Raw genomic sequence first — 142998 nt, 5'->3', positions numbered from 1 at the left:
CCAGATAAGTATCAGTGTCCTCCTTGCATGGGAAAGTATTTTAGGAAAAACCTTTAAGTGTCTGATGTCATGTAAGTGACATTAAATGACCCTAAATACACTTGATTAAAAAGCCAGACCCTACAGCACAGAAACAGGCAGCAAGCAGCATGATTTCTCTTACTGTACCACTGCATATCAAAGAGAATCCTTTCCAAGAGGACACCAGGAAAAAAGAAGACATTCAGGAGTGAATTTTATGAGAAGGATAAAAAAACAGGTAGTTCAACAGATTCCTGAAATCCCAGTAGTGGTCAATAAATCGACTTCTGCTTCACATTATATGAAGAGGCTGTACTTAGCAAATCACTGTGTAAGCTGCCTCAATAACAGCACTCCCGCTATCAAGTTTACTTGCAATGATTCCAACAAAGAAATTAATTTCTTAGATGACAAGAAAAGGTTATCTAGAATGGGGAAAACACATGAGACAAAAATTTCCACTAATAAAACAAATATCAGACTCTGAACTGAATTTGAAGCTATCTTTTTCCTCTGAAAGATTTGAAATCCCTATAGCCCAAAGAGCTACAAAGAAAACATCCTACAAACTGCATTTCTAAAAATACAAGGAAAGCATAATGAACTAGATCTTTTTTTCCAGTGTGATTCGTTAAAGCACCCCCATGCATACAGTACCCCAGGCAAGGCCCATGACAGGAAAACACACTGCAATCAAAGTTCTAGACTTAAAAGCAAACCTTACTTTGAGCTACTGGTTGATTTACTCCTCCTCAACAACTGCAGTATAATATAAGAAAATTCCACAAGAGCTTTCCAGATTTCAGAATATGCCCTTTTCCCAGGTAAAGGTGTTTCTGATGACTTTAGCAAGTAACAAAGATACCTTCCTGGTCTCATCTTACTAATTTTCTCGATCTGTTTATTCCCAAGAGACTTCACCAGGTATCAAACACCAATCTTCCAGGGTTTTTTCATAAATATTTCCATTAAGAGATGCTATTCCAGTTTATGACACTCTTTATTCATCTTACTATAACCCACAGCCCTCACATCGTTCACATTTTATTCTCCTCATACTTGTCTTGTGCACATAGAGCGAGGAAAGTTACATGTCTTATGTACATGCCAACTGGAGTCAAGACACACACAAGAGGTTGAAGTTTGGTCATTAAACAGAAAAGATTACCTTCCTCTATTGCCCAAAGATCTACTCCCACTAGTTCTCCTAAAGCAATTCAATCTGACATCTAAGAACTTTAAGATCTAGATATTGGCATCAAACAATTAGCCCTTATGCTGGATGGATTGATTACCATACTTGTGTGATCAATTTCCATAGATTGGGTTTTAGCTGTGGAATTTCATTGAATTTCTGCATTTCACAGTGGCAGAGATTAACATCAAAACATAAATCAACTATAACCAAAGCAGTGCAGTTCACCTAAAATAACCTGAAGAGATTTGGGCCCTCAGCATCTATCCCAACTTCGTCTAGTCACTGACACCATGACAGCAACAAGGCCTTCAAGGCCAAAATCAACCATTTAATGCTGTCGATCTGGCCTATTAAGCAAAGGACCTCTAGGAAACATCATCCTGATAAAGGATTAATGTAAGCTGAAGTCCCACAGGAAGCATACGACGCTGCTAGGACATTTATAAACTAAGCGAGTAGCCTGATCTAGGTCAAATGGGAAAGAGTTAAGATCTAGGTTTCAATTTCCATGGTGATTAGAAGAAAAGAGCTTGTCTGAAGAGCTGCTTGGACTCTTACTTCTCATTTTTAGTATCCTTTGGAAAACATGGGATATTTGAGAGGACAGAGAGAAACGATAACTGGTTTGGGGATTTTTTTATACCTGATGACTTGAGTAACTACAGTCTTGTCTGTCTGATCTCAAGTAACAGAATGGCCAATACAGGAGCCTAGCTAGAAAGAAACAGAGAGAGTAATATAATATTAATGAATTTTCAGAAAATATATTCTTGGACTAGCTTATTTTTAATTACAAGTTTATTGCTAATTAATAACGCATATATAGCACACTTCCATAAGGCAGCTGACTTGATGTAAAACGACATTTGATTAAGAAACTTGAAATCAACATGACACATCAAGTGGGCTGGAGACTGATAGGTCTCAAAATGTAATTGCAGATGAGGCCAAACACTAAATAAATGTTTCCAGCGTACATCAATTAAACATCAACACAAAAGAGAATGGTCTCTCTCATCCCACCTTCAAGAGCTTCACCCTGTGTCATTCAACAGTTTTGTCTATGCCCTGGAAAAACAGCAAGATGATTACTGAACAAATTTACAGATTAGAGCAATAAAAACAAGGATCAGTGACGGAAAGCCATTTAGTTCGCCTGGTAAAGAAGAATCAAGCAGAGATCATAGTTTTTAATATAGCTAAATGTAAGAAAACACACGTAAGCCACACTTAGAGGTTGGAAGCCCATCCTGAGAGCAGGTATCCTAAAAGGTCACTGTAGGAAAACATTTGTAGGGAGCTTCAGTGAGATACTGTGGGTAAACAGGACCATGGAGATAATTTTACTTTCAAATTTCCTCCAAAGCTAAAATTACACAAGCGAGGCTTAGCTGGAGAGCAGCAGACAACAGCTGGGGCAGGAGGGGCCACACGCTGTACAGAAGATGAGGGAGGACCCGCAGGCTGCGGTGGGCAATGCCAGGAGCGGGGCTCTGATGGCCCCGGCGCTCCCCTCTGCGCCAGCAGATGAGCGTGTGTACAGGGAATCCTCACTTGGTGAGGTCCCATTTCTGCTATTCTCCCCCATCGGGTCTAGATGCAGATTGAAACCTCTGGAAAAAAAAACAACCAGGAAACCCCATGCTGCAGGAAACAGCCCAAGAGTACACCGTGTTGTGCAGGTTGGGGACCAGCCTACACGGTAAGGGGAAGGAGCCTGTAACCCCTGAGCTGAAGGCATGAATGCACAGCTTCTCCTGAAGACAGCTTCAAAGTGAGTGAACATCATGTAAGAAATTACAGCCAGTAGCTCATGCAGCATTTTCCTTCTTAAACACAAGGACTGCTGAGTACCAACCCCTTCAGCCTGGGTACGAGACAGGAAAATAAGCTGGAACCACCAGTGGGAAACTGTCTGTTGCACAATACCATAAACAAGAGAAAGAAAAACCCTCCTGCCCTTCCATACATTTCAAGCTCCTGTCAGTACCTCAGAGCATGTTTCCCAAGTTACTTAGAGCCTACAGCATCTAGGTTCTCTGCCACACACCAGCCTTTGCTCTTCCTGCTGTTACTACTCTTATTCCCATGTTGTTACAACAGAACTGAGTGCAGAACAGACTGCTTTGAGACTGCTTGACATCAGCTTTAGCAAGGTAGACTTGAACTGCAATACAAACTCACATACAAAAAACCAAAACCACCCACCAGCCCCCTCCCTCCAAAAGCTATCAGAAGTTTAATTGAAACAGTGGCAAGTAAGTCTTTGTGCTTCTCATGCCTTCCTTGTGGTTAAATTGGACAAAACTCAATCGTCTGAAAGACAGTGAGGAAGCCCTTGTGATGGTACACATTTAAACCACACCCACAGCTCTGCAGGTGTCCTCAAACACCAACACCACCCATGCACACTCCCTGCTTCTTCTTTGGCCTTGCACTGCATCGGGATTTCCTCTTCCTGAAGGAAACCTCATCTCTTGAAAAGCTGTACTTAGGAAGGGCTGCTGACATCACACACGCTTTGCTTCCTTCAGCAGTGCAACCCCACCGCTCTGTTCCACAGCTTTTCCATCGGACATACAGAAGCACCATTCAGTGCTGTGATCTTGCCTGTTACAGAACCTACTGAGCAACCATCCGGCTGCTGACAGCCCCGTGACAGGACATGAAGCACGCCAAATGCACCCAGAGCACCCGCTGCTGTGTGCTGATCATAGATGTACGGAGAGGAGAGGAAGAAAAAAGCATCAGAAAAGTTTGCTGATGATCAAAACCATCCCCCCGTGCTCTTCCAGCCAATCCCTCCAACATAAAGCTGTATTTAGTAGATCACACAGAGCTAAACCACTGAAGACCTGAAACACAAGCCCAAGGAACACGTGCCACAGGCAGGGACACACAAGGAGCATAGCAAAGCTGAGGAACTACACTCCTGACTCCCAGACCAGGGCTTTGACACTCGCAGACAGACATACAGACGTACATGCCCCCCGTCACAGGCTCTGTGGAGGGGACAGATGTGATGTCCCTAGGACAGATGTGACGTCTGTCAGCTGCCGGGCCTGCCAGCAGTGTCAGTAGCTGAACAGCATCCAACAGCTCAGCTCTCATCCCACCCACGGTCAAGCCCGGTACGACGTTATTTCAGTGGCTGTGACTGAACAGCAGCTCTGGTTCAGCATCTTTTGATAACACTACAAGGAGGTTCCTGCTACACAGCCAGTTACCACACCAGCAGCTCCAGAAGAAGCTCCTCTCCTGCAGCCACCCACCCATGAGCTGGGACCCAGCTACCGTGAAGACGTCTGTGGCTTCCCCAGGTGCCACCTGCCTCCCTCCAACATCAATACACAGCTTCAGAGTCCAAAGGGACACTCAGGCAGTGCTGGAGAGACAGAGAGGAATCAATGGCAAAACAAAAACAAATAGCTTTCAAATGATTTTGGCCTCTTTAAAAATGAGGAGCTGTTATTTTTAGACCGTGTACAAGTAGCTGAAGGTGCTTTTTCTTTCGTCCCCATGACAGTAGTTAAGTGAAGACACCTGCCTCGCCTCGCTCCCTTCTGATGGTAAACAGAAGGTCTTGCATTGCAGTTACAAGGCAGAATACTTCAGAGCAGCCCTGTGCCAAAATAGCACATTTCTGAGGGATGCAAAGGTATTCAATAAAAAGCTTTTAAAGGCATATTTTTAAACTTGCAGCAGGAAAGCTTTTCTGTGTCAAGACAGTAATTCTTTTAACAGCATTGATCAAAATGTCATTCTTTTATGAGTGTACAATACCTTTTAATGGCATACAACAAGCCATTAGGGTTATACACCTCCGCACAGCAGACAGCTTACTGGAAAATCGGGAACACTGGCCAAGATACAGTCACTGGGTTTTATGCTTCTAATAAGGCAGAGTTTCTTCCACTTTCCCCAGCCCCACTTCACCCTAATAGCCACAAGTGAAGCCATCCAAAAATGAAGCCAGACTTCTCATCACTTCCACCAGAGCTATTTTCGCTGCAACCCACATCTTTCCCCCAAGAAATACCTCTTACAAATGCAATGAATAGTCTGGCTTTCTGAAGTGGATACTGTCACCAAGGTCAGATATGCCACGCTGTTTTCCTCACCACTGATCAGTTCCCTCCGAGCCAGCAGCGACCGAGGAATCAAAGGTGGCCGAGTTGCACCTCGTGGCTTTGGAGGAAGAAGCCCAGCTGCCTTCCCCCAGCACCCCACAGCCCGGGGCACAACCTGTCTGCAAATCATCCCATTTGTCTCAAGTGCTCCAACCCTTCAACAAGGACAAGGGCACCAGTGATCACATCTGCTCTGCTTGAATGGGAGGCAGGCACAGGCTCCACATGCATTCAGCAGCACTTTGTGGCCTAATTTTAGTTACTGGGATCAACGGGAAAGGGAACGATTGCTGTCAGACCACCTTAAACAGTTCTGCATAAAGGGCAAGAGAATATTTATAGGCTTTAATCACCAATGTTAAGTGGGCAGTGGCAGCAGCAAAATGACTTTATTTCACTCGAAATTCTTAGAGATCACAAGATCCTCTCAGCTGCTTCTGAAAACATGTCTAAGCCATTGGTATAAGCAAATGAAAAAACAATTCCCTATTAAAGCAAAGTGTAAATCAAAGAAGGGAACACTGACTAGAAGCAGGAAGCAGAGAAAAATCGAGGCTGTAAAGAATCAAGAGCTGGGGTGAAATCAATGACAATTAAGAAAGTTTCAGGGCTCCTTGTCTCTTACCAGTTCAGTCCTCAAGTGGCTGTTGTCCGTGTGACTTCCAGTTCTGAGAAAGCAGCTGCAAGTCTTCTCTGTCACAGCAGTCATGTCTAGAATTTAAGAGTCAGAGTTAATATTTGTTTTCTTTTACACAACCTTTATGTATGTTTAAAGTCAATCAAAACAATTTATGCTACAGAAGATGCCGTTATGTCAGGTAGAACACCACAAAGCCAACTATGTTTATATCTGCCCTGCATTCATTATTAAACACACAGCCAATACAAAGAGTGTCCCCAGAGAGATACCGGGTCACCCACAAAGAGCAGGACTTGGCCGGAGGAGTCAGCTGATAACTCAGCCCAAAGACTGGTAGAAATGAGACACAACCCACACCCCCCGAAGCGCGGCACCTCCGAATAACACACACACCTGCTGGTGAGTGCTGTTTTAAGAGCCAAGCTGCAAAGCATCAGGTACCAGCTGGGGATGATGAGCACCCAGGGCCTCAGATCTGTGACGTGGGGGCTCTGACACCCCAGCACTGGCTGTGTAAGGGTGCCAGGGCAGCAGCACACAAGTGCCAACAGAGCTGTGCAGGCTCAGGCTGCCCTCGGCATGCTGACCCAGTCTATGTCATCACTCACTTTGGGATTGCTTACCTAGTTTTAAGCTACATAACTTGTAAAATAAAGGCTGGAGTATTTTCTGCCAGGCACTGTAACTGGAGTATCAATGCCCTCTGAAGCAAGCCATGCAGCTGCCACAGCTGATAGGGATTGGTTTCCCACAGGTCATGGCGGTTGCAGTCAGGAGAGTGCATGCGTGTTGAGGCACATGTTTAGGGTTTGTTTTTAAGCAAAAAGGTGATTTACTAGGTTACCTGATGTGTGTCGATGAAACAAACCCAACATTTTTGCAACAGCCACTGATTCCTCGTTGAACTAGGCTGAGCTCTGTGCAGTGAGCCCTGGGGCAGGGCAGGAGCGCTGCTGGCCCAGTGCTGGGACCAGGAGTAGGGGCTTCGTCCCGACCTCCCGACACGCAGAGGTTCGGGATGTAAGGAGCCTTCCCCCCTCGGACACAGCCACCTCTAGAGCACAACTGCACCACAGCTCCCATTTAGAAACAAAAGCAGCGTCCCAGTACCCCCCAGGCTGAAGACTCGCGCCCGGGCGGCTCAGCCGGACACGGGGCACACGGACCCGGGTGAAGCCGGCTGGTCGCACCGTTGGCTTCCCGAGTAACACGAGGGTTTCTTTAGAGCTCGACGCAGCAGAAGCAGCTCGCTGCTTCGAGACGCCTTTAGCGCTCTGGAATCAAGGAGGCCGGAGGACCAAGGTACCGGAGCTCCTCTGGGTTCGCCCCCGTCCCCGAGGGCTGCGGGCAGCCGGCTCGGGGCGGCTCCCGGACACCACGCGGCACCCCGGGCCCCGCAGCCAGCCCAGCCCCCAGCGCCTCCACTGCCGCCCGAAGCAGCGAGAGCCGGGCTCCCGGCTGCCAAGAGCCGCCACCGCGGCCAGGCTGGAAGCAGCAGCCTCCCGAAACGGCCCGGCCCCGGCGCCGCTCCCACCGCCTCGCCCAGCACGGCGGCTGCCCGGGGGGACCGCGCGGCCAGCCCCGGGACGCGGGCAGGAGCCCCGCCAGCCGCGGAGGGCGGCGGCGGCCCGAGCGGAAGCGCCCCCGGCCCTTACCTGGAGCGCGCGAGGGGCGGCAGCGCCCCGGGGTCCGAGCGCGGCACCAAACCACGCCGCCCCCGCGCGCCGCCGTTCAAATGGGGCCGCCAAGCCTGGCCCCGCCCCGCCGCGCCGCGCATGACGGCGCCCACGCCCAATCCTGACGAGGGAGAGGCAAAGCCCCGCCCCGACGCGCCAGCCAGCCAATCGACACACGCTGAGGGCGGAGACGGCGCTGCCCGTGTGAATCCCTCCCCGCCTTCCCGTGCGAAAGGTCTCACGAGACCACCGAGCCCCGGGGGCGTTGATTAACGTAAGTGTCGCCCAACGGGAGCACGACCTTCCGCCCACACGTGTCCACGATTGGACAATCGGAGAAAATGGGCGGGGCGCCTAGCGGCGCTCGGTGGACGCGGATGGAGCGTCGGGTTGCCATGGGGACGGGGGGCCGGCATGGCGCTGGGCCGCAGCCCCAGCCTGGACCGCGGCCTCGGCCCCGGCCCGGTCTGCCTTCAGCGCGCCCGCGTCTGACGAGCAGCGCACCCCGCCGGCTTCCCCTGACGGGCAGCGCGATAGCCGCGAGCCCCTTGCTCGCTGTTCTGCGGGCGGGCCGCGGCCGGCCGGAGCGCTGCTCCGCTTCGGAACCGGCAATCCCGTAAAGGGGTGTTGCGCTGGGGGGGAGCGAAGAGCCGCCTGCGGCCCCGTGAAATAGCCGGGCCAGAGGTACCTGCCTCAGGCAGCCAGCACACGGGAGCCGAGCTGCCCGGGCTGTTTTCCACGCACACGGGCCGTGAAAGGGGCTGCGCGGCTCCGGGCCCGTCCGGGCGTCGCGTCGCCGCGTTACCCCGTGCTGTGCCCCGGGCGCTGCCGTGGTTCCCCTCTCACGGTGGCCTCACTTCTGCCCTTGCCCCAGGCCGCGGGTTTGTGTCTCTCCGGAGAAGGGGTGGGCGAGCGCATGGTGCTCAGCCACTGCCCGGGGCTGAGCCTCGACTCCTTGGAGCCCAAAAGAGGAGATGGTGTCAGAACTGTGTCCAGCGGCCACGTCTGCGATCAGGAACGGGCCTGAGTCTCGCCAAAGAAAGCTACAGGCCCACCGGTGTGCTACAGGTCTCCCATCTTGCCCTCATGTAGAAGCAGCAGGTACCCCCTCTACCCCCCTCCGGGGCCCTTACGCTGCCCAGGCACTGTAGCAGGAGGACAAAGGAGCTTGGTCACAGTCCAGAGACACACAGCTGAATGCCGACAACCCCAGACTCCTCTGCAGTGCTGCAGGCTTGTGTCCTCTGGCATGCAGAGAAGCCACAGAGCGAGAAGGCAGTGATCCCGGGGACCTGGGTCAGGCCAGTAACCGTCCCTCACTGTGCCATGGCTGTGGCTTTCCTTGGTGCTGTCCCGCATCAAACCGTCTCACGAGCATTCATGTCACAAGCTATAACACAAGTCACAGCTATCCAGGCAGGCACCTGATTTATGTTTACTACAAGCAATTGAAGGAGTTACTGCTGCCTCTAAGCCATACACAGATCTAATTCCAGATAGGGCAAAGCATCCGAATCCAAGTTGGCTTTCTCTCCCTTGTCAGAAAAGCAGCCAGCTTCAGAAATGGAAAGGGGGATGAGAAAGATGGCATTAGCACAGGTGAAGTACAGCCCTAGCTTTGCAACTGAGGAACCTGCATGATTCAGACACCTGTTTGGCAGAGCACATAGAAAACCCAATTGCTGAAGGAAAAACAACAGCAAAAAAATATTTAAATGTACAGACAAATGTTAAATTGCAGGAGGCAAGGAACTGCAAGGCTGTCCCAACACTCTTGGTTGAGCAGCAGGGAATGAACGAAGCATACTGAAACCCTAAAGGTGTAAACTGTGGCAGCGGAGCTGCAGTTCCATCCAGACTTTTTAGCAGCTGGAGTTGTGCTTGTGTGGGAGCTGCTCACAGTGATGGAATAGGCAAACTAAGGGAGGCAAAAACACTTGGCTGGGATCTTAGTAAAGAAAAATAGCAGTGGAAAGTCACTTCCTTTTCTGTCTGTGGTGTGTGACTGCAAAGCAAGAGAATGCTTGGAACTTTGTCTTCTGTTTGAAGAGGAATGAAGAAAAACAAATATTTTTCTAATAAAAATTTAATATCCTTTTTTTGGACTTTGTAATCAAAGCAGCTTTATAAGCTATGCGCACATGCATAGTAATCCTTCACTAATCCTGCTAGCCTGAGGCATACATGATGCTTATGAAATAACAGGGCAGTTCCTACTACAGAAGAAACTTTTTGTTATTGTCTTGTTCATCATAAGGCCAAGCAAAAAGAACAACGTTCATCAGACCATCACACGAACAGAATAAAGGAGATCGAAGGTGTCTTCCTGTCCCCAAGTACATTGGTCAAATACAGGAGGACGGGCTAGCACTGTGGGACAGTACTGGGAGAGGAAGTCCAGTTCCCAATGCTTTTTTCCAGAATAAGATATCGTTTCAGTGTCTGAAATCCAATGAGACAGCCAGGTTATGGGGGCATTAGAGCACAGCTGTGGTCACTGCTGGGCATGGGTCACTGCAGTCATATTTCGTAACAATTCCCACTACAACTCTTTTCCCTGTCACTCACAGCTTTCTAACAATTTCCTTACCAGAAACATTCCTATATTGAAAAATATATTTAGAACCTTTTCCTCTCAATATTCCTTCAGCTGAAACGTGCAGAGGTCAAAACCCTGCAGCCGGGCACGGCAGCGGCCCCCTCGGAAAGGCAAAACATCCCCTCACGTAACGTGACTTTGATTTGCCATTCACGAGTGCCTGAGATTCAGACTGGCTTGGCTAAGCTGATGAAGGGACATCTGCTGCTAGCTGGTGTAGCTAATGCCTCAGCCAGGGAAGATCCTTTTTTCTCCGTCAAGGACGCGGTAATTCGACGGAGTCTGCAGACACGGGCCTGCCCTGTTCTACCGGGCCTGGTGTCACCCCGCGCCTGGTGTCAGGCCTGCGGTGTCCAGGCCGTAAGGAAGCCCGCCAGAGGCCAACTTCTAGTTTATTTTATTGCGACTAATAGACTAAGACCCATCATAGCTTGGAGCCAAGCCAAGGCCTGAAACTGAAATTGCTTCCTAGTAAGTGATTTGCTCCAGTCAATGAATTGAGAGACTTCCATTCCCGTCCTCCTGGACCCGCAGTCCTGGCGATGTTCATAAAATAGACCCTGACCAGGGAGAGGTGGCAGGGTGCCAGGGCAATGCATCAAAACTACCTTTCCTAGAGAGCTGTCCAACAGGTCTCCGACAGGAGCCTGCCCAGCACTCTTCTGGAAGGGGCTGTGAGGACCCACCAACTGCCAGCTGGACACGTGAGCCGGCAGTGCTGATCCACATGCCAGCAGTAACCCCTTTGTGCACAATGCTGGTTGTTTGCCCTGCAGCGTGTGACTCCAGTGCCTCAGCGTCCCCTCACTGAGGCACAGCAAGCTTTGCAGGTGTGGAGAGCAGCTGTTCCGACCTCACGTGATGCTGAGGGCTGTGAAAAGCACACTGAGCTGTGCCCCAGGCTGGAGGCACAACCCTGTTTGTTTGGTCCCATGGCTGTACCCAAGGCCTGTGCTGGGAATGCTTGTTAAGCCTCTCCAACAGCAGCTCAAGCTCCCCTCTATGGCCTGACAGACCCCAGCTTTGAGGCTCAGCAGCCACAGCGGCCAGGACAGCAGGAAGGTGAGGAGCTGGCGCTGAGCACAGATAGACAGACTGGTGGGGTCTGTGGCACACGTGCCGGCTGCTGTAGCAGCTTCACAGGGGTTCATATCATGGTGGGCTCAGCGCAGGGACCCCGGAGCACTGCAGGGTGTGTGGGGGGCTCCTCTTGCACACCAGCCAAGGAGCGGTGAAGCTACAGGCACAGCCTGGGGCTAGCGAGCACTTGGCCCCTTGGACAGGACAGGGGGCTTGGGGGAGCTCAGCCGGCTTGGGAAGGACCATGCTTTGAGCACTTCACCCCCCCACCCCATCTGCAGTGCTCCAGGATTATAATGGCTTTCATCTGGAACACAATCCCCCCGGCTCCATTCGAGAAGACTCCATTACAAACCTACCAGGGCTGCACAGTTAAACACTCAGGATGAGGAATGCTGTGAAGTCAAGACTGTACACGCAGCCCTTAACTCTGCCCCTTGCATGTCTGCATCATTACAACAGGAGCTATTCCTCAGCTCACACAATAGTTTGTAGTCTTTTCAATCTTTTCTATAACCTTGTTCATATGACACCTTGTAGCACACGCTACCATGCAGTGTAGACCAGACAAAGAGTCCATTAAAGTAATTTATGTGAAAAATATGCAGTAAATCACAATTAGACAATATGCAACTGGTGAAGTAAAAGAACAGAATAATATGGAGGACAGGCTATCGCATTCAGGAGTTTAGAATGAGACGACCACATTAACCACTTCACTACCAACACCTCCAGCCCTTACACTTCAGTGGAACTGCTCTGAAAGTAGAGGAAAAAAATACTAGACCAAACAAAATGCCCCTTAATGATGCGAAATGCTTTGTTTATGACAATGTACTTTATATCAGTGCATGGAGATTTTTTTCCAGTTGTGGCTGTTGCTTTCTGGTAGCACCCAGGCCCCTGCGATGGGTCATGGCATTACACATGGTGCCAGCGTGCAGCGAGGTGGCTGCCCAGGGCAGTGAGTCCTCATGCCAGGGTGCCAGGTGTGAAGCATGGCCCAAGCAGAGGGAAAGGATCAGGCAGCCACTGAGGGTACAAGACCCCACTGCATGGTGCACAGTCAGAGTATGGTGTACTTACGACTTTTAAAAGTCTCAAATATTTTCTTAACACATTGATTGTACAGCTAAAGGGACACTTTGACTTGATGAGGCAGCATAATTGACTTTCCATCACTGGAGGGGTTGCTGTGTGTCCACTGAGCTGGGGCAGCCTCATGCATAGCCTGAGCCCCTGGCCAAGCACGACAAGCCCCACCAGAGATGGCCACGGCCCATATCCCTGTGAGCTGCTACACAGAGGGTTGCCATGGGCAAGTTAACAATAAGCATTCCAGCACAATAATCCCTGCTGAACTGAAGCTCCCTCACAAGCCATGGCTCTGAGATACTTCAGCCCTCTGGCCAGCCCCCATTGGCATCTGCTCTGGCGCAGACCCAGTGCTCCAGCTGGGATCTGTCTGGCTTGGAGAGAAAGAATTAAAGTCTGAGGACACTGAAAAGTGACAAAGACACCAGCCCTGGACAGGAAAGTCCTCTCCAGTGAATTTCTCTGGGGTAAGCCCTTTGGCACTGCCGGGGCGTAAGGGCTGCTGGAGCTCACCTGTTGAGGTGGCCCAGGTGAATGGGAGTGCTGGGACGCCACTTGTGAGTGGGCATCACACAGGCACCCACAGCCCAAAGAGCACCACAGCCCACGTGGAGGAGGAGGACCGGGTCCACACACATCCTGCCCCAGGCTGTGCCCACCAGCACCGGTGAGAGCTTGAAGCCACAGAGCGCCCACAGCCAGGCATACAGCTCAGCAGAAAAAAGCTTGCTGCAGTTCCTATGAGGTGTAAGACAGTAACTAATTACTAGAGAAGATGAGATACAGCCCTGCGATTCCCTGGAATATCTGCTAAACCTCAGGACAGCTTGTGTATGTTTGAGCCCCTCCTCTACAAAGGAAAGATAAACAGAGGGAGAGACGGCAATGAACCAAGCAGCAGCTCCGAATCGTAACCGGTCTCAGAGTTAATCCAGAGCCTGGTAAATAAAGCCACAGACAGTTAATAAATTAGATGAATAAAGCCTAGAAATAATATTTTACAGTAGGATTAGTTCATCTAGAGGGTACCTGGTGTACATAGGAAGTGTGGGGAGAGAGGTAAAGATGACACTAAATTACCTTCGGCTCTTTAAATTATTCCTGCAGATCCCATTATGGGGGAGAAAGGAGAAATGGCTGGAGAACAAATCATATGGAATCCTGTATCCAGCAGTCCAACAGTCCCCTCACAAAAAGGGAGAGAAAACGCATGTGTGCAGTGGAAGCAATAAAAGATGTGTTTGTCCCCCATTCATCACCATGTCATCTTCGGATGCACCAGATATTGCTCAGCGGGGCTGGGGCTGGGTGAGAATTCACACAGCTCCACGACTCTGGAGCCTTCCCCACCCAGGCTCCCCCAGGCCTCGCAGTGCCCAGCTCAGGGGCAGCGGCAGGACCAAGACATGGCACCTCCAACTGAGGATCCAGCTCCACCACTACCCTTTCTCCTAATTTTACAGCATCCCCTAATTTTCTCATGGCAGAGGGTGGCTCAGGCAGGGCCCTCATGCACCACAAGTGCTTGTGTGACCCAACACCCACAGCAGGGAGGAGGAGGAGGAGGTAAAGGTTCCACATAAGGTCCTCAGAACACATTGCCTCAGCAAAAGGAGGAGAGTTTGGAGGCTGCCCTCCCACTCCCCCTCACCAACATTTCAACCAGCACAGCTCAGCATCACCCTGCCTGCCCAGAGCAGCCAGCAGCACCTGCCCACATGGTGGGCAATCAGCTGGGAGGTCTGAAACAGCCATTACCGGGGCTCCGGCACAGGAACCGGCTCCTTGCCCAACAGCCACCTGGTCTGGCTGCTCTGAGCACCGGGACTGGCCTGTCATCACTGCAAGGCCGGCACCCCAGAGCAGGGCAGGGGACCGTGTACACACCTAAACTCCAGCTGGCACACTGCTACTCGGACATAAGCGCACAGCAGACAGGAAGACACAGCTGCTGTGGGTCCACAGCCCCCTGTGCCAGCCCCTCCAGCTGCCCGCAGACCCGCTGTCCTCTGCGGAGCCGTGGGCATGGGGTGCTGCGGTGGGTCAGCCCCGAGCCACCGCCGAGCATCACACACCACTCGCTCACTCCCACAGGAGAGGCAGACAGAGCCCACATGGGGTGGGGTAAGGACAGTGCACTGACAAAATCACCCTGAGAGGGGAACAGGAACAGCAAATGAGACTCACACCCAGTGATAACAGAGCAACTTACCCCCAGAACAGGGTGTTGCAGGGCTGTGAGCACCCACCCAACACCCCAGCTGCTCAGACTGCTGGGAGGCACCAGGAACACCCCTCCCCAGCAGCCCCTTTGATGGGGAGTGATGGCAGGTGGGGTGGGACCAGCCCGGGCTGACTCGGCTCAGCTGTGCGGGCTGCTGGGGAGGGGGCAGCTCTGGCCTGGAGCCGGGACAGGTACACAGCAATGGCCATGGCTCAGGGAAAGGAGCAGCTCTGTCGCACCGTTCCTTCCAGTCTCGTGTTTCCAGCCAAGATCTGCGCCTGTTTCCAGATGCTGTGAGGGCCTAACAGTAAATTCTTGTATGTCAGTAATTTACAGCACCTTGGAATTTTATGATTCCTCAATGTCACGTCCTGCTCCGGCATCGCTCCTGCCGGGATGGCTCAGGTCCTCAGCAGTTCAACTGCCCGTCCAGTGCAATAGACAAAGTGATCCACCTTTACCTGCTCCTCGCACACTCACATGCTTGCACAACCGCCTCTGGAAAATAATTACAGCACGGAAGCCGATCCGGGTAGATTAAGACAAATTAAGAATCTAATATATAGGTTTGCTGTCAGGTTCCCAGGGTCAGGGGTCGATACAGTATATTGCAATGAGACTATAGGTTACCCCTGCCCCGATATTTTATCATAATAAACCAAATGGGGACGAAACACCCAGCAGTAGCCCATAAATCTATTAGCAGTGAACTGTCAATGTCCCATATAGCAGGGTAATTTGTTAATTCAGAGCTCGGTCTCTTTTTTCACTAGACCTTGTAAACTCCTTTCTGAAACATCAATAAACCATCTGCTTTGACTTGTTAATCAAATGACTTTATTCAGTCCAAAGCAATTTTTTCCTAATAAAAACAGAGTATTTATCTCCATGGCTATAAAAGAGGATTGTTTTCAACTGTTCACTTATAGTTAAGAAGCACATTTAGTTTGGATTGATTTCCAATGCTTTGGTCATATCTTGTCACTTCCCATTTCTTACACACAGCATCTCAGTTTAGCTCCTTAGCAGGGAAAGCACAACCTGACCCAGCACTGGGAGTGGCACGGGGGAAGCGGCAGCAAAAAAGGTCATGGAAATCAAACTTTATGGAGCTGAGCCCATCCCCAGCAGCCCTCAGGCTGCTCCCAGCCTCTCGGCCGAGCTCCCTGCCGCTGCACACCGTCTGGTCTCCCTCTGGGCCTTGGTGTCCCCATGTGCCCCCAGCCAGCCCTGGGGACCCTCCCGTGCACCCTGGCTGCAGGTCTTGCCGATGCTCTCCCAGCGAGGCCGAGGCACGAGCCCCTCCAGCCCCATCCATCTGCAGCAGCTGATGGAGCCCAGCACTGCACCTCAGCCGTGGGATGGGGGCCATGGGACGGGGCCGCGGGGGCCCTTTGTGCCCACCGCCCCAGCAGCTCCAGCGGCAGCAGGCATGGCGGCCTGCCTCCCTTCCCTCCCGCTCCCCAGCGCCCGGGTGGGGGTAGAGGAAGCCATTAGGACACTGTTACTGAAGCATGCAATTCCGTGGTGCAGCGCAGGGGGGGAGATGCCGGGCAGAGGACCTGGGGGATGCATTAGAGAGGGAAAGCGTGTTTTCAGTCTGGCCGGTTGTTTTCTTTTCTCCAGCGGTAGGTCAGATCCGCAGCAGGCGTTGATGAGTTCAAGAAGCCCCCTGGCACCCCACAGCCCAGCAGAGCAGCCATGCTGGCCCCCACGGGACTGGGGGGGTGGGGGTGGCCCAGCCCTAAGCCCTTCAGTGCATGGGCCAGTTTCTCAGGCTGGCCATGACACGCAGGCTGCAGCCAGGGCCCTCCCAGGGCATCCCTGCGCATTCCCAGCATGGGACAGGCACAAAGGGCAGCCTTGTGCCCCATCGTGCCCTGCTACATCGCGGGCTGTGCCAGGGGTGTCTCGCTGCCCGCCACTTGGGCACATCAAAGAGGGTTGACCCTGGACCACAGGCGGGGACAGATGGCACAGGGATGCCGTGCCGGGTCGGTGGAGAGCTATGCACAGCCGTCAGCACTGCCGCTGTGAACCCGGCTGTTCTCCTGGAGGAACCAGAGGGAAACCCGCTCCCCGACCCGTCCTGATCCTAACCAGACCCTGCCCTTGTCAAGTACCTTCCGCTGCAGACTGAGGAATCGCAGATCTTCCGCCTGAAGCCTCCCTAACGAATGCCTTTCACTAACTGCACCGCAGGTTCTGCGAGCGCGGGGCCAGAGCAGCAGCTCCCCAGCTGGGTGCAAACCCACCCGGCACTGGTGCAGCCCGGCGTCCTCCTGCCATGCAGCGCGCCAGGCAGCGCCGTGCTGGCATCCCAGCTGCACACGCTGCACCGTGCTGCAGAGACGTCTGGTGCTCCCCCAGCACGGTGCTGGTGCTGCACCGACACCTGGCCAAGGCGGCTGTGCTGAGTGAGCTGCTGCGCCCCGGCTGTGGGCCCGGCTACGGTGTCTGAGGGACATCCGGCCAGCGTCCCCCGAGTGCCACTTGCCAGTCAGCACTGCAGCCCAGGCTGCAAAGGGGGCTGTTAAGGGACATGTCACCAAGTACCTGAGGGGTGTCTCCATGATGCCAAGGCCGCTGTGGTCTGACGGAGGCTCAGCCGCCGGTGCAGCAGTCCTGCAGTCTGGCTGAGCCCAGGGACCATGGAGCCACAGTCCCCACAGCGTGATGGGACCCTGAGTGTGCCCAAGGCCACCAGCCAGCACTGTCCACCCAGAGATCCACCAGTGGTGTGGCAGCTGCTCAGCAGCAGGGTGATGGGCACAGCCCTGCCCCTCTCTGCTCCCCATCTCTCATGGCAGTGGGGGAACGGGACAGCAGAGCCTCAGCCCCACACCATGGTACTGTGCGCCCGTGGGTCTCTGCAGACCAAACCCAGGTCCTGCCCTGACTCCACAGGCTGCCGCCCGGGCACGGCAGGGCCCCGGCAGCCCCGGCACGGCCGGCTCGCCTCATCCCGCTGGCAGCAGGACCCGCAGTGCGGCCGGCTGGGCCCCGGCCACGTGTGCGGGGCGAGCGGGCTCCCCGCAGCCAGGCTGCGCCACGGCGCGCCCGCAGCACGCGCTCCCCGGGACCTGCAAATCAGGAGCCCCCCAGCCCCGTCCAGAGCACCCCGTGGGGGGGAAGGGGCAGAGAAACAAAGTCATTTATATAATGTGTCTCCCTGCTGAGCCCCTAATGGCTGGCGCTTTTGTTCTGCAGTGGCTGGCTGGCTGTGATGGGCAGGAAGCCGCAGTCTCCCTTTGTTCCTCGGCCTTATTCAGCAATTTAGATCCATCATAAAAATCAAATATGCATGTTGCAATCGCCTTGCGTACAACAGCTTCAATTTTCGCCTTTCTTTAATTTGAACTCCATGGGAGAAGGAGGCAGGGCCGGGGAGCAAGGGGCAGCAGGAGAAGCGCTTTGTGTTTTTGTTCAGCGGGCTGTGAAAACAGGGAGTAATGAAAATAGGGAATTTTTATCTTTGCCTCATTATTTAAAAAAAAAAACCCAACCCAACAAACCACAGGCAGAAATCTTTCATACAGCCTCCCCCGCGCAAGGACAGCCTGTGAGGGCAACGGCCGTGTCCCCCCACCCCGGGGACCACAGGCTCAGGGGGGCTGAGGGGCGAGGGATGCCCCCGAGGGCTGCGGCACTGAGGCCGGAGCTGGTGACAAGCTGGCAGCGTCCCGCTGCCACGACACACGCGGCTGAGGGGACAGCGCTGGCCCGTGACTCGCCGCCGCATTTGGCCCTTCGGGACATCAAGGTGCTCTGCTGCTGCTGAAAGCAAACTTGCACCTTTGAAAGCTGCCAGCACCTCCCTGCGCTGCTCCCCAGGAGCTCTGAGTGGTGCTGGTGGGTGTCTGAACCGTGAGCTGCTCTCCCGGCCCATCCCAGAGGCCTCGCTGCAATGGATGTGTGGGTGGTGCTTTGCCTCCGCTCACCCAGCACCATCCCCGTGGTGAGGGGTGACTGCACAGGGGCAGAGCCACTGATGGTGAGGGCATGGAGCCAGCTCCTGGGCGTCAGGCACACTGGTGGGCCCACGGGAGATTTCCACCCTGTGGAGGAAGGGGACGAGCGTTCTCTGGAGCAGAGCACTGAGATCTGCTTGGACTCGCACGGTCCGGGTGGGAAGGCGGCTGCTGCGATCCAGGGGAATCTGCTGGGTTTGCCCAGGGAGCTTTCTGTGCCGCAGCGGCTGTGGGAAGACTCACAGCTCAACGTGGGGCCAGGCTGCTGTGGGATAGTTCTCAGGAGGACCCGGGAAGCAGGGTGAGCTGGGGAAGCAGCTGTGCCCGTTGCCAGGAGCTTGGGGGCTGTGCTGGGGGCCGGGGTGCCCCGAGGAAGGGGTCCATCCCCTTGCCACAGACACACAGGAGTTCCATCTGCCTGGGCAGAGCTGGGCCAAGGGCCACGCGGCAAGGCTGGTCACAGCCCATGTCTTCGTCCCCTGCCGAGCGCGCTGATCAAAGGCGCTGCTGGAGCAGGAGGGACACAGCTTCACATAATGGGAACCGAATTTCTGCTTAAAAAAGGAAAGGCACTGCTTTGCCAAAACGCTCAGCATTCCACGCACACATTAACCTGATTACAGGCGGGAAGGGGGGGTTTCCTTGTCTGAGGCCTGCTAATAATTTTCTGTCAATTCTGATTTGGCTTTAACCTCCCGCCAACCCCCAGCGCACTCGGCTCGCCCGCGCCGTGGCATCAGGAGGTGCTGGGAGTGCCCGTGCCTCAGCCGCAGCAGGGTTTACCCCCATCCCCAATCTGCTTTCAGCAAGACAAGGGGGGTCTGCAGCCTGTCCCTGCTCACAGAGTGGAGGGGCCCACCCCGCCACGCAGCAAACGGCTGCAGGAGCTGCTTCCTGTGGCTCCTCAGCCAGGGCCGGGGTCAGTGGTGGATGGGTGCTGGGCCAGACTCTGCCAGTGGCAGCCACTGGAGGGGACGGGCTGTCCGGCCTGGACACACACTGCCCAAAACCCCAGGGACGGTGACACCTGCCAGCGCTGTGTCCCAGGGATTGGCACTGGTGGCTCGGGGGGGGGGGCTGGAAGCGCTGGGGCAGGAGGGGGTGGGTGTCATGAGTGTACACGTGTGTGTGTGCACGTGTGAGCCTGGCCCGGACGGCAGCGGTTTGGCAAAGCTTCCCCTCCCCCTTGCTGAGAAAAGGCCCTTTTTCACTGTGACAATTCAATATAATTGAAAGTTTGCTTAGGAAAGAGAGTCTTTTTAACTGAACATGCTCACAGCTGAATCGATATGAATTATACGGCACAGAAGATGCCTAGGGTATTAAAACATTAATTAAGTAACATCATGCTACCATCTAACCAACAGCACAATACCATTTATAGGTACCGCTATCCTTTCTCTGGGGCACGGTGTGAAGTCTCTTCCATCACCGCGGGGGCCGCGGGGGACCTGGAGCACCGCCGGCTGCCGCTCCGCAGGGCCCCTGGGGAGAGGCCGCAAGGCAGGGACGGGCCCCGCTCCTGGCCCCGCTGGGTGCGTGAAAGGCCCCCATGGCCGCGGGGTTCCGTCTGCCCTTTCTCAAGTGCTGCCAACCCGCTGCCACGGGCCACCAGCCCGGTCCTGCCACGGCCCAGCCGGCCCCACACAGCCCTGCGGGTGCGGCGTCCTGGGCCCTGGGATGGTGCCAGCGCCTCGGTGCCGAGCGGGGCAGAGCCCACACGCTCTAGCGGGATTAGCTCACCACATCAGCCCAGGGATCTAATGCACCGATTCTGCAATATACCAAAATAGAAAGTCATTGGAGTGAAATCAGTGTCTTCACCACATCCCCTCTGGCAGAGCGTTAATTAAAATGACTCTCTAGTGCTTTAGATCATCAGGTGTACATTGTTAACGAGCTTGGAGGAGAGAATGGGCTCCAGATTCGTAGTTTAAGCGCTGATGGAGTTAACCCTTCACCGCTGCTGGCACAGCCAGAGCCTGGTGGCAGTTTCTCAGAGCATTCGTCTGCATTAGAGACGTCGTCTCTCTCCGCAGACTTCACATGTCATTTAGCAAAGACCTTAACGTGAGACCTGGCTGCAGCTGTGGCTCTCAGTAGAGGGGCCTGTGCCTGGCCCGAGCTCCCTGTGGGATGCTGTGCCACGGGCTCCAGTGCAGAGCACCTGTGCTGGCCCTGTGCTGGGGCTGCTGGCCGGGCTTGTGTGCCAGGCTGAGCTCCGCTGCGCTCCTGGGTGGGATCCCCAGTGGGAAGCTGGCTGGGGACTACAGGCAGAGCAGCAGCAGTTCCTCCTCAGGGAATGCCAGGCCGCAACATGGGGATGTGCTGGCCACCTTCCCGGGGCAACTGGGCAAAGCCCCTGGTTGTGCCGTGCTGCCGGCAGCTGCAGAGGCTGCACCCATGGGCAGAGGCACCTTCCTGCCAGGAACTCTGCATCAAATCCATCGGCAAGGTGACTGGTTGCTGGACACCCGATCACTGCTCCAGATCTACAAATACCTATTTTTTGTCCTGTAAGAGTGTCTTAGTAAGAGCTAAATGTCTCCCTTGTCTTTCAGGCAACGGCAGTGGAAGGTTATTAAAAACCCCTCCCAGGATCCTCTTACCAGAGTCACAGCACGAAGAAACCTTTTTACTTCTGTTGGGGGTTTGCAGAGCTCCTGCTGATGCACCACTCGGAGCAGGAGCCTCTCGCAGAGGTTTGCAGTGTGCAGCTTGTGCAGCTACTCCAGGCCATTTACACCTTCCTGAGCATTAGCGAGGCGCTTGCTCAACCGTAGCGGTTTTAAACTGGAATTCAACCCGGGAATAAATAGCAACGTTACATAATAAATGTGCAGGGCTGCAGGTCTGTGAACAACAGAGAAGTCATTAACACAGCACAGTGCAGACGCTGGTGGAAGGGTTGTGCTGGCGACCCCATTTCTGCCGCAGTCCAGTGGAAAGAGCAGCAGGGATTTGTCCCGGTAACCCCCCGGTATCCAGATGCAGCCCAGACCCCCACCCACCCAGCTCACACCAGAGGAGCAAAGCCTGAGCCCAGGCCAGGGCCGGGCAGCCTGGCCCATGTAGGGTTCTGGGGCAGTGAGCTGCAGTGTGTTTGGGTGCCATCGCCCTTGCTGTTTTGGTTGCCAGAGGTGCAGGATCTCCGCTCTCAGGGCACCAGGGCCATGGCCTGGCTGGTTTGGGTCGGTCCCACTGCAGCACCAGGAGCCACGGGGGCCTGGCCATTTCCTTCAGAACCAGCCAGCTTTTGGAGCCCCATCACCGAAGTCACTGGTTTGCAAGTGAATGCCCTGACTGGCTGAAGGATGCTCCCACCGCCTCGCCAGCTGTGGGATTTCCTCCCCACGCCCTCTGCTTGGCTGGATGCTGCCGGGCTCAGGTCTCCGCTCCAGGGAGGCAGAGGCTGCCCCTCGCCCTGGGAGGCGGCGGAGCGGCCAAGGACACACCACACACGCTGCTCATCCCACCTGCACTGGGGGTTGGCTGGTTCTTTTGTAAATTATTTATTGCTACAGTTATAAATTAGAGATGGATGGGAGCACCCGGGGCGCTCCTTTGGATGTGGTCCTTATTAATGAATTTCAAGCATTTTCTGCTGCAAGGGGCAGTTTTTGGTAAGAGAATCATATGTTTAATACACGGCAGTTCATCAAGTTTTCCTCCCTGCAAGCAAGGGGAAGCGCAGCGACTCAGCCACTTACCACCATCCTTACCTTGGTCTCCTTTTGGTTTCGATGGGAGGAAACAGATGATCTTGGATCGCTTCTGCTCTGCAGGTTTCAAGCTGATCCCAACCCATGAAGGCAACATGCTTTCCCTGGAACTAGTATTCACAGCGGTGTGCCCAGAATTCTCATACAGCCATTTGGTGAAATGAAATGCACTTCTGATGCCTTTTCCACACACGGCACATCCCGGAGCCGCCACACGCATCGCGCCGTCGGGCTCATCACTCCCCCTCAGCGTTAACTCGCAGCACCAGCCCTGAGCTTCGCCCCGACGGGTGCCCAGATGCCCCTGAGTGGGGAGAGACACGGACACGCGTGTGCCAGCGTGTGCACAGCAGCGGCGTGAGGGGCACGTGTGTGCGGACACGCGGCTCTGGCAGCATCCCTGGATGCAGCAGCTGGGGCAGCTGGGAGCGTCCCGCCGAGCCACGCGGGGCCGAGCGGAGCCATCGGGCCGCACAGCACGCACCCCCCCCACAGACCCTGCACCGCACGAGCGGGGACATCGGAGACAGGAGCTGGTGCTCATTTTTTTGTTTTTTAATGTATCACAATGAGCAGGAAACATACGTGATGAAATATTTCCAAAGGAGTATATTCAATTACCATCTACAGTCAACTCAACTATGACAACAAAGTCTTTTGTGACAAATCTTTTTTAAAGTTTTGAAAGTTCCATGTGGTTTCTGTTTCTGTTCGTCTCCATGGATTTGGTACAGTTCGAGATCAGCATCGTTACAGTAACAAAAAAAAGCTAACAAGACTACATTATAGAAAAACACCAAGAACATCATTTTTGGTTTCACTTGCTCTATTTTTTGTACATTGCAAAGGCTGTTCATACCCCTCTTCACCTCAGTGATGCTTTCTGTTCTACCCAAACTCGCCCCCCAAAAATAAAACCGAAAAAAATAGTCAAAGCTTTGTGTTCACAGTGGGCAGTATCTCGGCGCCGACCGACCGACCAACCAACCGACCAACCATCCAACCCAATTTCTGCTTCTAGTTAAAAGTTTAATTTTTCTTTTTAAAGCAAAATATATTTCCACGAACAGCGAGCGTGCTGGCCTGTGTCAGCGGTCCCCGCTGGCCCCCGGGCGGCCCCGACACACGCCTCTTTATTCTCAATTGTATGAAACTTTGGCCATCTTCACCACTTAAAAAAGCTTTTTAGTAAAAATAAAACAGAAACCCACTCAATGCTCAGTTGAAAATCTTTTCCTCCAGCTGCTCTGACACCCTGGGGAGGCCACGTGCGAGGGCGCGCGGAGGCTCCTGGGTACCGACGTCGCTCCCACAGCGTCCCGTCCCGGCGGGTCGTGGGCTGACGCCGGCGGTGCTGCGGGGTGCGAGGTCGGGGCTGGTGGGGCCGGGCCGGGGGGCCGGGGGCGCGGGTCCCACCCAACGCCAGTCCCGGGGCAGCCGGGCCATGAGAGGAGGAGGCAACCTCGCACTGAATGTCTCTAGAAACTTTTAGAAAAGATACAAGGAAATGAATTTATAAAACCTTTTAGTGGGTGGGAAGGAGGAGGGGGAAGAAGGAGAGAGAAATTGCACTATGACCAAGCAATAGAATCAAACAACTGAAACGGAGACAAAACGAAAGGGTTTCCCAACGAGACCTGGCGGCATCGGACAGGTAAAGCTAGTGTTAGATTGGTAACGTGTCACACAGAGAACCCAAACAGAACGAACAAAAAACTTCTATATGGTACAGACAGAGTAACATACAACAGGTAAATGGCAAAAAAATATATATATATATATATTTCATAGAATTACAAACAAGATAAAATAATGGAAAACAAAAACTGTACAACTTTAGAATTTAAAAAATGTTCATCTCAAACACGGGGAGAAATACAAGAACTTCTGTTAAAGAAACAGTTTGTTAAAACAGCAAACGCTTCGTGTGGACTTGTTTCTGTTTTGACACCTTATGCTACAGCTGGGTACTGGCAGGAATATCAGATGGTTCTTCTCTCTTTAGTATCGTCTACTTAAAAAACAATTAGAAAAGGAATTTGCACTATGCATTAGCCTAGTTAGAAATATGTACAACAGTTCAGGGTCTAGTCTTTCATGGAACTAAAACCAAAAATCCATAAAAACAAAAGCGTCCCGCTAGCAAATGACCCCACGATCGTCTCTCGGGTGCTCCAGGCTCTGGCGGAGTCGACGAGCAGCCTCGGCACGGGGAGGAGAAGCCGGAGGTGCGGGAGGAACCTGCGTTCACAGTCTTCGAAGTTCCCTTTTGAAGCAGGAGGAGGATGAAGATGATGGGGAGAAGGCTCTCGCGCTTTCGGGGCGGAGGAAGCGGGGCAGGGGTGGGGAGGTGGGGAAGAGATTGTTTCTGTTGACATTTGGCTACGGCAGTGGAACAGCAAGCATCTGTTTGTCTCCAAAATCTACATTTTAGCAGCACAAAGTTTTCCTCTCAGAGTCCGGCCCGTGAGGTGCGTGCGTGCGGCTGCGCTCCCCGGGCAGGGCGCGGGGCCGGACGGGCACCGCGGGGCCGGGGGCCCCTCGCCGGCCCGGAGCCACGGCACCCCCACCACCACGGCAGAGAACTGGGGAGGAGGAACCTGCCTTTTGGTGTGCTGGGCTCTCGCTAAGAGTTGTCTCTCTGCTTGCAGAAGAAGCACAGATAACAACCTGGGTACTTTTTTTATTCTTTATTTAAACTTAGACTTGTTTGTTTAAATCAGAAACAAATTCTCAAGTAAAAAGAATCCTTTTTGCTCATTCTGCACCAGTGGTGAAAGGGTATGTCTTTGGATTTTATTTAAAGCATGAATTTTCTTTAGAGAAAAAAAATGTAACAAAATCTTTTTTCTTTTTTAAAGAAGGAACAGAGTGCAGCCTAATTACACAAACAGAAACAAATGCTTACAGGTCAGGAACAGAGTCTTTGAAGCATTTACAAAATGAGGAAAAGAAGAGGGCAAGAGAAAAAAAAAAGGAGGAAAAATGGAAAATAAGAGAGAGATAAGTGCACAAGGGTAACAGACATAGGTAAATCGTATGTATACGCCTTAAAAAGTTTCAAACCCCCAACAAAAAATATTCTGCAAGGGATCCTACTGACCCCCCAAAACCCTTTGAACTTCTTTCTTTAGTTTTTATAAAATAATTATGCAACCACCCTCTAAGAAATGAAGGTAGCGACCATAAGTGGAAGATTACAGGATGGGGGAACGGGGAGTAAAGGTACAAAGGGGAGAAAAGCTCAGGCGAGTCAATGGATTGCAATCTATCTGGCTAGGAATGAACAAGACAACATCAAATGAGAAGCCGTCAGCTGGACCATACAAAAGCTAAATGTACACAAAAGGGTTTTTCTTTTAAATCTACCATACTGCTTCAGTTCATTTCCAATGCAACAATCTACTCAACACCAAAAATGGTCATATCTATCATAAATACAGAAAGTCAGTTGTTTTAAAACTTATTTTTTAAGCTCCGAGTCCTCAACACTCTTTGTGTGGTTTTTTTTTTCTGAAAAGTGGGAGTGCTTAACTTTTCCCCTTGGAATTGGCTTCAGCAGAAAAGCTACCCTTAAAATCCCCGAAAAGCTAAAGCAGTTCACATTGTTTTTTTTTTTTTTCTCTTGAATACTTTCTGCCCATTTTAAATTAAAAAAAAAAAACAAAACCAAAACAAAACAAATTTCTTTTTCTGGAACGAAAACGAAACGAAACAAAAACCCCAAAAACAAACGAAAGAAATTATATATATATATATATATATATATAAAACAATGATTCTGAAAACAGAACAAAGTGTGAGCGATTGACCTGAGAATAAAAAGACATTACATTTCTTTTTTCTTTTAGCAAGCCATTGGTATCTGAATGCTAAGATAGCAAGAAATTTAAAACTGTAACAAGGTGGGCTGCTTTCCCATACAGTGCATGCCGGCCTCTGCTGTGCTATCGACGTGGGGCGGTATTGAAAAGGGGCAATATACAAGGGGCTCAAGCTCCGAAGACAGTAAGGAGGCAGCACGGGCTTTCGTCTCCCAGACCAACAGTACCTTCGAAAGGACAAATGTAACAGGTTTGTTTTTTTTTTTTTCTTTTTTAAGTTTTATTTTATTAAAAGGAAAGGAAAAAAGAAATGTAAAACCCACCGGCATCGTTATATGGGAAAACAACCCACGCTTTTTCTTTTTTCTTTTTTCTTTTTTGGTTAGAAGCTTTGGAATTGCAGTTAGTCTATTTTTGAAATTGGTTTGTTATTATCTTTTTTATTTAAATTCACTTTCATTGTTCATCTTCAAAGCTTACAATCTGAAGGTGTCCATTCCTATGCTAGCTAGACCACTGTCCTTAGGGCAGCCGGGGTCCCGGGGCCCCTCCGCCGGGCTCGCCGGTCCATCTGACTTTTGGCTAAGATCCGTGTCAGACTCCTCCGAATAGTCGTCTGTTGGCATCGAGGGCTGAACCCCTGAGGTGCTGCATGAACTTGAGGTAACCGTTGAAGATGAGGAGAGAGGAGGGAAAGGCGGCGGCGGCGGCTTCCCCGGCGGGGCGCGGGGGGCTGCCGGGGGCCAGGGCTTTCTGGAGGCGTGGGGGGAAGCCGGGGGGGGCCGGGGGGGCGGGGGGCTGTCGTTTGAGTGAGCGGCCGACTGCGAGGTAGATGCGGTGCTGGGGTCGGGGGGGCAGGCAGAGTGAGGTAATAGACTGGGGTGCTCTTTGGCGTTTCTTGCTGCTCTTGTGATTGTTCGGTGTTTGTGCGGGGCTGACTCGAGATGCTGACTGAGGGCTTCGTCCCCACACACCGTGCTCTCGCACGCCACGCACTGGTACGAGCCGCTGCCCTGGCTGCTGCCGGTGGGCACGTGAAGCACCATCTCTTGCAGGTTCGCCACGGACTGGCCGAAGAAGCAGAGGGACTTCAGGTGGTCGCTGGCCGCCTCCTGGTCGCCGAAGCCCGCCTGGCACTTGCGGCAGACCAGCTTGTACTGCACCTTCGGGACGATGAAGGGGTCGCAGAGGGAGTCCGCGCCCTTGCCTTCCGCTTCGGGCTCTTCTTGGGGTTTGGGCAGGAGGGGGGACACCTCGCGGGGTGCGTTCTTCTGCTCTTCTTGCTTGGGGGGTTCTTTGGCAGGGTCTTTGTCCGGGGTGGCAGCCCCCGCGGGGACGGGGGTTTGGCTTCCTTTGGGCTGCTGCGCTTTCTGCTGCTGCTGCTGCTGCTGCTGCTGCTGCTGCGCCTGCCGCTGCTGCTGCTGCTGCTGCTGCAATGCCTCCTGCAGACTCTGCTGGTATTGCTGGTACTGCTGCAGCAGGGAGCCGGGGGACAGCCCCAGCAGCGCCTGCGACAGCGCGGGGCTGTAGGGGAAGAGCCCCTCCATGCCGTACATGGGCTGCAGGTACCCACTCTGCAGGGCGCCGGGGATCTGCGGGGCGTAGTAGGGAGAAAAGCCGGGGACGAAGTAGGGAAGGAACTGGCTCGTCAGCAAAGTGGTGGGGTCCGAATTGAGGGCAGCCTGCAGCGCCTGGAGTTGGGCAGGCTCCACTGCGTACTCCATGGCGGGCAGCGGGGCCGAGAGGGCACCCGCCGGCGCCTCCCCCTTCTCCTTCTTGGGCCCTGGCAGGGCGTCCCCCTTCCCCTTGGGTGCCTTTTCCTTCTCTTTTGCCTTCTCACTCTCCTTCTCCTTGCGCTGCGGCGGGGGCGGCTGCTGCGGCTGCGGGGTGGTTGCCGGTGGCTGCTGCGGGGCCACGGCCGCGGTGGCTTGTGCCGGAGTGGGTGAGCTCAGCGCGGCCGGGGGCTGCTTATTTGGTAATCCAGAGGTGGGGAGGCCGGGCGAAGGGACGCTTGTGCTGGGCAGGCCCATCAGGTTGGGTTTGGGAGAAGTTAAAGCTGCAAGAGGGAGGAGAGAGAGGTGAGGAGTCGCTCGGCGCAGGGCAGGCAGTTCCACTAAATCTAACCTCCTGCTAAAAGTGCCCCAGTCCTTAGAGCTGCGACGGTACCTGCTCAAAGGCAGTCAGAGTATGAACAGTGGGAGTACCAGGGATCAGCTGTGGAGGCATGGCAATGTCTGCTTTAGGTAGTCCCTCCTCTGTGACACATCCAGTGGGAGGAGAGGAGACACACAGGAACAAGTGCAGGCAGCCTCTGCCGTCGCAGCCCTGTGCTAGTGGGAGCCCCATACCCAGGTCCTTGGCCAGAGCAGATGGCACGACCCAGGGCAGAAGCTGATGCAGGGAGCACGAGGTGCAAAGTCTGTGTGAGGACACACGTGCTCCTCAGGCTTCTGGAAACCAAGCCCAGAGCCCTGCCAGCACAGCACCTCTGCAAGAGCCCATCCTGCCACGCTGGTGCAGCACAGGAGGCATCTGTGCCTCTCAGCAGACACAGGCACCACTTCCTCACAGCCCCGTGCTCTGAGGGGTGGCTGCTGGCCACGGGCAGCAGAGCACTGAAACGTGGCTGCATCACCCCTGGGTAAGAGCAGCTACTTGCCTGCGGTGCCGCATTCACCCACTGATGCAGGGGACCTGCCCGGCAAAGGACAACGAGCAGGGCTGCTGCAGCTCCATGGAGCCCAGCCTGGGGAGGGAGCAGCCCCGGGGGGCTGGGAGGGGGGCAACCAGGCAGCAGCAGAATTCGGCCCTGGCTGGTGCGAAGCCCTTTGGGAACCTGCACCTGCCCCTGACGCGGTCTGAGACAACAGCGACCTGTGACGGTATGAGGTGTGTGGAGTGAGCCGCCACGCAGCAGCAGCACAGGGCTCAGAGAAGGGCACATTATGGATAGAAGCCATTGAAACTGATGTCCCCCAGCTGAACAGCTCCTGAGAGGTTCAAGTGCCAGAGCAGCGGCTAATTCATAACATTCCTGGATGCACAGCCTTATCTGCTGCGACAGGCTGGGAGCGGAGCTGGCCTGACCTTTGGAGCTTTATCTAAAGGCCACAAATAGTCTGTTTGACTTTCTAAATAGCTTCGTCCTGTCTAGGCAGTCTCTGATTGCTTTTAACATTCATAGTACGTAGCCCTGTCTCCCCAGGACACACACTGGTCTTTGGAGAAAAATAAAAGCAACAATATAGATTGAAGTGCCAAAGGGTGATTTTAGATCTTGTTATAAATTGGGGGTACTACGTAAACAGCACCGAGCTACCTGCTGGCAACATAACTTGCCAAAGAGATCCTCTTGGCCTACTTCTGGCCTCTGAAACAAGCTCTCTGGTAAGAACAGAACCATCACATGAGAGTCCTGACACACAAAGACACACTCTGGGCATGTAGCTGGGACGAGGTTCAGGGGGCAGGGATGGACAGCAGCCCTGGACAGGAGAATTTCTGATGGCAACTGCTTTTAGAAATGGTTTAATAACAACTGCGGTCAAGAACGACTTTACCTTCACTTTGAGGGTGGGTTGTGGGAAGAGTTCTGGGGCTGTGTGAAAAAGCCCAGCAGAAACCTTCTCCAGATTGCAGAACAGCTTATCCTCCCTTTTCCTCCTCTCTGACAGGACCCTCCAACACCGGCATCAGCAACCGAACCACAAGGCAACCCCCTGCCCAGAAAAGGGACCATGACTCCGGGGGAGTGAGTCCTCGTGGAAAGGCCAGGATCCAACAAGCACCTGAGACTTCAACTCCAGTTGATCTCAGAGGCAGCAGCAATGGAGACCAAGGAGAACCCAGCCGCTCCCAAGGGGAGGGGGAGATGCCTAGTTTGCACCATGGGTCTCCTTGGGTGTCACACCCCGTGTCACCGCAGCCACACACAACCCTCGGGTGCTCACGGTGAGCAGCTGGGCAGCCAGACCCCTGCCAAAGCCAGACAAGCTGCTCAGGCTCCACGAGCTGCTCACACCAGCTCCTATCCTGTCATCTTCATCTGCTCACCCAAAGTCTGACCTCTAAGGTGACAGAAGAAGATGACAATTTTATTAACCAGACACAACGCGCTACCGGGAGGCTCCTGCACTGACTTTTCCAATCTTGAGAAAGAGACTTCAGTCAGCCTGCTGAATGACACAGCAGCAAGTCCTCCCGAGACTGGGGACACTCCTGTTTCTGAGTAAGCAGCCAGGAGGATGCTCAGATCCCATTCAGGCTTCACACCATGGTCTGTAACTCATCTCACCAGCCAGTTAGTTCAGTACAGTAAGAGAAAGTTACCCCTGCCAGACACTGTCTAGCTGCTGTTGTTAGACCTGCTGTCGCAGTGCAGAGGTGCCCAGTGGCACACGGTGTGACTGTACCAGGCATTACAGGGTCCAGGCAGGGACAGGCTCAGCCAGACAGCATCCCATAGTCAGTTCTGGGGATATCTCCATGAACACAGAGCAGCCCTGGACAGAGTCAGCTCCAAGAAGGACCATCAGAAGTAAACAGAGAACTCTGCCAAGTGAAAGCAGGTCTCCCAGAGCACATCAATTACTCTGTCATGAGTGGTGATACAGACACGGGCACGTCTCTGGGAAGCCAGTGATGTAGCAGGGGTGAAATAAGGCCCTTGGATCGTTTTCTAGGTCACCGATAGTCTACTGAGCAGCATCTTCCACTGCCAGCGTGGGCCCCACATCTTAAACCTTCCACACATCCACCAAGCACAACGGAAAGAAGCATCCTCAAAAATCAACGTCCAGTAACTGGGATTAGGCCACAAAGGATTATGCCAGATCGCACTTTTATGTAGTATCCATAAGAAAAATCTTATTAAAATACCTAAGTAGATTTGTCTCATGACTACACTGCTGCTTGTGAGAGGATCCTTCCAGACTGTGCCCAGCTGTTGCTCAAAAAGCAACCCACAGCTGCCCTGGGATCTGCCACAAGGACCTTACAGACAGATGCTCCAGTTTTCTGCCACCAGTGCTACTGGGCACATCCTGCCTTCTCCCCAGAAACTGTTCTGAACTACTGAGAACTCCAGATCTCACTAAATAGACTGAATTTAATCACAAGAGGAAAGGGACACTGACCAATGCATCTGGCATGTCACTCCTATCCCTGCTCTGCTGAATAAATCCTCTCTTTCCATTTCCTTCAATGGAATTTTTAGCCTGTGCTAAAGAAACAGGGAAATGCATTGTGTCCAGATCTCACTCTGCTTCAGACTTCACTAGGAAACCTGAGTTCAGGAATTAAAGACAAAATACCTATTGCTTATGGGCTGTCCGGTAAACGTGCCCGACGAAGGGCTGGGCAGCCTCTTATCCGCTGGGAACACCCACTTGTGCTAAAGATGCACCAGGTTAAGCTGTGTCTCTGAGCAGCGTGACAACATCTATACCCACCTGTGTTGGATGGAGTGAAGCCTGGTAAGGATGGGCTGTTGAGGCCTGGGAGCAAGACTGGAGGGATGCCCTGTAGTGCTGGGTATGCAGCAGGAAGGTTAAGAGCTTGCAGAGGGGTGTTATCAAACATGCCCTGCTGTTGAGCTGCCAGACCAAGAACCTCATTGGCTTTCTTGATCCGGTCCAGCTCCTGCTGAGCCATCAACTGACGTACAGTAGCTGGGTCAAAATACTCCTTTTCCTTATCCAACTGGCTTCCAATGGTTTCTTTAACTTTGGAGATATGCTGTTGAGAGAAGATATGGTCACGTACAGACAGTCGAGCGCTGTACTTGATGCCACACAAAGTGCACTCTGTTTTGGGTCCCTCGTAACTTGTTTGGTTTATACCAAAATGCTTGGCCATGCTGAGCTTGGACTTCTTCTCCTTTGCCCTAGCATTCTGGAACCAGACCTGAACAACTCTCTTTGGCAGTCCAATGTCATTGCCCAGGACCTCACACTCCAGCATGGTAGGTGTCCTGTAGTCATTAAAGCATGACTTAAGAACCTTGAGCTGGAGATTAGTCATCTGAGTGCGGAAGCGTTTCTGTCCGGGCCGATCCCCGCTCTCTCCAGACTTGCTGGCTGAACCACTGGCACCAGGGCTGGGCGAGCAGGGGTCTGCAAGGCTGGATGTTTCACTGTAGTCCACAGTACCTTCGTTATCGTACTCTTTGCTGTAGAAGCTGGGAGCTGGGCTGACCAGGCCAGAAGACAGCCGATCTTCATATTCAGACATCGCCATCATGGCAGCTTTTGTCAGGCCTTCGCTGGGTCCCGAGGCTGATTTGGTTTCGGTTGCAATCCCTGTCGCGCTGTCGTTGTCTGCGTTCCCTTCATCTCCCGTTGTAGTGTCTGTGATTGCAGTGTTGACAGAAGAGCAGTCATCGTTGTCCAGCTTTGTCTGGTCAAAGCTCAGGTTGACTGAGGACATGGAGGGGCTCTCGAAGTCTTCTATCCCCTCCACCTTAATGGAGGATGGACTCAGCAGAGTTCGAGGTGACAGTTCCATGCTCTTGTTCACCGGGGAGAGAGGGACACTCTGTCCATCGCTGCTAGCTGGTGGCATGTGGGAAAAGCCTGCTCCATCAAAGATGTCTCCCTTCATTTGGAGTCCCCCATCACAGTCTAAGAGCATAGCAGACAACGTCAGGTTGTACCCAGCTCGCTTGGCCTCGTGCCAGTGACGGGATCGGATATGAGCTTCGAGAGCTGTCTTGGCTTTGAAGAGAGCTCGGCAGAAGGGGCAGCGTCTGTGGGCCTGGGCAGGCCCGACAGCCCTGAACTGCCCCTTCCTTTCCCGCGCACGGGTGTTCTGAAACCAAACCTGCACCACACGTTTCTTCAAGCCCACTTCATGTGCAATGTGGTCCAACATCTTCCGTGTCGGGTTGGAGTCAAGCAAGTACTTCTGATAGAGAATTTCCAGCTGCTCTGGGGTGATGGTTGTCCTCAGACGTTTGTCCCGTTGTGGTTCTTCTCCTCCCGTCCCGCTGTCGTTTTCTCCAGGGCTGGCGCTGGCCTTTTCCTCCAGCTTCCTCTTCAGCGTGTTCATTGTGGATGTTGGAGTTGAGGGGGAGGTGGCCGAGCTCGCTGGGATCTGTGGTAAAGTGCCAGATAGCAGCTGGCTCGCCAGTAGTGGGTTACTGGGATCAAAAAGCATGAAGGGCATATCCAGCGTTCTGTCCAGGAAGGGGGGGTGGATGAACTGGTTCTGTGCACTCAGAAAATGGAGCTGCTGATGCTCCTGCCAATGCTCGAAGGAAGGAAATGCCAGCTTACACTGGTCACACTGGTAGGGGATTAGCTGAGGAGGTAGGTTTGCCAGCTGTTGAGGAGTAGATGTGTGAATGGGTTTGAGGGAGAGATGTGAGAGCTGAGATGGACTTGGGCTTGACTGGGACAAGGAGCACTGAGGGGGCTGAGGAGGGGGAGGCGGCTGTTGCAATGAAGAGGGGGAGGATAACTGTGAAATCTTTTGGTGTGCTGAACTTGTCTTTTGTTCTCCTTGGTCCTGTTGCTGCTGACACTCTTGCTTTGGTTGCACTTGCTTCTCTTGAGTTTGGTTTTGCTGTGTACTTGGAGGTTCAGACTGCTTTGGTTTCTCATCTGTAGCTTCTACTTTAGAACTATAGGTGGAGGAATCATCTGCCTCTGCTGTGAGCTGCAGAAAAGCTGAGGAGGTTGCATTGGCTGAAGATGTAGGTGTGCTGTAAGCTTGCGAGGGCATTGGTGTGCTGCAGGAGGAACTGGTTGGAGTCAAGAGCTCCATTGCATCCATAGAGTCTTCATTCTGGCTATCGTCCTGGCCATCCTCATCCTCATCTTTGTAACAAAGCTTTTTCTGGTGTTTAATGAGATCAAAAATGCGTTGAAAGACTAGACTGCACTTCTTGCACTGGTAGTTCAAGTTGCTTGTTCGGATGTACCTGTCATTGGTAAGCTCCCGTCGCTCCCCGTCTTTGCCTTCTCCCTGATTCTCATAGTTCTTCCTCGCCTTCTGACGGGCATTCTGGAACCACACCACTATAACACGTGTTGGGAGGTTCAGCAAGTTAGAAAGCTGCTCAAATTCATCGTCTTTTGGATAAGCATTGGCATCAAAGAAGTCCTGCAGGACTCTCAGCTGGTAGTCAGTAAAGCGTGTCCGGGAGGACCGCTTGCTTCCCCAGTACTCCTGCTTTTGAGGCTCGGGAGAAGGGGGCCGCGAGTCGATCTTCAGTTCTTCCAGGCTGGTAATGGGGGGATTGCTGAAGTTGTATGGGGAGTCCTTGTTGCGCTGGCGTTCTTTGAAGAGCGTGTTTCGGAACCAGTGCTTGATCACTTTCTGGGGCAACCCAGACTTGTCTGCCATCTCTTTGATCTGCTCCTCACTCGGGGAGTTGTTGATGTCAAAGTACTGCCGTAGGACTCTGAGCTGGTCATCGGTGATCCGTGTGCGCGGCCTCTTGTTCTGCTGCTGCTGGAGAAGGCTAGGGTTGAGCTGATGCTGGTACAACTGGGCCAAGTCAGCAGGCAGAGGGTCCACGGGACCCAGCTGGGGCGGCAGCTGAGCAGGTAACGTTTGTAGTGGCATGGTCTGCATCATCAGTGGTGAAAAGATGGGGAGCTCCATGGGCATGGAGAGCTGGGTGAGCGGCACAGACGGCTGGGCTGGTGCGATTGTAGGAGAGGTAATCGGTGGGGCAGAGGTCGGAATGGTGGGAGTAGAAGCTGGCTGAGGAGGTGCTGGGGGCAGCGGAGGAGGCGGTGGTGGAGGTGGTGGCGGGGGCTCTGGGGTCTGAGGCCGAAGAGGGTAGAGTTTGTCATAGTGTTCTCTGTACTGTTTGGCAAACCTCTCCAACTGCTTGAAGGGAAAGTAATGTTGGTGAACGTGCTCTTGGTGGCTCTTCAGGATGAGGATGTTTGAGAAGAACTTGCCGCATGTGTCACACTCCAGCTTTTCCAAGTTCTCACCCTGCTCTGTCTTCCCGTTCTTCTTCTGCACCTTCTGCTTGTTCTCATTGTACTGAATGACCAGCTCGAAGCCAAAGTTCTCCAGCAAGGCCTTCGTGGCGTTCCCTCTCGCATCGGAGGCGATGCGGGGGGGCAGCAGGGAGGGCTCCGAGCCACTGCCCGCCGCAAAGTCCTTCTTCTCTTTGGGCTTTAAGTTGTCAGGCAGACACTCCTTAGATGCTACATTATTGTCTCCCCTCTCTACACCTTCCCTTTCCCTCGGGGTTTCTTTCTCTTTCTCCTTCACTACAGATTTATTCTTCTTCTCAGGGTGCTGGCTCTGCTGTATGAGAACGGAGTGAGGTTGTGACAAGGACAGCTGACCCTGCTGCTGCTGTAAGAGCTGGGGATGGCTCTGTTGAGGGAGCTGAACTTGAGCCTTCAGGTCCTCCAGCAAACTGGGACCTGTACCGGTCAGTGTCAGCGCACCGCTCGTGACAGGTAAGCTGACTTCTGGATTGAGCTGGAACTCGGCGCTGGGGATGTAGAAGGGAAACAGGAGATGCTGCTGTTGCTGGAGCTGCAGAAGGGTCTCAGTGGTCATCGGAAAGTGAGGCAAAAGTGCTGGGTTGAACAGCTGCGACTGCAGGAGAGCAGCTTGCTGCTGCAGCTCTTGTTGCAGATGGGCCTGGACTTGGGCCTGTGCCTGTGCCAAGGTCTGAGCTTGCTGCTGCTGCTGCTGCTGCTGCTGTTGCTGCTGCTGCTGCTGCCTGGATGCAATCATGTCTGCCAGCTTCTTTCGGTTCACCTCTTTGGGCTCCGAGGGCGAGGAGATACTGGTGCTTGCGGGGTTACCCAAGGGAGGAATTCCCACACTGTCACTGGATACCTGGTTGAGGAGGCTGGGAATGGGAGTTGTGCCCGAGTTACTTGTGTTGGTGGTTGTGAAAGTATTACTGTTGCTGGCGCTCACTGGACTTGGTGTGGATGACCCCAGAGACAGACTGCTGCTGCTGTTGCCAGCTCCGTTACTGCTGCTGCCCCCAGCCGCCTCCAGCTTGGCAGCACGAGCCTTGGTTTGGTGCAGGACAGACCTCATGTGGATCTCCAGGGTTGAGCTCTGGCTGTAGGCCACGTTGCAGGTGTTACACTTAAAAGGTTTGTTGTCTGGGCTGCTGGTAGGCTCGGGCTGCCCAGTAGCAGACTCCTGGAGAGCTCTTTTCAGTTTATGCAGATGAGAAACAGAATTGTAATGGACCAGGAGAATGTTCTTTTGCGTGAAAGACTCCTTGCAGACTGTGCACTTGTAAGGGCGAGATGGATCCAGGAACTTCTCCATAGTGAAGTTAGGGCCCTTCCTGAAGGGTAAGGCCCTTTTCGGTTCTGAGCCAGAGTCCTCTTGCACCGACCCCGAATCGCTCCCTGTCGGGCTCTGCTTGTCTTCCAAGTCGCTCTCCTCCTCCTTATCCTCCTCGACTATGATAGTGTGGTCTTCTGCAAGGGAAGGATCGCCCATAGCGAGGAGGTCCCCGTTGACCAGGAGACCACCGTACAGCTGCTGGATGTCGGCCTCGCTCAGCTCCAGATGGCTGGTTTCCAGGTGCTTCTTCAGGGCCTGGAAGGTTCGGAAGCTGCGCTGGCAGAGGCAGCACATGGTGGCCGCCCGGATGACGTGGTACTGGGAGTGGAGCTGCAGCTTCTCGATGGTTTTGAAGGCCAGGCTGCACTGGTTGCAGCGGTACTTGTAGACGTGGCGATCGGACACTGGCAGCTGAGGTCGCTTGGCGTGGACGTCATTGAAGTGTGTCTGCAGGGCTGCCGAGCTCTTGAACACCTGGTTGCAGCCCTTCTTCCAGCAGAGGAAGCCAGAGTCCTCCCTGGCAGAGCCCTGGTCGGCCGGGGCGGGCTTGGGGTCTCCGCTCTGCTCAGCACTTTCGGATGGCAGAAGACTCTTTCCCGCGTCCTCAGAGATCTCTGTGAAAACAAAACCAGAGCGAGCCTGAAAGTGACCCTAGCACACAAGGGCTCCTCAACACCCTCTTCTTGTCCCCAACATGTCCATGGCTTTAGCTCTCTGCAGGAACTTCTAACATTTCTCCTCTCTCTCCATCCATTTTCAAACCAGCCTGTTACCCTCATGGCAGCCCAGGAGCCTACACAATTTACTTTCTTGCCCACTTTGAATATCTGGAAATTACTCACACACACACATGTTCCCTTAGTGTATTGATTACCTTTACTTCTCTCCTTTAAGTGAAGGCCATTCAGCTACCTATCTGTCTTTGCTGTGTTTCTCAGATGTCCCGCTCATTTTCCAATTAGAAGGTTCATCAAACTGAATGTAGCATTTGAGTCTTGGTCCTATCAAAGCTAGAAACAGCAGGAATGAATTTCAGGTCCTGCTGGCAGCAGTTCAGGGGGTGCTGTTGGAGGGAGGATGGGAGAAGGAACAAGCACTCAGAGCACTGCCACTTTCCAGGGTGTAAGAGCACAGTCCTGCTGGAAATGACAGCGTGACACAGGTAGAGGCCAAAACCAGATCCACTGCCCAGGGCAGCATTGGCTTCCCTGTCTGTGCTGCACTGACCCACCAGCACCACAGCCCTGGGATGGTCTGGAGGGCTGTCTGCATTCCCAGATTCTTTACAGACCCTCCAGGAGGGCACAGAAGGAAGACTGACACTGCTTCCATGCCAGGTTTGAGATCAGACACTTCTGCCCATGCAGAACGATGTTCTTAGGATGCTCCAACATCACACTACAAACCTGGCCTTCTCCTTTGCAAGGATTCAACACTATTTCCACATGAATCACCATGGTGGTGAGCTGCTCCTCAGCTCTGAGCTGCCCTGTCTCAGGGGCACCCCAGAACCAGCCTCCCTGGGGCACGGATGAAGGGAGACGGCTCTGCTGGGCGCTGACCGACCATGGGTCCCAGGAGAGAGCTGGGCATGTGGAGCTTGCCCAGGCAGAGCCATCCCCAGATGGTCCCCAACTAGGTGCAGGGAGCTGAGGGTGTGGTGGGACCCGTGAACTCGCTGCCCTGCACTCACCAGGCTGCTTCCCCAGCTCCTCTGCTGTGGGGTTCCCGTCCTTCTCTGGAGCGGCCGCCGGGAGGAACATGCTGCTGGGCATCATCACCTCAGGTGTTGTCACCTGGAGAGAGGGAGGGAAGGATGTGGGGAGAAGAAAAACACCAGTAAATATTTTAAACATCTTCAGTGGGAAAATTAGACACCAGAATTGTAAAGTCAGAGGCGTCACTTTTCATATCTCACTGAAGACTCATGTTTATTAGACAAAGCTCACATCAGTCAAAAGTGTTTCTACAGTTACATTCTGGACATAATTAGCAGTGCACACTTGAAGAATAATCTTATTATTAATATTTTTTCCTTTATGTAGAATTCAGACTTTGATCACTGACAATGTTTTGTCATGGGCTGTGAAACTTCTTGTGCAACCAATTAGGTAGATAAGTTGAAAGGCCCACCTTAAGCTGCTGAAAACATAATAAGGCCCCTAATTAAATCATACCTCGTAAAGTACACTGTAATCTTGAACTAGGGAGCATTGCAGCACTGTTTTCAAAGTGTATCGATGCAGGAAAAGGAGGGGCATGAGAAAGAAAAGTACAAATAAGGAGAGAGGTGACAAAGGAAAGAATGAATAAGGAAAGACTAAAAAGGCAGTAGATTGTCTGGGAAATGAAAAGCTTTTGGTAACCCTTTCCTTGCTCTGGCTGATGCGCCCCATTCGCCTCTCTTCAATCTGCACCCCCAAAAACAGCGCAGGGCTTGAACACTGAAGAGCTGCAGAGTCAGCGTGCTGCAAGTAGAGACGCTCCCGGAAGAGCGATGCCCACACTCATCCCTTCCTGGAAATGGCACACCCAGGACACAGCAGGTGCCACGCCAGCACCTTGCACGTGGCTGGCGTCAGGCACAGGACAGGGAGCGAAGACCCGTCTGGATGTCCAGTGCCAGGATCTCATACCACAGACCCCATCCCCATCACCATCCGTGCCACCCTCCAGTGTGCAGCTGCCAGTGCTGCCGAGATGCCCACGTTGAGTGAGGAAGCCTCCCCAGCCCTGAGCTTCTCCCTGTCACCAGGACACGGCACCTGAAGGGACAGAAGCCAGCACTGGCTTGCCCCTGGATGCTGGGGAAGGGAGACATACATCTGCGCTCCGGGGCAGGCACGCTTCTGAGCGAAATGAGTCTGCATCCCTCTGTCAGACCCCAGGAGGGCTTCTGAACCCAGGGCTTCAGGGGGAGTGAGGTGGTTATCTGCACGCAGCGCACCCCGCTGCATGCCACAGCCGAGCACTGCGAGGCTCTGGCTGAACCCCAGGAGGTATTAGCGAATCTGTGCCGAAGCTGGAGGTGTAGGACATGGAACCTTCCTTATCTACACGCGTGTGAAACCCAAGCAAACACAAACCAGACACCGGCTTCACCAAGTGAATGGAAGCAAAACCAGGCCACAAAGAACCTCAGAGGCAAGTGTTTGCACAGGGGCAGCTGCGGAGGTCCGAACCACCCCGAGGAAGGGTGCTGAGCTCCCTCCCTTCCCGGGATGGACAGCGCATGGAGGTGAGCGCCAGGCCCTGCAATGACTGCAGGGATGGCAGCTGACACCGACAGATCACAGGAGGGTAGCTGAGCACACCAAATTCATTCCACCTTTTACTCTAAGCCGGTGCATCTGCCGGCTGTGGGTGGTGGGTCAGGAGACGTGAAAGGTCACTGCTTAATTCCAGGCTCAGAGGAGAGGGACAAGCAGGGATGCCGAGGAGGGAAGGCAAGAAGGAGCGGTCCCTCTCAGCTTTATCAGCAGGGAGAGAGCTTTCCTAGGATCTTTAGGAATTATGAAAAATAAATCATGAGAAATTAAAAAAAACCCCAACAGAGTAGAAAAAGAATAAAATTATCTAACACCTCAGCTGCACATCATTATAGAAAACTGTGGGCTTTTTATACGCATTACAGTAAGGCAGCCATCCCCACTACCACACTCAGTACGACGGATCAGTAATTGTTTTCATACACTTTAATTAGAAAAACTCAGATGGCTATGAATAATAATGGAAAAGAGAGACTTTTGCACTTGAAAGGTTGAAGTCAATCAAGTGTGAATGACGGCAAAAAAGAAAAAAAAAAGACACCAATTCATCAGGCCTCTGTTGTCTCGCCGCGTCTTTAATCATAATTCCTGATTGGGATTCAAGAAGGCAGTAAGCAGCGGTTCTTTGTCTGCCTTCACCTTCCGTCAATTAACTCTCCCCGAAATATAATCATCAACCTCACATGCTCCTCTGCATCTTAATCTGGGTCTCCAAACCAGTAAGTCCTGCCCTATATGTGTTTAAGTAATTACCTTTATCTACCTGCATCTCTGCAGCCGGGGTTCTTGCCCTACTTCCACCCCTCCCTCCAGGAATACAAAAAAATGAAAGGAAAAAAAGCCAGGGGGGTGAAAAAACCCCAGGCTGTGGCACATCAGATTGCTACAGGCACCAAATCCCCAACGGCAAACAGAGCAGCGCTGGAGGGAGGTGCAGGGGGCTAGAAATTCTGGATAGGGATGCAGGGATGGTCCAGACAGCCTCGTGGGGCTGGCCCAGGAAGCAAGTACCCCACAACAAGGCACTGGCCTTGCTGCCGGTGTCCTCTGTGGCATCAGGCTTCCCCTGGAAGTGCCGCCCGCTTCCTACGGTGACTTCCAGAGCTGCTGGGTCTGTTCAGCCCACGGACTGCCCAGAGCAGGCAGCGCAGTGGGGACAGGCTGCAGGTCCCACACAGCCTGCAGATCCCACACAGCCTGCAGATCCCACACAGCCTGCAGGTCCCACACAGCCTGCAGATCCCACAACCTGCAGATCCCACACAGCCTGCAGGTCCCACACAGCCTGCAGGTCTCACACAGCCCGCAGGTCCCACACAGCCTGCAGGTCCCACACAGCCTGCAGGTCCCACACAGCCTGCAGCTACGCCTGGCCCAGGCTGCCCATTTGGAACTGCGTGTCCTTTCACACCACACACCCATCCTGGGACACACCAGGGCCTCATACGTGCAGAAAAAGCCCCACGTGTTGTCGCTGCTTTTAATATAAACAGAGAGTGGGAGGAGCAAGGGGCCACAGTAGGCCATGGCCACCCGACAGATAAGCAGGAGCGGTGCTCTGCAGCGAGCGCTCGGTACGTCAGGTGTGTTTAACTGGCATTAACTGTTCTGCTGATAGAGGAAGGTGTTTATCTCAGCACGGCCTCTGTTAGCGCGTGCGGTCATTAGAGCTCCCTGCTCCCAAGCAGGCAAACCTGGCCCGTGACCCTGGCATCCAGCCTCAGTGCTGCCCAACACCTCCCCTCCCTCTCTTCAACTCCGACTGCTTCACAATGGCAACACGTCAGTCACCGTGAGCTATTAAGAACAGTTTCAGAAGCAACCAACCCTACAGGCACAAGTCCAATGAGCGTGGTTCATCCTCTCCCTTTCCCTCTCCTGCACGTAGCTGTTTTGCTCTAACATTAAGCTGTATCCCATTTGCAGCCAGCAAGCCACCAGCAAAGCCTTGGAGCTCGGAAGCAGCACGGTCCCTCAGACCAGATCCTCCTCTGTGCACAGCCCTGAGTGCCCGTCTGCCCGAGGCTGCTGTCCCAGCGATACCACACCGGAGGCAAACAGCCCCCTTGACTCATGTCACTCATGACCCTTCTGTCCCAATGAAACTGGGAGGTGGGGAGGGATCGGCAGCTCAGTCTTTCTGCTCCTTCCAACAGCCTGGCAGTCAGAAACCAAGACACGGGTCAGGCACTGTCAGTACTTCAATGACACAGTCAGTGTCTCCAAGAAAGCTCCCAGTGCTGGGGCAGGCACTCAGGGCACACCCTCTGCTCTGACTGCCCCGTCCCCATCCCGCTCAGTGGGGCAGGGAACTTGTTTGGGTGGGGAGTGAAGGAGGGGGAAGTTTGGGCCAGAGACAGTGGCAGCCCCTTCTGTTCTGCAGCCAGAGACCTTCCCTCAAACAAGCTCTGGAGAAGCCAACTCTCCACCTCAGAATGAGGAAGTGGTCGGGACAAGACTCTCTGCTCCCCAGGACCCTCTCTTTCAGAGGAGATCCAGACCTCCTTGAGAAGATTAAACTTCATGATGATGAGATCCGTGACAGCCACGGGCACCCCAATTCGATCCGAGGACAACGTGGTCCAGTGAGTGTTAGGAGAAAGCCAAGGGCCGTCGTGGCATGTGTCCTGGCCCTTACCCCTGCGAGTATCCTCTGCAGGCCACACACACTCTGACGTCTGCAGACCTGTCACCAGTCTGGAGAACAGCCTGTGGGTCTGCTCCTCATGGGTGACAACCCACGGCGGTGACAGCCTGGCTCCTGCTGTACCCTGCCTACCGGATTTCTAAGACCATGAACTGCAGAGCTGCTTACCGGCACGGGCTGGAGGCTGAGCACTGCAGCACCCCTCCTGCACAGCACCCCTCCCCAGCAGCACCCCTTTCACACAGCACCCCTCCCGGGCAGCACCCCTCTCCAGCAACACCCGTCCTGCACAGCACCCCTCCCCAGCAGCACCCCTTTCACACAGCACCCCTCCCGGGCAGCACCCGTCCCGCACAGCACCCCTCCCTGGCAGCGTGACACAGCCACATTGTTGGCACATCCAAAAAACTCATCTCCACCAGCGTGAAGCGCCAGCTCCGCTCGCGCCCTGCATCTGCCCGGCCCGACTCCTCCAGACCCCGTGGCTGCGGGTGGACTCGGCAGTTCCTCTGTAAAAGCCCCAAACCCCCGAAATCCCGCGGCTTTGAAAGAAAAATCTCTGGCAGGGGTCTGAGGAGACACATTACTCTCCCCATGTCCGTGCAACCAGGGGGAAATACACATGCGATGCAAGGTTCCCGAACCAGACAAAGGAGGTAATTTCCATTACAAAGAGAGAGAGAGGGTGCTGGAGTGAAAAGCTTCATTAGACTCAGAGAGGCAAAGCGATGGCAGTATACCAAGGTCACTTCTAATTTAGACCATCTAATTGGCAAACATGGCTCCAAATGGCTATCATCTCACAGGGCTCAGAATTAATGAAGCCCGATTATTTTCATTACCTTCATCCGAGATGGAGAATGAGACACAGAGTGAGAGGGAAAGGGGGGAGTGAGAGGGGGCGAGAAGGAGGGAGAGAGAAAAATTGAATGACAGCAGAAGGGAGAGAGCAATAAGGAAAGACAATGGGAAAGAGGGGAAAAAATGAGGACGGTAAGAGGGAGCAGCGAGGGTGGCAGGGACGGGCAAGAATTCCTCATGAACAAGGGAGGGAGGAAGGCGACGGAAAGATGGCCGCACCGCTGGGAAGACGCCCTGAACCAAGGAGCAGAGAGGGAACTGACGGGAGGAATGTGCAGGAGGATAACGCGATGCGGGAGGAGGGAGCGCTCCCCGCTCCCGGAGGCTCTCGGGAAGCCGTCCCTTCTCCCGGCTTGAGCCCATCAGTCTTGTCAATCGACTGTGCAGGCGAACTGCACTTCACCCTCATTAAGGGGCTCTCTGCTGAAGCGGTGCAGGCCCGAGATTAGCAGAGAGGCTGTTATGTGGAAAGATGGCGATTAGGCCTGCTCAGGGCAGCCTGAACCCCACGTGAAAGGAACCTGGCCACGTTCCTTCGCCAGCCCCGTGGAAGGGAAGCTGCAGGAGTGGGGGGGATGGCGGGAGCCCCTGCCCTGGGGGGGCTTCCCTGGCCCCTGTGCCTGCAGGATGCAGCACACGCGTCTCTCCCCTTGGCCGGGGGCTGCAGCCCCACCAGTGCCCAGGCCAGTGCCCAGGCCAGCACCCAGGCCAGCACGCAGGCCGGTGGGAGGCCCCGGGTGTCCCATGGGATGGCCAGCCCGGCTGCTCGCCATCCAAGAAGGATGGGGCAGGGAACAGGCAGCTCAAGATGCTGAGTGCAAGCCAGCAGCCGTTACCATGGCAACAGACATATTAGACACTGCAGGTTCCTGAAAGGCGTCTGATAAGGTATTATTAACTGGAGCCTCCTCCAAACCGAGCGCAAAGACACTGTCGAGAGGACCTGGCTCCCATTTACTGGACTGCAATTCCCTCGCGGTGGCACCAAGGGCCGATTCGCGCGTCAGACCGAGACGGGAACCGCAGTGAGAATGAGGAAAATGAGGAGCCTCTGATGCTGCCTCATTCGGCACAAGCCATACCCATCGCTCACAGTGTGTATCAGTGCAAATGAGAACCCCCTTCCTGGCCCACGTGCTGTTTGACCTGCGGCAGGAGAGGCGATCCTCCCCTCAGCAGACCTCCAGGTACCAAAGGAAACAGCTGTCAGTGGCACCAGCAAGGTGGGAAAACCAGGAATGAGCAAGAGGATGAGCTTCCTGGCTAAGGCAGGCTCCATGGGTGCCAGCAGAAGTCCTGCAGGCCCTACCCCAGAACAGATGTGCTCACTGAAGGGCACTGTCCTGCACAGCACCACAGCCACCAGCCCATGTCCTCCACAGGGTGCCCTGAGCTTCTGGCATCCCGCCGGACACAGACCTGCTCAGGCTGAGAAGACGCCAGCCCAGCCGCATGTGTCCCAGGCTGCACGTTCTGCCCAGAAACCCAACTGTTTCAGTCAGTGTAACACAGACCCTCAGCAAGTGGTTACACATAAGAAAGGGGCTCAGCTTCTGCTCGCTGCTCTTCTACAGTCAAGATGTCTTCCATCAATTTAGTGAGATGCTAATGAGATTTGCTGAGGTCCTCAGAATGTATTTCCACACAATCACCATCTATTGAGCTGGATGTGGGTTGCAGAGAGTAAGGTCTTGGTGACGGGACAGCTCCTTGACCAGGTGCAGAGCACTGGGCAGGGCAGAGCTACATCCCATCCCACTGGAGCCTGTGGGCATGGCCACAGCTTCCAGAGCAGCGAAGCGCTGGGGGTTTGTTTCCCCACCTCTCTGCATATTGTTATTCAGAGTGCTGGGACTCTGCAGCCTGGATGGATGTTTAATGGTTCTCAGGGCAGCTGTGGCTCCCGCAGTCGGTCAGTCACACTGGTCCACCAGTGACCACCACAACTCGCTGAAACATCCACAGCTTCTGCGGAGCCTGGCAGGCCCGAGGGGGAGGCCAGAGCAGTGAGAGGAGGGGTGGCTGCCAAAGCATGGGGTGGAGAAGACAAAAAGCATAAAGGCTTTTTGGAGGGCACTGGAAGAAAAGACCAGAGCTCTCTGAGAGAAAAGCTGGGCAATGCTGCAACTGCTTCCTCAGATGACATCACAGGAGGGGAGTTGATAAAAGGACATGAATATTACGACCAGCACGGTATTATTCACCCCACTGTCAGGGATCAGCAACGGGAGAAGAGAAGCAGAAATAGGGTGCAAGAAAAAAAGTCACATAGAGAAAGAACTGACAGGAATCAAAATGAACTTATTCTGTGTGCTTGGACATGGGTTTTTCAATGCGGACACGACCGTGGCTCCAGGATTACAGCAGAGAATAACTGAGTGAGTTCAGAAGCGGTTTGAAAATGTGCCTTATTATTCTACCTGTGCCTTAAACTGACACTACCAAATGGAAAGATGCAGTCACATGAAACCCATGAACAGGGATTCATGAACAGAACGTTCTGGGGCCCAGAACAGTGTTTCCTGAGTGCTGGGGAGTGGGATGAGCCTTTGCAGGCATCTCTGCACCACGGCAGCACGTGGTGGACCAGCAGCTGCACACACGACTCCAGCAGCCGAGGGGCTCTTGCTGAGCAGCTCTGGGGCAAAGCAAGTGGGGCACAGGGCCAGGTCTCGCCAAGGACAACCCCAACACTGTGCTGTTCATTTGCGACGTCTTACCAAGCACTAGCTCTCCAATTTCAGCTCCTCACAGGCAGTGGGAGGAGGACTCCCATGCCAGGTGCTCAAACAGGGGCACAGGGCCGAGTGAGAGCCAGGTGCAAACACATCTGTGCTGCACCAAACCCTGTCACCTCAAGCTGCTGCTCCCCACCACAACACTGCGGTGCCAATCACAACCCATGGCACAATGGACAGGACAATCACAGTGACAGGCACAGTGCCATGTGACAAAGAGCTCAAAAGCAGAGTTCTTTCAGTTCTGAGCTCTGTGTGAAGATGGTTGATGTGATCTAGAGAATTTTCCACTCCACACTTCAGCGGGTAACTTCCTGCTGTGGAGAATTTTAGCTGCCTATGCTTTAATTTTAATTTAAACCCAGGTATTTCAAAGCATCTCATAAACAGCACTCGGAACACTATCTTTAGTGTTCAACTGTCCTGCCAAGTTCCACCTCCCTTGGGCCAATGGCAGCATATCCCTCGTTTGTTCAGGTTACCTGGGAAAAAGGGAAGTTACACAACAAAAGCATCATAATTTTGGGTGGAGCAACCCCTGGCAGAAGTAATAGATCCAACTTACTTGTTTAACTATAAAAATGACCCTCGTTAAGTGAAGAAGTGAAAACCATGGGCTGCAGAGCAGGACTGTCTCCTCCCCCTGAGATGAGGCCGCCAAGGGAAGTTACTCCATTGGTTCTTAAAATCATATTTTAAGCAGAAACCTGGTATCTAATTTCCTGTAATGTTACCTTAATCACCCTGTCTGTCCTCCCCGGGAAGTGCTCATCGACACAGGAGTGCTTTGCCTCACACCAGGAGCAGCACAGCCCTGCATCCCCTGGCAGCTCCCCACAGAATGCCACCCCATGCGGTGACCTCAGCAGTTAAAGGCAGTCGCATCCATTCTCCTCTCTTCATGGGGAAACTACTCAACACTGCAGCACTGCCAGCTTCCAGTGCAGCCTGCGCAGGCAGGGCGTGCGAGGACGGGGCAGAGCCCGGAGAGCTGCAGGAGCTGCAGTCTGCCCGCGCGGGCCGGGCCAGCCCCGTCTCCCTGCAGGAAGGCAGCAGACCTGTGAGCACACAGCCACTTACCGTCATGATGAGTTTCTCCACGCAGTCGGGCGACACGCTGTGCAGGTGGGTGAGGTGCAGCTGCAAGTGGATCTTGTTGTTGAGCATGTCCTGGCAGAGCGGGCAGCGGAGCATGGGCTGCACCGAGTGCTGGGTCATGGCGTGCACCCGCAGCCGGTTCACGTCGGTGTTACTGTACTTGCAGTAGGGACACTGATACATCTGCAGAGCAAGACAAATGAATCACACAATTGTTACAGCTGCTGTTCTCCTCTTTCCTTACAGCCAGACTTTAATAATTCGATGCCTTCTCCTACCACCAGTTATCAGCTTTCATCCTCCTTCTCCTATTTTATTGCTTTTGGCACGTATGAAACAAATTACCTGCTTGTAAATGCACAAAAAGCTGGGTTCTTCTTCCTTACCTGCTCTGATTTGGTCTCCTCTGAAGTTTTTGACCATTTAAAGGAGACAGGCGACTCAGAGCTGCTAGGAAACGATATTCGTTTAGAGGATGCTGGAGGCTCTGTCAGCTCCTTCTCTGCCTGGCTGGCTGGCGCTGCAACAAAAAGAGATTTGTATCAGGACATCCCCAAAGAGGCTTAAGTTGGACAAAAGCAGTATTTCCATGTACTCTTTCGCTCCTTGTTGGAACACACAGAAAGGAGTTGGAGCAGGATGAGTCTGTGCACTAACTTACGTCCTACAAAGCTCATCTGACCAAAAAAAGTTCACTCTTGACTGTCCTCCCTAACAAGGGAGCCATGTCATTTGTGGTTAGGAGTGGAGGGACCTCAGCTACTGCTGTGGGCTGCCTGCAGCCCCCTGGCATGGGCAAGTCTGGCCGGTGGTTATCTGGGACACACAAGTGCCCAGCCAGACGTGCAGGTCCCCGTGCCACCTCCACGGGCAGCGGGAGTGACATGACAACGCAGAACTCCTACTCTCAGCTCGCTGGGACGTTCTGCATGCAAACACCCTGGAGCACCTTTGCCTTGAGATGGCTGAAGCTGCGGCTGCTGCTGCAACAGCAGTGTCTGGCTGGGCCCATGAAGCTTCCATCTACGGGCGCTTCCCAGCAGCAGCCCCACCAAAATCCCAGTGGCAGAGACCCACCTCCAGACAGCGCCCGGACGGGGACAGCTGATCTCACAGCGTGCAAGCTGAGGAAAGGTGACTTTATTGCAGCCCAAGAGGAAAAGGCACAGGAGTGCAGAGGTCGGCAGCAGCCGAGGCGCTCGGAGAAGCACAGCCCTGACCTTTCCCCCTCCCCCGAACCCTGGCAGCCTGCAGTACATAAATTTGTGGGACATCTATTATTTAAAAACTGTAAGGACAAGTATATTATACACAGCCCCCGTCTCCTCCTCCCCGAACACACATTCATAACAGTACTTTAATCTGTCTCGAATCGACTTCAAACCCATTTCGCCCTTAATGGGAGTTATTCATTTTCACTTGAAAGGTAATATATGACAGCTGGATATTTAATATGATGGATCGGCTGCCGATTAACAAGGCACTGTAGCATTCTTAGACTGGTCCCCCCATACTCTTCCCCTCATCTCTTACTCTCTTTGTGAACCCGCTCCTTGTCTCAGAAGAGGACGTCTGTAGGGCCGAGGCAAACCGCTTCCCCCTCCAGCATCCCCCTGCGCAGTGCCAGCAGATGAGTTTCAGCACATCACAGTGAGGACCACAACCCATTTCAAACGGCCCTCCCTGCCAGACCCATCTCTAAGCCTTCACTTAAATAGGGGCAAAATAACCTCCAGGAGAGGGAAAATGAGTACTGCCAATAGACAGCGGTGCTGATAGAGGGAGGCTGGGATCAGAGCAGCTCTAGCACTACTGCATTTCTCCTGGTAGCCTTGCCCACGCCAGAGCTGCTCTGCCCTCCTCACCCATGCACTGCCCTGCACACACCTGGCAGCTCTGTCCCAGCATGTCACTCAGCCTCTGCACACAGACCTAGGTCAGGCTGCATCTGAACCTGAAACCACCGTACCCACTGTGCTGCCAACTCCAGGAAAACATCCAAACTCAGAGCTTCTCCACATGTCTCTGCAGCATCAGCACCGGCTTAGGGACACCGAGGCAGAACCCGCTCTGTCCCCTGTGCTGAATGACAGGCTGATGCTCAACGAGACCTTCCAGGGCTTCAAAACGGGAAGGTCACTAAAGATGTCCACAGGACCAAAGCTGGGCTCCCTCCTTTCCCACACACTTGGAGCATGAGAAGCACAGCACCATCCCAGACCTGTGTGTGCTGCTCCCCTGCTGTGCAAAGTGGCCCCTCCCAGGGGCTTGGGAAGGCAGAGACCACCAACTACCAGCAGCAACACAGTGGATGGACAAACACCTGGCTTGAAATGCCCTGCCCGAGCCTGGTGTGGTGTGAGTGGCACCAGTAAGGTCACTAATTGCTGCTGACATTGTCCACTCCCCAGTGTGGGGACAGACATCGAAGCGTCAGCTCCAATCAGGCAGGCAGGCACTGGGACCAGTGTCCAGAGAACCCAGGTCTACCAGTATGGCCACAGCCATGTGAGCTCAGATCCAGCCCTGCTCTGGGCTGGGACAACAAGACCAGCCGTGACTCCAGGTCCTCCTTGACTTCTCTGCCCCGGACGGTGACTGTGTCACCTGTGTGGTCTGGGCAGGGTCCCTCTGGGTGAGAATGCTGACAGACCTGTATGGATAACCCTAGGTGAGCTCTGGACACTCGCAAAAGCCTCGTGTCCCCATGGGATCTGCACTGGCACAGCGAGGCATGAGGAGCTCGTGAGCCCCCTGGTCCTCACCCTCTGCCACCAGCTTCACTGTGCAGCTTCCTGCAGCTCACTGCTCTGATGTTTCCAGACTAGACTGAGGAACCCAACTGCCAACCACCCACAGCTGCTGGGCACCAGCTGCACCCTTTGGGCAGTATATGCCCTTACTTCCTTTCTACTGGGCAGCAGCCTGATTAGAACTAGGGAAAAGTAAAAGCTCATTTAATTTTCTCTTACTCACCATCTCCAAAGTGCCCCATTCTACTAAAGGCACCTGATCCAGCCCATAACTTTAATCCTTCAAACCCAGAATTATTAAGGACTGTCTGGACCCCTGCACAACTGGTTTGTTGTGGAGCTCTGAAAAATGCAAACCCAGTGCTTGTTCTGGGTGTTATTTTTGAGCTGACAGCTCAAGTGGGAATTTTAACACCAAGACCGAAGTTTATTGCTGATAAACAGCCAAACAGACCAAGTGACACATTCAGTCCACATCACAGATCAGAGGAGCTGAGCACTCCCTCCTGCCTGGAAAAACGAGGCCGCGCGGCACGGCGCCTGCCTGCAGAGCTCTCCGGCAGCAACGCGGGCCCTCGGTGTCTGTGCGAGTGGCTGGGACGGAACGTCCTCGTTGGAAAAGGCTGGAAGGGCCCCGGCCTGAGCGGCAGCTCAGCACAGCGGAGGTGGAGTGCAGCACCTGTGCCCTCACCACCTCCAGCATCACGCTCACAGGCCAGGCCTTGCCAGGAGGAAAAAGAACCTGCACTACAGGATGCTGTGTGACTGTGCACCCCTTAGCGCTTTGGTCATTTAGACTCTCAAAACAGATTCAGTTCAGATTTGCTGACCTCAGAGAGAAAACCCATGTTTCTCAAGAAATGCACCCGGAATCCAAGTGCCACGGGACGGGGCTGGTGCAGGCCTGCTGCCGCGCTGCTGGGAGACCGGCTTGTTCCCACTCTTCCTCAGCAGTTTCCACTTGTCAGGGGAGGAGAGGCGATCCTCCCAGGGGCTATTTCAGAGTGAGATGGGAAGTGGGGATCACCTCCTTCGCCAGGCACAGAGGCAACACCAGCAAGGGTCCCTGAAGCTGCTCACTCTCCGTCCTGGTGGAAAGGAGTCACTGCCCACCCCCAGCCATCAGATTCTTTTAGCTAAAGTACCACTGACAGCCCCTTCATCTAAACTTCCATCTCCCGACCCAGCAACATAATGGAGAAGCCAATTAAATGATTATTAATTCATGCTGCTTTCCGTAAGCCAGAGTTTCTCATCTCCCTGCATTCCGTAAACCAGCTTGCCACTTGCCCTAGAAATTTACAGTGGGGTTTCTGCTCTTTCCATTGATTTAAAAACAACCCGCTCCCTGCCCCCAGCCGAGGGAAAAACTCCCTACAAAGTCCAGCAGCCAGCCTGGGAAAAAGTTTTCAGTGGGACCGAGGAACTGTGTTTCCCTTGCCCGATGGAAAACAAAAGTCCATATTTGGTGGTGCCTCCCTCCTCAGGCCTTCCCTGACATTCTCTTGGAGCAATTACTCAGCATCACGAGCCCTGGGACCAGCCGACCTGCCGGCCGTGCCTGCACAGCCCACAGCTGGAATGCCCGCGACGGCTGTCAGCCCCACACGGGTCTCACGCAGGAGCATCCTCAGAACGGCTGTGGGTTTCCTCCTGATATCCTCATTCCAGAGTGGACGCTTTCATGTGTTCCATGCTCACACAGCCTTCCCGGGGTGACAGGCAAGGCCAGGCCCGTGGTCCAGCCTGACCCATCGGTCCAGCCCGACCCATAGGCCCATACCACTGCGGTTCCCTCAGCAGCAGCTCGGGAGCCCAGAACAGCGACACGCAAACACAGCCTCGGCCTCTGGCAGACAGCTGCTATCCCGCTCAAACAGTCTGTACTGATAGGGAAGAGTAACCCGGAGAGGGTGACTGCACCGAGCCTGCGGCCTGGGAGCAGCGGGCAGAGCCCCGCTTGGGCCTCCCTGGGAGGGAGCTGGGCCTACAAGGCCGCTGCAGCGCGGCCCCTTGTTACCTCGTGTCAGTAATATATGGCTGAATGTTTCTTCCTGAAACACCGTCTGTTTACATTCCGTATTCCCTGAAGGTACCATTCGTTCTAATAAGATGTTGTAGCCATACTAACAGGCCTGTATATTGCCTGTTGCTCTACAGTATTTTTTCAACTCTCTATTTGATAAATAACGTGATCGCATGATAGACAGAAGTAAATACAGAGAGATTTGCAAGCACACTTTTGTACCCAGACCTTTATTGCTGCCTTTCAGAAATGTGGCCCAGAAAATGGTCAAATAATTTGTTTTTCTAATGCTGTGTCATACCTTCCAGCCTGCAGTGAGTACGAACAACTGAATTACTATTAAATATTCGTATCAGAGTACCCAGAAGCCCTAGAGGCCACCAGACTTTTCTGCCACGCTCTGTACAAACACTGAAAACCCAGAAAATGTGGCGGTGGGCCGGCCGGCAGCAGAAGGGGCACGTGGAGGCAGTGCTCTGGGTGCCAGCACAAGCACTGATCCCCCGCAGCTGTGCAGACCAGCTCACCTCCTGTTCGCTGCTGAAGGAAAAGGCCTGGACTGAAGCTGGGTGGTTTCCCTGCTGCGGCAGTTGCAGCTCCCTCTTTGCCGCACAGAGACGTGTGCCAGCGGAAGGTAATATGGGGTAAGCTGAAAATCATCCCCCCTTATGCACAGCAACATCCCACCTTTGCAAGGTGGTACCCTGAAGCTTTTTCTTCCAGCAACAGTGGCTAAGGTTATGTCTTCAGAACCATGGGAAGTCTTGGGGGGGGTTAAATTACAAAGTGGCTGAAAGGAACCAAGCAGTAGCTTTTCTATTTACCTATCTCATACGGTCTTGAGCCAGCTATCAATCTGTGAGAATATTATCATTCAATTCAATTGAATAAATATTTCAACTAACCTGTTGTGACAGTCCAGATCAACTGATTTATTAAACCAATGTGTTGAGGCTGGGAGAGCATCTAAACAACAGCACTTCCGCTAGCCCCTTAACTCCAGCAACAAGGCCTCCCCACCATCACTGCTGGGCAGCACCCAGCTATCTGGTGAGCAGAAACTACCAGTGAGCAGAGAGCAGGCACGAAGGGCACGGACAGCAGAGACGTTGGTGGAGACCTGCTCGCCAAAGAACACATGTGAAAAGGATCCAGGAAGAGCAAGATCACAGAATCACCAGGCTGGAAAAGACCTTTAAGACCATCAAGTCCAACCGTTCCTGTCCTGTGCTAAACCATATCCCTAAGCGCCTCATCTACCCTTTTTTAAACACACCCAGGGAAGGTGACTCAGCCCCTCCCTGGGCAGCCTGTTCCAGCCCTGACAACTCTTTCAGTAAAACATTTTTTTCTACTATCTAATCTGACCCTGCCCTGGCACAAGACCCCAAGGCCCAGAGCCTCTGAGGGCCACGGCTGCCCCTCTCTCTCTCCCAGGCCCAGCTGCCACATTTGGGGATGCTGCCGGGAGCCAGGCGGCCCCACCGAGCCCAGCCTCCGCAGCAAGCTGCGGCACAGGGCACCCATCACAGCCCTTCTCCTGGGCCCAGGAGCCTTCTGTCTGCCATAACCTCCCAGGAGAATGCCGAACTGCGGCGTGCCTCCCCACCCCTCGCACAGAAGGCAGGGGGGAGAGCCGCTCCATTGCTTCCTCATCCCCATCCTCCCAGCCCGCTCTCGCCCTGCCTCTGCTCTGGCCACAGAACACCCCAGCCTCTACGTGCTCGACAAACACCATATATTAAAGAAACAGCAAAAACCAGCAGCGGGGGAGGGGCAGTAATAGATTTCCGTCAGGATGTGCCTGACCTGTTTTTTTCAATTTCAGTAATTAGAAAGGCAGTGGGCCTGTAGGAATTATTCATAAACTGCAGGAGCTGTGCAGTATACATTTATGTTAAACATGTCAAATCCGATTGAAATCATGCCTGCCAGCACCATACTCCATAAACACACTTTTCTGCAACAATTTCCCAGCTCTCAGCAGCCCATTAATACCTCCTTTAATAGCAATCTACCACGGATTCGAATCAGGGACGCTCCATTGCACTAATTGCTCTGTGTTAGGTGAGCATCATGGATTAAAAAAAAAAAAATCATTAAAAAAAATAAAAGCCCTTCAGGCTAGTCCTCTAGAAATATTTCGTTTCAATCTATATTTTAAGTAGAGTTTGTTTCTTGTTTTTGTGGGAAAAAAACCCCTGATATTCTACATCTATACAACTGGCAGTGCATTAAGAAAGTCTTTCCTAGCTGGGTCACTGCGGATGAAGTGCTTCTCTCTCCTCAGAAAATACATGTGAGCCCCACCCCAGATCTTGGAGGTCTCCTACAGATCTACCCTGGTCCGACTCAGGCTTCATCTGGAAACCGATGTGTTGAATATTAACTGTGAACATCCTGCCTCCAAAATGGAGTTGGGAGTAGCCATGGGTTCTCCCCTCCTTGCTGGTTTGCTTGTGCTAAATCTCATGTTAGGCATGATGAGATAATTTGGAAAGCTCAGCATCAGGCAAGGAGCATCTTCCTTCACCCACCCAGGGACAGCTCTGGAGCAGGCAGGGCAGAGGCGGCTCCGGTGAGAGGGGGCTGCACCGAAAGGTGCCTGGGAGCTGCTCCGTCCCACTGCCGGAGGGGGAAGAAGGCAAAGCAAACAGGTCCTGTCTGGAAACAGGGAACATCAGCTGCCTTCTGTTCAGGCAGTTTTGGAGACACAGAACTGCACGGGGTGCCTGCGAGGCACTGCTGCTTGTCTGGGGCCGAGGGGAACAGAGGCAGCAGGAGCACCGCTGAGGCAGACGGCACTGCTGCTTCCCAGGGGTCCTTTAGGAGCCACAGAGATGTATGTGAAAACCAAGGTAAAGCGAACCCTTTCTTGGGATGCAGTGTTCCACCTGTGTGCTTCAGTGGGAAGTATTACCCAACAAGATGTTTCCACTTAAGATGATTCCGTTCAAAAATAAACAAACCAGCAAATGGACACGGCTCTTCTGCAGCTGAGGCATTCTGACAGATTCACCACGAAAGCAGCCAGCTTCTTCCTTCCAGTGCGAACATGGACACGGGCACAGGCTGCCACAGGCATGTGCCACAAAGTCAAACAGCCCTGACTCATCCCTGTGCAGGGGGAGCCTGGGAACCAGCCTTGACATTTCATTAGAGATCTCACAGCCTTCAAGAAAGGGGAAGAAATAATCACCCAGCACAGTGTTAAGAAACTGAGGCACAAAAGGTGAGTAAATTGCTGAGGAGAGTAATGATCAAATTGCAGCATGATGAACAGAAAACAGGTCCATCAACCTCCACTTCAACAGGCTATTTATTGGCTGTGAGCCTGCACTTCTTCCTCACCCATCTCCCACTCTCACGAATTGCCGGGCACAGAGGCCCCTCCGGAGGTCAGACGGTCCATCCAAAGCAGACACACTGCTCCTACTTCACTCCCGACCACAGCTCGTCTGATCTTCTTGAAAGACCTCTGAGGAACCTTCCCAGAAAATCTCCTCCAGTGCTTCACAGGCTGTACCAGGAGAAATCTTTATTTATTTATCTAGCCTCAATCTCCTTCCCTCCAATTTAAGCCTGTTACTTCTTGTTGTCTGAACATGGAGAGCAAACCATCTCTGTCCTTTTACGCAGAAGACGACTTGTCCTGCCCTTTGGTCTTCTCTTTTTGGGTCAAGGAAGTCCATCCACTCTGTTTTCCCATCCCAGCTGAGGCTATGCAGACTGGGCCCTCTTCTGGATCGTTCATGCTGTTTGGGCTTTCCAAAATTGCTCCTCAACTTTCCTGATCCCCCAAGCTCAGAAATGGACACGGTTGTCCAGAGGAAGCTTTCCAGCACTGCAGGAACGTAGCCATCCCATAATATTTTCACTACGCCATAATACTTGAGCTTTGTTTTGAAACTGTCCCAAAATGCGGCGTGAAAAGTCTTCCTGGGGAGAAGGTTCAAAGTACTGACTGCAAACAAGACCTTCCTCACACAGAAGGAAATTGGGTCGTGTTGACATGATCTGTTCCTGACAAATCCGTGTCGACTGTTCCTCATCTCATTATCTCCCCGGCTGTACTTACAAACAGTTGTTTGGTCAATTCCCAGGAAATCTGGGGCACATGGAGCTGGCAGGTGTGCCGTTCCCCAGCCACCCCCAGTCCAGGACCGGCACCGTGTCTGTCCCCTCACAGCAGCCCCTGTTCTCCCTCCGTTCCCAGGAGAGAGCAGCTGACAGGTCTGAGGAGGCTTCAGCCCCTTTCCCCAAGCACCCAAGTACGAGGCAGCAGGTCACAGACGTGCGTTTGGCTTCACCAAGTCCCCTGCAGCCTGTGCCCTGCAGCTGGAGGGTGAGCTCTCCACACAGCGCGCTGAGGGGCAGCTCTGGTCCCTCGCTGTGGGTCTGTTTAGTGGAGACCAAGGCCAAGGGCTCTTTCTGCTCTGCAGCCCCCAACACGGCAGCTGAGCTGCAGACCAGCTCTTTTCTCACAGCAAGTGAGTGTTTCCCTGGTGCTGCCCCGTTCCCTGCCTGGTGACACCTCAACTCGTGCCACACGTTCTGACATCCCTGCAGTGGGACACTGCTCTTCCGTGGTTGTCACCAACCGCTTCTGTTCCCACTCCTGGCTCTGTCTGGGGCCCAGAAGGACACGGTCACACAGCCACGTCCCTCAGGGAGCTCGAAAGCAGAAGCAAGCCCGAGGTGTGGCACCTGCTTTGCATACCCACTGCACACAAACCGCAGGTAACCTTTTGCTTTCCAGTTCTGGGCAATGTTGTTACATGTTGGAAGCAGGACCCGAGTTGGAGAGCAGCACACACACATCCTGCTGGGGCTGCACTCCCAGCAGCTCCAGACACGGCTTGTCCAGAGCTCTGCCGCTCCCACACAGGGTTTGTGTATCACAGTGCTGTCCTCTGAGGACTCGAGAAGCTGCCCACTTCTGATCTGTTGTTTGACAGGCAAACACCAAAAATGGGTCAGGAATTTCACCTGCAGGATGAAGGACTAAAGCCACACAATTTGGAGTTTCTGAGTAGCAAAGGGGTTTAAAAAAGTAGGTTCTTTGTGTTCCCTTCGATGTTTTAACATATAAAAATAATCTCTTCACGCAGCTCAGCACTTACAAGTGTTTCAGGGTTGGACAAAGGGCCCTCCTTGCCCTTCAGAGATTTATAAATACACCACACACATCTTTCTGTGACACTTCCTGAAGTGTGCTCTTGCTGGGAATCACACAATCCCACACAACAAGAGACTCAAAATCCCTTCCAGCCACGCAAAACCTGCGTCCCTGGGACGAAGAACGGGTCTGTGATGGGAAATGACAAACAGAGCAACCTCAGCATGCACAGGCCTGACTGAGAGCGTGAGCTTCATCAGCATCACAGCACAGCCTGCTTCCTTCACTGCCCTGGACACACCTTCCAGCAGTGAGACCAGAACTGTACCGAGGTGAGAGACCACTTTCCACCCCCATGATGACTCTGTAAGCCGAAACACCTTGCTGGCTGCAGCTCACCAAGAGGCAGCTGCAAACACAGCAGGGAAAAGCAGCCTGGAAGATGGGTCTGCGCAGACTGAGAGGGCACCACCCCAAGCAGCCCTTCGTCTGGGGGGATGCTGGAGCAGGAATGGGGAGTCAGAACCATCCTGGCCCAGGGAACAGGAGCATCGCCTCCCGTGCCGCTGCTGAGGTGCTCGGCGGGCGCCAGCTGAGGAGGGGAACAGCCCTCTCCAGAGTGGGGCAATCTGGCAGCTGCTTTCTGCTCCCAGGCAGGGAATATTTAAAGATTCCTCCCACTCACCTCTGCAAGACAGCAACCACCTTCTGGGAAAGACAGAGTAACCTAATACCTTCATAATTAATCCATCTAAGGATCTTGCAAAGAGAAACCTTTCAGATTCCACTGCAACAACGTAAGTGCTGCTGCGCATCTGCAGTTTCCATTTCGGGATGCCACGGCTCCCGCAGCGAGCTGTGCACAGCACACGAGCACAGGGGCTGCCTCTCTGCACCAAAACCTTGCTGCCAGAGCCAGGACCATCATGAAAAAGTAGGCTAATGCTCTCCCAGGTCTTAAGGACACAGGGTAGAGTTTTGTGGTGTGGTTAATCCACCCTGAGTGCTGGCTGCTGCCCCAAGGGGCTGTCCCCTCCTCCCCTCCCAGCTGCTGATTCCCACTGCCAGGGGTCAGGTCCAGCACCACTGAGCACAGGGGAGCTCAGACCCAGGGCCACAGCCTGAGCCAGGGCTGGGAGCGGGGATGCACGACCAAGCTACACGAGTGTGTCATGAAGCTCCACCAATACTCCACAGAGGATAACTTAGGTCGTGTTCACTGTGTTGCAGAGCATGGGCATTTAAGGGACATTTTGCAGAGCACCACTCTGCATCTTCCCATTTTCCTTCCAAAAGAGGGATCAAAACCCACCTGTCCATTTACTCTGGTCCTTGTCCCCTCCACTCTCTTGCTCCTTGGCAGGCTCTTCAGCATCACCGGCTGTTTCATTGGGCCCTTCCACATCTTCAGTGGATTCTTCTGAAACAAGAGAAAAGTGTAACATAAAAAAGGAAGTCAAAGCAGAAGAGCGAGTAACTGCCACTGAGCAACAGTCAACGGTGGAGTGCAAGCGCAGAGCAGCAGATACCAATGTCACCCAGTGCTCTCCCAACATGACCTACTAGCTGGTCATGAGAGAAAGTACAGAGGAAAAATGTGAGAGATGAAATGAAGAATGTTGCCTACTTCCCCCACTTAGAGCTACCGATGAACAGCAAAACGTTTGCTGTGCCCAAGAAGGTTCTACCCAAGCACACCATTGGCTAGGGAAGTGTCAGGGACTGACTGGAGCCTCCAGCTCCTTCAGCCTCAGCTCTCCTCCTCATCCGCATCTCAAGCTCTTCAGCAGTGAGCACTACTGACCCTGCTCACCAATACCCCCAGGTTCACTGCAGAAACACCCCCACTTGCTCCTCCCCAGGCCAAGCAAAGGAGCATCAGAGAGTCTCCTGCAGACATGGCCCTGACGCAAGCCATAGGAGGAAGCTGGGAGGGGGTCTCATTCTGGTCCCCCTCCAGTTTGAGCACACAGCCAGTACCACACTGGTGTAAAGGTTTGAAGGAGGAAAACTCCTCAGTGAAGCGAAGCACCGAACACTCAGAACAAAACCGGGTGCTGCTGCCCCACCCGCTACCCAAAACACCCCGGAGCGTGTCGACACGGCGCGGAGCAGCTCCACACAGGTGGGACACTGTGACCAGGGCAGCTGCCAGGCCTCTTGCACCCACGTGTAACAGCTACGTGACCATCAGCACCCTGCACGTTTCCACAGCTACCGTGCAGCTGCGGGGGCTCCATTGGCGCTGGGCAGGAAGGGCCCTTCCAAACCCCTCTGCCCTCGTTTACGCAGGACGGTTCATGACTTTAACGTGCAGTACATGGTCATGGTAAATCTCTGGCTGTCCTGAGGTTTTATGGGACCTACCTACCAAGTCAAAGCACCGCCCCCTCATCCTCCCCCCTAACAAAGACAGGGCTAAAATCAGGATTAAAAATATATATGAGGAGACTGCAGATACTCAGCTGTGGCCTTTGAGAATGTGACAACTTAAATCAGGGAGGAACTTGTAAAAGCATCCAGAGATCAGCGCTGATAGTAAGTGGACGTGCTGTGATTTACACTCTATCCCTCCTTCACTCTTTTAAAAGCTGGGAACTGGAGAGCTGTGGGGACCCCAGTGCTCTTCGCCAGCCTAAGAGGTGTGAGGGGTGGCAGGGCTGAGCTCAGCACAGCATTCACACTCTGAAACTACAATTCCAAAACTCCTCCCACCCGGGGGGCAGAAAACCCCAGAAACCACCCCAGCCCCAAAGCACCTGGCTCCAAAACCCAAACCTCAGCCGGTTTTAAGAGAAACCCTAGCTCGGGGGTCGCTATCTCATCACACCTTCCCCGAACCTTCCCCGAGGCCCCTCCGGACACCCAGCTCTGCGGGCCCCGGCGCCCGCTCCCCCACAGCCCCCCGCAGCCCCCGGCCGAACAAAGGGGCCCGGCGCGCCGGCACTCCCGGCTGCGACCCGGAGGTGTCAGCATCGGCATGGGAGGAAGAGGAAGGGCGAGCCGGCTGCCGGGCTCAGACGCTGTCTGGGCTCTAACCTGAGCATGTGGAAATAATACACGTCTTCAAGTGCACTGTCTGGTTCGAGGGGAATAAAATAGGACATTCATAAGCAGTTACACCATCTGTCTTTATACCATCATCATCATCAACAAGGGAAAAAATAGCTCTTTAAAATGGATGAAAGCCCAGGCTGACAGTAACCGGAAAAATGTGAGCTATGAATACCAATAGCGGTAGAAAATGATTAGAAAACGAGGCTAGGAACGGCGGGGGCTCCTGCCCCGCTGGGCCCGCAGCCCCTCACACAGCCCAGCCCAGCGCCGGCCCGGCCGAGCCCCCGGCACACGCTCGTACCGAGCGGCCACCGAGCCCCGACCCTGGCCAGGATCTGCCTCCTGGGCTCACACAGCTCTGTGCGGGGCTCCAGAATCCTGTGTGTGCTCTAAGCCCTCCCCCTGGCCCGAGATGGGTTTTTCTAAAGCAGGTTGGGAGGGATGTGGAGCAGGAGACGCATCAGCCCAGGAGGCTGATGGATCAGCTGGGAAAGAGCCGGGTGCCATCCTGACTCGGTGACTCGCTCCCGGGGCCTGTGCTGAGCACCATCCTGCTCCTCTCCCCGGCACACCCCGGGCAGCTCTGCTCACAGCACTTGGTGTAACTTGCCTGGCATATTTAAGCTGCTCTCAGGGATGGTGGGAGAATGTCCTCAGCCACAGCACCCCTCAGCTGCATGCGGGGCAGAGGGCTTCGGACTACTGAGAAGCAGCCTGCACCGGGCTGCGTGCAGGGCATGAACGTGTGATGATAGAATGCCAGCCTGGTCTGGGTTGGGAGGGACCCCAAGGGTCCCAGAGCTCCAACCCCCTGCCACAGGCAGGGCCACCAACCTCCAGCCTGGATCTACACAAGGTTGCCCAGGGCCCCAGCCAACCTGGCCTTGAACACCCCCAGGGACAGGGCACCCACCCTCTCTCTGGGCAGCCCCTTCCAGCCCCTCACCACTCTCTCTGTAAAAAACTTCCCCCTAATATCCAATTTAAACCTTCCTGTGATCTGACCCAGCTTCTAGCGACAAGTCCTTCCATCGCTGGCAATGAAACGCAGCTCCTGCTCCCAGGAGGCCTCGCACCCACGCGCTCTGGTGACAGCTCTGCAGCAGCTCCGAGGCACAGTGGCAGCTCTGGGGAGCAGACGTGTGTGCGAGTGGCGCCCGGCCACCCACCCCCTGCGTGTCTTTGGGCATCCTCCTGAGCGGGCAGGGCCAGCCCCGCATCTGGTAGGGAACGGGCTGCTCGCCCCCTCGACCTGCTACACACACACAGGCAGCAAAAGGAGCTTTTGAGCTTCCACTGCAACTGTCTGCTGGTCCCGAGGCCGCGCGCTCCCGCGCTGCGTTTGGGCAGAGCTGACCACTCCTACCCAGCGTCCAAATAGCCCCCAGACAGACCCACAGCCGGGTGGGAAGACTTCAGCTCCCAGCGCCTGAGCTGTGGTCAGCGAGGTGTCGGGAATTTATTCCCAAAGCACCATGACCCCCTGTTACTGTCTGACCTCTGTGAGGCCACACTCACAGCTCACCAGGACCCATTCACCCAGCAGCTTGACTGCATCTTCCTTATGGAGACTGATAAAAGCTCCACCAGTTGCCCTGTAGCGACAGAGGTGCCCAGCTAAACCCAGACGTTTTGTAGTTACAAAGGTACTCACCTTAAAACCCACCATTCTAAGAAACACCTCAGTTGGGGCTGATACCCAAGGAGTGGGAAGTTCCTGCAGAACTTGGCAGTATATTGGGCATACTGGGAGTCTCTGCCCATCAAAGGCTCTGACCAGGACTTCCCCTGAGTGTGGTAAGGGTGCTGAACCAGGTCTGCTGCAGTGGCTGCTCTGTAAGAGGTGATGGGTTGGACTCCCATTCCAGGAACCATACAGTGGGCTTCAGAAGCCAGAGGTGCTGTTGCAGCCCGTGCCCAGGGGTGTGGGTGCTAGACTGGTGCTTCTTGTTTCCAGAAACTCCACCTACATGGGCTCTGCAGCTCCCAGGGGGTAGGGGGGCTTCATCCTCTGCTGGAGCTTCCCAGCACAGCCCCAAGAGCTGCTGCTGCTGCGGGATCTGCATGGGGGATTTTGTGCTCTGCCAAAACAAACCACAGAACGGCCCATGGGTCCCTGCATCACGGTGCCACGGCGAGGTCGTGATGCTCTACTAACAGACTTTGTGAGAGGCATTTTCCAAGGGCTGGAGCTTAGGTCAGTACCAAAAGCCAGTGTAACTGGGGAGCACTGGGAGCCTGCTCGCTCTTCCACCGCACAGAGCCTGCTCCACACAAACCCTCAGAAAGAGTCTTTTCTTCCTTCATGAATAAATCATGTTAGACAGTGGCATTTCCTTTTAATTTAAAATTAAACCATTCACTATGCTGGGGGAAGAGAGGGAGAAGAGTCTGGCAACTCATGAGTACCCAAGGTCTGCAGATGCCAGAGGCTCCCTGACTCAGTGCCCCAGTCCCTGCTCACTGCCACGCAGGACCGGGCATCGCATCCCTGCCCCTCTCACGGCCCAGAAGTTTGAGGTGGGAGAAGTCAGCAAATCCTGACTGGATCCAGGCCAGCTTGAACAGCCCGAGAGCTCTCACCTCCCCTTCTCACAGCTGGGTTTTCCTTAACAAGTCCCAATCTCTTATCCAAAGGGATAAGGGGCATTTATTTCAGGGGTGGTGGAAACGCAGGGATGGGAGAGAAAGAGCGTGTGCTTGCCTCCCCACCCTCCGGCAGGCTCAAGAGCTGAGAAACATTAGCTGTCATGAACCACAATCAAATCAGGTTTGAAATATTTAGCAGTGGCTTGGAAAATGCGGTGGTGCAGCTCTGACAGGCGAGATGTGCAGACACCCATTTTCCATTATAATGGAAATATCAAGCCTGTTCTGAATATGTATAACCTAGAAAAATGTATTGATTTTTCATTCGGCATTAAAAAAATGAAATACCCTGCAGCTGTCAAAAGCCTTTTGTTAAAAGCTCATCTTTCCTGGAATGAGGTTTACCAGAAACAAGTTTTAATTGTACACAGGGTCTCTCCTTTGAAACAAAAAGGATCCGCGGTGCGCTCTTTCCAGGGGAAGCAGCCAAAAAAAGCCGTCAGAAAGACAAGACTGAGACCTGGTGACTCCTGCAAGCTGCTGTCAGGAGAGGTGACAGCCATGGCCCACGTGCTGCCAGCTGCATGGCTGCACATGCACAGACATGGGTGCCACCATGGCCGTGCCGGCTCCCCATGAGCTGCTGGCTGGTGAGGGGCGGCTTCCCCGGTGACGCCGGGGTCACGCTGCCTGGCTGCGGCCCAGGGTGCTTCAGAGGCTCAGCCAATGTAAACTGGTCTAAATGCGAAGCTGCAGGGCCCGGGGAGGGGATGTGGGTCCCACAGGAGCTAGAGGGCTTCAGGTGGTCCATGGGAGGTTGGTGTCCTGCCACAGAGTCCCTGAGCTGTGACAGGGCCACCTGGCACCATCTGCTGCTGTTCGTCCTAACCACGGCTTTCACCCAGCTCTGCCCAGAGCTGTGCCCATGCAGGACTGCGCCCTGACCGGGAAAAGGGGGGCTCACCCCTGTGGGGAAGGGGCGCGGGGCGGGCAGCGCGCCCTCACGCCATGCCCACAGCCAGGAGTGCTCAGCTGGCCCTGGCAGCTCCCACCACGCTGGGGATGGTCCGAGTGCTGCTGGGCCCCAGCTGTCGAGCCAGCGGCCTCGGTGTTGTTCGGGGCACGCAGAGCAAACAGCGGTTTGCCTGCTGCTTTCTGCCTCCAGAACTCGCCTTTCCGAACCCTCACCCTGCCGGGGACGTGCCCAGCTCACAGGGGTGCAGGTGAGCAGCCTCGTGTGCCGCTCAGGCTGGTGCAGCCCGCAACGGAAGGGAGCGATGGCAAAGCCGGTGAGACATGAGTGGGAGCACAGCCCTGGCACAGCCCTGGCACAGCTCTAAGGTCAGAGAGCGGCCGGCTGAGGACAGGGGACAGAACAACCCCCAGGAGCAATCCCACCATTTGCTTGTTTGTGACCAGCCCAACGGAAAGACAAGGTTTTCCCCTCTCCCTGACGTGCAGACTATTTGCATTTGAGGATGAGCCAAGCCATCCACATGGAAATGTAGGTAAATCCATTTTCAGAGGTTTTCCTGCCGTCTTGTATTTCTCAGCCAGCTTGAGCTCGCCTGGGGCACGTCTCCTAAGGTAACCTTGGCTACCAGGCAGGCACGGCCCTCGCGGCTCACATTCAGGATGCATATATATGCACAAATACACCCTGTGCTAGTGCCTAACTCGATTATCCTACACAAACTTGTTTATTCCTACCATTTCCCTAAAAGCAAAAGCAGGACTCCAGGCACTGGAAGGAAAGCACCCGGCATGGGTTGCAAGAGGAACGCCGTGGACTACAAGCCTGATGCAAAGGCTGGTGGGCGAGTCCCATCATCTGACAAAGGGCTGCAGAGAATCAGTAATAATCCTGCATGGATCTTGGATTAATGACACTCATTTCCAGGATGGCCCCGTTTCAGAGCACGGGCAGAGCGTATCTGTGCTGCTTTCATTGACAAAAAAGAAACTGCTGACTTTGACCGTTCCCTGGCTGATGAAGCCATCCTCACTGCCTGTCTTCTCCAGGCAGGGGAAGTTTATCTGCCTTTTGTGCAGTTAGCTATAGAGGTAAGCCTTCAGATAAATAAAACAAGAAATTCCACAGCAAGAGAGCTGTTTGTGATCTTCTAGTTCCAAAGGAAAATCCAGTTTCTGGCCAGTTTCCCTGGAAGGATCTGAAAACCCTACGAGAGCATCCAGGCCTCCGGTCCCCTCCCAAGCTTCTTGCTCAGAGATGAGGTGAGCCGCTGCCAGACATCAGCATCTTTTCTTCCTGGACAGGAACGCTTTTACTAACACGGTCACTGTGTTTGTGTCCAGTCACTTTACCAGCTCCAGCCAGGGGCCCCAGTCCTGGGTCCCGCAGGGGGAGAAGAGCCCACGGTTGGGGCAGGTGGGCAATGGGTGAAACCACACAACCTTTGGCTGTGGGCTTTGGAAATGAAAGGCGGCAGCGCCAGGTAAGAGATTAATGATGTTATCAGAGCCAGGCAACTGGAAGAAAGAACAATTTCTGCCTCAAAGACCCAGAAGCCAGTGGTGGTGAAACCTGCTGCTATCCTTTCAAGAAAAAGAGGAGAGGAGGACACCAAGCAGGAAGTGGAAGCCCAGCCACATGGCAGCACATGGTCACTGCTGTCCGCATTATGGGCACAGGAATCCCATCTGCTCCCTCGTGTCTGGATCTCACACCTGACCAGTCTGGGAAGGGCGCTGACCGCCCTGGAACCCTTCACCTCCCTGGAAACCAGGCAGAGCCTTGGGCACAGAAACCACCATCACCAGAGCCAGAGAGCATCTCTGCACGAGCCAGCATGCTGCAAGCCAGGGATACCCCAGGGTCTCCACATGAAGGGACAGACACCTGGGAACCCCTTCCCTGGGATGGCTCCAATCTCTCCCTGGCCCTGGGAACAAAGCTGTCTCTTCCTTTTCCTAAGCCAGGCTACAGCGTAAGGCAATGGAACCCAACCGGGATTCGCCCCCTTGAATTTCAGCAGCACTGGAAAGCTTGCTGTTATTTTCACACATGAAATATAAAAAAAAAGGCAAATTCCTTGAGCATGTTTGTAGTGGAGCGTGATGTGATTGTGTTGTCATTTATGGGAAATAATCGCAAGCCCATCTCTCCCTTTCCCCCCATTTTCCAGTCCAAATAACCATGAAAAATTACACTTCAATGTCAGGAGGACAACAAAGGAGGGGCTTTCTCCTGCGGCTTGACGGCTTTTCAGCCCCCCCTTCTTTGGACAAAAACTACCTTCAATTCTATTTCATTTTAAACGTGATCTAACAAATGCATCTTGACAAGTTCCTTTCTTTTTTTCCCTTTTAAACAGTATTTTGCACAGTTTAACCCAGCTCCAAACCGGAATCAGCTGGAACGGAGACTCACGCAAAGACACCAACACGGATGAAACAGCAAAACAAAAGAAAACCCATCTCCAGCCTGGGGTCTGCAGGGAGAGGACAGCCCCGTGCCCGGCGCTGGGACGCTGGGAGGAGGGCTGGGGGACACGGGGACCAGGGCAGGGACGCTGGGGCAGACGGGGCAGCAAAGCTGCTGGGGACAGGAGCACGGTGCTGAGCCCGAGGTCTGTGAGCGGAGGGACTGGCTGCAGCGCTGGCGCAGGCAGCAGGACTCCCTCTGCTATGAACGCCCAGCAGAGCCACTGAGGCAGAAACCAGCATTTCTCTGGTGACACTGACGGTGCTGCTGTGCTCCAGGCACCCAGCGTTGCCCGGGCCGGGCTGGGGACCTGCTGCACGAGCTTTCAGAGGCCGGGATGCTTCGGGAAATGCACGTCCCCCCTTCAGAAAGGCCCCGGTGCTGTGCGTCCCCACGTCAGCAGCTGGCAGCACGAGTGGAGCACGGTGGTCCAAGTAACAAGGGCTCTGTGCCGGTGATGAGTAACAACACTGCACATGGACCAAACCAGTGCTGACACAAAGCTGGACCTGGAGCTACTCTGGGACACGGTGCGTCTCGAGGACACTGGAACTGTCACAAACACGCCACGCTGAATTCACACTTTGCCTTTAGTGTTGGGTACGCACAGGAGCGCTCCCAACAGCCTCCACTCTGCCCTGTGACACCACCATCAACCACACTTAAACTCTAAACCATCCCTCTCTTTTCTGGGTAGTTTTTTTAATATACAACTCCTCTGCTCTTACTCTCCATGGTACTGCGCCAAGGAAAAGTTAATTAATGTGCCGTGGACCCTCTTTCCCCCCCTCCCCAAGCGTTCCACAGCCTCAGTGTCTTTTAGTTAAAAACTTAGGAAAACCATAATTAGAGTGCCCAGTTCAGGGACAATTAAAATGTTCTTGCAACTTGCTGCAGCATAAGGCACAGACAAGGACACGGGGCAATGCAGGGAGGGCAGCAGGCTGGCACGGCAGCAGAGGCAGAAGCTGCTTGCTGGTCTCATGGTTTTGGAAGGCTGGAAGGCCAAGCGGTGAGGCAGCCCCCAGACACACAGCTCTGTCCCCAGCCCTGCCAGTCAACAGCCCACGAGCATCCCCTCCGTACCTGTACCCGCCGGTCCCTGCGCTGCCCACTCAGCCACGGGCAGAGCTCCCTGGTACCCAGCATGATGTGGGCTGGTGCTGAAGAGGCAGCAGGTAACACACACAAGCTCTGGCACACACAGCAGCCACCTGCCAACCCCCAAGCCCCACAGCAACAGCCCTGGGCTGTCCCCAAAGACGGCCATGAGGAGCCCCGTGTCACCCACCAAGGCCACGTCCCAGGGCCCAGCCGCCCCCTGCCTGGGTTCGGGTGAGCAGCACTGGCAGAATGTCAGTAATTGCTTTTCCCCTCGTACTAACGAGCTTTCAGCAGCAGCAGATTTCAGCTTCCTGGAGCCAACAGGCCCTTTTTTCCACTTCTCCTGGCTTCGAGTAATTGAAAGCGACTGCAATCTCAGCCCTGACTCTGGCATTCAGCTGCACCGGGGAGGTCAGGGAATGTCAAGTGAAGCCTTTCCCTTCCCCTCCCACCGCCGGCGCTGCTCCAAGGGAGGCACAGCCCGCTCCGCAGCCTGCAGGAACCCGCAAAATGATGGGGCTGCCAACAGCCAAGGCAACCCGAGCACAGCGTCCCTGGAGCAGGGAGCAGGGCTACCCATCACCTCCATGTGCCACATCCCAACTGCTGAGTCCTGCTGACCCCTGGAATATTTTTTTTCCTTTTAATTTAGAACAGGAGATGTGGTTCTTTCCAAAGAAACCACATATTCATCCTTTCTTTCTTCTGCAGCACGACAAAACACGTTCCCCTATGATACTGATGCCCCCATCATCTTCACTCGCCATCAGACCCAGGATGAAGATGGAGGGTGCTGAATGGCTGCTCCAATGCCTGGACCAAGGAAAGGGGAAGAGCCCAGAGAGGCTCCAAAGAGATGCTGAAGGTGCTCCTGGCTCCCAAGCTCCAGGCAGCACCTCCAGCATCTCAGTAACGGCTGGTGGGACGGGAGGATGGAGCCTTGCGGTCACCCTGGCACGCTCCTCGGTGCCTGCGGTCCCCGTGCTCGTCTTCCTCGAATGCTAACAAGGGCGTGCCGGGTGCTCCAGGGATTTGCAGTGTTCCTGAAACCTGGAGCAAGGCGCACGCACAGGTGGCGGCTCCAGCAGAGGCCTGTGATAAGAATTTATTTCTCTCAATTAGGAGCGCTTGTCCCCAGCCTCAGTTCATCAGCGCCGCGCGGCCGAGTCAATGAAAGCTGCGTAATGTGCTAATCAGATGCACAGCGACTCCCCGGAGCTGCCGGCTGCGCACCAAGGGATGGGGCTGGGGCTGCTCTGCAAACCAGCAGCAACTCTGGGAAGTGGGATCCCAGCCCTGCCCACCCCTCCGCTCCCAAACCATGGGCCACTCCGGTTTATGGCCACTTCAGACGCGGCTCCCTGGGGTCGGCACTGCCTGCGCCCCACGCCACCAGCACATGTCCTCAGGAGGGGCAGGCAGAGCACCACCCACCCATCGCTTTGCACCTACTGCCCGTGCCTGCCAGGGAAAGCTTCCTATGGTGCTTCATGTATTTTCAGGTCGAATTTTGATGGGTTTTAAATTGGAGTTTGATCTAAACTATTTGTTCTCTTCAACACAAGGCTATCCTGAAACAGCTGTGATGCCAGAGTTGACAGAAGGAATCTAAATACTGCCCTCAAAAAGCCAACACAGGACAAAGAGCCAGGAAGGAATCACTGCTGAGACCTCTCCTGGTGTCCCCAGAACAGCAACGCTTCTGAGCTCCAAACCTGCATGAAGAGGAGCGTGAGGGGTGGCACCTCACGGGACAGGGGGATGGAGGGTGAAGTCGGAGGCGGCTGCGAACCGTGCACCAGGAGGCACGGCAGCCTGGCCATCACCACAGGATGCCTCTGGGCTTCGCTCGTTTGGTTTAAAATAAGCAAACCAGTCAGCAAACCCACTTTCCCCAGTTCCCCTTCTGAAGTGAGCCACAGGAAGAGGCTGCTGTGAGCCTGGTGCTGAGCTGCCCCCGCCTCGGCACCACCGGCACGAAGCAGGTACTGAACCTCCCCAGCATTAACCTCTCCCAGCACAGGGAACTCTCCCACTGCAGCCTGCTCGAGAGCACTATTGATCCAACACACACTTGGTGCCTTCGAAGTTGTTTATGATCAATATGCAAATTGCCCATGGCATTGATCTGGTATTAATTTTCAATTAGGGAATCCACAAGGGGTCTCCCAGGGTCAATATCTGACATCGCAAGGCAACTCCACAGCGAATAGCAGGACTGATGCTGCCCAGTGCCTCGCTGTGGCTGCTCCCACACCTACTGCCCAGATCCCCGTGGGCACCGTGGGCTCCCAGAGAGGAGCCAGTGCTCCTGCCACTGCCCGAGGCCCCTCAGCCACCTGTGGTCTGGCAGGGGCACATCCCCCCGCTCTGCTGACACAGGTCAGTCCCTCACAGCCTCCAAGCTACAGCAGGCAGCACAGCCGCAGGGCTGCCCGGAAACCCTGGCTGAGGAGCTCTGTCTGGCAACAACCCCTGCCCCGTCACCGATGAGGCTGCGGGGTCATCCCCTACACACCAACCATGCCACAGGCAGCACCAGCAGCGATGCCGACAGCCGGTGCTGGGCAGAGCAGCCCCACTGCAGGTGCTCTGGGCCTTCCACAGACGCTGCACTTTCTGTGCTGCTGAGGGGATTCATAAGGACAGAACAGAGAAAGCCCAAGGCAGTGTGTGTGTCGCAAGCAGAAGGGCTGGGGTGCGAGCTGATCTCCAACACCATGGGGCAGGGAGCCCAGCACTGTGCTCTGCTGTCTGAACACAAGCTACCTAAACCTGCCTGTCCCCGGAACACACGCTGGGACTGGGGCTGATCCTCAGGAGAGGAACAGGGATGTTAAAAGGGAAATCACTGAAATTGCCTTGTAAAGCTAGAGAAGCACAGCCCTTCCCAGAAAACTGGACCCACCCTACCAGCCACCCTCCCACCTTCCTTCCTCCCAGGGAGGCCCAGAGGGAGCTGTGTGCTTCTCCAAACGCCACGGCCACGCCACAGAGGCGATGGGATGCCCCTCTTCACACCGGCCGGCCCGCGCACACCACCACTCTGCCGCTCACTGTGCTAACCAGCACATTAGCTACCCAGGCTAATTGGTTTATGGATAACATTAATTACCATGTTGCTCATTAATGGATGAAATCTTTATTGGTTCCATTGATCAGCGGGACTTGTTAGCCAGCCTCCTAACCAATGGCGGATGTAACAAGCTCTCTTATTGGCATATCAATTAATGCAATCAATTTCTGGCCAGCGGCTGCCATTCGCTTCCCTGCTTGTTAGACTGTGGAAGACAGAGTCATGTCAAGTAAGCATTTATTTAAAGGGGTTCTAATTCTTCTTGAGCTGACTTCCCAGCAGGCTTTCTGCCACACAAGGGTTTTCTGCCTCCGGAGACCTTCCCCTCTCCTCCCGCAGCAGAATCAGATCTATAACAGTCACTGAGAACTGAATCAGCTCTGTAAAAACATTTACTGAGTTGTGTGAGCAGGACAGAGAGGTGTCACTGTACCACTGCCCCACGTAACGCCGGAGAGACGGGCAGGGGCACAGGCCGAGCCAGAGACCCTCCCTGCACATGGATTAGTTGTGATTGCAGGGTCAGTTCCCCACAATTAGATCGGCTTCGTCAGAGAACAATGAGCACTTAATATTTCTGCCCGACCTCACCTTCCAGAGCGAACCCGGACTGCTCCCTGTCCTTACACTGTCCTGTCACGTGGGGCTGCAGGCACCCACATCCCGGCACCCGCATCCCGGGCAGCACCTGACCCGTGTCCTGAGCCCCAGCCCAGACCGGTGAGCAGGCCCCGCTCTGCCCCAGCTGGTGCTGGGCATCGGCTGCAGAACTGACACAGGCTCACAGGAGCCACGCTAACGCAGAGGATGATACAACGCCCTGCCCAGACCTCAGGGGGAGAAAGGTGCCGACAGAGCCCAGGACCCATCCTGCCAGAAACCAGGGATCAGCCCTGCCTTCCTGAGAGAGGTGGCATGGGCACAGCGTGGCAGGAGGGGACGGGACTTATGACCGAGGGGTTTTCTGAGGGACTTTCAGGTAACTTGAGAGGACGCGAAGGAGTCAGAGCCCCGACTGACCCACAGAGACCTCGTGCTTCCCCTTGCCAAGGACCATCATCCTGCCAGGTTTCAAAAGCAGAACGTGCCTGGGTAGAGCTCAAACACCGTCCTACCCCGATCGCAGCTGGATCCAGCACCCAGCCTCTGAATTTCCAGCTGAGGCGAGCGCACAGCCGAGTGTTGTCCTGAATGCCCACTGCACGACGGGATCCTGCAGCGCAGGATGATGGTGCTCTCAGGTATCTGCTCGCTGCAGAGGGGGTGCGAGGGGCTCAAAGAGCCACCACGCCGGCTGTCTGGACGCGGGAGGTTTTGTTTTCCTTTGGAGCACCCTGGCACGGCAGCGGTGAGCCAGGAAAACACTCCTGCAGCCACAGAGGCAGACGGAGATGTCAGCATGCCACTCCACGCTCCCGACCTCCGTCCCTCGCCCCGGCTGCTGACCTGCCCCGCTCTGCCCGCGCCGCTGCGGAAGCGCAGGGAGCCCGGCGCCTAATGGATCCACAGGACCTCACAGGTGAAACAAACACTTCTGCCTATAGAATTAGACTTGGTAATTAGATTGTGGAAATCACTGTCACAGGATGTTGCTGTGGCCAAGAATTCAGCAATATTCACAAAAGGGATTAGATAATTAAGGTTAATGAGAATATCTAGAGATATAATTGCTAAATCTAACAAAGGAATTTGGTAAAAAACCTTCACCTACAAGCTGTAAAAGGGCACTCACACACTGCCTTCACACTGCCAGCTCTGCACGGGCGCTCGCCCCAGCAGCAGGCGACGCGGGGCCGACAGCCAGAGCCACTCCTCTGCCCCTTCTCCATCACACCCCCACCTCCCAGCCCACCGGGCCAGCAGTGCACCCCCCGACTGAACCCAAGTGTCCTGGGGCCTCTGCAGCATTGGGGACAGGGCAGGTCACAGCCCTGCAGAGCAGTGGGCCTGCAGCGGGGTTCCCTGTGCTCCCTGGGCAGCTCGGCACTGCCTGCAGCGGGGCACGGGCTGGCCTGAGGCACGGTCACTGTGGCACAGGTGTGGAAGGGCAGTGAGCAGCCACAGAGGAGACGTGTCAAGAACCACAACCAGAGCGTGCAGCTGCAGGGATGCCGGGACACCATCCTGCTGTGAACCCCGCTGCCCATCACGCCGCCAGACACGAGGGGTGTGACACGATGTGCCAGCCTGGCAGCTCCACCCAGCGCCGGGGCGGCACATCAGCACCCACCAGCACGTGGTCGTCCCCTGCGTGCCCACAGCGGCCCTTCCCGGACCAACCCCCGCTCCAGATCCTCACCCAGGTGATGATGGAGGACGGATCCTCCCCGCCAAACACACCAATAAATCAAACCGTATCAGAGCCCAACTAGGAATCTGTGAAGACTCCGGTAATTTCCAGCCATGGGAATAACACCACAAAAGTACTTTTTAAACTAATTACTCAGATTCCGAAGTGCTGCCCTAATGAGCCTGCCTTCTGCCCAGAACTTAGGAGAGAAAAAAACCCTACCTTCAGCACAGTAATTACTGCTTTCCCCTTCAAACTTCTAACTGGAGATCAATGCTGCATTTTAAGACTCATTGATTTACAATTAGCCTGGCTTTCCTGCTAAAGTGTTTTTAAAGCAGAGTTTACTTTTATTTTATTTTGAAATCTCAAAGATCTAGTTCTTGGGTTTTGCACCCTCAGGAGAGGTGTGCTGGAAACTGAGGGAGAGCAGGAGGACGTCCCAACAAAGAACAGAAAGCAGGGTTCTTGTGGGGCCGAGACTGCAAGGAGGGAGAGACACTCAAATATTTAAGGGATAAACATGAGAAAGATGGAGAGAACCAAAGCTAAGAGAGAAAGGCAGGGAGGGTGGCAACAAGGAAATGTAAATTCTGCCTTGCGAAGCAGGAAGAATGAATCGCAGGCTGGGGAGGCAGAGTCCCTGTCAGGCGGATCAGAAGCTCTCCCTGCCTCTGCTGTTTATTACCATCCCTGGGAAAAAAAAAAGCAGCAGCTTTGTGCATCTCTGCAAAACAAAGCGCTGGTTAAAAATAGTGCGTACAGCAGGGACAGCGCGCGAACACGAGGGTCCTGGCAGCTCCTGCCTGCGTACAATCTGTCCCACGAGGAGCGCCGAACTAAGTGAGGCAATTAAGAATTCCATGCTGATTGCTTCAAACATGTTTTCCTCTGCCATAAAGATAATAGCATCATGGATACGTCCGCCTCCTCTCTCCTGCCTCTTCCCATCCCAAGAGCAGCTACTCCGCACCCCTCCCCAGGCCCTGGAGGGCTGGAGCGCTGCATGGGCCTGGGGGCTGGGGGCTCTGAGCTGGGTGGCACTGCTGCCCCCGGCATCGTCCGTCCTGGCCAGCCGCCGGCCTGGCCTTGAGATGGGGTGGGACCAGGTGACCTCCCCAGGTCCCTGCCACCCATCCCACTCGGGACCCTCCAGCTGCTGGGAGATTGCCTGTGTTTTTGGTGTCACTTCTGCAGGAAACGAGCTACACTGGACCAGCCACCCCAGCGCTCCCCCCCATCCCTCCTTCACCTCCTGCTTCACCCCCCAGAATCACCATTTGGAAGGTGTCCCAGGACTAGCATGAGCAGCAACACGATGGGAGCCAGGCTGAGGAGCAGGGAGGCAAAGGAAATGGCCCATGAGGGTTCTCAGTGTCGGAGCTGCCGCAGCGTTTGCCGCTCTCATACATTTTGTGCTTCCCTACGGTTGGGTCCCAGGAGTCAGTGGCAGATGATGATCCCAGAGTGATGAGAGCAAAGAAAGAAACTAGGAAAGCCAGTAGCATCTCTCCTTTTTTGTATTTCATGTTATAGAAAGCTGCTTAGCCCCATTTCAAAGACTAATATGAAAAAAGTGCAATTAAATCCTCGAAAAACTGACAGATCAGCAAAACAAAACCACCCGGAGGAGAGCACGATTGAGCCTCATTAAGAAAGAGTTCAGTCTGTTTTTAAAACCTTTCTTAACACTTAGCTGGGTACCTCTCAGCAGCCGCCGCTCCCAACGCGCCCGGCGTAATTAGTGTCAGAACGGAAAGGAAAAAATCAACCTAGGAAACAGAAATTAAAACACCAGATTCGAGCCAGAGAAAAAGGTTTCTAAATTCTAACAATAACCCCTCCTCTCAGTCTGCGGCGAGGAGCCGCGGTGCCGCTCCGTGCCGAGACACACACACGCCAATTAAAGGGAGAAGTGGCCGGGGCAAAGCTGAGCTGTAAAATTTCTACGGCAAAACCACTCCCAGTCCCCGAACAATATCTGCATGGCAGCCACAGCCCCCGGGAGGTCAGGTTAATGACAGATGGACAGTAAATTACACTGACCTCGGCGGCAATTAGAACTATGGCAGTTGACAATAAGGAAATTGAGATCCGGGGACAAATCCTGCACATCACCAGCGGCCGGAGCCCCGGCGTGCCGCGCTCCCACGAGCACCCCCAGCCCGCCACGGGATGCTCTACGGAGAGATCTGCAGTGGGGGTGGGGACAAGGCGCATGGGAGAGAGAAAAGATGGCAGAGAGATGAAGCCATTTTATTAAATCAGGCAAATTCTAATTTATTCTGGGGAGATGGAGGAGAGAAAATGGATTCACTCTCAGCATGCTCACTCTGTATCGTCTGATCCAATCCCTACCGCCTCGCCGGAGGGGGAGGGGGCCTCGGCGTTCCGCGATTCTCCCGCAATCTCAGGAAAAGATTAAAAAATAAGATGATTTTCCCATCAGGTTCTGTGGTGGCCACGGGGAAAGAGCTTTTCCTGGGAGTGAAGGTGCCAAGCCCTGCTGGGAGCCATGCGGGCGGCGCACAGGGGCTCGAGGGGTTTGCTTCTGGGGCACGTTAAATCAGCAGCACAAGGGCCAAGGCTCAGGGCAGAGCTCGCACCGCGCAAGCAAAGGTGTGGACAGATGAATGTGTGGGAAGAACATCCCACGGTGCTCCCGCTGGCGCTGCCATTTTGGGCACAGGCTGCAGCATGCACCCTTGGCAGTCAGCAGGTTATCACCACCGCTCCTCTTCCCCAGGCAAGAGACACTGAAATGAGAGAGTAACCTGGGCAGCACTGCGGAGGCGGGTGGCACCTCAGCTCCCGCTGGCTCGCACACCAGTGCAGGGCACCGCTGCCGTAACACCTCTGCCATAACGCCACAACCGTAACACCACCACCGTAACACCGCTGCCGAGCATCCCCGCCAGCCTCGGCCAGAGGCACCTCTGGGCACAGGCACCCTGTGCCTGGTGCCGCCGCTTCTGAGCCCTCAGCAGAAGCTGGGTCAGGCCCAACTGTGAGCAGAGAGCTGGAGCCCTCCCGGCACTTCGGGGGCTGAGGGCATCTCCAGCACGAGCATAGAGCCGAGCCGGGAGCCACGGGCTCCTGCACCCTCAGGGCTGAGCAGCTCAGGTTATGTGAAATGACAGGAGAACCGGGCGCTGCCAGGGGCTGCGCTGCCATGGCAGCCAGGTAGGGACACAGACGCCTCTGAGTGAGGCCGATGTGCTGCTGGCCGACACGCTGAACAAAGCCCGGGAAACGAAATGCCACCAAAGGGTCTATCCTGGGCTTTGGAATGGGGACCAAGGGAAAACACCAAGTCTGGGTAGAGCTTAACACACTAACAGGAGGCATCGCTGCTGCGGCTGCGGGAGCAGCAGTCACTCGGGCTCACGCTCCCCAGCCAGCACCCAAAAGGAACAGATGACAGTGACACCCTCACAGCACCCTGGGGAGAGAGCAGTGAGATGCTGCTGCACGAAGCTCCACGGGCACAAGAGTATCTCCCATTTCAGAAGGAACCATAAGGAGACAAGCACAACGTGTAATTAATTACCAGTGGCCAAAGTCCAGAACAACAAACATGATGTGAGGTGAATTAGAAAAATGTGAAAACTTAAAACTAGGTGGGGCAGAACATCCTGGGTCATCGTGCGGTTCTCTCTTGGTGTAGACAGCACCCCAGGTCAGCTCACAGTGATTAAATCCACACTTCACACAAAACCCTCGGGCAGACAGCCCCAGCAGCAATCCCCCTCCCAAACCCACCAGCACTTGCCCAAGCTCGGAGCGGAGCACTGAGCTCACAGGGCACGTGCAGGTCGCATGGTGCCCCATGGCTGAGCACACGGTCCCAGCGCCTGAGGGAGATACAAGGATGCCGCCACTGCAGACACGGTCAAACATGGTGGGCTCCAGCGAGCCCACGCTCTAACGCCATGGCGGGGCCCTCGTCCCCAGCGCTGGCAGAGCTCCTGTCCCACCCTGTCCCCAGGGCTGGGGCAGCACGAGCGCAGCGGCTCGGAGCCCATCTCCAGGCCAGGGGCACTCCCACCCCGTGCCGCCTGGAGCCCGTCCCGCTGCACTGGCACCGGGAGAGGGGAGACGCGGCGCCAGCCGGGCGCAGCTTGGAGGGCGGCAGAGGGGCTGAGCGGCAGCACCTGGAGCACCAGTTCCTCGCGGGAGAAATTCCTGCTCCGCATCCAGCTCCAGCGCGGGCAGCGAAGCTGATTTTATGACTTATTTATTTATTTCGTCTTTGATGAACAGAAGGTTAATATAAGAACAACTCCTTGGCAAACCTTTAAGGGTAATTCAAGCGACACTGATGTGAATCAATGTTCCCTTTGTGAACGCATTACTTGGCAGAAACTGGCTTTTTGTAACCCCCTTAAACCTAGCTGGCAAAACAAAAAGAGGAAAAAAAAACGTCCTTCAAACAAAAGGATGAGGTGAAAATAAAGAGAGAGTCGACTGCACTTTATTCTCTTTCATAGAAGCAAATGGATTTGGTGCTTTTTATACATTAATCAATCAATATCACTGACTGTACATCAGCGGCGCAGCCAAGTTATGAATGACCTTTCTGGCAAAGAGGACACTTTTAATGCTCATAAGACTGCTCATAGCTTAGCAACTTTCCGAATTTATGCCTGCATGATTACCCCTTGGAGGCAGGCGCCCGTTAGCGCTGCACTAGATATGACAAGGTTAGTCCTTGCCAATTTGTGCAGAAGAAAGGGAACTGTTGACTGTGTGTGCGCTCTGCTGATGCCGCTGCCACCCGGACGCTGGAGGACGGGCTCGCCTGACGCCGGGCAGCACCTCGCCCGCTGTGCACCGTCACACGGGACACTCGGCCGGGTCCAGAGCCAGCTAGAGCTGCTCCTGCAAAAACCTCAGCGGGGAGAGGACGAGAGCTCAGCCCAAAACAGATCACCCAAGGGCTGATGGCAGCTGTGGGACCTGGCGAGCCTTTTCACACCAACAGCGGCACGGCAGCAGCGGGAGGCACACGGGCATGTGCCAGGGCCGGAGGCCAGGAGAGGAGAAGGGACATTCTCCTTTCATCACTTCACTGGTATCGAGCTGGAACTGCGACTGTGCAGGGCCAGGGAAAGCCCAGCCTGACACCATCAACAACAGACCATGGGCAACAGCTTCCAATCCCTCTGTTCGTTCTTACACTATTTAAAAGAGAACGAAAAAGGATCCAGCCCTCAGACCGCCACGGGGCCGCCACTTCCCGTGAGCCATGACTCAGCTCTAGCAGGACTGTGGCCGAGGTGAGGGCACTGCCACGCACGAGATGCCTCTGTCACATTTCCAGCTTTCAGGCCTTTTCAGATTTGTATGTGGCCCTAGTCGGCTCTGCGAGCTTCCCAGTGGAAGCCAGGCTCTCATCTGGGGTCCAGTGGCCTAAGGACCATACTCTTCCTCCTCCCTGCAACACCCCAAGAGCACACATGGCTCTCAAGAACCCCTCCTGCAGACGGAGCAGAAATTAATCACCCAACTTCTGAGAAGCCTCGAGCTCTCCCACTTCAGCTCCACTTTGCCACTCTGTTCTTTCTCTCTCACCCTGGCTCTCCCCCTCCCTGTGAGTACCCCTTTCTGGAAGGCCTGACAAGCCACGCGGTGAGCAGCAGTGCCAGACCCCACTGCTCCTTGCCAGCCACGCATCCTCGACCTGGGGACGGTCCCTGCCTCTCTGGCAGTTTCCTATCTCTGCCATTTCAGGACGATCCCGGTGACTCTGGTGAAGCCCCTTTTCCTTCCTCCCCTTTCCCTGGCACTGCCCCTCTGCATCAGAAGGTGCGAAGCTGGTGCCATCCCTGGCCCTGCAGCCCTGGGCAGCTGCAGCCCCCGCTGCTGGTCTCTGGGCACCCATGGGGCAGGCATGGGGCACGCTGCACCCCCAGCCAGGGCAGCACAGGATCACAACTGTACGTGGAAAACTTCACCCGGAGGGGACCTATTACACTAAGTTGAGCTGCTGCCATGTGCCCGACCTCAGGCACACGCCCTCCCGTGCCACACGCCCTCCCATGCCACACGTCCTCCTGTGCCATCCATCAGTAGGAACAGCAAAACCCAGAGTGGAGCCAGTGGCAGCCAGAACTCAGCCATGGCCACCATGGGGACCTCTCTGACAGCCACAGCCTGGGGCAGCTGTGGCCTGGGGGGCTCCTGCTGCTTTGGGGCACGGCCCAGGAGAGCGGCTGGACTCCCTCCCCTACCACTGGCCGTGGCCCTGCTCCCTGGCCACTGACGCTGCACGGGGCTGCTGTGTGCTGAGGTCCCCAGACAGGTCTGCGCCAGTGCCCTCCACAGCTCCCACCCACGTTCCTGGCAGGACCGGGTGTTATCAGCACGCTGCTGTCCCCTAGCCAGGAGCTCTCCGTCCTCACTCTGTCACTGCCTTCTCACTAAGCTGCCGGGGGCCCCAAAGAGGCACTGTCTGGTGGAGGGGCGACACAGGGCACAACCCATCTCCCACTCCCCAAATCTCATCAGACGCATGATGACCAGTGACACGCTGGTGCAGGGAACGGAGCACAGCAGGGAAAGGTCTGCTGGCTCTTTATCACCCCCACGCCTGCATCGCCCCCACGCCTGCTTCCCTCTGCTCGGCATCCAGGCTGCGACCTCTAACCCCTCCCAGACTGGAACAAAATAAACCTCGAGCAATCCTCCACACCACACACACACACACGCAGGCACAAAGGGGGAGGGAAGAAAAGAGAATAGGAGGAGAAAAGTGAGTAGGTGATGTGGAAAGGAGAGGTGGCTGCACAAGTGAAGTGGAACGGACAGGCACTGTGCGCTGCCAGATTGCCTGCCTGCCTGCAAAGGCCAAAATTAATGCCATTGTTTTGCCACAAAGGAGGCAGCAAAGTAGCAGCGGAGGCCAGAGAACAATCCTGAACACCAAGCCCTAATTCACCCTGCGTAACAATAAAAAGGAGGATGGAAAAGGCCAGAACGCTTCAGCTTAATTGGTAACCAAATGAGAGAGAAGTTCCCAGAGAAGGAGCGGGAGCGTCTGCCCCGCATGAATACAGCAGCTCACCCTGCTCAGCCCATCCGTCTCTGTCTCTCCCAGCCTGGGGACGGCCAGCTCAGCGCCGGGTCCCGCACAGCCCAGGCCAGAAAGACGGGGCTGAGGGCTGGGGGTCCCGCACAGCCCCAGGTGGGCAGCCAGGGGGGATGAACATGGCACGCGGGGCAGCTGTGGAGAGGCCAGGACAGCCCCTGGGGAACCGAAGGGAACCCACATCCCACGCGCTGCACGGGAGGGGAACAGCGTGTCGGGACACCTGTGGAGCAGGACCCAGAATTAACCACTGTCATTTACTTAATGAAGTGGCCCCAGATGAATGGCACGGGGCTAAGGAGGGGTAGGAAGAGGCATCTACACGGGAAAGGAGGAGGAGGTTAGGGCCACTTGGGCCTGAACAGCAGTCAGGAGGCCATGAGAGGAGCATCCCAAAGAAGGCTGGCTGAAGGGACCTGGACCAGTGCTGCCCATTATCCCCTGGTCTCTGGGGGACAGAGGATGAATGTGACAAAAAATGCAAATTGGAAGTGAACATGTATAGCACTTTCTCATGCAGCTCCCAATTAACCTTTGGAACTTGTGGCCTCAAGAAATCATTGAGGTCAAAACAAAATATATGGCAAGGGCACCACGATGCACAACGCGGAGAAGCAAACTATTTGGGAGAAATCGAAGCCCTCTTGCTTAAGGGCATGAACTAAATTTAGTAGGAATAAGGATGAGACCTTCATTTGAGGCAGGTTATTATTTCCTATCAGGCCCCCACATCTCCTTCAGAAGCAGCTAGAGCAGGATGGGGGTGCTGGCAGACAGGTTACCAACCCGAGCAGAATGAACCTGTGTGGCAGCTCCTTCTCAGGCAGCTCTGGGGACTCAATGCCGTCCCCAGAGGACAAGAAGCAGGGAAGAGAAGCAGAAGGTGCTGGTGGCACTGGCAGCAGAGCTCTTGGCGACCCAAGTGAGCAGGACAGGTACGACCACAGGGACAGGGACTGAACTGCTGCGCCAGAGGAAACGGCAGCTGCTTGAGCTCAGGAGAGACACTGAGCTCCAACAACCTGGCTTCAGTCTGACTCCAGTTTGTTTTGATGAGGAGGAAAAGAACTAGAATAGGAGAGGGCCCAGGAGCTGCCCACAGCTTTACGACAGCATCTGGGGATGCTTTCCCCTCTCCTTCTCTGAAGTGGAAAGGGCTTGAAGATGCAGCCGAACAAGAAAAACATTGTGGAACAAGTCAGCTGTCAGAGCTTCCCCTCTTCCTGCTTAATGAAAGCCACGAGCTCCCTGTGACAAGTGTCTGCTGGAGCGAGAGGGGGAGTTTATGAGATTCCTGCCACGTTTCAGTGATATTACAGCGTGCCTTTGGCCTGCCTTCCCCAGCCCAGCTACCTCACCACTTCCTGCCCGCCGGGCGCCTCCCATTAGAGTTTCATTAAGCGAATGCTTGGGGGTTTGTGGAGATTCCTCTTACCCCCCCATTTACCAGGGGCACATGAAAAAAGTCATGATAAACTTTAATAAAAACAAAATTAAAATGATTAAACCTTTCATATCCTTTAGAGATTATCTACTCGCTGCTGGTTGGTCAAAACAGAGCCAAGGCACAACTGCTTTTTACTTTAAACTCAAAACCAGCCCAAAAAAATAAATAACAAAGGAAATCTGTCTCTGCCAGACATTAAAGGGGAACCAACATTATCCCTGCATCGCGTGACGCCAGACCTCTAGAGTCCCATGGTGTCCTACATGCACAAAGACAGAAAGATGCTGCTGGAACAGTGGTCCCCAAAATTTGGTGGGAGGGAAAGGATGCAAGGAGGGAAGAGTTAAAAACTGTGCTACAGAATAATACCAGGACAGAGAAGTCCCCTAAGAAGACCACCTTCCTTAAAGCACGTGCCTCTCCTCATGTCTTCAGACCTTCCAGAGGAGCTGTCCCAGCACCCCCGACCCAGGGCTGAGTTTGCTGGATTTGGAGAATCATTAAAGCAATAGGAAACCCAGGTTTCCACCTGCCTCTCCCTGCAGCCAGGAAGGAGAGCGTGCTGCCCGCCCAGCCTCTGGGCATCCTCCCGAGCAGGGACCCTGTGCAGGGACACCGCGACTCCCACGGGAACTGGCCGGAAAGGTGACAAGTCCTGGAGCTGTTCGGTCCAAGTGAGAGATGTCAGGGTTCAGCAGAACCACAGCGGGGAAGCGACAAGCTGTGCCCCTGCTCCCAGTGACCACACCTGACACAAGATCCCGGAAAACAAGCGGATAATCCCACATGTGGGGGCATGTGGGGGGTTTGGCAGAGATCAGGAAGGCGACAGCGAAGGGGAACTGCGCGCTGGGGCAGCGTAACACACACTGCGCCGGGAGCTGCTTCCCCGGCTGCTGTCGCACGTAGGTTGTTGCATGGAGGGTAACTGTTTCCTCAGAGCAGGACAATAGCTCGTCCTGCTCCCCTGGCCCGAGGATGAGGCAGCAGGACGGATTTCCTCTGCAGACAACAGAGCTGCTGCCCAGCCCGGCTGTAGGAAACAGCCCCCGGCACAACACGGGGTGCAGGTGACAAGGCACCCAATGGCCTGGCCTGCCCAACCCCTCTCCGGCGCCCGCCATGTGCCCAGCACCTCTCTGACCATCCAGCACCGCTGATTTGGCTGGATTTGCATGTGGAAACAAAGAGGAGCCGGCTGCTGCCTTCAGGGGGTTACAGATAACACATGGGGAAAAGACAATATTGGGTTGCAGGGAGTGAGCACGGTGAAAAGCCTGCGAGAAGCTAATGAAGCCGGGCAGCATTTGATGTTTGCACACAGGAGCTCAGATTGTCGTTTGGGTTGGCAGATTATTAAATGTGTCAATCAAGGACAAGCCTGGAAATGGCAAGGGGAGGCGTGCAGAAGGAGGTTAGCTGCTGAGTGCCAGAGGAAGGGCTCGTGCTGAGGAGCAGAGGGTGACCCGCAGCAGCACCAGAGCAGAGAAGCCTCTCCAGACATGTGAGGCAGAGCGGGACCAGTGGCAGAGCATCGCTCAGGAGCTCGTGCTTGGGCCAGGTGGGACATTCCACAGCAGATCCCTCAGCGTGCACCCTGCACACGGCGCTGCCCCAGCCCTCTGCACGGGCTGCCCGTTCCAGGCAGATAAACCGGCGTGGTGCCAGCAGAGCCGGAGCTTTGGGCCGGCGCACGCTCCGTGTGCCCCCTGCACACACTGCACAGGCAGCCTGCTTGGGAAGTTTTTAATTGTTGTGTGCAATTAAGTCCCGCAGAACAGTGGAGAGAGGCTTACAAAAGCAAACTAATTACTCCTTTCTGAAACCCTCCATTACCTCTATCAGATGTAGGAGAGACGCACGCGATTCTCCAGCACTAGCCATGACCACATTCCCTTTAACTGAGACCAAGCAGAGGACATCAGATCTTAATAAATCTGAGTTATTTCAAGCAGGGAGAAATACCATTTGGCATTACCCATTTCAAAAGTCTGAAAGATCCACTGGAAGTATGGAGCTAGCCATCAGGAAGAATCCTCTCCAAAGGAGGAGCTCGCATCCCTGCTGTAACAAAGGACACTGCTAATTCCTCCATGCTCCACGGCTGTGAATGAGAAACGCCTTGTACGGCTGCCCACCCTGCACAGCAGGAAAGTAACAGGATGGTTCCCCTCAGAGATCTCAGGGGAAGATCCCCTTCCTCCACTGGCCCTTTCACTTCATTCACAGTGGGGCTGACCGGAGTTCCCCAGCCCCGGGCATCCCCACCGAGGGACGGGGGCAATTCAGAGCAGCACCTCGGCCTCCAGACAGAAGGTGCCGCGTTCTGTGGGGCTTCCACAGCACATCGAAACTAGCCGATGTGGCTGACACCAAGGCTCCCTCCTGCTGCCCAGGAGATCCCTCTCCATGCTGCAAACCACATCCTGAGTGCTTCACAGAGAGATCTGCTCCTGATCACACGGGAACTCGCTTCTGTTCCCATTTACCATCTCCCCTCTCCCTTTGCCTGCGTGTTCCTGGTGCAGCCACAGAACTGCTTTCAGGAAAGAGGAACATTATTGAAGTGTTTCATATGAGTCAGAGTGAAAACAGAGGTGCGAGCACCATATGAGCATCCAGCTGCCTGCAAGCACAGGCAGAGCCAAGCGCACTTTGGTAACTACTATTTTTAAACCACGTGGGGTTTTCTCATCTGGTAACGGCTCCAGCTACACCTCAGGTCTGTTTACATACTTGGCTTCATTAAAAATTCACATCTTGATTTCAGTCTGCAGTTTGCAGCTCTTCAGAAGGTCAAATACTGAAACACAGGGAAGAGGTGGATGGACAGGGGCAGAGAGAGGGGAAAAGCAAGAGCCATGGGGTACCCCCTCCTTCCAGGGAGCCAGCGGACAGAGCCTCAGAGGGATGGTATTCCTCTAAGGAACTGAGTCAGCCTGGCTGGAGTGTGGACAGAGTGGATGGTACCTCACTGTCTGAGTAGGGGCAGAGCGTGCAGCACGGATGATCCGGCACAGCTGGTCTGGGAGCTGGTCTGGGAAGCTGGTCTGGGAAGCTGGGCAGGCAGCGATGCTCCCGCTGACACCCGCTCCAGCCCCTTTCCTGCCCAAACAAAGTGGCTTTTGACTGCGCTTGGCCCAGTTTAGCAGCGGCTTGCAGAGAGCTGCGCCTCACCCTTCACACGCGAGCGCCCGACAATGGCTCTGTGTGTCGGCAGAGGACGGCTGCTGCGGGGCTGCCAGGGATGGCTCAGGCGGGATGCCCACCACTGCTTCTCTCTGGGACCGCAGCCTCCCCGTGTGCTACACACCCAGCAGAATAACGACAAGTGGCTCCTCTGGTTGCCTTAGTCTGGTCTTAGAAGGACACTCCCACGTCAAGAAGGATGAAATGGGGCTCCAGAAGCACAGGGGGCTAAGGGTAAAAGATCGAGAGCTGCAGCAAACAGAAGATGCTCTTTTACTTTGTTCTTGCCCCCCCCTGGATTTTCACAGCAAGGAAACATGGCTCTGCAGAACAGTCCATAGGATGACCTGCAGAGCTGGGAAATGGTCAGCATGTCCCACTCAGCATCACATCACTTTTCTGCAAGTCACCTCATTGGTCCCACAAAGCTCTGTGATGGCCTCTAGTAAAACTGTCAAGATCAACAAATGTGACACTTTTGGACTCCCTTGTCTCACTGTTGTTTTTCCTCAACAGTCCCACCGCCGTGTCCAGGCTGAAGGGCCCTGGGAGAGGAGACACAGAAAGACACACACCTTTCCTTGGAACACACCAGTGGTCCAGCCTCAGGGCAGGAGCTCCCAGGGACAGCACAGCTGGCTTGTATCAACACAACTCCTTGGCCATGCAAACTGTCCTTTGCAATTACATCTCCTAATTTCTCTATTTCCCTGTTAACACATTCAGGGCTTGTCTGAGAGGATGATCGAAACAAACTCCTGGGCATGTAAAGCTCTTGGTTTCATGACTCTTGCCCCAGCTCCCCTGACTCTTCTGAACCTGCTCTTTTGCAGAGCCCAGACACGAAGCATTCCCACCTGAGGGACCTCTGCTCAGGCCACGCTTAATGCCAGCAATAGGACTTTGTCCTGCCTTGAGGAGCGTGGCAGAGCCTGACCCCTGCGGCTGCTTGGAGCAGTCCTGGGACAGGGACAGCAAGGACCTGGTGCAGGTGAGGAACACGGACATCTGACGGACACCGGATGGACTCCTGCCCCACACAAACCCTCCTCTGCTCCTCCCACAGCAGCTACGGAAGGGAGAGCCAAGGGAGATGGACACTGGGAAGAGACAGGACAAACAGGTCAGGGAAGCACCAAAGGCATCATGAACAGCACAAGGAGAACCAGGCTCGGCAGCTGGGGCCGTACCAAAGGCACACCTCAGGCAGACGCCGTGCGAAGGGCCCTGCGATGGCGGGAGCAGGGGGTGGCCGAGCCCCCCCGCAGCACAGCCACAGGCGGGGCAGCCGGTCAGCTCTGGGCTGCCAGCACTTGCTGCTGCTGGAAGGAAGCGCTCTCAGAGCCAGAATGAAGAGGGGGGTGCAGGTTGTTTCACTATTGTCTCTATCATTATCTAATGAGCCCTAAGTGCATCCAACCCCACAGCTCGAGAACGGGTTGGGTTTAGTATGGGTTTGGTTTTTTCCCTTCCCTAACCCTCCAATCATTAAAAATCAATTAGCTTATGGGTAACGCTATACAGATGCTTCTGCAGCAAGGGGCTGACATCTGCAGAGGCAGCAGCCCAGATACTACAGCCACAGATGTCCAAAAATACCCCACAGGGGGAAATAACCCCACTCCTAGAGCTGTGCTCTTTCTGATCCACACAATGCTGAATGTCCAGGCTGGGCTCACTCCCCTGTCTCCTGAATAATTAGCACACTTCTCAGAGCAAGCAGAAAAGTTTAATTGTCATTAATTATCCAGTTCAAGGAGGACTGGCTTTCTTGCCTGATGTCCATATAACTTCCCTGCCAATGACGTCCTCATCCCTTCCTGGCAGCGGGGTGCAGCTCCCAAAGCTCTCACACAGAGCCCAGGAGCTGCAGCGAGGGCTGAGCCGCTGGGTGAGCAGGGACAAAGGTCCCTGTGTCTACCGGCTGCTGGCGGCTGCATGTGTCTTCTGCAGGGTGGGAGGGAATGAGTTGCAACTAATGTGCAATCAAGAACCATCACAATTACAAATGTAAATGAACAGGCAATTGGCACTGACCTTTGTAGATTGTTAGAGGACTAATTAAGGTATGATCAGACGCTCTTCCAACAGATTGAGATGCATCTATACAAGCAAATACCAGCGCATCGCCCCAGACTGTGGTGCTGTGCTTCATCCTACGTGCTCGCACACACCGCTGAGGACGCACACACAGACAGACGGACGGACGGACCATTTAACCCCAGCACTACTCTCTGCCAGCACAAAAGGACAGGGTGGGAGGGGGAACAAGGTGACTCCACTCCCTCTGTCTCTACAGTCCCACTTCACGGCACGAGGCCAAGTCCCCCTTCACCAGTGCAGCCCACAGCTTCACACACAGCTGGGGATGAGGAGATGGGCACACACGGGATGGAGCTGGGCAAAGTGGTAAAGGATCTTTCTAGCAAAGCCACAAGGGTCTGCAGCAGCTGCAGCGATCGGAGGAGAGTCCACCCAGCCCACAAAAAGCCCAATGAAACACAAACAGGGATACAGGTGAGAAACTGCCAGCGGAGGATGGAAGGCAGAGCCACGGAGGGGAGCGCTTCCCAGGCCGACAGCACCGTGCTGGCAGCACCCATTGGCGAAGCCTCACCAAGCATCACAGGCCGCTCTGCCACACAGCCCAGGGGCCAGACCGCCCGGCCAAGCTCACGGCCAGGAAAGCCCCAACAGCTCAGAGGAGTGGATTCAGCCCTGCTACGTGTGTATTCCCCACGCTACAGGTCACAGCCACCCAGACCACAGAGAAATGACACAGCCGTCCGGGCGAGGAGCAGCAGTGGCGTGTGACAGCGGAGGCTGAGGCACCACAGGCAGAGGGACAGACCGGCCCGTTCCAGGCTGGTATCACCACACATGGAGAAATCACACAGCACGTCGCAGCCGAGGAGCCAACCACCATCCTGCCCTGCCAGAGACTGGCCTTGCCCACTGCAAGGAGCACTCTGGGTGCCGGCTGTGCCCCCACCCAGGGACCGGAGGCACTGGTACCTGGGCACCTGCCAGAGGTGCCCGGCTGCGGCATGTGGATGTGCCCTCCCTTGGGATACACCCACAGCCCAGCTGCAGCCCTGGGACGACGGGGCCACCCTTTTATATTCCAGTTGCACTCTGGGATGAATGGGAGATGGAAGCAGCCATCCTCCCCATGGGTGCACTGCAGCTTCACACCCAAACCTGCCCATCACCGTGGTGAAACCGGACCAGCACCGCATGCCTGTGGCTGCCAGGGCACCAGCAAGGTTTGCCTGCTCCATCTCGCTCCACAATGGGCTGGAAGAGAGCTTGAAACTAAACACCTCGGGTCAAAGAGACCTGCCACAGATCAGAGGTTTCCTCCCTCCCTTTGCCTTCTAGAGTGTCTTATTCTTGTTTGTACTTTTAACCTTTAAATAAAATACAATAACGAGTTTCTTAGTGTCTTGTTTGTTGTCAGTCTCTGCTGAAGAACCAACACGATTAAATGAAATTATCTCAAGCCATCTGAAAATGTAAAATGTTTCTAAACAGAGACTTCCTTTCACTGACTTGTCAGAGCTCTTAGTTTGAAAAAAACAGTTTTAAAAAGGGTCAACAAACCCTCTTCCCTCTCTGCTAGTCAGCTGCACTCTGGCTACCTGCATGTCCTAATCCTGGCAGACTCATGGGGCAAGAGGAGGTTTCTAAAGGAAAAGACAAAGTAAACAAAGATTTTCCAGCTCGCTCCGCGTGTCACGAAAGGGCAAAGCTGGGTCCTCCTCTCTGCCCGTTTTGCTTGTAAGGAAAATCACAACCCATCCAGCACTGGTCACCTTTTCCTTTCCTCATCCCACGGTCTCTCCATGCCGGTGCATCGCAGGGGAGCCGGGCGGCCGTGGGAGCTGCTGTCCCCCCCGGCTGGCGCGGAGCCGCAGCACGCTCCCCTGTCACCCTGACCTTTGGGGAGCACGCTGTGTGCCCTCCACTCCCGAGTTCACCCGACGGTCACTCCTTCCCATGAGGCTGAGTTTAACTCCTCAGGAGAAGAGGTCCCGTCCTGCTTCAGAGGCGTTGGTGAGTATTGCTGGTCCTTGGCAGAACAAGGCAGCCCCTGAACTCGAGACCCCCGAGATCCCCAGGCTCGCACCATGCTGCTTCCCCTGCCCAGGGCCTTTAAGCTAAGATCACTTCCCTCGTCTCCATGTGCACTCCCTGCAGCTCGCCAGCTCCTCGAGCGCTTTCTGCAAGATTCACCCATCTCAGCAGCAGTCCCGGGGGAGGCCCTGGCTGCAGGAGGGGGGTTGAAGAAGGGGGGCTGTGCGGGCTTCACTGGCACCCCAGCTCCAGCACCCTGGAGTCACATCCCTGGCAGCACACGCACCAGCTGACTCACACAGGCTCTCCTCCCCCTCCCTCCAAAGAGCTTCAGGAGATCTTGCTTTATCCAAACACAAAAAACTGCTTAACCCTTCAAATGATTCAACCGAGTGCTACGTCTGCCTGCAAGGCACGCTGCCTCTCCCCAGGTTCATGACCTCTCTCCCCTTATCCTGCCTCCCTGTACGAGCAAATGCTTCATCCAGGCCCTTTGCTTTATCCACCTTGTCAAGAGGAGACATGGAACCAGGCAAACATCTGCCCCTTCCCACCCCTCACAACCAGCTCCATCTCCCAATCCCATGTGCCATGAACACCCAGGGTCACTGCCTGGGCCGGGACGGCACCGGCGGCGCTCGAGGCATCGCTTGACCCACCACGAAACCTCTACCCAAGCACAGCCACCAGCCTGGCAGAGTCGCCCATGTGTGACACGGATCTTTGGATGCTTGTGCACCTGTTTAGGCCACTGACCTGACCAAACACACACCAGCACACTCCAGACCTCGCTCAGCCCCATAGGCATGGGGAGGAGCCCTCACAAGTAACAGACCACGCATGTGGGAACACTGGGTGCTTCCAGCCACCCCCACACCTGTGAGGGCCTATCCTACCTTAGGGCAGCCAGGGCTGCGTAACACACTATTGACAAGCATGTAACATGCTATCGATGTTGTCACAGTGCGACACACTATTGATAAGCAAGGAAGAGAAACAAGAACGTCACCGAGCCTGGCACAAAACTGCCCCGAGGGACTGGCGCTGCCAGTCAAATCCTGTCCCGCAGAGAAGCAAGAGCCCGACCCTGGTCATGCAAGGGTGGCAGCACTCACCAGCCTCAGCAGCTGGACACTTCCGGATGGTGAAGATCTGCCCCAGGTCTTCCTCTTCTTCAGGGAGACCTTTCTGGAGGCGCTGGAGCTTACGCAGGCTTTCACTCCGCTGGTGTTTCATGGAGCGCACGTGCTGGATGAGGTTCAGCTTGGCCTTGGTGGAGTAGTTACAGAGGACACAGTGGTAATAGCAGCTTTCACCCTCAACCCCGCTCTCGTGATGCTGAAGGTGCTGTGAAGAACAAAGTAGAGAGATGTGAGTTTCCTCTACCATCTCCAATCCCCTGGGTTAGCCCACTGTCAGCTGCTAGGAGGCAGCTGGGAATTCAGTAGGCAGCCCCATTTTGACAGAGACACGGTGCCACCGAGCCCGTTTGCTCTCAAGGCTCCACGCGCTCTCCTGCTGAGAGGCAAGAAAAACATCCCGCACGGAAACCAGCCCAGCAGCAGAAATGGAGACAGGCAAGATCATCTCCTTCAGGGAGAGAAAATACCAGATCCAACATTAACAACTATTCACGACCTACGCATGGCTAATTCTTTCATATTTAAAGCTTATCCTGGGAGGGGATCCAACTTCATGTCAAGGAGATAAAATTAAATTTGATAAATTCTCATTGAAAACTAGGAAGAATAAAACCAAAGCAATCCTAGAACACAATGAACCCATTAGATCAAGAGGTCCTGGAAACAGCATATGGAAGCGGAGCGTGGAGCGCGTGCCACCCCATCCATCATCCAGCGCTCCGTCCCCTGGCATCTTCGCTCTGCTCCCTTGGATCAGGAGGAGAGCAGCAGCCTGGCCGGGAAGACGTCTGCGACTGCCGTGAGCAGCCAACAGCGAGCACGCAGCCGGGCACCACCGCGGGAGGTGAGCGTGTGGGAAAAGCCTTACCACCCTCTGAAGCTGTGCTATAACTGCCAGCACACCTGGATTATCTGAAAAAGTCTATCAGCTGTCTGGCAGAGGGAAGGAATAGCTATTTTATGCCATGGATCCCAAGGAGGTGGCAATTAGCTCTTAAAGCCAGAGGGAAGAATTCTCTGCTCACAGCTACGTGGGCTGGCAGAGCACAGCCGCTCTCCCTTCAGTGTGGGCAGGGCTGAGTTCACCAAAACTTTCCCAGTTCCCACAGTCAGGGCTCATCACAAGTTTGGGAAAAGCGGATGCTCAAGTCAAACGCAAAGCAGCCTCCTGGGTGACGGCTGCCTGTGCTCCCACCACACACCTCCCGTGCAGCACCGTCCCCGCCAGCTCCTCCCATCCAGCCTCAGCATCTTTTGTCTCCTGGGTCATGGTGTGAAACTCTCCCCTCGCCTCATGCTTCACCCAGGGCAGGCAAGTGATTCGGACACGATCTCAAGGTTTGTCAATCAAAAATATTGCCTACGTGCAGCCAGGACCGGCTGGAACCCATCCTGACGTGTATTATCTCAGTTACAGCCGAGATAAGATTAAAGACACATATTACCCAGCGCAGTGTGCTTAGCTAACACGGAGGAAGGAGAGCCCTCTGAGCCTCAGAATGATTAAAAATAGGATAGGAGCTGATGCTGAGGCTTCTGATTGGAAGGGTGAGAGAAGAGAATAAATGTATTCTAGATCTGGCTAATTAGACTCGCCTCTTTTGGGATCGCCATGTATTTAATTAAATTCACTGTAATATTTGAAGAATTCGCCAGGGCACGAATCCCACCGGTGCCCTCAGAAGATTTTTTGCTGTTTTCCCTCATAAGAACTTCTTCTTCCTCTCGTTCCTATTGTTTGTGTGCACGACCCTCTTCCTGAGCCAGGAACCGAGCAGCGGCTGAAGATGCAATGGCCGAGCTCAGCGAGCCGCTCGCAGGAGCCCCGCAGCCACCTGGCACGGCTTAACCAGCCCAGTCCTGCTCAGTGAGGCCTCCCCAATGCCCCTCGCTGCGGGCTGGGGTCCCACTCCAGGGCATGTGTGGCAAGTCCCTTCTGCCAGTGCTGAGCCCCTTCGGCTGGTGCTGAGCCCCTTCTGCCAGCACTGCGAGGCGCCAGGGAAGCCCCATCCTAGGAATGCCTCGTGCAAGCTCAGGCAGTGCCAATGGGCTCAGCAGCAGCTTCTGCGAGGAGGCAGAAGGAATCCCTGGTGAGCAATTAGAGAGAAATCCGGTCACAGGTTCAAGGAAACATTAAGGACGTGGTCTCTGTGGGGACCAGAAGTGCAGGCTGTGCTCTCATTTAAAAGGGGGTTTTAGGAAAACATTTGTTTTAAACAGTTTAATAAATGTGTCTTATTTCCTGCTTGTCCTTTGCTCTCACTCCACGTGTGTTCATGTCTCCCTTGGGTTGGCTTCACCAGCCCGCAGAGCCACGGCCTGAGTGTGCCAAAGCCACCAAGCCCACCCCAGACAGGGTGCGACATCGCCCGCCTGCCTCCGACGCCCGGCAGCCCGCGGATGGAGGAAAGGAGCAGGCGGAACAAGGTGATGGACACGCGAGTACCAGCTGTGAGCTGCTGGAAGCGAAGCAGCGCTGGACAAGCGCCTGTAGTTATTGTCCATCATGCTGTTAAGCTTTCCCCTTGTGAGAGTTTATCCGTATCACAGAAAGCAAACTCAAAAAATTTAAGCCAGAACCTTGTTAGAAGACAAATCAACTTGAAAATCAAAGGAATATATTGTTCCTAGGAAAACCAACCAAGTTCTGTCAGAGAACATTGATTTCTGCAAGTCTGGGGGGTGTTCACCCCCTCCCTCTCAGCGATAGGAAACTTCCAACATCTGGTTCTTCACGCATGGCATGCAAAATATTGATCAGGTTTAGTCAAAGCTCCACTTTAAATCAGAAACAGACAGAGGAACGCTCTGATGGAAACCATACGGCTCTGGAGTACAGCTTCCCGAGGGACACAGGCCGTTCCTGTACGTACACCAACCACGGCACAACACCGTGCCCACAACACCTACCCCGACACACAAGCCAAACAAAATGCGGCCCATCTTCCACTCGCAAAGCACTCGGGTCTCCAGGCAAAGCTGTGCTCTCGCTCTGCGGCGCAGTGATGAGCACGGAGACCTCCTCCTGTCCCCTCCGTACGCTGCAAGCCCTGCACTGCCTGCTCCCCCGACCATCCCCGTGGGATGCTCGTCCCCCACCAGCCACCAACACCCAAGGGTTGGTAATTCCACCTGTGTATTGGGGCACTTTGCTCTGTCCTGCACTCCCCAAGGTGGTGTGCCCAGGCACAGCTGCACTGGAGGGAACGGCAGCCCAACCTCCTGGTCCAGGGAGCGAGAGCTGGGGAGAGCTGAGCTGGCCAGGCCTGTGGAGGAGGCACCACCAGCTGCCGTCCCGCTGGTGGCCAGAGCCTCTCCTTCAGCTTCTCACAGGGAACACGCTGTTTCACGGTGACTCTGCACCAAGCGGCGCTTGCTGGGTGGCCACGCTCGTGCTGGCAGCCAGGATGGACTCGGGGCTGCCCCACACGAACTGCCTGATGAGCCTTTTGGGCCGGTTCAGCGAGTGTTGCACAACGACCTCCTCCTTCCTCTGGGTTTGGCTGGAAGGAGTTGGCACATTCAGAGGGTCTGAACACAAAGACAGTTTAAATAAGTGAGAGAAAAATTATACCTTGTGCTCATACACACTGCGGAGTGCTGGGGGCCATCAGCGCCTTGGGGCACAGCCCCAGGGCCCCCAAACAGGAGGGGAGCGGGAAGGGGGTGACTGCAGGCGGGCAGCGTGGACACCAGCGCTGTCACAGCCCCTCAGCTGTGAGCTGGGCAGACAGGCAGGAGGTGGGCAGCAGGCGGGCAGGGGCACGGACCAGCACAGGCACAAGAGATGCCCATGTGAGCACAAGCGAACACGCCTGTGCCAGGACAAACTGACCCACACCGGACCCATGGGGTGACTTCCCAGCTCTTGCTCACTAACATCTGGCCTGGAATGATTCTCTTCTAAGAAGTAATAGCATCCTGAGTGCTCACAGCATCCGACTCTGGAACTGGAGTTCCTAAGCCTAGTAAGGAGTGATGCTGTATTGGGTTCTCCTTGCTTCACCCCCGCCCCTCACGTACCCCAGGCTTTATTTTGCCATCTATCTTTCCCTGCTAACGCTGCCTCAGCCATGGTGTTTTCCAGTCCTTGTGGGACTCAGTGGAGAGCTGCATCAGTCTGCTGAGCGCAGGCAGAGGCCTCACCCCACGCTGCCACCATCCCAGTTACCAGTGCTGCTGCTGAACACCACTGAGGCGTTGCTGTAGCTCAGGGCCACCCTTCAGCCTGGGCTCTAAGGACTTGCGCAGCATCATAAATTTAGAATTACACTGAATCTGTATGTGCTGAAACCCCACTCTGCACCAGGTGTCTCCCAGCACCTGCTCTCCCTACGGGTGCTCTTGCCAGGAGGCACGATGCTCTCTTCCAAACCCCGCTCGCCGTGTTCCGGGGGTCAGGCACCGTTCTGGGCGACACTGAACCGTAACCCTCGCTCATGAGGGAGATGCAAGAACCACTTCAAACTGCCTCATGCTTTTGATGTTTATTATTCCTTAGATAAAAGGCCCGATTCCTGTGCTATCTCACCTTCATCTGGGCTAACACCTCCCCTTTGTAGGGCCCTAAAAGCTGCCCAGGACAAGCCCACGCTGGCAAGAGCAGGTCTCTCACAAGGCCTTGCTCTGCAGGCAGCGAGACCAGACATCTCTGCCAGCAGTGAGACCCCACCTCCCCCTCAGGGGGTCCCAACGGTACAAAAAGCCACAGAACACGCTGGAAGACTAGAAAACTCTCCGCAGACTCAAGGATGGCCCCTTCTTCCACAGACCTCAAAACAACAACAAGCAGGAGAAAGAAACCCCGTCAGCGCCCCAGCAAGCAGCCTGCACCCCCCACCCTGGTGCACCGGCATTTCCTGCGCCGATCGAGGCGGCTGTGGGAAGAGCAGGTGAAATAACGGGCCAGGGGCCAACCCCAACGTGGGAAAATCATCTCAGGAACTGTGCAACAACCAGAGAACCAGTGCTAACCAGGAGAAAGCCTTCCTCACTGCCGGCAGGCTAACAGAAGCAGCAGCTGGACCCTGAAACAACTCAGATCTGAGACCTGAGCAGGAGTGCTAGCAGGGACATTCAAATGAGCCGAGCCCTTGTTTACACAGCATCCTTTTTGCTTACATGGGTAAGTGACCCACAGTCCAGAAACATCTCCTCCCAACCATCCCCTATCCCTCTGTCCAGCTGGAACTCGCACTACAGCATGGCCCTGTGCAGAATCAGGGGTGCTGAACTGCTGAGGGCTCCTTTAAGAGACTCTCTGCCAAAGTTAGAGTCTTGAACATCTTTGGAGGAGGCTTTTTTCCACATATAACACTCTTCTCACCACTGAACTCAGCACGACGTCTGTTCTGTTAGAATGGGTAAAATTAGTAGTGATTTAGAAGAATTGACAGATGCAGCTGAGGACGGAGCCAAGAATCTGCTGGCGGGTTACACAAGCTGTGGAAGGGAGCAGTGCCGGAGCCTTGCGCCGCTCTCCCTTCTTCCTGCAAGCACCTACAACTGGCCAGCACCAGCGGGCAAAGCCAGAGCCACCGCGCTGAGCCCACGGTGCTGGCACGTTGAACCGGCAGCACTGCGGCGCCCAGCGAGACCGAGCCCCCAAGGCGCCTGCGAGCCAAGAGCAGCAGCCCTGGGCACTCAGGAGGAGCTGGAGGCCTGCCAGCCTACCAGTACGTCCCCTGCACAGAGGGATGCCTGGGGACTGGCTCCTTCCCCATGTGAAGCCCGGCACGGGTAACGAGTAACGGGGCTGGGAAGGAAACATCTCACACGCTGGCAAGAACCGCGCCTGCGACAAGGCGCTCCTGGGAGCCAGAGGAGAGCGACCCTGGGAGCTGGAGGGGAGGCCGCAGGTCGCCATGGCAAGGGACCAGACCCTGAGCAGACCTCAGAAGCCTCGTAACCATCTCTTGGCCCCTGTGAGCCTCTGATCTGCTGCAGGAGATAAATCACACAGCCCTGGAAGAGAAGAATCTGAATTTTTAATGAAAGTCATGTGGATGCAGCTGTCTGATCCCCGTCTGTTCCAAGTACTCCATAAAAGCCGGAGCTGGCCCATCCGTCTTGCTCTCCTTTCACACCTGCAGCCCCGGCTGGAATTTCCTGGAGCCGACGGAGGCGGCCGCGGCACGCAGCGAGAACACATGCTGGCTGCGGGCAGGGAAGGGACGGTGCGCTCCAGCCGCCCCCCGACCCAGATGTTCTGAGAGGAGGAACAAATCGATTCTCCACACAGCAGGTTCAAAAGATGAACTAAGGCTCTTCCATCCCGCAGCTGTTTAACGCTTCTGAAGAAGTGGTGCTGCAAACCCCTCTCTCTCTCCAGCCGCTCTGGCTCCCTGTGTCACAGCTCCTTCACCCCACTGGCCGACTGTGGAGTTCAGACTGACATGCCCTTGAGTTTTGGCAGTTTAGCTTATGGCAACCCCAACGGCTTAACGGTGAGCATGGCCCCAGCTAAAGCTGCCTCGGCACCACCCAAGCCCTTCAGAACCCACCACATGACGTGGACGAGGAGGCCTCGTGCAACGAATCCGGGTTTTGATTTACTTTTTGGTTTCTGATCTTTTATTTTCCTTTCCAAAAGGCTGGAAGCGCAGTGCTCGCTCCTGCCAAAGAGGCTGAGAGAGTGGTGCCAGCTCCTGAGTCACAAGGGAAGGCTCAAGAACAGCCCCAGCCCCAGTTAACAGCCAGTCCCGACACCCCCGCTTCTCAGCCCGTCCTTTCGCACCCTCCAACCCTGCCTGGCATTAAGAGAAGGTCCCAGGCACAGTGACGGGGCCGGCATAGAACTGAGCGTGGCTGCGCAGAGCTCCCGGCCATCGCCCCGTGAGCCCCCGACCGCGCGGCTGGGAAGAGGGAGGGAAGTGAGAACAAGGCCCTTCCTGCAAAGGGAGCCCAGCAGCAGCACGCAGGGCGGCTGAGCAGGGACCTGCCGGGCCTGAGAAGGGTCAGCAATGATGGACGAGGCACAAACACTCCAGGTGGCTTCAAGGAACAGCTAATCACCCCTGCAGCACGGGAGAGGAGCCACCCCACCGGGCTCAGCCAGGCAGAGCCCATGGGCCACCAACACCTGCCATGCTGAAACGCCTGTGGATTCCCCAATGAAGGACCCCCAAACAGCACCCAGCAAACTGGGTCTGCGCCACCAGCCCTTGAAGTCTCATTAAAAGCCAAATATTGCTCAGCCTAAAGATGGAGAGCTCAGCATGGATTTTACTGAACGTTAAATCAACCAGCAAGCGTAGCCAGCAAACTCTGTGGCACTTTAACTTTAAATAATGCAATAATTATTGAATTTCCTTTTTATAACCGAAGTGCTGGAATGTAAACAATGGGGCTGTAATTGCAGGAAGGGGGGATCAATAGAGGCAATCGTTTTCAGCCATGTTAATTGTAAATACAATTGCTCCAAGATGTCAGCCTCGTTCTTCTCGCTCCCAGAATCATCCTAACGGATGACAGAGTCCAACTTTCCCATTACAGCTGTTCGTTCCTTTAAGAGGTTCTCAATCAGGTCTGATCAATCTGTCAAGATAATGCATGGAGTAAGTAAGACTCTTCCAAACACAAGCTCCCAATCAATAGCCCGGACCTGCTTAATGAGGAGGGGCTAAAGCCCAGAGGGAGGCAACAGTCCCAGCTTCTGCTCGGCTCCACCAGCCAACTTCTGCATGGGGCCTTGCTAAGCTGATCAGCTCTTAACGAGGACATTGTTTATGCAGACCATGATGAGCAGCATCTCCACATCTTCAGAGTCCCCCAGGGTCAGTGGGCAAAAAATGACAGAGATTAACAGAAAGCGAGAGCCAAGAAAAGCTGAACCTGTACTCACACCCTCCCCCACCTTTTTAATTGCGCAATAAACCTGAAAGTACTAATTAATCATTTGTTAGAAGAGATCCCCAAAGATGAAAAAGTCTGTTTGGGACCACTGCAAGTGTAAGGGCATCACTGAGACTCTTCCCACGCACTCGAGGAAGAACAAAGTCCACGGGCAGCACTGGAGCTCAGCTGATGTGCCAGCCATCCCCTTCCAGCCCGGAGAGGCAGCACCACGGCCCGTCAGCCGGAGCCCTCCCGGGCAGCGAGGAGGTGTGGAGGGCGCTGAGGTACCAGTCAGAGATGCTGTTCTCCATCAGCATTATTTAGCTGTGGGAGCACAGGCGTCTCCCTCTGTGCAGCTGACACTTTGCTACCCGCTCGCCAAGTGGCATCGGCCGAGGCACCAGGAAAGGGAGGACAGAGGATGGTCCCTGAGCACCTGGGCTCCTTCCTACAGCCAGGAACGTTCTTTGCTTCCACGAGCGCGTCAGATGCCCTCTGGGGCAACTGCAACTTTGGAGAACTTTCCAGACCCCTGAAGTCCTCGCGGCTCCCCAGGGAGGCGCGGCCGAAAGCACGGCTGTATGTGGAGATGGATACAGGAGTGTGCTTATTGATCTTGCTAATTATAGTGATAAAAACAAAGCACAATGGAGAGTACATTTCCTATCAGCTGCTCTAGAAAGTGCTGCCTTCAACCCTGTGTGCTCCTGCTCTGGATCCCACCACAAGCCCCATGCCGTCCTGCGAGTCTGCGTGAACGTTTGCTACTCGCTCGAGCACCTCTGAGGAACAGGAACCCTGGAAACACCACGAGAAGCTCAATCTGCTCCTGCCAGGGAGACGCCAGCTGCGAGCCGAGCCGTGCACAGCAGTTCCTGCAGAGCAGAGGGTGGTTTGGGGATGGCAGCTTCCTCCAGAGCCTTCTCAGCTGACCCACCCCTGGGCTGATGACACCTCGCTCCTCAGAAACACGTGCAGCTTTGTCACTGCTTCCCACCTCTGGGGAAATACGCCAGAGAAGCAGCTCGTTGCCCTCAGAAGCGGTGCTCACAAAGTACAGACAGCAACAGGGCCAAGGTAGAAAAACAGCAGGAAAGTTTTGGCCACAACACAGCAACGCCACAAGCAGGTGAGGTCTTGCTGTCTGCTCCCTTCCCAGTGCCAGGGACAGCCAGAGCCAGAGTTCAGGGAGCCCTATCTCCCCAGGGTTAGGAAAAGAAACGGGAAGAGAAGAGCCAATCTTGAAGACAAGCCAGTAACCAAACACAGGCCTCACGATCCTGCTGCCCAGATTTTCCTTTTTCAACATATTTTGCACATACACTTGAAAACATTAAGTTCAGTGTGAGTTGTTAAGCTGTGAACACTCAGGTGAACCGGGGCAGCCTGTGAATATGGAAAAGCACCAGGTAAGAGGCAAATTGTATAATAAAAAGGGCTGGGGGAACCTGAAAAGACAGCAGGATAAAAATCTGTTGTCCATATTGTAATTATATGGCTGTTGAGTGATTGAAAAAGGCTTTCTGTAACACAGAACAAGACTAGGATGATCTGTACAGGTGATGTATTGCTTCCTCCAGCAGCGATAGAACAATCCACATGTTATGGGAGGATGTCTGAGGAGGCACAGCACGTAAGAGGTGCCTGGCCTTGGGCTTTTAACGCCGGCTCAGACCCAAAGTCATCACCCAAAACCCTCTCCGCACCTGTCAAGGCTGCTACAAGAATTGATATGAAAATACTGGGGTTTCCCCCACACCAAGTCTTCTGGAGAGGAAACAGTTGCTCTCTAAAGGAGGCCCTGGAACCGTTTCACACCCGCTGTGCCTCTTGCCACAGCCCGAAGCCCCGAGGCTCCCGCGCGCTGGGATGTAGCACAACAAAGCCCTGCAGAGAGGGAAGCGTCCCTGATGAGAAGTGGCCCTGGCAGACGGTGGGGGAGCGCTGGATGCCCCTCCAGGAAGCTCTCCCCAGTCCTTCCAGGCCCAGCTCGGCCCCAGGTGCCCCAGCAACGCAGCCAGAAGCCACGTGGCGAGGAGGAGCGCTGGGAGTGGCGTCCTTCCAGCGGCGTGGGGACAGGCAGCGCTCCCGGACACGTGTGCGGCCAGGGACCGTTGTAATAATGCTCCCTAAAGCCACGTGGGAAATCGAACCAGCCACAGAAACCCACGCCGAGCTCACGTTATTTAATAAAATACTACAGACACAGATTAACTTCCCTCGCCCAGTATTTATTGTTTCATCTATCTCTAGAGAAGTTACAAGCGCTGCGATAGACTGAAGATTTCCTTGTTTTCATATAGCTTCTTTATAACTTCCTACAGCAATGTAGCACACCGAATCCCAACAGATAACCCTACAATAACAACAATACACAAGACAATTTTTTAATCCTCTCCATAAATCGAAGAATATCAATACCAAAGAGATGGATGAGACAACCTCCCCTCACCGAAGCCAACAAGGATGCGTTTAGGAACAACAGACCAAGCTCATCCTTTGTCCACAGTCCTCACAGAGAAACATTTGTGAGAAATTACTTCCAATTTGTCCCATCAACCAGAGGACTCTGTGCAACCACGGGCAATGAAAGCCCGAACTCCGTCCTCCTGCCTCGCCGCAGCACCACAGGAACACATCCCCCAGACACAAAGCCACCAGCCCTTCCAAAACAGCACCTGCTGTGGTGTACAGTGGTACCCACTCAGCACAGAGGTCACCAGGACTGTCATCAGACTCTGCTCTGCTCCAGCATCCACCAAGGCATCACTCTCCTCTCCCTCCAACACCCCTGAGCGAGCTGGGCTTAGGGGTCAACCCAGGACACAGACAAGTCCTGGGCAAAGACAAGGCACTGTCTGCTCTCAGGGACATGTTAGGAGCTGCTACAAGGAAAGCGAAGCTGAGCAGTGGCAGCAGCGGTGCCGTGGAGCTGTGACAGTGGAGATGCTGGTGACACAAGGGTTTTCCACAGCAGGTGGCACAGCAGGAGGCACATCCAATGGAAGGCAGGATGAAGGAGGACAGCGGCAAGCGGAAGCAGAAAGAGGATATGTGTGATATTCCTCAGGTAAGGCCATACAGAAGCCAGTGGCCTGAAAGGAAGGCAGCACAGCCTTCCCAGGAGAGCAGCCCTTCTTCAGAGGTGGCCGGCTGGGCACGAGCCTGGCAGCCAATATTCCCACCTCCGGTGTGGTTCCAGCACACCCAAACGCAAGGACAGGGCAGCTTAGAGAAGGGCTGTGAAGGTAAGTTCATTAGTGCCTGTGGAACACACAAACAGAACGCCGAGCACACAGAAATGCCCACGAGAAAATAAATAATTCTTCATTCAGGGAAAGCTTTGGATTGTATTAGACACAGCCTGGGGCAGTGTAATGAGAGTGAAGATAAAAAGAAACGGAGTAATTACTCATTCACAGAATGAGGCAAGAATCCTACTGGAAAAATATGTATGGAAATACTTATAATTAAAACCTGTAATGATGCTTGCACACAAAGGCCTGAATTAAGGCAACCTAAAGTGATATTTGCTGTGTTTAAGACGGTTGTGAGGGCGTCTATGAACTGACAGACGCAGACGTGTCTTAGGAATTGTGTACAGGAATTTGGGCAGTCGTTCCATGCCCCACACCCCACCCCCAGTTACTGGTGAGGAGAAGCCTCCCAGGATCTCTGAAACTGGAGACTCTTCAGTCCTTGGAGGCTCCCAGTCCTGCTGTCCCCCAAAGGGCAGCCAACAGCCCCAACAACTTACGGCAGCAGAACTGTTGGGCTCATGTGTTACGTACACGTCTGGGGACAGACTGGCTTTGCTGCTTGAGCTTCACCTGCAACAGGCTCTTCGCCTGTGAGACTGCCAGGGGCAGAACTGCTGGTACAACTGTCTTAGCATCACACAAACGGGAAACCGAACCCCAAACAAAAGCCCCTTCCCCAGCTGTCAGTTGTTCCTACGCAATGTAAGCCCACAGGAAGATGTCAAGGTGCACATGGAGAGCAGAAACCGGGGACGAGGGCTCCTGGCCAGAGCCTCTGTTCGCTCTTCCATGCTCTTCCTCACCCTTGCGCTGCTGCAGGCCCCGCGTGCCAGCTGGGCCTTTCTGCAGCTCTAGAAACAAACTGAACTTGCAGCTACAAACCCTTAAGTAGCCAACGTGCTCCGGGCTTGATGATGAATATAAACCAACCCGAAGTTTCCTTCGGATCATTAGAACCCCCCCACGTGACAGCCTTTTCCTTCCCCTATTCTTTTTCCTTATCAGCTTCACGATAACAGCAAAGACACCAAGAAAACTCCCAGAAAAATCTTTGTGAGCATAAAGATAAGGTGCAAGGGCTTATCTGCCCTGAAAACGTTACAGGCAGGCGCTGTGTTTAACTCCAAGATGTGCATCCCCAGTTGAAGAATCGCTGAGACAGCGAGCAAACAGGCCAGGCCTCAGGGCTCCAGCAGCCCAGGGGTGTGGAGGGCCCCATCACGCTGGAAACTCAGGTCTCTGGTTAGATGAACACCACACTTCTTTCTACGAGTTGTTCCTGGTTTTATGCCCTCCATACACAGCGGAGCAAAGTAAGCCTTACAGTAAGATTTCAGTTCAATCTCTTTACCTCATCCATGAGAAATTAAAGAACAATACAACCATGGCAAGCACCTGCACAGGACCCTTCCCACAGTAAGGGTTTATTTTATCTTTAGGCGAAGCCAAAGCAAAATCCAGTGCTCATGGCCTGAAGCTAAATAAATGCCCACATGAAATGGTGCGTGTATTTTGAACGAGGTCAGCAGTTACCTCTTCAAACAAAAGGATATGGCGAGTTATCCCTTACCCGGGACTTTCTTAGTATGAGAAGCTGTAACTGAAAAAAGTTGGAGACATCATTCAAAGGACAAGGTAAGAAACCACAGCTCCTCCTAAGGAGGACTGCAACAGTCCCTTGGCTTTTAAACCCAAGGGGAACCCCTGCTGCTCTGCCCTCCGACCTGTGACTCACCCAGGGCAGAGCATAACACAGCGAGCAGGGTTCCAGTGCTCCTACTGACCATGGAGCGCTGGCTTCCCCAGGTCAACCGGTGCTGTGTCAGAGCAGCTGTAACACTGCTCCAAGCCAGGCTACAGCGGTGGGAAACACAGAGCTTGCAAAGGTACACTGAAGCAAAGAGAGTAAAACCTGAGATGATAAATGTCTCTGCTCTTCGGTGCTCCCTTTGTTTAAGTGTATCTGCATCTGCTCATATGGCTGTATACAGGTACAGAAACTCCTGGGAAAAGCCAGGCACAGTGTTTATTGCTTTTAGCAATTCTGAATCTGCAATCCACAATGCAAAGTCTGTAGAGACGTACACAGGGTAAATGATAAACACGATGAAGGCAGCACTCATCAGCATTAAGAGCACTTACTGACTGCTGGAATTCAGAAATAAAATGCAAGCAGCCAAATCTTTTTTGGGAGCAGCTGTCCACTGACGGCAGAGAAGTGTGAAGAGATGACAGATTCCTAAATCCTATTTAGTAAATTGCATATGTAACTCCATTTACTCCAGAAGCCCTAAGATTCCCACTACTGGGACTGGATTCACTTCTTTGCTTGACTCTTGTTTGGGGTTGGCGCTCGCTATCGAGAGGCCAGGATGTGGGTTTCACCTCTTGCTAATCCACTTGCCTGGCCCAGACCTACTTCCACAGCTCTGTCTGGGCAATGTGCTATCCACACCAGAAAACCCAGGTAAGTCAAATCCGAGGAGGCGTGAGAACAACTCAGGCAAGGTTCTTCCTTCGTGAGCTGCAGCCGACAAGCAGAGGTGGACAGAAGCTGTCTGTGACAGGCTCCGTGACACGAAAACACCATCTGTAGCAGGACTCCAAAGGCTTTAAACCTCCCCCACCTATGGTCAGAGCACGCTCAAGAACTGGCTCTGGGACAGACGGTCTTCCCCAAGGGACTTCAAGCAGAGCTCATGCATCAGCATCTGCTCCACTTCCAGCAATGCAGCTGGTGGTCAAGAGCCAAAACTGTTTCAGAGTCCCGTCCTTCTTCGCGCTTCCAACCTGGGGTCAAGCAGCAGGTACCACTGCAGAAGTACAAGCGAGGTCCTCACCTGACATACCTGTATGCAACACCTGGAGCTGCAGAACAGCCCCACAAACACCACAGGCGTTACAATTTAAGTGGCACTTCTCAAACTGGGACCCGTCCGGCTCTTGCTGCAGAGGACGCAAGTCACACCCGAAGGGAGGAAGGCAACAGCCTGCCCAGGGAGCTCGCGCAGCTCCCCATGCCTCTGCTTACCCCCCGAAGGACCCCTCCCCAGCACACACGTACACCCTGGTTTCTGCAGCTGTCAACGACAGGGACAGCAAAGCAATGTCCCCCAGCAATGGGGACAGGAAAAACTCCTCACCCCTTGCAGACCAGGGCAGGGGTGCAGCCCTGCACAGAGGGACCCACCACCGAGGGAGGCGGGAGGATGCACCAGGATATGGGCAAAGCTGCTGTGTGTGCCCTGCTGGGGGTCTCTGGGCTGCCCCAGCCCGCAGTGGACGGGGTGGCCTGCCCGCTGCGGGTGCTCCGAGGCAGTCGTCACTGCACGTGCCTCGAGCTCCGGCGGCGGAGCTGCGAGACGCTGTGCCAGGCGTGCTTGTGCCGAGAGAGACGAGCGCTGCTGAGCTCCTTCCCCACCAAAAACCCCGAGGCCTCCTGCGTGTACGCTAACCACAACCCTTTGAGCGGCTCATGTATTTACAAACTGAGGCATGTTGAAATCAAAGGGGATACCATATGACATAATTCACATTAAAATGTCAACAGGCTGACAATTTATAGAGTCAATCCACCAAAGGTGGGGAGAACTAAGACGTGGTAATTGTTTAATTCCCGCTTAAACCAACAGCAGCTTTACCTTCAAACGCCGTACACTGTGCAGGGCCTTTCAGGCTGCTGTCAGCCAAGTGATGCCAGCCGCTGGCTCACGGCCAGCAGCCAGACAGCTGCCTTAACTCTTTGTAGGCACCTCCCGCCAGCAGCCACCCTGCGCAGGGCTGGGGAAGGCAGGATGCCGGGGAGAGACTGAGCTCCAGCCCACCCCACAGCAAATATTTGCCATCAGCACAAGGACAACCAGTTTTTCAGGAAGGCAGAGTCCTTCATTAGGGCACTCGTTAGGGCAGCACAGGTCCGTTACCGCACCTCCCAGAGGCCCGGCACCTCCTCCCGGGCAGACAGTGCAGGGCTGGGCCCTGCGGGCACAATGCCTGGTGCTGAGCAGCCCTGACCTGGGCTGGGACCTGCCAGCACCGCAGCAGTGAAACTCTGCAGTTACCAAGTGCCCTGGCCATACGTTATTTTAGGGCACAGACGACTTCTTACCCCGCGTAGATCGCAGCAGCTTTGCCCAGATCCAACATGCGACACCGCTTTAAGACATGACCCCTGGGCCAGAGCAGCTCGCTGACATCCCCTGCCCACAGCCCGGCTGCCAGCGACACGTCTTGTAGCTGGCAATAATGTATGAGGGAGGCATGAGAGAGAAGTGTGCACCGCTGGGAAAAATTCTACCTGGATAAACCACAGCCAATAAATTTTCTATAAATGCCAGCTAATGCTGTCCCTTTGAGAGCAATGGGAAGGGACTGCGAGGACTCCAGAGTCCTCGGCACAGACTTGCTGTCTGTACATAAACAGTAACACCTCATTCTCTCTTCTACCTCATTAACTGAAACGCATTAAAACAAGTGTGCATTGGGAGCAGAAAATGAGACTGTTAAACCAAGCTGATATAATCCTCATCAGCTGTGGGAAATGAGAATACATCCATTATGCTGAATCAAGTGCGCCAACTGCGATGTACCGATAATGCTACGACCCCAAGAAAGATGCTCTCCCCCTCGATGGTATCTCTCCTGCTGTGCTGGATCCAGAGCACTGGGATTGCCTTCCCTGTTCCAGCAGCCATGCCATGGGCCCACTGCTGCGGGCCATGGTCCAGCACAGCAGACAGCATCTCTTGTCACCAGGAGAGATCTGCTTGGGGGAAGCAGGGAGTGCTCTGACTCTATAGCACCAGCAGAGAGGGCACCCAAAACTGGGACATTTCAGCACCACAACTTCAACCAGGAAGAGTTTGAGGACAGCAGGGTTTACCTCGGGTGATGGACACAGCCCCGAGGCCTTGGCACCTTGCTGTAATGTTATCAGCCTCCAGAACAGCAAAAGGGGCAGAAAATACCTCAGCAACTACGTATGAACCCACCTGGCACTGACAGCGCAGTGTCACTACTGCTGTCCCTTACTCCCCAGCCTGGTGATGAGACGCAGGAGACCAAACTAGGGGATCTCAGCAGAGGTGACAAGACCTGTCACGCAATAAGCACTGACCTGGGGCAGCAAGGGACCGGCTTGGCACTGGGATAAGGAACTGCTCCCTTCTCCTGGGGTCAGCCAGGACACGTCCCCACCTCTACAGGCAAAGATGTGCTTCAGATGTTGGAGAAACACTCATCTCTTCTTACCCCAGTGAGCCAGCACAAGGGAAACACACACACACACTCCCCACCTCGAAAGCAGGAGAGGCTGCGGGAACTGGACAGGCCACATCCAGGACAGACAGATGAGCAGCTCCAGCCCCTCCGCCAGCCTTGGGTTTGAACTGCTGACCTCGCCAGAGTGGCTCAGGTTTCCAAACTCTCTTCCCTGTGCCAAGCAGCACTTCTGGTGCAGCAAGACGGGGTCCCCCCTCCCAACGGCTCTGTCGCCCCCCTGTACCTGGAGCACGATCTCAACCACCACTTCAGCACTCGTGCTGGCTGTTGCTCAGGTTTTAAACCCAGCCTAACTACAGAACAGCACTGCATGCAGCCTGTTCAGAGCGCAGCCTGGACTCGGCTCTCCAGGACTTGTTCCTCCGTACCAACCTCTGGGAGCGACAGGACACCCCAGGGCCTAAACCGGCAGCTTCCAGCAGCCTGCGCAGGCATTTTGAACAGGGGCCATGAAGTCTGTTTAACCAGCATGATGTGTGCAACAGAATCACAAAGAAACAGGCATTTAAAGTGACATCTGTTGGATTAATTAGCTGTGTAATTAGCCTCCCCTCTGTGGAGATAGGCTTTGTTACTGCTGCCTGAAACTTCCCCAGGTGATTTTCTTTGTAAGCATCGCTCCCTGAGCATGAGGGAGGAGTGGGTGGGACAGAGCTGTACGAGGTCTCCAGGCCATGAGGTGGCTGCAGGTCAGAGGAGCCCAACGGCCACAAGCCACATGTGACCAGACAGCTCAAGCATCAGCCCTTGCCAGCCTGTGACCGCAGGCAGCCTGGCACCAGGGATGAAAGGCAGGGGTGGAATTCAAATTTTCACAGTCTTCCCGGTTAGATGAGAGTGTCCTCGGCCTCCTGCACCCCCCAACCCTTCCCACCCCACCCCAGCTCAGCTCAAGCCACCGTGTGACAAGGCAGTGACCGTGTCTCCACCCCAGCTGCTGCTGCCGGCTCTGCCGAGCAAGAAAATTCTGAGCTAAGGCTTAGGACAAAGAGGAAACCAGGATCCTGGGATTAGCGGCACCCCGGTGGTGACTCAGTGGCCAAATAAATAAAGGTTCCTCCCTAGAAACCCACCTCCCTGCTTTGCATGCAGACCGAGAGAGGGAAGGAAGGAATCTGGGCATTCGTTCTGGTGTCAGGACAAAGGCGGTGTAACAATGGAGCTGTACACCAACTCCAACATAAATCAAAGTAGCACCTAGGAGTGCAAGCTGATCCCGACAGCTTCTCCATATTGTGCCACAACATCCTGGCTTCATTCCTCATAGCTCATGGCAAGGGGGAGATTCAAAATACAGTAGTGAGAAGGCAGTTTTGGGGACTAAGGACACAGCACTGCAAAAATTAACCTCCTCCAGTACCTGCTTATTCTCTTTACTCCACACAGACACGCCAAGCTCCTGCTGGAGCCACAGAAGCTGGAGTCTGCCCCTCCTAACTCATCACCAGCGTGCCAGCTTACTATGTCCAAGCAGAGGGACCTGCAGCTCCTGGAAGGCCGTAAGGGACAAACCGGTACTGCTAAGCTTTTATATGAACATTCCCCAACCAGACAGCCACCACCCAGCACCCCCAGCGCAGCCTGGCAGGCCCGGAGCTCCCTGTGCCGGCTCCGGCAGTTCATGCGACGGTGCCCACGCGCCCCGCGCACGCAGCCACACGCCACATCTGCGGCTGGGGAAGGACCGCTCGCACTCTGCCCCGCAGCTCTGCCGTGTGGGCAGCAGTCTCTGGCAGGGAGGCAAAGTAACCCGGAGACATGTATCTTCAAAGAGCTGCAGTGAGGTTTACCAGAGCCTGTCCAACCGTACCCAAAGGCAGGGCTTTCAGAGAACCTGTTGCACAAGTGTAATTTATTGCCTAATCTGAATTGCAGAACTTGACTGCACGCGGCACAGTGCAAGGCCAGAGATTTTAGGACTGGCAAGTAAGACCAAAAGAACATTACGGCATTAAGTTATGTATTAGGCATGCATTATTTATTGTAAGTTAATGAATTTCCTAGGAGATAGCAAACAGGATCTCCCATGCTGCTTCCACAGTACTTTTGGGTACTTTAATGGTTACAGAATCTTGTTCGGGAGCAGCTTGGTTACCTCCGGAGGGAAGAGGACGCAGCGCCTCGCAGCCCGGGCGCACCAGCACAGCCCTACTGAGACCAGCAGCTCATGGCATGGGTTGGGGAAAGCACGGCATGGCCTCCTCCCCAGCAAATCAACCCCCTGCTCGAGCTGGATGGTAATGAACGGCCATCCATTATTTAATGAGCTCGTGACAAAGTGCCTGTGGCTGCACTGCTGCTACCTGGCCGGGGGTTACCCACGGCACTGAACGCCTGACCGTGCCCCAGCCAGGACAGGGCCTCGGAGGCACAGTGCCCCAAGAGAACCACAGATCTCCACAGGCGCTGGCAAGTGGGGGTGTACAAGCCCCACGCTGCAAACCCACCCACCTGTTTCAACCTCACGCAGGTGTCGTCCCCTCCTCTACCTGCTCACCCCACACTCTCACACCCAGGGCTCGGTCCAGTCCCACTGGCCAGACTTCAGCTACGGGCACCAGGTGCCTCAGGGACGTTGGGTGAGACCCAGTGGCCTGCTGCCTCCTGGACAAGTCTCGTTTCAGCCCTCCTGGCTGAAGGTCCCTTGCTGAGCCAGGCCTGCAGGCAGCCCAGGACACAGGCACACACACCTCATCAAGGTGACTGTGTCTTGCAACAGGAGAGTGAGATCCAGGAGCACTTTGCAGGACCCTCCCTACGCCCCAGCACTCTGCCATCGCCCGGGCCCCTGGGCAGGTGCAGGATCAGGCTGAGGACGCTGAGCCAGTCCCAGTCACTGGGAAGTCACTGCAAAGAACCAACAAGGTTGGTTACTATCCTGAGTTTGGTTTGGTGGTTTTATGGTGGTGTTAACCCATTCTCAGCAATATTTTGAACTCCAAGCCCTGTTTCCAGACAGTGTCTGGCTAAGGCCTAACGCGCTGCCCTGACGCTCGCCACCCTCGCAGGCGCAGTCTCCCTCCTTTGCTCCTCACGGTGCTTTTACAGGGTGGTTTCTTCACCACGCTCTTGGATGCACATGGCTCAGTACTTACTGGAAAACCACTGAGAGGAAAATCTAAGTGACCGAGGTCCATAAATAAAACATACAGCAAGCAGTGCTGTGCATTCTCAAGTCCTGATTCCAGCCCTTTCCAAAAGCAGTACAGGGGAAGTGTGAAGTTTGTGATCCCACGCTAATGTACTTTACCATTAAATACCTAAGGGAAGTTAAAACCTGCCTAAATGCCAGGGTGATGGGATGGAGCAATCTGTCACCCAGAGAAACACCCAGTCCCAAGAGGGATGTCTCTGAAAGGGTTACACAGACAGGGAACAGATTTTGTACTAAAATACTTGCCAGTCCAACAGGATGCCAAACCAGAACCCGGTCGCTGGGGTCTGTTCCTCCTGTAACTGACTGAGCCTGGAAGAAGAGTGAGGGAGCGCACGGAGCTTGGGGAGAGGCGGTGCTGGGGGTCAGTCCCTGTTGGGGAGCTGAGCTGAGGGTCCTGCTCGAACCCCAGGGCTCAGGCTCATGATGCCATGCCCACCAGGCCAGGGATCTAAGCTTCTGTGGCTACGGGTTCAGCAAGGATGGATTTAAGCACATTGTAGTCCTCAGAGCCACATCCATTCATAAGCTTATCCTTCATCACGCGTTTATCTGCGACTAGAGGATGGCACATTTGAATTAAAGGTTTAGGAGACCAGCTTTAAAAACAACTTTGTGGGGAGACTTCAATGGATAGTCAACTTGTGAAGCTGCCATTGAATTTTTAGCTTAAGACCTTGTAGGAAATCAGCTAAAAGTCCCTTATACTCTGTAATTTAAACAGGCTTTAAACGGGCACAATTCACGTTGCTCATGAGTGTAATTCAGAGCCCCGGTGCTGCATCTGTAGTTCAAAACAAACTTGCAAAAATAAACCCAAAACACAAAGAAGGCAGACAGCAAGCAAATCAAAGGTTAATACGGCTCTAAATCCTCCGTAACAAGCACGACAGACTCTTTGTGGGCAACCTCACCCTAAGATCCTTAAAAGGCCGAGATCGAAGGAAGCTTCTGATAAAAATCAAACCCCAAACATCTCCCCTTTTGCCTACATTAAATCATCTGGGTACTTCAAAGCTGAATCACACCAGCTACTCGCAGCTCTGGCAGGGCTGAGCCGAGTGCTCAGCGGCTGAGCCAGGCTGGTCCAGGGGCTGGTGGCAAAGCCATTGCCAGCTGGCAACAGCCACGTTGAGTTCTGTGCCATCCCCTCTCTGGCACCTGTAACCCAGCAGCCGCAGAGCATCTTCTGATCTGCTGGAGAGGCACAGGAAACTTCCCACTCTGTATCTTGAAGCCACAAGCCAAGAACTTTCATTTGTGTCTCACTGATGCCATTTATTCACCGATTTTTTGTTTTTAAAGCTTGAAACCCCAAGATATTTAACACTCTCTACCTGACAGAACACCGAGCTTTCCTACACTGAGGCCCTACGGGAAGAATCTCCTGTCAGAATGGTGGGATGAAACGACCCTCAGCTTGACCTTGCTGCAGAATTATGGCACACTTAACTCATTCTAATCCAAACAGGAACAGTAACCAGAGTTTAATAAACCAGCAACTTCTACCAGCAGTGAAATTTGCGAGAGGAAGCTGGGCAGACCTAACCCAAACCTCTTGAGTACATCACCACAGCTTCCACCAGCTGTTTGAGAGCTGGGCTGGCGCTTGTGCCTCAGGGAGCATCTACCAAGTGCTGGGGTGCCAGCTCCACACCGACCCATCCTGCTCCTCCTCCAGCCCACCTGCATCCCGTGGCAGTAAGATTCACAGGGAAGTGATACCCCACGCAATTAAAGTTGGGATTTTTTCCACTTTAAACCTGTTGCTAGTTGTACCAGACACATTTTTTGTGCTAGGAGGAGAAGGGCAGCAACTGCTGTCTGTTCAACCCCCTCCTTTCCACTCTGGATTCGTGTGCCAAGGCCAAAGTCCATTTATTGTCTTCACACAAGTCACTCTAGCCGGCTATCATCCCTGCCACGCTCTCTGGGCTCCTTCTAGCTGCTTTAATCCTTCTTAAAATGAGCTAAATTGAAACTAATATTCAACAGTTTGCTTTACAGAGTTCCTACGTTTTACCATTGCCTTTCTGCTTGCCACTCACCACTGAGTTGATGTTTTCAAACAGACCTGAAAGGATTCCCCACCTCACTTCCAGGAAGAGCAATTTTACCCCTCTTTTGGCTTTGTTTTGGTTTTGCTTTTTCTTTTTCTTTGCACGAGGGGGGAAGCAGGGAGAGAAGCCCAGACATCCACATCAGGGCTTCCACACACGCTCTGCTCCTCTAACACCGCAACACAAACTTCACCTACCGTTTCCTGCGAAAGCACTTCATGGTGTGAAGCTCTTCCACAACCCATCCAACTTTCCATCTAAAGGGTCCATATAGTGTTACCTTATTGCAGATTTCTAAGCTTGCTTTTTACTCCATTTTTGGAGAAACATAGTGAGAAAACATCTATCTTTCTCATCTTTTTTCTCCACTGTTCAAAGTTCGGGTTTACTTCGCTTCTTCCCCCCCCCCCATCCTCCACCTGGCTACCAAGTCATGGGCATCCTCCTGCAGCGACAGCAGCCACAGCCCTGCTCCAGATGCTCCTCAAGACTCCTGGCACAGGCTCTGGGAAGTGCGCTGCCTGTGGGACACAGGCCAGCCCTGCCTGGATGCTGGCTGCTTCCCTCCACCAACCAGCAGTGCTGGGAGAACCTTCTCTTCCAAACGTCTGGTTTTCCCCTCTCTAATCCACATGCCTACCAAACTCTTCCCTCGCTCTGTCATTTTGCTGAATTAATGCTTTGTATGTCCCAGCACATGGTACTGCCAGAACTCCCCAGTGCTGGTACCTCCAGTGACTCTTCCCTTCACTGGTACCTCTGTTCCAGAGCATCCCTCAGCTTTACCCTATGTAAAGAGGCACTCTTCAGCTCACCTCTGAAACATGGGCGAGAGGACTTCCCTCGTCTCGCCCCTCACCACACTGTGGGCCTGCTGGCCTTTCCCTTTTTCTGCTGCCCCTTGAAATACTTTCCTATTTAATCATGTTGGACTTTCTGTGGACTTTGGCAGGGTTTCCCCCCGCTCCATTTTCAACTTTTTCTCACGGGCAGTATATATTTAATACAAGTACCTAATGTGGTTTTAAATAAACCCCCTGTGACCTGCACACATCACCCCCTTCTAATTTCTCTAACAGTAGCTCACCCATTTTATGGGATGTTTTAACTTCAAATCTGGATACTCCTGCGGTAAATGTTCTGTCTGTTTCTGTTGTGGCAGGACATTGACTTTGAATGCATTACCATCATCACTCAGTAAGTACAATCCATACAATCCTGTGTGCATCATCAGGGGTTAAATCTTTTTGGGATCTTCCAGCACATTTCTTCAAGTTGACATGCACAGCCTCTAGACCTTTAGCTGCTGCCATGATGCTTCACACCATTCGCGAAGCGGCAGCCGGGAACTGCCTGCTGTTGCACTCCCTACACTGCAGGCTGCTGCGCTTCCCCTCTCACATCACAGCCAGATCCTGCTCCTGCCACTGGAGGTACAGCCCTGGATGCCCTTCTCAACTGCGTGATGTCAATCACTGCTGGGCAGTCAAGGGTGTTTCATGGAGTCAAGTAAGTTAAGGCACCCTGTCACCCCAACTCCTCTATCACTCCTACATGTTCCATTCCCTGACACCACAGGGGTTATCTTCCTTTCCACCAGCTTTCTCAATTGCTTTTTCGATCAGTATCTTTGTTTCAGACCAACAACCCCAGCAGAGCTCCACAATTAACACTGCCTAGGACACACACCTCTTGTTTCAGTCTGTCCCATGTACTGGATGCCACTGGAACCATAACGCTTGGCTCCCAAACCCCAGCTTGGCCTCCCACAGCCGCTCCTGTGGCTCAGCCTCACTGCTCTCCAGACACACGCAGGCTCCTGCCGTGCCTGTGCGAGCAGCAGGACGGGACACATGCTGCTCCCCAGCAGAACTGGGAGCTCCCACCACCCTCCACTGCCCCTCCGTTTTCCTGCAAATGGCCTGTCTGCATTTCTTTCCAAGTCAACACAGATCCCGAAGCCTGATCACTGCTGGTATCTGAGTACTGATGTGAAGGGGTCGTGTTCCTGCACACTCTGCCTCTCCAAGCTAACAAAGAACCTCTATGTGTGCCATCACGTAACCCCAACCCTGTCCTTCAGGCTCCTCGTTCCCTACAAAGTTAACTCAGCGCTTGGAAAGCCTGAAAGGAAGACGCTCAATGAACTCATTGACTGCACTCATTTGGCAGCCTGGCCAGCAGCGTATTCCTTCAGTAGTTCTTTGTTTAAACCTCTTCTGAGTTGCAGGTTTTCAACTAGAGATTGCCAGGAAGTTGCAGGAAATGTCCACACATGGCTCTTGCTCAAGCAGGTTATTTCCTTCTGGAAATTCCACCTGTGCAATAGATGCCAAGAACTCGTGCCTGACCTCTGCCAGATGTGGGGAGTGCTGCTCGGAGCAGATCTGGCCTAGTCCTCTGGGTCACAGAGAGAGAAGGCTTAGCTGCTGCAGTAAGGCTGTGCTTGTCAAGAGTGTGCACAGCACCTGCCTACAACCCCACCTCAGTCTCTCCATATGCATCGGGCTGTCCTAGCTAGGAGATGAAGGGTCCTCAAACCCGTGGTCTACCTCAGCTCAGTCCCTCCCCCTCGTTAGTTTAAGCACACACATTACACCGGTGCTTGTGCTTTCCAGGCAGTTTCTCAGAACGTAAAAACTACCAACTGCACCAAGGAGATGAGCAGTGCCAGTGAGAGGCACAAGTGCTGCCTTCTGCCCGCAGGATTTCCAGTTCAGTCACAGGATTTTAGGGGACAGCAGGGGTTCAGGGATAAGGTAAGAATAAAGGAAAGATTACCAGACCTTTCCAGTTTCTTGTCGTACGCAAAGACCCCACTGCAGCATCCCTGCCCCTCATCCCTGCCGCGGGAAGAGGCCTGATGCAAGCTATTGCAACGTGCAGGGCAAAGATGGCAGCAGGAGACCAGACCTTCTCCTCCGGCACTGGAAGCATCGCAGGAGAGGACTTAAGGTTCGCCAGGCTACAGGCGAACGGTGTCTCCAGACCACGTCTTTAGGCAGCAAGGAGCACGAACAGAAGTGGCTCTTGGGCAATGCAAGGAGCCGGTAACATGCGATTTAAGAGAAAAATGGCAAAAAAGCAGAATAAGGAGGATTGTGTGTGATAAGCCTAGTGTGTGCTCTCACCCAGCAGCATCTGGAGAGGATTTTCTCCAGCAGGCAGGGAAGAACTCGATTACATCCAGTTAACTGTGCTCTAAACTGATTATGCATGTGCCAGGCTAATGGATTACATTAGCAAGAGGAAAAATAACATCCAATCAATCTCAATTTACTGCAGACCACACCAAGGCCTGAGAGAAGAGAAACCATTCTGTGAACTACCCCCACCCCCGCTGCATCTCTCCAGCTATCAAGAGCGACGCAGCACTGCAGCCACGCCGGAGGAGCTGCACGGGAGCTGGCATGGTCCACAGACAGGTTTTTCCATGAAGTCAAGCTCTGATTCCAGCTACGCTGGAGCGAGATGCCATGAGCCCAGCTGTCCCTGCGACAGGCTTCACACAGACACACCAGAAAGCTGACACATGGGCCACACAACAGGCTGCGCTGCTCCAGACCACGCTGATCCCTGTCCCGTGTTTCAAGGCGTTCGGACCAGGAGCACAGGACTAATGACTCCAGAACTGCCCAGGCCTCCTGAACTCACAACCCCACGATACCACTTCGCCTATCCAAGAAAAGCATTTCAGGAATCTCCATTACAAGCACCTACGGCTGGTCCCCAGTCTGGCTTTGGTGGGGTTGCTGGGGTTTTTCTTTCTTTCTTTCCTTCCTCCCTTTTTCCCCCTCCCTCCTCCAAGAGACTCAACTCTAGTTCCCTGAGTGATTCTTCCCCAGGGGAAACCACTGCAGACAAGGGTGTCGATAAAGAATTCTTAACCCCTTGCAATGCACATTTAAGACAGCAATATTATGTGTTAAAATTGAAGGAGAGTTTTCAAACAACTCTCTTGTACCCCAGCTGAACCCTGCAGACAGGAGATTCAATTTCCCAGCTGGCCTTTTTGAGTCTCACCAGCACTGCCCTGTCCCCAGCTTGCAAGCCGATTTTACTCTCTCCAGTCTCCTGCACCTCCGAAAGCAGAGGCTTGTGTGTACCTGACTGCTTGCAGAGCCAGACCCGGCTGTGCTAGGCTAGGGCCCAGCTGGTGATAACAACAGCCACTGTCACAGCAGTCGTGGCCTCAGCAGCAAGCTCAGCAGAACACTTTTCCTCCTCCAAGCAGTTGCCCATCACGTCCCAGTGGGTCCAACAACCACAGCTCAGGACAAACCTTCTCTTTCTGCTCTGAATTTGCTGGAACTACTCAGCCCTAAGGGAAATCCAGAAGTTTTGACATGTAACGTGTCTGCACTGACACGTGGGCAGGGTACCGCACAGCTCAAGGTCCCATTTTAAATTCCCATTGCATAAAGAAAAATATTCAAAGAAATAATTAAGAACAACAAAATATAGTGTGTGTGCAAATATACATAAAAGTATCTCCCCACGTCTGGGGGAAAGCAGGAAGAAAAGGATGAGCACAGAGAGAACATAAAAAAAACCTGAGAGAAATGAGAAGCTGAGGAGCGGGACTGCACGTGTGAAGGGAAGGCATGTGGCTGCTTAGATTTATGGCAATTCGTACCTGATTGTTCATACTAAAGCCATTATGGGATGATTAGAGAAAAAGGTGAAGCTTTAAGTCCAGTGAAAATCAATAGAAACGTCTGGAGCAATTCTGTTGCACGAGTGAAAGGACTATTTACTGTATCCGGAGCGCTTCTTGGGTTACAGCCCACGGGGTTCGGCCAGCGAGGGGAGGGGGGTTGTGAACAAGAGAAACAGGTCAGGGAAGAGAAGGCGGCTACAAAGAAGATACAGAACGAAGAGGGGGAGTGTGTGAAAGGAAAACAAGATGGCAGTCACAGGCCAAACGCTGCCGTGGGATGAAAACCTGCCATGCCTCCAACTGCAGTCTGTCCATATGCACAGGAATACACCCCTGGCACACAAAGGCATCTCTTCCAGCCTTCTCCCTCTTCCAGCCTTAAGCAACTCCGCTTCCAGATCCCAGCATTCACTCACACTGTGCATAAAAGCAGGGAGACAGCGGCCCTCTTCCTCCCTCTGTCCCTGCTCCCCCACCCAGCCTTCCCACTGCCACGGCGCACACGCTGCTCCAACAACAGCACAAGCCTTCAGTGCTCATGAAGACTCTTGTAGGGGTCAACAAACTGCCCTATGGAAAGGAGCCAACAAAAGTACAGCAAAAACCTGCCCGCAGAGCCTTTTCAGCAGTGACTGCTGGGTTTTCACACAGTGTCTCTTACACGCAGCGCTACACGACACCCAAGGCCCCATTAACACACCCCGACACGAACACCCAGCAGCCAAAGGCTCTAAGAACCGCGGCGGTGACCAGAGCACAGGTTGCAGAGCTGTGCCACCGAGTGACACCGTATCCCGCTGCAGAGACCCGAGCAGCTCGTCTCCAAAGGATCACAAATCACCGCAGCTCAAACCAGATTCTTGCAGCACTCAGGCAATGAAGGAAGATGAAGCAAAGCCAACCCTTACCTTATAGAGCTTCAGGCTGGCCTCGTGCCTCGAGTTCACCGTGTGAAGACGCAGCTTCTCTAGACTGTTGGTGTAGTAGTCACAAGCGTTGCATTTCAGATGTACCGGGTTCCCAATGGCCACACACTTCAGCCTCCACTCGTTGGCCTTGCCACCCTCTTTGATGTGTGCTACCAGCTGGTATTTCTGCACGTGCTTGTCCGTCTTACAGTGGAGCTGGAAGTTTGCCTTGAGCTGCGTGTTGTAGCGGCACAGCTTGCACTGGTACGAGTCCCCCATCACCGCCTTCCACTCGTCCTCGGGGAGGCTGCGCTCCACGTTCATGTGGAGGCCCAGCATGTCCAAGTTATCTGTAGTGAACTTGTTGCACACAGCACACTGGAAGAGCTTCAGCGACGGGTCGTTTGTCTGCGTGAAACTCTCACCCAAGTTCATGAGCTCCTCAGACACCAGCTGTCCACCACCTAACCGCATGTCCAGGGGGATCTCTCCACCCACTGCACGGAGGAAAAACAGGAGAAAGAGGTCAGAAAAGATGCATTCTTTACTTGCCAGAACAGAAGCGCGGAGCTGCTGTCAGCTCAGCTCTTGCACCTGTGAACACAGTGGAAGATGAGCACGGCTGTCCCCTCACTCACTCCCCTGCGCCGCTGGGCAGTACCACAGCTGAAGAAAGGAGCAATCACAGCAGGGGTGTAAGCCTGGCAAAGGACTGACAGCCCGTGCCACCCACCCTCCAGAAGAGGTACCCAACCCTCTGCCCACAACGACAGCAAGAAAGCCCCTGCTGCCTAAAAGGTTTCAGAAGACAAAGAATTCATTAGTCCCACACAGAAAGTGTCCATGGGCACTTCAAGAACAGCATTAACTCTTCATCCTGGTTTTGTTTCCCTACCTGGAGAAGCACTCACTTCTTGCAAAGTTCACAGCCTCTGAGTAGAGTCTGACAAGCTGAGCTCGTGTCAAGTGCTTACCAACATGGGAAGGTCCTCCCACCATAACCCCAGCTCCAGACCTGCAACCACCAACGCTACAATTCACCTGCTGCCTCCAGGCAAGCTCAGAGACGTTCACAGCCAAGGCCTCTCACACCAGGCACCCTGGGCTTTAGTCAGGGGGAGCGATGAGCTCCAACAGGTGCCTTCTGAGAAGCCCACCACTGATGACACCACACTCTCATACCCCATAAGCCTCACTGCAAATGACTGCTAGTTACACCATACATCTGAGTAACACACCAGAAATGACTGTATCCTTGACCTGCTAAAGATGCCAGCTGGGACACCACAGAGGGGGAAAGAAAAGATGAGAATTACTTTAATTTAGAGTCACTTGAGTTCCTCTGTCTGCTCTTTTTCTTTTTATCACTGTGTGGTGGTGCTCTCCTGTGACCCTCCCGTCCTTCTGGACTAGCAACGAACTGCACTAGGAAGAGCTGAGGGAAAGCAGAGCATGCATGAGAGCAGTGAAGCAGAAATGGAGCGCTTCAGGAGCAGCAGCACTGATGGATGGGCAAGGCTAGGGAGCACGAGGAGATTAGTTCAGAGGAACGCAGGTAGAGAGGCAGATGTCTTTTCACATGCTTTCTCAAGGTGCTGCAGTGAAGGAACACAGACAGGAGTCATTTCAGTCAGTGTCAGCCAGGCCTGAAGCATGGGGGGCTGTTCCCAACCAGCTTTCATCCCGAAGAGCTGCTGAGATCAAACGCTGTGGCTGCCACCCGCCCTGGCTGACAGGAGCAGCTTGGGGAGGAACCTAGTGGGACCTGAGCCTTTACCCGCCTCCAACCCTAATCCCTGGACAGAACTGCAGGGATGGAGTGTGTCCCTGAAGCACTAAGCACCGTGCCAACACCAACACAATGAACACTCCTTGTTGGGAAAAATACATCTGGTGGGGCATTTTTAAGTGTTTTATCATCTCTAGCCATTCCCCTCCGGTTCAGCAACTCTCATCTGGTCAAGCCTTGAATGCTGCAGCTGATGCTGGCACCAGAGCAATGGTTTCTGCTCCATTTCTTTAGCTGAGAAACATCACCCCTTCCTTGCACTGAATCACCAGGACTCTCCAAACCTACTTACCTTTTCTTCTGAGGGCAACACAGTAGGAAGCAAACCAACTCAGCATCTGCCTCTGGCCGGGCCAGCAGCTGATGAGATCCTCGCACAAAGCCACCAGCCAAAGTACTCACCTCCCTTCCCAGATCAAGGAAAAACCATTAGGAAACAGCCCAGCAAGGGTGCTCTCCACAACGAGGAGCCACATTTAACACACACCAGCAATAATCCAGATCTGCTCTTTTATCAGCTCCAAAACCCTCACAAAATGCACTGACATGGAAGCAAGGTGTTTTTCCCATGCTGAGGAAAACCAGTCTGGGACCATGCAGCAGAGAGGTGTCTGCTGTGTAAGTCTCTGTCCTTGACACAAAGGCAACTCACTGCACTGTGGCTGCACTACACAGCAGGATACAGAGGGAGAAAGAAGGGATTTACCACGCAGCGCCCAGCCCACGCACAAGGGTTCTGTGGTAACACAATCCCTCCCCTTACACCTGGGTGCAGTGGAACACCCTTCAGCCTCACCTAGAGATGGAGTCATCGTTGCCATGGGATTGGTGGGGTCTATCTGGAATCCGCCCATCATGAACTGCGTGTCTGAGGAAGTGCTGTCCATCTTCAGGTTGGGAAGGTTCATGTTCTGTGCCAGGTAGTACTGGTAGAGCTCGGCCTCGGCGGGGGACGGCAGGCTGCCCAGGCCCAGGTGCCGGTTGTGTTGGATTTGGGACATGTTCTGCTGAAGCAGCATCATATTGTGCATGTGCTTCTCACTGGTCATGTGAATCCGGAGGTTTCTGGCTACGTTGGTCTCATAGTCGCACACCTCGCACCGCCACGTGGGTTTGGTTTTTGGTTTGGTGGGGGAGGGGGCCCCACAGGTGCTACCGATGTTGGCTGCCGCGGCCGCCGCAGCAGCCGCTGCCGCCGCCGCCGCCCCCGCGGTGTGGCTGAAGACTTGCTCTCCCCCTCCGTTCTGCAGGTTTTGCATGTTGTTGAGATGCTTGTCTGACTGCATATGAATACTGAGGTTGCCTTTGGTAGTAGTGGAGTAGTTACAGACCTCGCAGCGGAAGGGCTTGTAACCACAGGTGTAGCTCTCACCCCGTGCCAGCCGTGGGTGTGGCTGCCCACTCTTGCAGTAGACGCAGGAGCCACCCGGCTCGGGATGTTTCTCCTTCATGTGCGCCTCAAGCGTCTGCTGGTACTTGTAGTGCCAATTGCACTTGGGACACTTGAGTGTCTTACACGAGTTGCGAGAATGCATCATAGTCATGTGGCCACCCAGCGACCGCGAGGAGCCCAGGACCGTGTCGCACTTTGGGCACTCCACGCCGCTCCCCGAGGGGCACTCCCCACCCCCAAGTTCACAGAGGGGGCCAGCATGCTGGTGATGGGAGATGTAGCTCCCGTCCTCGCCCTCCGTGCTCTCATTTGGTTCTGGTGCTGTGGCATTGTCTTTATTGGCACTTTCATCGATAAAGTCCAGCCTCCTGCTGCCCTCTGCCACGCTGGCTCCGCCGCCCTCATTGTTAAAGCTTAAGTGATTCCTCCTGTTTGCACCATCAAAGACAAAGGAAGAAGCAGAATTAGAACTAGTAGAAGCTGTGCCCCGTGACAGGGTCTGGAGCACGTTAGGCATTAAGGGAGAGTTAGAAATGCTTTGGTTTGAGAGAGCAAGGTCCTTTTTGCTGCTGCTGCTGCCGCCTGCCACAGCCCCGGCGTCCTCCTGGGGCCGGTCCTCCAGTTCGTCCTCCAACTCGCTCGGAAACAGTCCTTTGCAACCCTCATCATCCTCGTCTTCTTCCTCTTCCTCCTCCTCCTCTTCCTCCTCCTCCTCCTCTTCCACCTCTTCCTCCTCCTCCTCCTCCACCTCCTCGACTGGCTCTGCCTTTTCCGAGAGGCTGTCCTGGTCGCCCCCCTCTTGCTTCTCCCCCTCTGCCACCCCAGGGTCCTTCCCCTCTGAGGATTTGGTGGGACTGGAAGCCAGCGGGCCCAAGGGGACTGAGGTAATGGGAGTCTTCAGGGCCGAGCTGGTCAGCCCGCCCAGGTTGAGAAGCGCGCCGGGGGCCAGGACGCCTGCGGGCGACGGCTCCGCTCCACCGGCCGCCCCAGCCTGGAGGGCCTGCTCGCCTTCCATGCGAATGCCACTGAATTTACCATAAAAACTGTGTCCAGGGCCTATGAGGTTAGCTGCGGAAACGAGAGGGTGCTGAAAGGTTTTGTTTTTTGGTTCCAGAAAGCTGACAAGGGGTTCCTTGTCTTTGCCTATCCCTTGGATGATAGCGGAGATGTTCTTATTGCTAAGAATTTTCCGCTCCTCCTCACTCAGAGTCATTCGGTGGTCGTGCACCGCGTGGGTCACGAACGAGCGGACATACCCAAAGGAGAGCTTGCACAAGAAACACATCAGGATAGGCTTCCTCTTCCCATAGAGCACAAAGCCATCGAATTTGGACAGGTCCACATTGTTGGGAACATCTTTGGATACGCAGGAGCTTTTGGCAGAACCGTCGCTGTTCAGGTAATCCTTGTTGCTTTTGTGTCGCACATCGAAGACGCGGAAGCTGTGCAGGACGGGGCTGATGCCCGCCAGGGCTGAGGTATTCGGGAAGGCCTGGTCTGAGCCCTCAAACCACTTCCCGAAGGATGAGGCTATGTGGAAGGTGTTGATGATCTGTGGGTAGACAGGAGCAGTGGCGGAGGGCTCTCCCTGCTTGGGCAGAGAGTTCGGGAGCAGCGAGGGGAGAGCCCCGCTGCCGCTGCCGCAGGCGGCCCCGCTCTGCACCAGCTGGCTGAGGCTCTCCACGATGTAGGCCGAGCCGTCCGGCTGGTAGACGATCTCGCCGGCCAGGTTCTCCACGTCGCTCTCCTCCTCCCCGTCCTCGCTGCTCTCGCTCCCGCTCTCCCCCCTCAGCGGCGGGGGCGGGCGGGTGCCGGCGCAGCGGTGCTCCATGTAGCTCTGCAGGCCGGCGAAGGAGGCGGCGCACTGCCCGCAGCTCACCTCCTTGCCGGCGGGCTCGGTGCCGGGGCCGGCCGCGGCGCTGCTCTCGGGGACGCACTCGGGGAAAGGGACCCTCAGGCTGTCCAGGGGGCCGCGGCTCTCCACCGCGGGCTGCTCCATGCTGCCGGCCGTGTCGGGGAGGTGGGCGCTGTTGAGATCAGTCCATTGCTGGTGCTGAGGGATGCCGCACCCATTGTCCTTCCCGGGGATGACGGGCGAGTCACAGCCTTCCATGGCAGGGCCGGCACGGAGCGCTCATTGCACCCGGTACGGCTTGGACCTGCGGGCAGAGAGAGGAGAAAGGTGGATGAGTCAGGGGAGACGGTTCCCTACAGACCACCCACCACAGAGGCCACTGGCTCCTTGGGACTAGACAGGAGGCCGAGAGCTGGTGCCCCAAGATGGGCTCCAGGAACAGGCATCCCGGCCTTGGGCAACACACCGCTGTGACTGAGCAATGGACCCGTGATGGGAGCAGGAACGCAAGGGGCGAATCGAGTGAGCCTGAAGGTGATGAAGCCCACCCCCCCGCTTTCCCTGGAGGGGGCAGGGAGATCACAGCGCCCATGCTGCTGCCCCCAGAGCCTCAGGTCTTCAGAAAACAAACCACCCCCTGAAAACGGTAACAGAAAAGCTCTCCAGAGAAGCAGAGTTAAGACACCACAGCAGGAGAGTGCTGGAGCTTTAACACTGTGTACGCTGCACTCTGGCTCCCTACACCTGATGCTGATTCCCGGGTGATTCCCTCCCATTGGAGGCTCAGGGATCCAGAGCTACTGCACACACACCCTGAGGCCCAGAGCAACTCACACAGGTTTCAGAGTGACTCTGGTATGCACAGGAGATGTAATTGCTGTGTTCTGGACAGAGTTTAAATGGAGAAACGTCAGGAGAGAAACCAAACAGGAAATTCCAGATCCAACAAGGGTCCATCCCCAGGATCAGAGAGCAGTCAGCCCACCACGCTCCAGGAAGCTCCCAGAGATCTTGCAGGGCACAGCCCCTGCACACAGACAGCTTCCTACTAGCCTAGGAGGCAAAGAGCAGACACAGGTCCTACAGCAGACAAGGATAACCCTTCCCACTGCTTCTGCTCCTCCAAATAAGTGGCCTGAGGATCTTCCACTACCTGCCACGCAGCTGGTGAGCAGGGCTGCTGCACATGGCTGACACCCGTGCTCCCCCCCACCCCCATCACGTCCACATTTGCTGCGTTCTGCCAGCACCTCTTAAGGCTGGGATCCTGGGATGCCCTGTCCAGCAGGATGTGCCTTTCCAGAGGTTACAGACTGGTGAGACTAGGCAGTGCTACGGACTGCGCTGGGATGCTGACCACAAAGCGACTGGGATGCCAGTTCAGCTGCAAACCCACCAAGTGTCCTGCCTGCAAAAACGTGTTTCTACAGCCTGCATCCTACAGAGAGCTCCTGCACAGCCCCACGGGAGGGAACACCAGCAGAAATTAGAGCACTACTACCTCAGCTGAAACAGTGATTTTTAACCTGTGGCTCACAGATTTCCTGGGGTGGACAGAGAGAAAACACCCACAGAAAACAGCTGAGGAAAAACTGTACAAGCTGAGACCAACTTCTCCAGGTTTTTACAATCTGAACCAACAGCAGACTTGTGCTCTAGATCTGTCGCCATCAGTGGCACGCAGGACTCCTTCCACAGCATCTCACTGTCTGCCAGCTGCACACAAGCCCCACTCTGCTTGTTGGAGTGCTGAAAGCAGGCTTGGGGAGAGTTTTCCTGAACCTCAGCCTGAGGGCTGGGGCAGGTCTGAATTTAACAATATACTGTTACTCTTAAACTGACTCAGTGGATTTACTCTAAGTAATATATTTAAAGCGATACAAATGATTTTAAGTCTTTCTTTAAGCCCCTCTCGTTTACCACAGCTCTCTCCAAGCAGCTCCTACCTGAGCACCCTCCAAGTAGTGTCTGCTTCAGCTCCTGAGACAGCCTGAGCTGCACATGGTGCTGGAGCTCTGGCTAGAGCAGACTGTTAGTCAGGACCCCCAGCAGACCCGTGCACGGACCGGCCAGCACTGGGGTTCACTGTCTCTCCCTTCAAAGGCTCCGGGTCCTGTTAGCAGCCTGGGCTCCTAAGAGTTCTGACACCGTAAGAGTTCTGACAACCCACACTGCTGGCTGAACGACACAGACTGCAGGCAGAGCTGGAAAGGGTTTCCAGTGCTCCAGTGCTCGATTTGAGCCCAGGAGACACAGAAGACCCTTGCGAGGTCCTGCAGAGCAGCGTGCCTGTGACGGACAGAAGCCCTTTCCCTGCCTGTCCCCTGCCCCACGCATGCTGCAGCTGCACCAGCACCTGGGCACGTTGCTCTCTCACAGAACATGTGGCAAGGATGCCCAGAGCCAGACCTGGGGGCACATCGATCCAGAGCGATCACCGGCCCCCACCTGCCCTCCACCCTGCGCCACGCACAGCTGGCTCTGCGGCTGCACTAGTAATAAAAAGTGGTTTGATCCGCAATAAAAATAGCCTGGTGTGCTGAAGGGAGTAAGGAAGGAGAGAACTATAATCCTGTTGCCAAAAGGCTCAGTCTTCATTAGCCAGTTTTGCTGACCTTTGCTAAACGACACTAGAACACAGCACTGTAACATCTCTGGCTTGCACCGTGCCTCTCCCACTGAACGCTTGTCCTCAGCTGCACAATCCCTCTGAACTCATCCCGGATCCGTCTGTGCAGGGCTCCACATCCACCTTCCACAACGTGACAGACCCTCTGCCCCTCACTGCCACCCTCTGCATGCACCACAGATTCATACGGGGCGAAAAAAACGAGTAATACAAGAAACTCCCCAAGCCTCATTCCCTCTGCTGAGAGAGGTTTTGGGTATACCTATGTGGACATCAAAACACAATGTGGAACAGCAGCACCCCACAAATGCTCGGAGACAAAAAGCACTCTGCTGGCAGCACAGCCACCCCCCTGAAAGGCGCCGTGGGACACCGCCAAGCTGAGCGTCTCCACTGTCAAGGACTCTTGATTGGCAGGAGGACTCCTGACTGACAGTTGGGCCAAAAGGGTTAGCAGGGCCGATGGGGCGGGAGGGTTAACAGCCTGATTGTAAAATCAATGTAATAAATGCTTGGTAAGTTACAGGAACATGCGGGAAGAGGAGGCCGCGATTGATAAAGGACTGCGGCTTTGATGCTGCACTGGGGACTTGTTTATCGACAGGAAAGCCAATCTCTCCTCCCGGCCAGGCCAGGCCAGGCAAACCGGCAAGCGCTCACCAATTAATTGGTGGGCTTTTCTGCCTTGGGTTGCTTTAACATCGCTCCCCCCACTCACTCCAGGTTAAACCAGCTCAGGAGGTGCTGCTCCTAAGGAATCTTCCCTCCCCAGCACAGAGGAGCCCTTCTAGGGCGGGTGGGAAAGCCCACCGCTCAAACACAGACACAGACCAAGGCCCCAGCTTTTCTTGCCCATTCAGGTCATCACCAGAGCTGTTCCTGAAGCACGACACGGAGGGAGGAAGAGGTGCAGAGATGCTTGTTTCTATTCGCACAGGAATCACCTCCTGCAACTGTAAAGGGCAATCTCCTTGTTACAGCAAAGCAGACTTTACGCAGGAGCATGATGCAGTTACTAGATGGCTGTTACAGGCCCTGTGCCTTCCTCCATCCCAGGCCACCCCACAGCGACCAGAACAGGACAAGGAGGGTGTGTGAGGATGGACCAACCACTGCAGGCTGTGCACCTCCCATCCCCTCCCTACCCCCTGCCCTCTCTGCTCTGTTTATCAGCCAGTCAATAAGAAAAGGTAGTTCTTACTTAAGGAGGCAGAAGTCAACTCGTCAGGTCGATCAGCACTCTGTCTGTAAACATGGTTTCCCGTAAAATCAATGAACTCCAGTTACAGAGAGAACAGTCTGTGCGCTGGAGGCTCCCTGTGCTCCCACCGCTCCAGCCGCAGGGAAGGGCTCTCCCCGGTCCCTTCCCTGCCTTCGTGTCCCACCGCTGCTCTCACCAACCTGCTTGATGTGCCTCTGGCATGCAGCCCACCCGAGCCCCTGCTCCTTCCATGCGGTGTCGCAGCATCTCGCAGCCTCCCTGGGTAGATGTGGGACCGGCTGGAGCAGCACAGACCATGGGGCAGGGAGAGCTCCACTGGGGCAGGAGTGGCAGCCACGGTGGTCCAAAGCCCTCGAGCTACCTCTGGTCAGTACAGTGCAAGCCAAAGCTCTGTGCTGCGTGCCCCACACCTGCACTGAGAGCTTCTCTAACCACAGCCAGGGGTGTGCAGCCACGCTCGGTCCAGAACACACAAGGAGTCTGCCCCCAACCCCTGTCACCTCCCTACAGCCCCTGGCCCCATCCATGGGATGGACCTGCCATCTTACAGCAACGCTTCCACTGCCCAGGAGTGGCTGGTGCTAAACAAACACCCTCTGCTCCCCCGGCGAGCTGGGGGCTCCTGGGCAGCCCCTGGCCCGAGACACTGGGCTGCCGCCTCCCCCAGGGACACCCAGCAGCAGCGCGGGCGGCAGGGACGGGAGCGGGAGGGAGGAGGGGGTTCCTGCTGTTGCCCAGGCTTCCCGAGAATTAAATATGAACAGCCGTGCTGTGTAATTTTAAATTGTTAATTAGCACAGGGTTAATTAGGCGGCCCTTTCACAAGAGGCTGTTTGGCAGTAAACCAAGACTGGAAGCAATGAGGAAGGAGGAAAACAAAAGGAGAAAGAGACAGTGAGAAACTGTTCCCTCAGCTAATGACCCACATGGCACCGTGAAAAAAGGGTGCTGAGGACAGGGAAAAGATACAAGCAGATGCATTACATCCAAGGCCATTACCCTGGGAGACACCCGGCGGCAACCCCCCGCTCAGCCCCACCAGGAGAGCAGTACTCAGCCCTGAGGAGCGGGCTGCTCCTTCCCAGCATCCCGGCGAGCCAGAGGCTCGGCCTCCAGCCAGCACTCCAGCATCCTGCCCTGGCTCCACAAAGGACATGGCTCACGCGAACGCCTGTGGCCAGCAACTGAACTGGAGTGGTTCCTGGTGGGGAAAGCTGCGCAGCAGCCTCCAGCTCTGTAAACACACACCCCGAGCTGCTGTGCCAGCGGGCGTCTGCAGATCAATACCCTGGGCACGGCTGAGACCAGCCCAGGCTGGCTCCAGCACACAGGGGAAGTGCAAAGGGACAGAGGCAAGAGGACGACGACAGCCCAAGGACTAAGGGCTGGCTGGGATGCCCTGCACACACTCCTCCCTACCTGCTCAGCTTGGCCCTTTACCACGTCCTTGGAAGGACCAAGCTCGGCAACCACTCACGGGCAGGTCAGCCAAGAAGCTCCTGCCTCAGGCACGGCCCTCGAGGACACTCCTTCCCGCCTAACAACCAGGGATGGCCGTACCAGCAGTGACTGAGCCGCCACGTACACGTCTCGAGCCCCAGGAGCAGGTACGTGCACAGCTCCGGGGAGCAGGAAGCCCAGGGGGTGGGAAGCCAGGCAGCTCCATGCCCAGCCGGGGCCACAAGGCACCTGGAGCATCAAAGCTTTGTGTGCCGCTCCCCGCTCCTGGCGTGTGACAGGGCGCTCTGAGAGCACCCAGGAGACTGCGTATGGAAAGGCACGATACAACCCATTCCCTGGGATCCACAACTCAAAAATTAAGGAAGTACAGGACCTATGTTGCCAAAGCAACTTTAATTTGGCTCCTTTATGCATATGCACTATGATACTGCCTTTCATTACATGATCACACACTGCCTCACTTACCAAGCAGGACGGTCACACACAAGGGTAAGATAAGGTTGCATGAGCAGGCTGTCACTTTATGAGATTTATATGGCAGCTGTTACCACACAAACATGTGAAAGTTACTTCCTAGAGTTGAAATACCTTTTCAGAATTCCCTAAGCAACAAGGGCTGGATGCTCAAGCTAGGTAGCAACACAGAGACAGTTTCAATTCTCAGTTTCAGAAAATGCTTTTATCTTCAAAGTTAAATCAGAAGACAGAGATTCCAGCTCCCTCCCGTTCAGTGAGGTGCCAGGAAGTAGTAAGCGCACCTGCCAGCCTCAGGGAAGTGTCGAGGATCCTGCAACGGGGCTGGAAACAGTAAGATAAGATGGTACTTACGAGCCAAAACCTCAGTGTAACAGCGAACGGGGATGCACAGCTTGAAGAACGATTTCTAACCGGGGGTTTCCATCAGTGTTTTAGTGCAGGTGCCTTGGGATTCCTCTGACACAGTTTCTAACCAAAAACCCCCAAACCAAAGCCTGAAAATACTGATATTTATTTGCCAAGTTCAACGTTTTAAAGAAGAAATTATAAACTCATTTCCCCCTTTCACACAGCAAGTAACATCTTGCACCTCTCCAAGCAAGACCAAGTTGTGTCTTGGCACACACCTGATCACGGTGGAGTTGCCTCATCCACAAACATGGTTTGCAGAGTATTCATAACAAGGTATCAGTCTTGCCAAATCCTGAACAAGCTTTACATCTAGTCTTCTTCCTCTTCTGTGGTTAGGCTTTACCAACCAAAAGCCTAAGTTCAGTTTTGACTTCTCCAAGAGTTTCTCCACAGTCACTGCTCAGTGCCAGACTACTGTTTCCAGCTGGACACATGGCCACATCCAATGCCATCGCACCAGGAGCAGTGGAACTAGCAAGCCAGACCTGCCCGCTGGTGGAGGAAGGATCCAGACATGCTGACTCACGGGGTCCAACACCCGTTGGCCGGAGCCCCGGGCTGCAAGTCCTTGCAATCCGGTTTATAGGTGACAACAACCAGATGCCACACGGACCCGTGGAAGTCCCTGTGCTTTCCCTTCCCAGGGATTCTGGCCAGTGGATCCTGAAGGACTCGAGGTCCCAGGAGAGGATGAGGTAGCACACACTCGTCTACAGAAAGGAAAGCTCTATCAGGCACCTCAAAAGGACAGGCCGGTCTTCTCCCAGCAGGAAGACAACCGCACGGAGGGTTTGCCTTTGGCAGCGACAGCGCTCCAGGCCTGGCACGCTGACAACACAAACAAGCGCCGCACTGCGCAGGCTCATTAGCGGCACAGAAAATGCGAGCGCTCTCTGACACACAGGCTCACAGGCACGGGCACAGCCAGCGCCTCAGATCTTCACAGGATCATTAGCATAAACAGCTTTTCAAGCAGCAGGAAGCAAAGGAAACGCTGAACAAAACAGGACTGAAAGCTGTAGGGCTCGAGCACTTGGCATGAAACTTCAGAGAAAGGGCCCCCTTGAAAAGGTGAACCTCCCGCATTATCCACGGTTCCTCTTCTGTCCTTCACACCAGCTAAAACCCAGCCAAGGAGAGCACTGCAAGATCCAGGCAGCTTTTCAGACACGTTCCATTAGGAACTGTTATCCCGAGTCTGCTGATGCCTTTGAGGCAGCTACTGTACCACACGGAAATATTTATGTCAACGCACTGCCCTGAGGAGAGAGCAATCCAGAGCAGAGCCAGGGGCTGGAGTGAGCAGCGGGGCAAGGCACGTGCTCCTCAGAGACTCCCTGCACCCACAGTACTCCATGGCAGAGGTAAACTACCATAGGTCGTGTTTCTCCCTACCAACCAGACAGACCCTTGCTCGGCTCCGGAGCGACACGGCATTTCCATGCTCCCAGGGCACGGAGCCTGTGTTCAGGTCCTGCGCCAGCCTCTGCCCTGACACAGGGCACCAGTCTCAGGGTGCATTTCCATCTGGGTTTGTTTCCAAAGGCCACACACGGGATTCTGCTGCTGTACAACTCACCCCTTCACTCCAGAAACCCGACAGCTCTTGTCACAAGCTGTTCCCAGACACTGTTGTTGCAGAAAGAACCACATGTGCATCTGCTTCACATGTTCAGTGCACTGATGTCAACCCAACTCCAGAGCTAACCAGAGAGCTGTGAGGACAATGAGCCTTGCTCCACTGTGGGGACTCCATGGTCCCCCCAAGTCCCCACGTGCCTCGGGGAACAAACCTTCTTGCCATAGCCTGAAGCTCTCCCTTTCCCCCTCCTTTCCTTTACCCCCAGCAGCCTGCCCAGCAGCTCATACCACTAAGAGCTGCCACAGCTCCCTTTGGGCCAGTCCTGGTTAGGAAATGGACATTCTGCCTGGTCCCTGGCTCAGCTGCTCTTTCCCACCCCTGAGGAAAGCCGATGCTCTGGACAAGGAGAAGCAGCTCAGCAGCTTTACCTCCTTTGGTACCCACGTTGCTCGTGCTTCGACAAACACCGTGGCCGCCTGGTATGTGAGCTCTGAACAACACGCTGCTCTCGCACAGCAAAGGTCATTGGGATGTGTGCTTGGATCACCCAGGAGTGTTTTGGTATGGAGTAAGTTTTACTGGTCACAGTCTTATCACTGGAAGACAACCCAAAAAAACCAGAACCCTGAAACAGGTACAGAAACCTGCCGTCTGGCTGGGGATGCTCCCCACCTGGAGTGCCTTGTAGGCAGATTTCAGCAGACCCACAAGGTGCCACGCTCAGGGAAACAGAACATCTGCTACCAAAACAGTGCCCTGCTCTAAACTTCAGCTCCAGCCTAAGTAATTTCTTTATCTGGTCAAAATAAACCCTTCTGATTGCAGTAACCAAGAGGGATCGATACCTGCCCGCTGCTCGACGGCTCAAAGTCTCAAGTTCACACTCTCCCAGTCCCCTGTAAGCAGCCGCTCTATCAGCTGCTACATCCCCGATACACCTCAGAACAAACACCTCTCGTCAAAGTTTAACCACCACGCAGGGGAGCTGACAGAGACCCAGATAAACGTGGGGTTCAAAGCATGTGGATCTGTACCGGGTGCTGAACTCGGCTCTGACCACGTTGCGACACACCTGCGAGGGACGCAGCACCTTGGGAGCCGGGGAAGGAAGTCACTACACACACTTCTCCAGACCTCCAGGACTGAAAGCGTTACTCTGCTGCTTGGCCTCTTGCTAATTGTGGGTTTTATTTTTATTTCCTATTACCCTCTTGCACGCCTGATGAGATTATCTTACCGGAACTGACACAGCTGGAGGCTGTAGCCATACATGGAGCCTCTCAGGAGGCAATGCAATTTTATTTTCATTGATCAGAAATCAGCAGGGCAGTAAATGATGGGAAATTCCATTAGGAGAAATACTGGACCACGAGACCCAACTATCTAGGTACACCCCAGTCCCAGAAAGTCCCATCCTTCCTCAACGTCCCATCTGGATGCAGACAGAGTCTCATCTTTCTTCCTCCCAAAACGGAGCAAGCCACTAACTTGATATCCTTAATCGCTGGCTGCTCTGCCGGAAGCGGAGGCAATGCTGTCAAAACACCCCCAAGGGTTCACTTAGCTGAAGCGAAGCCTTTGGTGCAGGCAGCAGCATGTGGCTCCCCCAGCTCAGCTGGGCAGGCGGCATCGGCGGAGCTTCGCCGCACGTGCCCGACCCCGCAGCCCAGGCCCCTGCGGCCAGGCCGGGGAGAGGAGCCAGCACACCAGATGCCGAGGGGATGCCCAGTGCTCGCTCCCACTGCAGTCCTGTTTGGAGCCCGGGTCCTGGGGAAGCCTCACAGCTTTACTGCAGAGGAAGGAGCTTCCCTTCTTCATGGGCGGGGGTCTCAGGGCACACGATGCTCAGGGAACCCCTCTGACCAAGCACTGTGCAGCAACAAGCCCAAGCTGGGATCGTGTTCAGCCCTTCGATTCTGAATTCCCACGTACGCCGACTGTGCGCCCCGTCCCACCTTCCTGGATTCAAATCCGACCCTCGTGCCTCCCTGATGAACAGCGGGGCTGGCCCTGTCCCACGGGTCACTGTGGCACATGCCCAGGCTGGAAACAGAGTCCCTCGCCTCCTGCAGCAGGACAGGACAGGCAAGCCTGTCAGCTGAGCACGGGTTAACAGGAGCTGACCGCAGCACAGTTGTTAAGATAATCAATACCAGTGAGATACTAAAGCAGCATAAGCCACATTATTGATTGCCAAGCAGATGATAAAACTGTTTATTATGATAATTGCAGGGTGCCTGCAAGATGCTCCTAGTGCTGTCTTGAGCTTTTTACAAAAATAAGAACTGCCAGGGCATAATGGGCTGCCTGAAGCCCCTCTGAACCCTGGTGAGGGTCCTCATGCTCTGCTGTGCCAAAGCAGCAACCCCGAGCTGCTGCTTGGACAGAGAGGGTCTCATTAGACCCACCTCTGTGTACCACTGGGTGCACGAGCACCAGGCCACACGTCCAAACTGGTGACCCAGGGCAGCTTGTCACCCTGCCACCACGTGCCTGCGAGACGAGCAACCTGTCCCCCCAGCGTAAAGTGAGACAACATTTGGACTCTGAAGCTGCCTGAAATACCAAAAAGCTTCTCCTGAGTTGAACAGGCTTGGACTGACCTTCAGAAGGCCAGTGAAATGCAAACTGCCAAACAAGCACCGATTACCCCTCCGTCAGCAGGAGCAGAAACCACAACCTACGTGGGCTCCAGGTTGCCACCACTGCCACATGACAGCTCAAAGGGAGTTTAACAAGGGCTGGAGCTCCAGGGCTCTGTCAGCAGCTCTACGGGCACTAATTATGGGGTATGGGTCCCATTATCTCCCAGTATGGACAAGGCTGACAGCTTCATCTCAGCACTAACCCGAAGGACCATATGCTGGGGACTGTGGGCAGTACTCGGTGCAGACTGCTCTGTGGTGGCTGGCTGCCTTCACGTGAGCTGGGTCACTTTCTCCAAGCAATTCCAGCTGACATCTGCAAAATAAACTCTACAACAGTCCAAGCAAGCTTACTATGGGCTGGCCTCAGCTGGGATTGAGCCACAGATGGTACTGCTGCCTAACACTCTTTCTTCCTCTTCCTTCTCTTCATGCCTCATCAGGTTCTGATCGACCCCCCAGTCCCTGGCGCATCCTTCCCCTTGAAGAAGCTGCCACTTCCTCCACACAGTCAGGGAAGGATTCTCAAGCCAAGTTCTTCTTCAGGGCAAAAGACAAAACCTCAGACGTCCCCACTGCCCTCTGACCCTTCCACTGCTGAGTCAATCCTTTTCCTGGGCTGGGCTTCCCATGCACACGTCTCCCACAGCAGACTGGTGAGGATGGATTCTACCTCTGCGGCTCGCTGGCAGAGCAGCTGAGAGGTTAATGGGAACGGGATCCAAACCGGTACCCTGATCAGCAAACACGTCACACTGTGCCACTGCAGCCTCACTTGCTGGACACCAGGACAAGAGCTTCTAAAGCTTGTGCCCTCTCACCCCAAGCACTGGTGACGGGTTGCAGAGCCTCACCAAGCCTATCCCTGAGGCCTGGTGCTGCTCTATCAGCCTCTCCCCAGTAGTTCTGCACAAAACCTGGATGAAAATCATCCTTTCTTACTAAAACCTAGACAAGGGAGGAGACCCCTCCCCACCACCCCTAGACAGGACCAGCTTCCATCTTTCCCTTCCTGCCAGGGCCAGGAGAGTCCACCGGCAGCCAGCGCCGAGCAGCAGCGCATCAGGTCCTCCCAGACAAGGGACCCGTTGGTGTGGGAAAAATCTCTATGGTTTACAGCCAACTCCAGCTCCACATCTGCTCACACTGCAAGGCCCCCGCAAGGGGCTTCTCTGTCTGAAGCACTAACGCTGCCCCCACCTTGACACAGGAGGCTCTTGCTCTACACCCGCTTGGCAGAGCGGCAGCATCACACCACAGGGCACAGTCTGGAGCCAGAGCCTGGGGGCACCACTGACCCTACTCACTTGGACACAGGGCAGGGGCACAGGACACAGGGGATTTCTCTTCCCCCGCAAAGCCCACTGCCCCCAGGATGGAACTAGGCTGAGTCCAGCTACTGGGAGCTGCTGGGGCGTGCAGGACTGAGGGGCCTGAGCGCTGCGCACCAAGCAACGATCACACCTCCTGCTCGCAGCGCCACTTATTCATCACTTGCTCTGTATCAGCCCAAAGGCCCCGGCGATGCCGGCAGCAGCCCCCGCCATGGCCAGCAGCAGCCCCCGCTGCTCCACATCCCAGCCTCCCGGCAGTCCCAGGCTCGGCACAGGGACCCTGCATGCTCCCATCCCCACACCTGGCACATGTTCCAAGCCGGCAGCTCTGCCCAAGCCACGCAAGTCTGTGCCACATCGCTGTGCTCCATCAGGAACCATCCCCTCTGCTAAAGCCACCCAGGACCAGCTACCTCACCCGGCCCTCCTGGCAGCGCAGCACTGGGACACCAGCTCACAATCCTGCAGAGAAGCCAGGGACAGCAGGCTGGGGCACCAAGACCACTTACTTTTCTTGAAAACATCCGCTTTCATTATCACTTTTACTTTAATTAGCTCTTTACAGCAGCCCTAAGCCCTCCCAGCTGGAGGAAAGTTCTGCTCCTAAATGAACAATTAGGAGGTGCACTAAGGGAATTTTCCTCTCATCTTCAGAAAAGCCTTTCTCAGCAGAGCTACAAGGCGAGCCACCTGCCAAAGCGAAATTCCCTTCAAGGGGTCCCTTCAGGTGCTGCTCAGAGCCCGCAGGTCGCCCCAGGACCCCCGCTGCGTGGGCGGGCTACTGAAGGCAGCAGCTTGAAATGCTGAACTTCAGCACTGCTAATGAAGGGGTCTTAACGCCTCTGCCCCCCATCACTGGCTGAACGGCCTCCTCTTCCTCACCTGGTCACAATAATTGCCCTGAGAAAAATCAAAGATTTGATGCCCATCTCGCTCGTGGAAGGCCTCTGTCATGAGTTAATTTGCTCAAGAGTTCAGACTGAGTACAAGCTGCAAAGACAGAGCCCTATTAAACACATAAGAAAACAGGTCCATCTGAAGCATAATTACTGGCAACGTGGTCTCCTCATCAAGGCTGCCCTGAGAGCCCAGCAAAGAGACACGGCCACGGAACGCACGCCCCAGGAGGCAGCCTCGGCCATCGGCTGGGAAGCAGGAAGGCAGAGGTGAGGCACCAGAAGGATGTGATGGGGAAGGGCTGTCCCAGGGCCACCACCTCCACCTCAGTGCCAGCAGATCCAAGGCTTTGATTAGAACCACGCCATGGAGCTCCAGCCCTTCTCGGTCAGCACTGACCAGAACCACATCTACCGTCCCCCTCTCCCACCTTTTCACACACCTGATCAAGCCCAAAAGCCCAGCGCAGGTAAGAGGAAGGGGTGAGGGACTGATGAAGTTACCATCTGTCACTGCACCGCTGCAGCCTCTGACCCCAAGAGACACGTTTCCTGTTCCCCTCAGCTGCTCCGTCCCTTGTTCAATGCCACCCAAGCAGAAGCTGCCCAACACCACTGTGTTTACCACAGTTCAGATCCCTGTTTGGAACACAAGACTTGGTCACAGAGAGGATTCCAGATCCAGTCTGACAATCCTAAGGTCTACAGAACGACAAGGCTTAAAATACCTCTGACAGAATCGTCTTCTCTCAGCCTGGTAATCCCTGAGGTCGCTGGGTTTCCCCTGCTCCCCGCTGCGTCTCCCTGGCACAGTGATTTGCTCTTCTTCTCGCGCTGCCCCTCCCTGAGCACCGAGTTAAACTCCTCATCAGAATGACCTCTATTCATCTCTCTAACCTTCATTTACACCTCCTGTCTCGGGAAGATCCACGAAGTATCCCACGAAGGTGGGATACCACCTATGGTTTGTGGCCTGTGGTAATGGACAGAGACAGGAGCACGGGCAGATCTGTTGGGCTGATCTGAAACCCGAGGAGCGCAGGAGCCCGCAAAGCCAGATCGGGGGAAGCTGAGCCCGCACCCACCAGCGCCAGGCCCTGGGCAAGTGCTCCGCCACCTGTGCCATGGGCTCCAAGCACCAGCACCCAGCTCAATCCCCTGCCTTCCCTGCGTGTGCTGAGGGACACCTACGCGTGACATCAGCAGTTCTCTATCTCACAAGCCACTGAGGATGGGCACAACACCATTTCCACCGCCCCAAAGAAGCCACGGCCAGTAGGAGGGTGAAGCCCGACACCAGCGTGCGCACCCTGCTCTGCCGGGCCCCTGGAGCCTGGCTGGGAAGATGCACCAGCTGCACAGAGCATCTGCACCCACCCCCAACCAACCACAGCAACGCCACGGCAAGGGACGGATCCCCCCAGCTCAGCCCAACCCCTTGCTCTGCATTCAGGCATTTCCTCAGCTCTCCCACATCTGCCTCTGGAAGGGGAAGCGAATGCTCCCAGTGTCCAACGAGCCCAGATACCGATCAGACCACAGCGCAACAAGGGGGAAAAAAGGAAACACAAACCAATTAATTCTTGGCTCCTTGTTTTAGCTCTAGGCAAGGGAAGGTGCACGGCAGAGCGAGAGGAGACTGCAACAGACGGAGCCTGGGACTTGCTCCAAGAGCCCCAGGGGTGACAGCGCTGGCTCCCACCCCACAAACATGGGGCTGCTCTCCAGCAGGTGAGGGCTCACAGCTCCCTGGGCAGAGAGAACGCAGAAAGCTTCCCAGGCTGCCCTTCTCCCACAGCCTTCCCACAGCCCTTCTCCCACAGCTCCGTGCCTGGGCCAAGCAGCGAGGAGCCCCTTGGAGAGGGAAAGGGGCCGACCTACTGAGCAGCTCTCCTGCGACCAGGTCTGAGCACAGTTTCCTCCACACCTCCCCCCAAAAGCACAATGCCTTCCCTGCAAGATGTCTTTAGAGAAGCCTCACACCCCAGGGGCTTCCTCTGCTCTTGGTGGGGTTCGTGACCCATCCCGCTGAGTGTTTTGCCCCAGGATGATGACATGGTCTGTGCACAACAAGACCCGTGCCTGTGGAGGGGTTGAGTGTAGGTGTTCGCACAGGGTGAGAGGAACAGCCTGACTCACCTTGCGAATTAAATCCTGGCAGGAAATCTACAGGTTAATTGTCCAATACAAGAATGTCTCTGATCTCACAGGCTTCTGCCACTGAACACACTTAAGCTGCTGCTTTTACAGCAACAGAACAGTCTCTGTAAGACGAGTGTTTTAAGGATGAAGTATGCAGCAGCTTTCTTAAAGGTGCCTCGGGAACGTGTGCACCCCCAGCAGCCACACACCCCTCTGCTGGGACAGCGGGGAAAACTTCAGAAAACATAAAGGGAGACAAGTAAGAAGTGATGTGTGCTGAGCCTGGCTGCAGAACGAGCTGAGAAGCCTCAGGGGAAGCCCCATCCCCTACACGTGAGGCACGGGGGCAGCGGGTTACCTGTGCGGCCCCGGGGATGGAGACTGGCCCTGGGGATAGAGACCAGCCCCATGGGATGGAGACCGGCCCCATGGGGCTCTGCAGGACCCAGCCCAGGCTGCTCCGACTGCAGCCCGGCCTCTCCCACCACACCTGCAAAACACAGCACACAAACACCTTCTTGGCTGATGAGAAAGTCAGCTGAGCAACTGAAACAGACACAAAGCCACTGAGTACAAACAATTTCTTGCTCTTTCAAGATTGTCTCAGGAAGGAAAAACAAACAAAGCCACAAAAATAAGCAAAACTGAAGCAGAAAAGAAAGAAACCTGTTCAACAACTGAACTGATGTATAGAGTGGTGTCAGCAAAGGAAGGAGCTGGAAGAGAATGTCAGGAGAAACCCCTACTTCTAACATCACAAGCAACCTGAACAGGAGGCTCCATGTCCAGTCCACACTTCCAAAGTACAAAATCCAGTCCCAGTCCCTACTTCCACAGGTATTTCTTTCTCTGCATCAAGGTTCAAAATAGAATAGACATGTGAAACTCCTGCCTAAATCACACTCAGCTGCTCCCCATCCCGGTGTGCAAAGGGAGAATACTGGATCCCTGTGTATGTACAATGACCGTGGCCAACACTTCTGAAGGTGGCAGGAGTCAGACAAGTCACCTTCCTTAATGGAAAGTACAAAACCTCTCAGTCATAAAACAGTCTGGAACAACGTGCAGCTTTTTTGAGACTTGTAACTTCATTATCACAAGTCAATGAAGATGCATTTACTCTCCCCACCAGTTTCCTCACAAAACCAAGGCCACGCAGGTCCAACCTTAACCCCATCCCACCTGTGCTGAGAGCAGAATTCACACCTTTGATCTGACTTCCCAAACCCTGAAATCTTGGGGGTCACCCGTGGATGCTGTGACACGCCTGCCCCACACCAGACACAGGCATCACCAGTAATTCCACAAAAATGCCAAATTATCCCTGTTCTCTCTCTCTAAGCTGAGTGGAACTGCTACAGCACTGGACTGAACATCAAGGCGTCCCTCGTAACACAGCCACCAAGAGGGTGATGCTCCATCGAGCCCTCTCAGAGACTGACAGAAGGCTGAGAACATCCACCAATGTTCCCAGCATCGTGCTGCTGAGCAGGTCTGAGACCCTAATGTACAGAGGTGGCCAAGACACCTCACCCAGGAGAGCTCTGTCACGTCACCCAGGCTGTCTCTGGTGAATGAGGCCCTGCCACAGCCCCCTCCATTCCCCTGCTCTCCCCTCTGACCAGCGGCAAGCCCCGGGCACCTTCTCAAGTCAAAGAAGAACTCACTCACAAAACGAGTCCCTGATTTACAAGCTCCCTCCCTGGCGCCCACACCCCTTCCCCGCCAGGCAGGGAGAACAGTGGGCATCCTGCCACTGGCTCGCAGGCAAGGTTCTCATCGCTTGGGTAAGGTGAGGATAAGGAGATACCTTCAGGAAGCAAGGCCTAAGGAATCATTCCATCACCCAGCCCGCCTCCTGCCCCGGCAGCTGCGGCTCTGCATCAGCTCTATCCATGAGGATCACTCTGGAAGGGAGGTTGAGAAAGTCTGCACACTTTTCCACAAGCCTGTATGCTGTATTATCATTAAAAAGAAGAAACACAATTTCTAAGCTATACATTATTACAGATATGCCCTGTTAAAACACTAAGGAATTTACAGAGAGGGTTCCCACTTAAAAACACTCCAACCACTGAAACCAACTTGAGGTGCATTTTAATATCCTTTTTACCAGTTTAATATCCCTCTTACCAGTTGAATATCCCTCTTACCAGTTTAATGTCCTTTTTGCATTAATGTATACATTGGAGATTGAACAAGAGCGCTGAAACAGCCTGTATGCAACACTCATCACACTCCTCCCTCTCCACGAGCTCTCACCATGCCCGTGCCGATGCCCGGCCTGGCCAAGCCGAGCCACCGGCACAGCCAGGGCAGCACACGCTGCCGGCCCCGGGAGCAGAGCCATGGGTGTGCCCGGGCCAGCTCCGGCAGCTTCGGCACATGCCCACGCTCCCGACACGGGAGCTCTGCTCCTGGAGAGGCGGAGGAGGGAAAGGCCCGGGGTTTGCCCAGTGAAGAAAGGCTGAACTGGAGCCCAAGTCTCCAGCACCAAAACTTGCTGGCCTCCCTCGCTCAGCTGAGCCCCCTTCCCCTCGCACACGTGTGCTCTGGCAGTAGCGACAGGCTGGCTGCCCGGCAGCGACAGCTCAGGGAGGCCAAACCCTGCACACCCACTGCTTACACGCTGGTCCCCCCTGGGCAGAGCAGGGGTGCTTCCTGACCATCCTTCCCGTCCTTCTCCTTCCCCTCAGCCTGACTCTGGTCCTTCCTCCTCTGCGATACCGTTCGCCAAACCATAGAGGAGGCAGCTGGAGCCCGGCCAGCCCGCATTCGATCTCTCAGCTCCAAGGGGACATAAAACTCGCCGTCACATCTTTGAAACCTGTCCAAGCCATGACAGCAGCACTCACCAGGCTACGCAGCTCAGCCCTCACCACGACGGACACAAGACCCTTTCCCAGGCTCCCTGAGATTCACCAACCAACACAGCACCTCTCCAGACCTCAACTGCAACTCTTCCTCACCCACGACTCATGAAGGAGGTGGCAAGTTAAAGACATTTCACAAGTAACATCTCCTTAAACTCTGCTGCCCAACTCACGTCCTGATACGGGCACCGTGTTACCACAGATCATCCTGTGGATGACTCTCCATCCTATTTAAACCACCTCTGGCAGCAGCAGCCAGCGCTAGCATTTGAAGATACAGCTGGGAACACCACCCTCAATGAAAATCCAATTCTAACACATCACAGAAAACGGGAATAAGGAGGAAGATGGAAACTAACCCTGCGTGACTACAGTTTTCCCAAGGACTGCAGTTCTGGAACACAAATCAGCTTATCAGTGTTTGGCACTGAGGTGCACACCTTGGAGCCCACAGCCTCCAGGCAGCCTGTACCTGGCACAGCAGCAAGCTCTCCTCCCGCTGCCTGCCCCACGCACACACGGGCCTGGCGCTGGGCCTCTCTGCCCCGGGGTCTGCACAGCGAGAAGCACCCAGCATCAGCAGCTGCCCCCCTGCACCATGGAGAAGCTGCTCTTACAGCCACACCAGATGCAAAGTTCAATGCTCTGGCAGCAGGGCTGTACCCCAGCTCCTTTTCTAACGGGGCAGCCGGTCCCAGGGGCAGCCGCTTCCCAGCCCTTGAATTGCGAGACTCAAGGTCGCAGCAGCAGCCTGGCCCTGTCCAAAGCCACCCTGACAGGTCCAGAAATCCCCAGAGGACCAAGGCTTGAGGGACTTTCCTGGGTGTGATCACACAGCAGCAGTAACTGCGGTTCTTACCCTCTGGTCTTCTGAAGCACAGAGGCCCTGAAGACCTGACCAAAAATTGGGATTGGAGGGTCCCCTGGGTGTCACCGTGGCCTCGTCAGGCAGCGAAGTCGCGTGGCTGGCTGTGCTAGTCATAAAAACAGAGGAGCTTTCTGGTAGCAGCCTGAGTCAGAGGACAACCCTTGGGGCAGTCCTGAGCCTAAGATCCTCTGATGAGGAAGAAGCTGATGTGTTGTGGAGTGTCAGATCGCTGGTGCCGGGGTCCGAGATGACAGTGACTGATTTTCTTTTTAATCATAAGCTGCAGTTGCCAGAATGACCCGTCACAGCCGCGGTCGGAGCACGCAGCAAGTCTTGCAGAAACGAGACGTGGTACAAGTCAGAAGCTGGCATGTGTGCTCGGCAAGGAACACACGGCAGCCAGCTAGAAAGATCAAGGAGCTCCAGCCACGAGGAAGTTGCTCAAGAGCCACCGCAGAAAGATGCGAGGCAGAAGGCACCAGGAGATGCGGCAGGACAACGACCCAGTGACCCTGCGTACCAGGGACTGCAGACCTCAAATGCAACAGCATTTCAGAACAATATTACTATCAAGTGAAAACAAAGCTGAAAGGAGAAGCGGGAAGAGCTGCCGGAGTGAAACAGTGCTGCTGGCCTGCAGAGGAGCTTCCCAAACACCCCAGCCACTGGCACATGTCCGGGGCTGAACCGGCCTAAAGACACCCTCGGGGTAAAGGTGATTTTTGGCCCTGGCTTCTGCTGCCTTCCAGCCACCCCAGCAGTGCCTCTGGGAGATCCCTGTAGAGAAGGATGTCTGCTTCAGCAGGATTTGTGCTCTTTCAGCATGTCAATTAGAGTCACCCATTTCCTTTCAGCTCCCATTATCCACTGTTCCAATTTACTTCTCGCCTGAAGCCCTGTTCAGACGGAAGGATGGGGAGAAGACAAGTCCCACTCCTGTCCCCTCCTGCCTCACACGCTGCATCACATTCTGCTGGCGGGACAGCGCAGTGTCCCGGTGCTCTGCCCACATCCCCCCCAGTCCAGCACAGAGCCACAGCCCACCACACAACAGTGAGCCCACCACACAGCCAGCACCTTCCAGCCATAGCTCAGAACCTGAAAACCACCCTGGAACTAAGCCAAAAATCCTCCTCCCACGCCAAGCAACAAGCCCACCCCACTGGCCAGAAGCCACCACTCTCCTCCTTGGGCATCACCAGGCTCCAGAAAACCCATCAGCAAACTGGGACGTGTCAACGCTTGCCCAGGCTGAGGGAGCCGTGCAGATGGCTGGCTCCAGCCAGACACCAGTTTCAGAAGTAACAGGTCCAGGCTGGAGTGAGGACCACAGGGATGTGTCCCACTCCCCAGGACAGGGAGGGAGTGCCCAGCACATGCAGCGGCACTGCTGGCAGGGCAGGAGGGACACCAGCAGGGCCAGGCTCTGCCCAGCATCTCCCCAGGACATGACCATCGCCTCTCTGCTCAGCCAGGCCCTTCCCAGGGGAAGTGACCCTGCACTACCCCACTCCCATCCCTTGCTGCAGACCCCCTCCTGTCCCAGCAAAACGATCTACAGAGGCACAAACCCATCTGTACTCGACACCTCCCACACCTGGGCTACAGGTACTCTCGCGATGAACAGCACAAACCTGATGCCGTCCAACAGCCGGGCCTGGCAGCCTCTCACCACCATCAACCATCAATGGCTGATGAACCCCCTGAAAACCCAACCTTCCTCCCACCCCTCGCTCCCAGCTGGGGACCATTCACCTCAACTTCCCAGACTCCTTCCCCTCCCTATCTTCTCTTAATGCTTCATGATTTGAGGTAGTAATTGCAGCTGTCATCCCCTCCCCGAGGAACCGGAGCAGGACAATTAGGGTCAGGCTTCCCAGAGCTCACAGATGCATGCTGAGTTCCATGTTCAGGCCTCTCCTGGTCAAGCACATGGTGTGTAAACAAAAACTAAACCAAACCCCGAGATTAAATACCCCCTTTTTCATCTAAGATACGGATGTTGAGGGGGGGAAAGCGTAAAGGCCAGGACAGCAGACAAGAGGTACAGTAACAGAGTTGGCATAGCTGAAGAGGAAGCAAAACTTCAAATTTTCATGCATGAATTAAAAAAAAACCAACAAAACCAAACCCTTAGTTCAGAACTAGGGATTGCTGGGTACATCCTGGACAGTTCACCAGCAGCTCTGCCTGACCACCCCTGAGTCTGGGGACAGAGCTGGGAACAAAACAGCAAGTGCAGCACCTGTACTAAGAGGGCTGGGGAGAGGCTGCTGCAGGACTTACTGCCCGTACTGCCTGGAGCCAAGCTGCAAACTTTGAGGGGAGGAGCAGTGAAAGGGGCAGCAGTACAGGGAAGCCAGGGTACAACAGAAGGCGGGTTTATCAAAGACACGTTGCGCAAACTGTCCCAGAGTCACTGTCGTTAAAATCACCACCCTGCCCCAACACCGTATCAGGAGCTCAGCAGGAGAAGATGGGACTCACTGAGAGTCCAGAAAGGCAGAAAACCAGCCCAAGAGAGGTGATGTCAGAACGAGTTACAGAAAACACAGCTCTGGATGGAGGTTATTGGGCCAGGCCTTTGCCTCCTCTCGCTAGCTGACCTGGCTGATGGCTTTGCTGGGACTCAGCAGAGTCCAGATGAAATCCAAGTGGGATGCACACCCAACGCAGTGGAAGACCAGAATAAAAGTTCTGGCTGAAGGCCTAGAGTAACAAGAAACCAAATCCAAGAATATACCAGGAAACCTGGGAATTTCTGCAGTAAATTCTCAAA

General features: G+C 54.5%; 1 protein-coding gene across 1 annotated transcript; it reads right to left on the bottom strand.

The window, feature by feature from the left end:
• Positions 1–25130: 25130 nt before the first annotated feature.
• Positions 25131–121937, bottom strand: ZFHX3 (zinc finger homeobox 3; the record flags this gene model as incomplete). The annotated part of the gene is made up of 9 exons (XM_084270185.1): positions 25131–28236; positions 31631–37081; positions 38161–38263; positions 47063–47263; positions 47467–47594; positions 58303–58398; positions 89458–89689; positions 116643–117139; positions 119228–121937. The coding sequence occupies 9 exons, from the start codon at positions 121935–121937 to the stop codon at positions 26657–26659; spliced, it is 10998 nt and encodes a 3665-aa protein (XP_084126311.1). The 3' UTR covers positions 25131–26656.
• Positions 121938–142998: the final 21061 nt, after the last annotated feature.

This window comes from Gallinula chloropus (genome assembly GCF_964237585.1).
Source record: "Gallinula chloropus genome assembly, chromosome: 13".
Lineage (NCBI taxonomy): Eukaryota > Metazoa > Chordata > Aves > Gruiformes > Rallidae > Gallinula > Gallinula chloropus.
Note: the sequence above shows the minus strand (reverse complement) of the source record. Positions and strands in the feature narration are given on the sequence as shown.